The sequence below is a fragment of the Drosophila sulfurigaster genome, chromosome 4, assembly GCF_023558435.1.
Source record: "Drosophila sulfurigaster albostrigata strain 15112-1811.04 chromosome 4, ASM2355843v2, whole genome shotgun sequence".
In the NCBI taxonomy this organism is placed as follows: Eukaryota; Metazoa; Arthropoda; class Insecta; order Diptera; family Drosophilidae; genus Drosophila; species Drosophila sulfurigaster.
Window position 1 is genome coordinate 623,890 of NC_084884.1, and position 132,151 is coordinate 756,040.

The 132,151-nt window shown below is 35.7% G+C and overlaps 6 protein-coding genes and 1 long non-coding RNA gene across 10 annotated transcripts in view; 3 read left to right on the forward strand and 4 right to left on the reverse strand.

Annotated features, from left to right (window-relative positions):
• The window catches only part of LOC133846967 (uncharacterized), a 6,075-nt gene extending 2,116 nt beyond the window's left edge, over window positions 1-3,959 (reverse strand). Inside the window, exon 1 of the mRNA XM_062281673.1 lies at window positions 3,861-3,959. Coding sequence (XP_062137657.1) covers window positions 3,861-3,868 — 8 coding nt within the window. The 5' untranslated portion in view covers window positions 3,869-3,959. The remainder of the gene's footprint in view (window positions 1-3,860) is intronic.
• A 13,711-nt stretch (window positions 3,960-17,670) lies between these two features.
• On the reverse strand, window positions 17,671-28,854 carry LOC133846914 (calsyntenin-1). Its single transcript, XM_062281629.1, is given in 14 exon segments — window positions 17,671-18,148; window positions 18,214-18,337; window positions 18,900-19,030; window positions 19,091-19,198; window positions 19,251-19,827; window positions 20,399-20,583; window positions 20,586-21,471; window positions 21,532-21,639; window positions 22,372-22,610; window positions 22,613-22,777; window positions 22,780-22,870; window positions 22,936-23,078; window positions 28,060-28,210; window positions 28,637-28,854. Coding segments are annotated over 13 exon segments (2,961 nt in total). The 5' UTR covers window positions 28,190-28,210; window positions 28,637-28,854; the 3' UTR covers window positions 17,671-18,074.
• Window positions 28,855-29,458: 604 nt separating this feature from the next.
• LOC133846916 (uncharacterized) lies at window positions 29,459-38,893 on the forward strand. The gene is given in 9 exon segments (XM_062281631.1): window positions 29,459-29,683; window positions 32,817-32,958; window positions 34,760-35,040; window positions 35,338-35,454; window positions 35,518-35,645; window positions 35,648-35,726; window positions 35,765-35,968; window positions 36,617-37,052; window positions 37,174-38,893. Coding segments are annotated over 8 exon segments (1,350 nt in total). The 5' UTR covers window positions 29,459-29,683; window positions 32,817-32,937; the 3' UTR covers window positions 37,258-38,893.
• A 21,199-nt stretch (window positions 38,894-60,092) lies between these two features.
• On the reverse strand, window positions 60,093-102,062 carry LOC133846910 (ATP-binding cassette sub-family D member 1). Its single transcript, XM_062281623.1, is given in 11 exon segments — window positions 60,093-60,314; window positions 60,417-60,471; window positions 60,474-60,541; window positions 60,616-60,705; window positions 61,308-61,341; window positions 61,344-62,184; window positions 63,598-63,770; window positions 82,368-82,507; window positions 82,595-82,693; window positions 97,667-98,326; window positions 102,045-102,062. Coding segments are annotated over 10 exon segments (2,187 nt in total). The 5' UTR covers window positions 98,254-98,326; window positions 102,045-102,062; the 3' UTR covers window positions 60,093-60,214.
• On the forward strand, window positions 101,600-104,245 carry LOC133846919 (uncharacterized). Of its 4 annotated transcripts, none has more exons than XR_009895076.1 (3): window positions 101,600-101,617; window positions 102,349-102,498; window positions 103,999-104,245. It is a non-coding gene; the product is annotated as an uncharacterized LOC133846919 (long non-coding RNA). The 4 variants fall into 4 exon arrangements; XR_009895075.1 differs by lacking the exon at window positions 101,600-101,617 and adding an exon at window positions 101,848-102,100; XR_009895074.1 differs by lacking the exon at window positions 101,600-101,617 and adding an exon at window positions 101,849-102,092.
• A 436-nt stretch (window positions 104,246-104,681) lies between these two features.
• Window positions 104,682-115,568, reverse strand: LOC133846909 (uncharacterized). The gene is given in 8 exon segments (XM_062281622.1): window positions 104,682-106,821; window positions 106,824-108,320; window positions 108,323-108,688; window positions 108,691-108,858; window positions 108,861-108,953; window positions 109,013-109,251; window positions 113,437-114,035; window positions 115,396-115,568. Coding segments are annotated over 7 exon segments (4,434 nt in total). The 5' UTR covers window positions 113,856-114,035; window positions 115,396-115,568; the 3' UTR covers window positions 104,682-105,169.
• A 1,846-nt stretch (window positions 115,569-117,414) lies between these two features.
• LOC133846956 (adapter molecule Crk) lies at window positions 117,415-119,198 on the forward strand. Its single transcript, XM_062281666.1, is given in 7 exon segments — window positions 117,415-117,557; window positions 117,726-117,790; window positions 117,793-117,847; window positions 117,947-118,151; window positions 118,224-118,352; window positions 118,600-118,758; window positions 118,827-119,198. Coding segments are annotated over 7 exon segments (903 nt in total). The 5' UTR covers window positions 117,415-117,525; the 3' UTR covers window positions 119,085-119,198.
• The last annotated feature ends 12,953 nt before the right edge of the window (window positions 119,199-132,151 follow it).

Consider the following 132,151-nt stretch of genomic DNA (forward strand, 5'->3'; position numbering starts at 1 on the left):
AGCATTGGCTTGACGCACGACCACAACTGCGCCAGTAAATACGCTGCACACAACTCAAGTCTTGGGATCGACTTGGTTTTAAAGGCGCAACTTTTGCTTTTGATGTAAGCAATTTACATTTCACTTTTCCATTCTGATTAGCTCGTATATATAAACAGCAGCCATAAGCGTGGCTGGAAGCGTCTGCAAATCCATGAATGTGGATCTTGGCTTTGCTGGAATTGGTGTATCGTGGAATGGATACTTTATCAAGGCTTAGTAGATTTTCTTTAAATCTCTCCCATCTCGTATGCATCTGCATAGGGATAGTTTCGTCCCATGCTAGATGATTTTGCCAGAGCTCTTGCAGTAAGATTCTGGCTTTAATACTGATGGGGCTCAGCAAGCCAAGTGGGTCGAACATACGAGCTGTCACAGACAAAACGTTGCGTTTTGTTGGGCTAAGATCGGTGAAGCTGGAATCCAAATGATATCGAAATATATCAGATTTTGGCGTCCACCGCATGCCCAATGTTTTGGTCGAATCTGTGTCGTTGAAACTGAGAACTTTATCAGTTTCATTCCCATTGATTAAAGTAGGGTGGTTCGAGTGCCATTTGGCCAATTGGAGACCACCGGAGTTTAGGATATCTGACACTTGGACACAAATCTCCTTCAGCGTGTCAGCATCGTCAGCTCCAGTAAGCATGTCATCGACATAGAAGTCATTGCAGACGACTTTAGCTCCAAGAGGATGTGTTTCCTTATGGCGAACACCAAGTTCGTGAAGGCTTCGTATGGCCAGAAAAGGAGCAGACGCAGTGCCATAAGTAACTGTATTCAGTTGGTAAGAATAGTTTATAAGATTTTAAGCTTTTCTGACGGATTTTCAGACAATAAGTTGAAACATCCGATCATTTGGAGACATGCTTACTTGTCTATACATTTTAGTAATATCTGCCGTGAGGGCAAACCGACTAAGACGAAAGCGAATAAGCGACGAGAAGAGTTCCCTCTGTATAGTTGGCCCCACCATTAGAATATCATTCAATGAATAATTAGAAGTCGTTTTGCACGAAGCGTCGAAAACAACTCGAAGTTTGGTGGTGGCACTATCAGGCCTCAGGACGCACTGATGTGGTATAAAATAGTGTGGTCCTGGTGGAAAATCAACGGGAGACATATGACCAAGTTCTATATATTCTTTCATGAAACTGACATACATTTCCTTTAATGTTGCGTTTCTTGAAACCTTGCGTTCAAGTGAAAGAAACCGACGTTTTGCCGTTTCAAAGGACGAACCAAGTATTTTTGGGTCTGTTTTAAAAGGAAGACTAACTTCTAATCGCCCTGTCGATAGAGTTGTCACTCGGTCAACAAAGTCCTGTTCGCAGGCTCTTTGCTCTGACGAGTATTTAGCGACGTCCGATAAATCTGGAACTTTTCTAACTCCCATAGCCTTTCTACCAGCGAGTCAAGTTGTATATCTTCCGACGAGTACGTTGTTGCACCACATAATGGGTTCTGACTCGGAAGACCTTTGCAACGCCCTGACACAATCGACCCTAGCAGAGTTTTTGTAACAGTGGGCCACTGTCATTCAATTTAATTTGGCCTGTGCACAAAAGGTCGAAAAAGGAATCGGCTCCTAATAGCAAGTCGATTCTCTGCGGCTTGTAAAAGTAAGGATCAGCCAGTTCCACGTTAGCCGGTATTTGTAACTGCCTAACTGGAATCAAGCTGTCTGGCTGCTGGTTCGAAATTGATTTCAGCACCCAAAAATCGGCGTCAAATTGATGTTTGTTAACACGAGATGATATCGTTGTTGACACTTCATGTCGGGCTACCAAGTTTGACGTTCCTATGGCCGTAACTGTCAGACACTTGTTGGCTCGCGACAACCTTAGAGCTTGGGCAAATTCTTCAGTCATGAAATTGACCTGAGATCCAGAGTCCAACAAAGCCCTAGCCAACTGGAATTGACCGAATCTATCGCGAATTTTCACAACAGCGGTAGCCAGAATGACATGGTCAACTTCTGCTGTTGACTTGGTCACGTGCGCTGGATGTGACGATGCTTGGCCGCTCGAGTTACCAGCCTGAGCTGATGCATCGAATCTATGAAGCAATGTATTGTGCGATTTAGAGCACACTCTGCATTTTGAAGATGTGCAGGTGGATATTCTATGCCCAGACAGCAGTTTATACAAAGGTTCTGGGTCTTGACGAAACTGAATCGTTCTGTAACCGGCAGTGCACTGAAGCCTTGGCAACTGCTTATAAAATGATTCGCGTTATAGAACTGACAACTAGGGTTGCTGGACTTAGACGCTGAATACGACGCTTTGGTAGTCCGTTTGGGACTCTGTTCTGGCTTAGGGATCGTTCTATATTTCGAGCTTTCCTCAGCTGAAATATGCTGGTAGCGCCTATTCAAAACATCGACACAATCAGACCATTGTGGAAGCCTGTTATAATCGAGCTGTTCTTCATACTTTGACTTGGTGGTATGGTCAACCTTTGACAATACAATGTGTATGAGATTCGCGTTGGTGATGTCCCGTTCATCTCCTAGTGACAACAAATTTTCAAAAATTGCCGAAACCCAGATGCCGAAGGTTTATTCATAGGCGAGATATGAAACAATTGTGCGATTGTTTCGAAGAATATAAGACATTTGTTGTCATATACACGCCTCAAGTTTTCTAAAGCCTTTGGGTAATTTACACCGGAAACTTGGAACGCCTTTATTGTTCCTAATGCTTCATCAGACAGACATGAGATCAAGTGATTAAACTTTTCAATGTTTGAAAGCGACCTATCAGAATCTACAAGAATTTCGAAAAGGCTTATGAACTGCTTGTATTCTGAGTGCTTACCATTGAACTTTGGTAAGTTCATTTTGGGCAAGTGCGACCTATACGATGCTGGCTGAGCAACTCGGTCCGAATCGGGCTCCTTTAAACTAATCAGATACAACAACCTTGTTTTAATGCACAATTCTTCTAAGGAAGCACGGCTAGAATTATCCGGGTCAATGCAATCAATTTCAGATTGCAACTCCATGGCATCTGCAATGTATTTATTTAATATATCCAAACGACATTGGATCTCAATTTTATTGATGGAACCTGTTTCATTTAACACTGTTAATCTAAGCCTCTCAATACTTTCTTCTAGCTTTGATAATCTAGAAAATAACAGCGTTAATTTTGCACTATGGCAATTTTCAATCACGGTTTGATTTAATTCAGTCTTCCCTTTATCTTTCGATATTGCGACTTGGTGTATGTTTCTGGGTTGTGCAAGTTAAGCAAAGAGAAAACACACTTTACTATTAAGAGAAACACCAAGGCAAAACTCAAGAGAATGTTTCTTCTGTCAAACTCAACAGTGAGCGTAGCTTCAATGTTAGTTTGAGCGGCTCCGAACAAGCAAAGCAAGAGCGAAAACGTTGTGTTCGAACGAGAGCGAAGATGATCGACCAAAGCGAGAGCGAAACTTATTAAGCAAGCGAGAGCGAAGATGATGGAACAAAGCGAGAGCGAAACTTATAAGGCAAGCGAGAGCGAAGATTACCAAATAAAGAGAGCGAAAAATAACTGAAATTATGCGCGGGTGCTATTATTGTAACTCAATGCAATATAAAGAACCTGAAAGCATAATCATAAAGTTGCGAGAGGGGTTCGAATGTTTCGGCACTTGGATTTATTTCACTTATGTGTGTTGCATCAATTGTTCACTACAATTCAATAATCAGTGTCAGGCAACTGGACTCTTGTTTAATACAAGATATAACAGTCTGAACTGGGAAACAATCACAATGAATGTCACCAGGTCCAAAGTTATTAACAAAGTTTTCCAGTTGTTGACACTGTTACCTGTTCATCAGAAGAGCTGTTGACTTCTGATTGATCCATAAATCCAAAGGCCAGCAACGAAACAACGCAAACGAATGTGTTTTATATGCACTCAGCTGCCAACAAGGTGTGAAATTAATTAAACTTATCAATTGCAATAATTGAATTTTCTTTATGTTTAATTAACAAATCAACAAAGTCTTTTTGTAGTCCCTGCTCGGGCGCCATGTAAAATTACGAAAATCGAAAAATATATTGTTGTTGTTGGGAGCAAAAAAGATGAGACACTTTGAAGGCTGCTGATGCGCAAAATTAAAACACGTCTGATTCGTTTGCTAGTTGCGAAAGGAGAGAGTGACAATTTATTGTTTGCCGGTTATTCCGACATTAGTAGTTAAAGGAAAACAAAAGTTGAGCGAAAGCTTATAACTAAAATGTAACAACTGTAGCAAAGAAGAGCGCAAGATTGAGAGTAAATGTAACTGCTCAGTTAGGCTGAGCAGGCTTACAGTGGGACAAGGCGCTTGATTTAACAACCCCTCCAAATCTAATTCAGTTTTTTCGGCTCGACTGTTCGTCGAACGAACTCCTAAGAATGGTTCTGTGACAGGACCCCACTCAAAACCCTTTTCGGCTCGACTTTCGGTCGAGCGTACCTCTAAGCTCGATCCTTTGTTAGGCCCCATTCAAAATCTGTTTCCCTTCGGCTCGACTCTCCGTCGAACAAACCTATAAGATCGATCCTGTAATAGGACCCCACTTGAAGTCTATTTCGAAATCTTCGGCTCGACTGTCCGTCGAACGAACCTATACGATTGGTCCTGTGACAGGACCCCTTAGAACCTCTTTTAGCTCGACTGTCTGTCGAACGATCCCGGACGGAGACGAATTCATCCCTGGCACCGGTCACTCCGGGCGGGGTTTCCGTGCCTCCCAGCACAACCTCGCGCCAGCCCAGGGGCCGACGCGACCACCCGCCACCCTCCAGAGAAGAACCACCAAGGACGTCCCATGTCAGCTCTTCCCAGGCCGGCATCCACAGGCCCACTTACCCACGCACCAGGCGCGTGCCTAGCCCCACCATAACACTGACGGCACTTTCCAGTGCATAGGAATGAGCATACTCCCCACCGCGGCGGTCAGGGTAGACACGGGGACGGCGGTTTTCGAAGCGCGAGTGCCTTGGGACCCGTGTTATCCCGTAAGCCGCATCAGCGAGTCGATGCCAGGGGCCTTGGGCCTCTCCATCACTCGCGTGGGCGCTGAAGGAGTCTGCACGGCGACGTTGCGCTCCAAGACATCACCCACTCTATCTATCCAGATATTGTCCTGCCGGGTATCCTCCCAAGTTTGATATTCTTTGCAATCCCAATATTGTAAGGGGTAGAAAGTTGATGCGAGCGCATTGTAGGTGAGTGGCACACTCTCCGTTCCGCCGACCAAAAGCACTCGATGCTTTTCGCTCACGCTTAAGAAAGCACTTAAGATCCAGTGCGCTCAACTTCTCTCTCTCCCACAACTCTTCACCACAGAGCCGAGCTTTGCAAGGGCTCGGCGCTAGATCTGCAAAATGCCGTCGGCATTTTGCCTCTCCAGTATCGATCTACTTTCGTTCACAAGCGGTCATCCCCAACAACCCCAACTCTGTGTGTTTCTTTTGTCCAATAACCCGAAAGTTTAAATATATGTATAAAATATAAAACGCGAGTGTTTTTATTTAATTTCTTGAAAGGAAAACTGGGAATTATCTGCGCCACCACAACAGTATATTTTATTTAAATGTGGTATTATATCGATATACCAAATACATATGTCAATTGGAATATTTTGTAGTATTTTTTAGTGTTATTGGAATATTTTGAAAATAATACCGGAATATTTTGATTTTATTGAAAATGGGTAGCGGGTATCTCACAGTGGAGCACACTCGACTGTAGCTTAATACTTATGTACAATTTCGTGATTGTCCAGCACTCATTTGTCTGGAGCAATATTTTGTGAATAACTTATAACTTCCAGGTTTTTGAACCAATCTACACAAAATTTGCAGGACACGTCCCGGGTTAAGATTTATACTATGTCTACCAAGAATACTTATGTACAATTCCGTGATTGTCCAACACTCATTTGTGCTCTGTAGGAAATAGAGAGAAAGGGCGCCTGGAGCCGCGTGCAGGACACGTCCCGGGGTAGGATTTATACTATGTCTACCAAGAATGGGGTCTTTTTCTCTAAAATTGCCCAAAATATTTATTTTTTCAAAGTTTTGGGGGCGGGAAGGGCGTTGCAAAACTTTAAGGGGCATGGCGAATTCTAAAACATAAGTACTTATTGGTGTCGAAATTTTATAATACTTGCTCTACAGGTGTCTGTAATATTCAAGTTTTTCCCATTTTTGTTGAAAATGCCCCATGGTGCACTGCCACGAGTTTGCTTTATACACTATATCAGCCTTAATTGTAGTAATTTGTAGTCACACTACTACAGTTGTCGAAAGGGAAGTGAAGGCAGACGAGAGAAAAATGAATGTACCCAATTGTGTTTTAGTAGCAGACAACATAGCGGTTAATCGATTATAATCCAAGAATCAGCGCCAGCCTAGTTTGAGGGTGAGATGTGTTGAGTTGTTGTTATGAATTTACTTGCTGCTCTTTGTCATTCGCGCAAAATATTCTGCCCACTACTAGGCTTCGTTTGCTAAGGGAGTAAGAGAGTACTTTCGCTCTCCTTTTATATGTCATGGGTCATGGCCTTGACTAATCAGCTCTGATACCTCGTTTTGTTCTGTTAACTCACATGCGCTGTTAACTCACTTGGTACGGTTAACACTGTACATGCGCTGTTAGCTTGCTGAGTTCTCCTAACTCAGCACAGCTGGGTCTGTTCGAGTGACCGTATAGTTGTATTGTAAGAGGAAAAACGCTCTGGTATATGTAATTTATTGGTATTTTTATTCAGGCGCACTTTGGTGCCGAATGCTGACATGTCAAAAAGCAATTTCAAACATAATCACAATTGCACAGTTCAATCCTTGATTTCATCATCTGTTAGTATAAACTTTAAAAGCTTTGTCCCAACTTAGCTGGCTTGCAGCATAAGTTTACTTTTGTACTTTAGTTATTTGATATAGAAATAAGGCGGAAGCTTGCAGCTTCCAATATAAAAATGTATATTTTCTATTTAGCACAGCTGAATAAATTAATTTGTATATTAAGAAAATTGTCAAGTTCATTGAAGACTTGCAGTTACGTGTCTTTTGTTAGGATTGGTTTCTTTTTCATTTCCTTAGTTTTCAGGCCTAATCTATCAAGCATCGTCGCCGCTTTTACTGGCGTTATGTCGCGGTTGGTCATCTCCAAGTTGGCCACGTGGCGTCAGTCGCTATCGCTTAAAATTTAGCTCAACACAATCGGTTTTCACATTTACTAACGTTGTTGCAAAAAAAAAAATAATATGATATGTTAAATAGAACAATTTAAATTTATTTTCAAATATTTTCAGCAACAAGTTCCATTTATATCCCATAGAACAAAATGCTATCATGTATATTATGTGTTAAGCTTTATAACTAGTAAGGCGTTCAGATTTTCCGCACTAATCGAAATTCTTCGTTCGTTTAAGGCTGAGAATGCTCGTTCGACGGAAACTTGTGTTGCAGTTGTAGCCAGCACAACCTGCGTTAGTGTACTTATATGAGGAATCTTAAGCTGCAAGTCATTAAAAATTCCAATATATTTGAATTTAATGGCAAGCGACCAAATGTTGCGCCGAAGTTTTTATGTCAACATAATTTTGACAAGTTTTACAGAAACAGGAGCTTTTTGCTTTCTGACTCTGTCTGAAAATCGTTCAAAAATGCCGAGAAAAGCGACTTTTCTTCAGATGAGGATGCGGTTGAAAGAATTGATGGAAATTAGGATTCAAACATCTCATCACACACAGGAGTTTCTAGCCCTGGAATATTTTGTGTTTGTGCCTTAAAAATAAGGCGATAATAATGGATAATAAAAATAATGAATTTTAGTTTAGTACAATTATTAGTTTTGACGAATACAATTTTAATTATTAACTTAGTTTCTCAAAATTACAACATAAATAAAAAGGACCCAAATATCAAACATTCTACGACATATACAGCATACTTCTTTAACTCAAATAAACGAAAAGCAATTTTTTTAATTAGGCATTGCTAAGAATTTCTAATAGTTTGTCAACATATAATTTACCCGAGGATCCATGTAAATTGCCGCAACAATGCTTCATTTTCTAACAATTTTCTTTCTCTTATTTTTACTGTACCAATTGTACGCCTCGATTCAATCGCAATCGGCATACATATACACAAATATAAAACTGCGTAACCAGGAAATCCTTTCAGTCCAATAATTTTAGCATTTAATAGGTTGAATTCCACCTTGTAGCAACGTCGAGCGATGGTATGTTTCTTTCGTTCTCAATTAAGATACGTCTGCATAAATTTTATAATTAGTATATATGTACAGTAGAGTCTGGTTATAACGACTCCGCTTATAGTGTCCGACCGCTTAGTACGTCTCCGCTTTTAGCGTCAAACCACTTATACCGACGAAATTTTTCACAATTCAACCGGATGTTGCGACGAAAAAAAACAGAAATAATGACAAAAAAATTAAGCATCAAACGACTCTGTTAGAAATGTATGCAGTTATCAGTGATCAGCACTCCTGCTTGTGTGACACATTCTCACTATTCTCGGTTAATTTTAGCTGACGCCTTATGTTATGCTAAGGAACATGCAGGTATACGATTTATTTTGGAGAAATCATGCTATTGAATTAAATTTATAATTTTTTATTTTGATTAAAAATGTATTGGTTTTGTTTTAAAACGTATTACCATAAAAAATGCCTCTTTCGGTAAGTACGTCTTCCGGGTATAACGACGTAAAATCATCGGTCCCTTGAAAGTCGCTATAACCGGATTCCCTGTATATAATTCTGTTTTTCGCGTTACACGAAGGTTAAATAAAAAATAAAACAAAAGATTTTATTTAAATTTACTTTTAGACGAACTTTATTGGAATTGCAAGAAAGCGGGCTACGCGTCTTGTCTGAGAAAAGTGTCTGTAAAACTCAATATGTTGAGTTTGTGTTAGTGTTTTAATGCTGAGTCCTCAACTTGCAATGGAAAATTTTAATTGATCTTTGGACTTTGAAAGTGGCGTGAAGTGGATTTTTTGTTTGTTACGATTGGTCGCTGTCGCAACAAGTTTATGTCTAATATATATGATATTTATGTGAATGCAATAGGATCTTTTGGAAGATAGGGGAATAATTACGAGAATGTGTCACGTACGAGAAATGAGTGTGGTATGTCACTATCTGCACATCTCACAAGGTGTATATTAGCAAGTTCAATACAATTCGGTTCATTCAGAAGATTCTCTCTTTCTGTATCTTCTTCAAAAAGGGACTCCTCTGTGGCATCGTTTAACACTTGGACTTGGCTTTTATCATGTTTCGCCCATTATCAGTGTGCATGAATATGAAAATTCTTAATAATTGTATGTAGTGTTTGCCTGCAGATTTGATCTAGTGATATTCCATAATCATCTAAGATTACTAGAATTATGTTCTTCATTTAGAGTCATGTTTCAGAGTCAGATTCTCCGAGCTCAATCATGCCTAAAGTCCTTGCAATAATATCGGTTTAAGGCAGGCTTGCGTGGTGCATGCCAAGTGCATTTTATATTGAATCCATTATTTCTTTGAACCCTTCACTGTCTAGAAAGATAAATCACAAAAAGTTTTTTGTCTGTAGTTACTATTTTAATAAAAGATGAAACAATTGTTTTTCGCTCATTTGATACGATATTCTTCGTTTTTCTTCACATTGGGTTAATTTTGAACATCCAAAATTGTTCTAGTCATTGAAAATGTCCATATGTTTCGTTGTTAAATGCCGTCTTAAGGTTGTTGAATGATTGCCGGGCAATTTAATACCGCAAACACTACAATTGACTTGTTCTCTTCCAAACTAAATTTAAAGAATTGGTGCACTTTTTATTAAAGTTTCTTTCCATTTTACACAACAAATATTTCACAATGCATGCCAATACATACATACATACGCAGAAGACCTTTTGCTTCACTGAACACGACAAAACGATCTTGAACAACCATAAAAAAACAGAATAGAAGAAAATACATTTTTTAACCGTTATATAATAATAATAACAATAATTTTTTTCTTTCTCAGTATCCAAAATTATTGCATTGAATATACGACCACTAACTATATACATACATATGTATGTACATATATAATATAGTTTCAAAATGAGCCGAAGAGGCTTTGGGGCATCAATAATGCTAAACAAGTAAGAAAGTTACAGTCGAGTGTGCTCGACTGTGAGATACCCGCCACCCTTTTTAACAAGGGCAAAATATTGCGGTATTATTTTCAAAATATACAGAAAATACTAAAAATATACCAAATAGTATGTTTGGTATATCGATATAGTACACCATTCAAAATATACCATAGACCATACCATACTTGCTAGTGCCAAAGCAACTAAGAGCACTAGGAAGTAGGCGTTTTTGCCCTTACAAAAGTATTTCTTTAATTACTTCCACAGTTTTTATCTGATCGCAACCAAAGTTTTAGGAATCATAACTACTATAGTAATTATTGTATATACCAAATTCGCAACTCTAGCTTTAAAATTAAGCTTGTTATTCGATTTTTTTTTATTTGAAACAAACTTGATCTGCGTGCAAACATAACAAAATTATAGCTATATCTCTTATAGTCTCTGAGATCCAGTGTTTCATACGGACGGACGGACAGACGGACATGGCTAGATCGTCTCGGTTGTTGACGCTGATCAAAAATATATGTACTTTATAGGGTCGGGATGCCTCCTTCTACCTGTTACATACATTTCCTGCCGGCGCAAAGTTATAATACCCTTCTACCCTATGGGTAGCGGGCATGATACAATTATACAAGGTAGTCTCGTCGGAAAAAGCTTTCGTCAGTGCGCATTCGTATTTCGAGCAATTAACCCTTATACACAATGACATTTTGTAATATATGCCGTAGACACGGGTAGAATTAAAATATTTAGAGAATTCTCATGTATATTGTTAATATTATTCATAAACAACTTACATTTTAAAAATATGTCAAGGAGACATTAATATTAGCTTAAAAATATGTAAATATTAATATCATAGTCTAAGGGTTAATGCGCATTTCATTGTCGTCTCGTTCACACTACCACGCTGTGCCTCTTTCACTCGCACTCATTGCTAACATAGACAGGGTACCAGCTTTTTGCTGACGAGACAACCTTGTATAATTGTGTTGTGGGTTGCGGGTATAAAAAGCTTGTGAACTAAAAGAAAAAGCTTTGGCACCAAGAGTGTAAAACTGTAACATTTGACTTGTTACATTTTTTACTCATATTATCAAAGGGCTTAAAATTTTTAGAAAAATACTAACAAACAAGCCTAAGATTTTTTGTTTACTTTTCTAAATTAGAAAAGAACATACAGACCTTTTAAGTTAGAGTATTGAACTCGTGTTACAGTTTTGCTCGTCAGTTTATGTACATATGTATATTTTAAATGTAAAATCGAAAAATATCCGTCTCTCATTTACACTATAAATTATGGACTATAATTTATTTTTAGCAATACCGAAATTTTCTTTCATAATATATGTTATGTGTTGGCTGGCAAAAATCCTCTGCTGAACCCTCCTCGAGGGTGCTGGCTGGGTAGGATTTGTATTACCTCATTGTCAACGGGTAGCAGATCTCTACTATACGTCGATATTTCAGGAACTGCAGATCCTAGCTGAGGACTCTGTTCCTTATCTTTCGGGCATCTGTCTGAAGATAAGTAGCAGAATCCATGGTACGAGGTGTCTGGCGGTCAGACTGAAAATGGTATGGGGGCTCCCAATAACAAAATTAGCCAAAAATGGTCTCAGAATGGACTCATTAAATAATTCAACCCCGGCTGGGATGTCAGCCCAAACGTCGGTGGAACGCGTGACTGCTACCACCGGTGGGCACGGGGAAGAGATCCTCTCTGCGTGTCGCCAGCGGTCACACCTCTGAGGCGGCGGGAGCAGGCCGAATCAGTTGTAACAACACTGCCACCAAAAATTCGAGGTTGGTGCGCGCGGGTGCTGTGGTCTTAACCGACACGGACCAAAAGAGCGCTGCGCCAATCTCTACGGTGGAGGGGAACGTCTTCCTCTTCAATCACCCCTGCCTATCGCCAGCACCTCCAAGGTTGCGCAGCGGGGCACGGGGGCTGAAGGAGAAGGCCAAAATTAGGCGGCGACCCGTATTCACGCAAGACTTAGTGGCGTAGCTAACCTGTCCGTCAAGGACCAGGAGAGGCTTGCCTGGGCCAACACGTGGATGCGGGAAAACCAACTTAGCCCCTTCCAAAAGACACTAAAGTGCAGACCGGTTCTACCGGCCCTGCCAACAACAAGGTGGAGTCCATGGCAAGCAAGCGCCAACGGTCCGCTGAGAGTCCCAAGCAAGGGGCCCCAGTGAGCAAGAGGCTGCGAGCACCTGGCTCCACCAACACGGACTCGAACAAGACGAGACAGAGGGCAACGGTTGCTGAAACTGCCAGGCGGCATCTCGACGTTGCTCTCATAGACAGAGGGATCCTAACGGGAAAATGTCTGCAGAGCGGTGGCGGTTGACCCATAGTAAGCTGGTCGACGCACTGTTTGTCAGGATGGAGAATGTCCCAGACAGTCCAATGCCTACATTCGAAGGCACTGGCTGAATGAATGGTGTCAAGATCCTGACATGCAAGGACGACCCAACATTGCAGTTGCTGCAAGCGACCGTACCCAAACTGGACGGACTGTGGGAGGGGCCAAGCTGGACGTGGTGGACAGGAATAATATTCCGTCCATGCCGAAGGCGAAAGTCCTTTTCCCCATAGTTGTGCAGGCGAGCGGGAGTTAACATGCCCCTCTCTCCGGCCACATGGAATAATGCCGATCCGGAAGCTCCAAGCCTACTCTATGCAACTCCAAGCCTACTCTATGCAACTCTAACGATAATACACTCATACTTAGATTCTGACATACACACACATGTTCAGGCCTTTTGTAATAAATTGCCCCTGACGAAATCAGGCAGTCTTATTCTGTTCTCTAAACAGCACAGTGCTTTAATTTGTGAGTATTTCTGACATATTACAGAATTTTCTCGCAAATGAGACTCCACTGGACTGGTAACTCGGGCGCTTCAGCTGCTCAAAAAGCAGAACCCGGCCATACCGACGAGTGATTGGTCCGTGCTGAAGGTTAATGAACCTTTACCCAGTGGTGGGCAGCACGTGATCATTCAGATCAATAAGGAGGCCGAGGATCTGCTATACAAACGCAATGAGAAGATGGCGTGGGGCTTAGGAGCGTGTACCTTCGCCTCAAAAACGTCATCCCAACGACAAGGACACACACGCTGAGGTCAGGGGAGGTTGAGATCTCGGTCTTGAGAGCGTGACCGACGCCACCCAGCACCTCAGCTTGACTGATGAGACGGAGGAGGTGGGGAGGAACTGTCCATGCAGACGGCCCCCACGAGTTTGCTAACCTCTAATGAGTGTGCTGCAACTCAACCTCCATAAGTCCAAAACGGCTTCGGCGGAGCTACTCCTTGCCCTGGAGGAAGTGTCCGCCTACGCGGCTTTGGTCCAAGAGCCGTGGATAGCGTCGGGCAACACGGTTGCTGGGCTGAAGTCGCTTTACTACGATCTGTACGTCCCGACATTGGTAAGTAGATCGACAACTGCCATCATTTTAAAAAAGGGGATAAAAGCTCATCTACTACCTAATTACAGCAATGACGATCTAACCGTGGTGGTGCTGGAGAGCCGTGAGGGATGTTTGCTGCTGGCATCCTGCTACATGGCCCACGACATGCCGGCTCCACCTGACGAGCTGCGGAGGCTGGTGTACATGGTCTGCTCCTCCAAAAACACCTTATAATCGGAACGGACGCCAACGCCCACCATAGCGTCTGGGGAAGTCCCGACATTAACGACAGGGGTGAGTCAGTTCTTGATTTTATCCTTAACTATAAGCTTAGACTAGCCAACAGAGGTGTGGTATCTACCTATGTAGGTCCCACCTCTTGTAATGTGCTGGACTTAACGGTTGCGACTGAGTGTACCAATGTAGAAGAGTGAAGGGTCCTGGATAGACCCTCCTTCTCGGATCATAAGTACATTCAGTTTACCATTCCTTTTAATAGGGTACCTGCGGCTCAGCCGTTCAGAAATTCCCGCAATACTAACTGGGCGAAATTTTCTAGCTTTGTTTCCAAGTCTCTTGGTCCGCCGGGTAACATCAACTCGGTACAGGACCTAGAAACAAATGTCAATGTCCTCTCAGCAATACTACTTTCCGCGTTTCGCCAATCCTGTAGGCTCTCAAGACCGACGGGAAGATCGAAGCCACCCTGGTGGAACCCAGATCTCTTATCGCTTCGTGGGGAGCTTACTAGCATGTTTCAACTTGTTAAGAAGTCGAACAACGAATATGTCTGGGACAAGAATAGGTCTCTCCTAATGTCTTACAAGAGGATGATCCGATCATCCAAAAGGTCTTCATAGAGAACCTTTTGCTCAGACCTTGACAACATCAAATACACCTCCAGACTGAGGAAGCTGCTGTCCAAGCAGGCTTCTAGTCATAGTCCGCTCAAGTGGGGCGATGGAGTTTGGACGGAGAGTAGTGCTGAAACTCTTGAAGCACTGGTCTCAACTCATTTCCCGGATGTATCCAGTTATGAGACCCCTGCCGGTCTAATTAAATATAAGAAAATAATTTGGGCTATCGAATCCTTTGCGAAGGTCATGTCGCCCGGTCTCGATGGACTTTCGAGAGCAATGCTGCAAGCCAGCAAGCCCACGATTGTTCCGTGGCTATCGGGTATCTATTCGGCGTGCCTCGCATGGGGTCATGTCCCCACGCTTTGGAGGACCTCGAAAGTCATTTTCCTGCCCAAAGCGGGGAATGTATGGAATTTCTTTTCCTTTGGAATTTGGTCGTAAATATAGCCTACTTCAAAAATTCACTAGACGGGCCCCAAGTTAATTGCCTATGCCGACGACATAAGCATTTTGATAACTGGGAAATGCCCAACCACCCTTAGTTCCGCAATGGAACTTACTTTACGGAAGTAAAGCATTAACGCGGACAAAACGGACCTTATCCTCTTCACGAAGAGGTATAAGGTACCTGCGTGGTCTCCCCAAAAATAGGCTGCACTATGCTAAAGCCGAGCCAAGCAGTAAAATACCTGTGGTCCTGGACAGCAAACTGTCATGGAAGCTCAACGTGTTAGAAAGGGTGAAGAAGGCCACCGGAGCCTTGTACATGGCGAAAAAGATGCTTAGTTGCACTTGAGGCCTCTCTGCTAATCTAATGCGGTGGATATACAACTCAGTTGTTCGCCCTATTCTCACCTATGGAGTTCTAGGACGTACCTATCCATCATGGAAAGGACACGGCGTCAAGCGCTACTGTGTATCACAGGCGCTATAAGGTCGACGCTTACTAAAGCCCTCGAGGTAATAGCCGGTGTCGAACCGTTAAACCTATACGCGCAATCCATAGCCGCAAAATCGTCTTTAAGCATTGCCGCAACAGGCAATCTGGGTCTGCTAGGCTATGGTCACAGCGCCATTGGTAGGGAGACTAGTAGAGACTTGGACTATACTATCCCCTTACCAGTACCGACCATATTAAATCAATATTCTTGGAACCGGACTGCTGGCGGGAAGGGTTATGCATTCCCGAAGCCCTCAACCTCTTCACAGACGGGTCGAAGATGGATGATGGTGTCGGAGCGGCCGTATACTGTCCAGACCCGGTCTCCAAACATTCCTATAAACTCCCAGACCACTGCAGCATCTTCCAGGCGGAAGTTTTCGCCATTAGCAAGGCTGCCGAATTGGCTCGGGGTTTACAGCGTAATCACAACACAATTAACATCTTTGTTGACAGTCAGGCTGCAATAAGATCAATGCACTCTGATGTGGTCAAGTTCAAAGTTGTCCTGGACAGCAGAAGAGCAATAGAGTCGCTGAACGCATCTGCGGTCGTGCGTATCTATTGGATCCCAAGCCACCAGGGCATCGATGGCAACCAGATCGCAGACTCTCTCGCCAAAGAGGGAGTGGGGCTCGATGTCGGTAACATGTGCAATGTTCCGATATCCCTGTGAACTCTAGGCAGGGAAATTGAGATGCGCTCTAGACTTCAGTGGGACGTTAGCTGGCGCAATGCCAACTCGTGCAAAACTGCAAGGCTGATGTGTGCCTCTACTAACAAAAACTTAACCAAATTCGTCATGCAGCTTTCAAGGAAAGACTGCAGGCTAATGCTAGGCATTTTAACTGGTCACTGTCTTTCGGCTGTCCATGCTGTAAAGCTGGGTTTCACGAACAGTGATCAGTGTAGGAAATGCAACGAGCCCGGGGTTAAGGAAACACTCGAGCATCTTCTCTGTAGATGCCCAGCGTTATCCCGACTCCGGTTGAAATACCTTAATTCGCCGTGCCACAACGATCTCCACGGCTAAAAATTGTGGAAGGTATTAAGGAAATACTTTTGTAAGGGCAAAAACGCCTTCTTACTGGTGGTCTGAGTTGCTTTATTCGACAATATATACCAGATTGAAAGCCAAAGCAACTAAGATCCCTAGTAAGTAGGCGTTTATTCCCATACAAAAGTATACCTTTAATAACTTCCACAATTTGTATCTGATCGCGAAATTTTCAGAGATCACGAAGACAGTAGTCATTATTATATATACCGAAATTCGCAACACTAGCACAACTTTTCTGATTTGCGGGGGCGGAAGTGGGTGTGGCAAAATTTTTAAACAAACTTGATCTGCGTGCATACATAACAAATGCTGTCGACAAACAATTATAGCTCTATCGCTTATAGTCTCTGAGATCTAGGTGTTCATACGGACAGACACACAGACGGACAGACGGACATGGCTAGATCGCCTCGGCTGTTGACGCTAATCAAGAATATATATACTTTATAGGGTCGGAGATGCCTCCTTCTACCTGTTACATACATTTCTTGCCGGCACAAAGTTATAATACCCTTCTACCCTATGGGTAGCGGGTATAAAAATATACATATGCAATTCCAATATTGGAACAGTTTTTTTATATTAAATTTCTAATATAATATTAATTAATGATTTTTCTCTGAACTAGAAATGCCTCAGACGGTTTATATTTAATTTGTTTTATTAAATATCCATCAAATTGCGCATTAAGGGCGAAAAATACGGTACTAAAACAACCATTCATTTCTTTTTATGTCAAGTTAAAAGTTGCAAAAGTCTGATACTGTACTTTTGATCCACCCACCATTTAATTTAGACAAAGCACCATCTGAATATTATTTTAGCATTATTTGTCGAAGCATTGTCGATAATAACTTCACTTCGTTTAAATAATTCATTTTCACAGTATAAGAAAACACTTTTAATTTAACTAAAAAAACATCATCAAATTTTTAACAGACCAAATGTGTTTACTTTAGACTGTTTATTTAGAATGTATAAGTTTACTGTTTTCGACCATTGATGTTTTGTAATTGTACTATATGCTAGTTACAGTTACATAGATTATTTTTATCTGCACAGTTAATTCGATATGAATGACAGTACATACACACCTAAAGAACCCACCAATGTAATTGCTATACATTTATTATCAAGGAAGCTGTGCATTTTGAAACATACTATACATACATACATATATATATATATATATTTTTGTTGTGGAAATATTGGTACACAAAAATCAACAAATGTTACATTTAATACAATTTTAATACAATCAAATGCAATTATTTTAATTACAGAAATAATTATATTTTAATTATTTCAATAAATTATAATTAATTGAATATTAAAACTTTTTAATAATTTGGAATGTTAATACCTCCAAATAATTTATTCCACACTTTTCTTCTATTTTGCAGCCATGATTAGTATGTTGATTTGGTTACATATGTATGCACTGATGTGCTGGCACCCTATAGAGGAGTATATTAGCGGGTTACTTTAGGATAAATAGATTGTGTAATTTTTTATATTTTAAAAGCACATTTACATATTATTATTTGTAACTTTTTTATTGATAATCGCATTTTCATCTCACACGCACGTACTCATTAGTTTGCTGATGAAAACATATTGGTGTTGTCCCATTCAAGTTGATTAATGTGTGCGAATCCATCTTTTATAACTGTCGAATATACAAAATACAGATAACTTAGACGTCAACAACATATTTATATCTTGCGAATATACCTTCTTCGTCATCCGAATCCGAATTCTCAGAATCCGAGCTATCTTCAGATGTAACATCTGCTTGCATTGGATTTATAGTAATAGTCAATGCAGAATCATCCCAGATCAAACCTTCATCAGCAACCTGTAAACAACACAACAAAAAGACCGAGAGCTTTTAATATTGATTCGCAATGTGGGAAGAATATACGATTTGATTGTATATGATTTAAATTTTAAATATAGCACCAAATTTGCAGCATGATACAGGAATTACCTAGCATTTTAATAAAATAATATGTTCCATGAATATAAAATATCAACAACTTAAATTATACTGATATAACATATAGCATATGGGAAGTTCTGAGTCCCAATTTAGATTTGAATACAATAATTTTAATTCCCATTTCAAAAACATTTTTTCAGAGTGTTTTGTTAAGTCGTAGTTACCTTGTTGTCGCTTTGATGGCTTAACATAAACTGAGCTGAATTTCTCTTGTAAGAAAGCTACAGCCGAGTGGATACCGTTACCCATCCTCGATAAATATATATAATTAATTTATCGGATGACTATATTAGGTATATCTGTATACTATTACATTCAAAGTATACCGTATAATATAAAAGTCAAAGTAAATAAGAGCCGATTGCAGCAGATTTTTATTGACAAATTAAATAATTTCTTATATGACTGGTATAATTACCTTTGGTATAGGCTGGTGACGATCTGCATACTTTTGGTTATTTCTTAGGCGTGCAATCGAAACGCCACAAATCACAACGACGATAAAGACACAGATCAGTATAATAAGCATGGTTGGATGTGATGCTTCAGCTTCAATTTAAAATAAGTACATTAAATAATTAATTTGCGTTGTTGTTTATCAGTACTAACCACGGGGCACAAACGAATGGACATGTAATTTTGGCTCCTGAACAATATTTGTATGTAACAATGAATATGAGAAAAGCTTCCCATCTGCAAGATAATTAATATGTAGGCGGAATAAAAGTGTTTCGAAATTATGTATTTACCTTGTGTTTGATCTGCTCCACTTCCACTTGGGGACTATTATGAAGAGATGCTAATAATTTGTTGTTGCCATCTAAATTTGTTATTGGCGAAGATGATGATGATGATGGTAAATTTGTAGTCTTTGATTGTGATTGTTTTGGATGTAGGACGGTCAAGGTTAACGTATAGTCGACGTTTTTATTTTGTAAATTTAATTGTATGCAAGATAGCTTAAAAACACGATTTAAATAATAAGCTGGCTTTTTATTGCTATAAACCAAAGCCCGCAGTACGCTTAAATAATTTATAATTAAATCAGATCCAATCATTTCGACTCCATCTTTATTGATGTTTGTTCGAATATCCATGGTGGATGACAAAGATTCATCGCCATCAATTTGAATCTCTTCATGATCCGGATTCAGTGACGGAAATACAATTACGCTGCATGAATCCAAAGTCTCTTTCCGGCTTACATTTTTATTATATTTGCCATCTATTGAGAAGCCAATGTGAATACCATCCAAAATTCGTACGCCTGTTTTGATTTCCTGATACGAGACTAGTTTATTTTGGGCGCCTAAGATACAAAAAGATCGTAAATAGCACATTAGTTTCTCTGTGTTGACAATAGCTCTGGTACTTTTTTTTATTGGTTTTTGTATTGGTTTTTGGAATGTATTCATTGATATTTTAGTATATTTTGTAAATTATGGCAACTTTTAAAACTGATGGTTCGCCCACTAAATATTATTTTTGTAATATTGTAGTAGATTTTTGTTATATTTATATGTTGTAACAGTAAGGATGTGTATCTTTCACAGTTAGTTACCTAACTTGTTTTATTGAGCTATCAATAGATTATGCCAGCATTGAATGAATATTTTCATTTTACTTAATTTTTTTTTCAATAATCATTGTGATAGAGAAGGCTTATTCTTATTATGACTTTTAGTTGAATAACTAAATGAAAGCCACAATAACAATAACAGCTTATTGACAATAAAACGGGTATTTATAGGTAAAATTTCGCTGTGCGTGAATACTTTGTTATATTATAGTTTTAATGTTTTGGTTAATTACCTGTAATCGTTATCTTTGCTAATGTCAAAAACTTGGATGGCACGTCATTTTCTGGCTTAACTTGAGATTCGAATTTGTCGACTTTATAAATAACATTAAAATCACTGGAGGAGATTTTTCACTTAAATTAGTAGAGAAATTTTCTGTATAAACTGATTCAGGAGCAATAATGGGTTCGTTAACCATAATGTAAGTCTCAACTGTTGCGAGGCGAATTATACTATGATTGGCACACTGCATTTTTGTTCGAACTTCAATATTACGTCGACCAATTGTGGGATTCTTTTTACATTAATATATTGAAGACTACGCATCAACTTCTCAATGTTTTGCTTGCTCTGTGTTTGAATATAAATTTCATTCATTTGTGCATTAACCTGAACTTGACTATCAGATGAGTCAAATGACTGGTCCAATTGCAGTTCAGTTGATGGCAGCAAATGCTCAGCACAGCTTGTGCCACATTTAATTTCTTCGGCTGAAAGTACACTGTTTAGAGAGATCTTCACTTCCGAGATGTCTCCATTAAAACCATGTTTTAAACGATTTTCAGAACTTTGATAACAAGCACCTACAGAGAGCGTAGTGTTCACTCCATGTGCAGCATGTAGCGGCCAATCATCGATCACCTCTGGATTTGTATGGCGTTGCTCCTCTACAGAACTTTCAAAGCGTATGCCATCAATAAATAGTTCAACTTTGGATGAATAATTAATGTTGATAACATAATGATGCCATTCATTATCGCACACTTGCGGTATTTTCCACCGCCATTCAGCAGGGCTGAAAATGTTCAAATCTCCATCGTTGAAATTTTTACGAAGCAGCAAAATGAGACGGCAATTACGCACAAATAGTGCCATATGGTGACGATTCATTTTATGGTCATCAGCACTGCATACTATGTGCTCCTTTACGTGTTTATTGTTCGAGCTTTGACTGCTATGTCGGAAAATTGTAATGATGCTGAATGGAAGTAGGGAGAAGTCATGATGTCCAATCAAATTATTGGGCACAACAGCACCTGTTGATCCAGAGAAATGAAATATCGGTTCACGGCCTTCATCATAGCTCAATTCTTTAGTCCAGATAGCATCTTGTGGTAAAAGATCCTTTAAGTTGGATTTACTTGAACAATTGGATATATCTCGATCACATCCAAACGATATGTGTTTTGTCTATAAATTATTTATGCTACATTTATTTGCATTACAACAATATCTTAGAACTACGCTTACCTTTAGAGCAATTGTTGCATTAATAGTAAGGTCCTCAGTAGTACATAATATATTGCAGAGATCCAATCGAGCATTAGGAAATAATTGCAAATTTTCAGTGCTACCAGACTGTAAATGATCAGAAATTAGTATTTCGAATATTTACGTAGATTTTAAATTTATTTAAAAATAGTTTTGCTCAGAAAATTAAATATGTTTGTTTGTTTTAAAGTCTAACCTAATTTACTAAAGACAATCTAAATTTTGTTTTCTATTATTAGTGGAAATAAGAGAAGAAAAATAATAAGCAGACGCGAATCCCATCGAGGAGCCCGCCCTTGTAGTGTAACAGGTCACAGTACAATACTACTACCGAAAAGACGGAACAATAGGCGTAGTACTGAACCTCTGCATCTAAGGATAACACCTCAAGAATTTCTGAAGCGAGGAAGAAATAGAGAGAAACGCCGTTTCTGGGAATCTCTTGCATTTTTTGGAGGCGAAAACCATGCTTTTAATCAGTTTTAATGCACAAGCTGCATCGCTGACCACCGGCCTTGGTAAAGATGTCCCTTCCTTACATTCAACATATCACATTTATTCTATATCTGTTTTTATTTTTGAGGTCGATCGACCTAAGCCCATCTTTAACCTAAAATAAACTAAAAATTTAAATTCTTATCAAAAGTTTCTCTAACCAATTAATTTCAAAACAAAATTAAATAACTCTCGATGTTTGATTCTTTAAATTTATAAGTGATTGTATTACGAAAAAATATACATCCTTTTTAATTTGTCTTTAGATGTATTGGTATTAACTGAAGATACAGACACAAGTAGATTTTAGATATAAGCACTTACTGTGTAATCAATGCGTTCCGGAATACCAAGGAATTTAGCGTCGCAAACGCGTCGTACTTTGATGCTGACCATTATTGGTATTGATTCTTTCATGGCACAATCAAAGGCTACCACGGATAAAATATGATTGTGGGATATTTTATGCGAAAGCGGTTCAGTGTTTTTAATGGAACCCTCGTTATCTATGGTGAAGGGTTCATCACTGTTTAATATCTCATATTTGCAGACATCGCCAAAAGAGGCGTGCAGTCCTTGTCCGTAGCTTCGACGCGAATTATTTCATTGTACAATCGTCCTTCGTCGACTTCCGTTACATATGATTGTTGAAGAAAAGTTGGCGCATATTCATTAATATCAATAACAGTGATATGCACATTGGCTGAATTTGATGGCATTCCATCGCAAAAATCGCAACAATTTCAAAATGGTAACTTTTACGTTTCTCACAATTCAAGGTTCGTCGTGCCTTTAGAATACCCAAATTGTTGACCAACTCAATCTAAAATTTTAATTAAATTGTTTTACTTTAAATTTGATTTGAATAGTGTTGTTAATGTCATTTACTTGAAAAGGAATTTCGTGATATGGCTTCTTAAGAATGCGAAAATTGCAGATTTTTTCTTCGTTGACCTTAATTAAAGGTGTTATTTCCACATATGTTTCATTTTCTCGAATCAATCCATGATAGGAATTCTCCAATATATTTTCTGCAATATATTTTATATTTCAAAATGTATCAGTAACAATTTAACAGTTAACTAGTTACTCTAATATCCTATTTAGACCAAGTGCATCTGCTTCAATGATTCGATTCTCTGATGCAAACGTTTACTCCAAAGCCGCATCATGCAAATAAAAGTTTGATGGTAAACAAACTTAGGTAGGAAAAAGAACAGAATCAAAGGCAATAGAAGCAAATTAAATTAAAATTATGGATTTGGATGGCTGGATATGTGGGCCTATGTACATATGTTTATGTATATATCGATGCGCGAAATAGTGTTTTGCCGTGCAACACCATATAAAAAGAACGACTTTGCAAAACTTCTTTTTCATTTTGTTCCGCAGTTCCCAGAACAAAAAAATTTTTAAGCGTATTGATACTCCGATACTGGAGTGTATGTGAAGGTCAACTCAGCAATTCCAAATGCGAAAAGATGGACAACCTATTATTCCGCACTCGTATCGAAAAGGTGAAGACATGCATGAAGATGAACAATTTAAAACAAGTAAGAAAGCTACAGTCGAATGTGCTCGACTGTGAAATACCCGCTACCCATTTTGCATAAAAGCAATATATTGCGGTAATAATCTCAAAATATTAAAAATAAATATGCATGTATTCTCGATCGGGATTTGAACTCGAGCACCACCGACCGGGTGGTTAAAAAGAAGTTTGTACTTCGAGCGGGTTCGAACCCGGGCACCACAACATGCGCGGCTTGCACTCTACCACCTGAGCTATCGCATTGCTTAAGAAAACTTATGCATACAGATGCTAATATAGACGAGCATGTATATACGTATACGCATACATACAATACATACATAGCAGGCGGTTTTGCTCATACAAAATATTTCTTTAACAAAATCCACAATTTTTATTTATAATTGTTGTAAATACGATTAAAAAAAAATTTTGTACCCCGAGCGGACTCGAACCCGAGTCCCCGACTACCACAGCAGTAATAAGCTTGCACTCTACCAATAGAGCTATCGCAGTGCCTCTTGCATACATATACAAATATAGAGGCGAGCATGTATATACGTATACGCATACATACAACACATACATAGAAAGCGTTTTTGCCCATACAAAACTATTTCTTTAATAACTTCTACAATTTTTATCTGATCGCAACCAAATTTTCAGCAATTATAAATGCTATAGTTATTATTGTATACACCAAAATTCGTAGTTCTAGCTTTACAATTACGCTTGTTATTCGATTTTTTTGATTTGCGGGGGCGGAAGTGGGCGTGGCAAAAATTTGAAACAAACTTGATCTGCGTGCAAACATAACAAATGCTGTCGAAAAAAAATTATAGCTCTATCTCTTATAGTCTCTGAGATCCAGTGTTTCATACGGACAGACGGACAGACGGACAGACACACAGACGGACAGACACACAGACGGACAGACGGACATGGCTAGATCGTCTCGGCTGTTGACGGTGATCAAGAATATATATACTTTATAGGGTCGGAGATGCCTCCTTCTACCTGTTACATACATTTCCTGCCGGCACAAAGTTATAATACCCTTCTACCCTATGGGTAGCGGGTATAAAATTAAAAAGAAACATATATATGAAATTTAAGTTGAATAATATGTGCTTGGGATATTGTAGCCATAGAAATGGACAATGATGGTAATTTTTTTTTAATAATTGCATTTATTTAATAAGCAAATGATTAAGTGGTGTGGCCATAAATTTACCATTTCCTTGCCAAATTTAGGGTCATAAAGTGGCAAAAACGTTCACTCTAGAATTTGTGGTACTTGCGAAATACACTTGGACCTCGCTTAACATAACGGTTAAAAATTTGCCCCCATCCCCATTTTAACACGCTGAATACCTCGTTCTGATACTATTTTTTGATAAGGAGCCACCAAAATGAGAAAACATGTTGAAGCAAACTGGCTTAAACTATAAATGCCACCAAATGCAAATTTCAAACTTGCATTTATTAATGCATTTATTAAAGGCATGTAACATACATAATAACTTTTGGTTAATTTTGAACAAATGTATGAAACTTTAATAAAAACAGATCAAATTTAAACAATACAAAATTTGGTTTGCTGCCAATTCTGATCTGAGAACGTAACACCTTATTTTTAAGAATCCATCTTTCGCTTAGCACGAGGATTTCTAAGAACGTAACCCCTGTATTAAGCGGAGGCCAAGTGTAGATTGTTTTTTCTGACGTCAAAAATGTTGCTCTCCAAAAAAACATTGAACACATTGATCGTCATCACTCATACCGACCCTTTTTAATAAAACCATATTCTAAAAATATTCTGCAAAATTCGGAAAAATACCGAAGAGTAATCATGGTATACCGATATAGCAATATATTCAAAGTATAGTACAAAATATAAGAAATTATCAGCCAAAGCAACGATGCAGGTTTTGCCATACAAAATTATTTTTGTACCCGCTACCCATAGGGTAGAATGGTATTATCAGGCATGCTCCGGTATTCACTTTTCTTTTCGTTTTCGTTTTGGGACCAAAACCGAGCTTTTCGTGTATCGTATGTCCAATTCCCTGCGTGGATATAACTGACATAAGGATATTTTTATCCTGCATAGTGCTTCCCTGAATGAAATATATTTGAAAGATTTGAAACTTTCTTTAAAAAAATCAGTTGAACGACAATCAGCTGTTTCCCACAAAAATGGGGATGCCACATTTTTAATGGATTTCATTCTGGTGACTTCAACAATTTTTTAAACAGTTTTTGCACATAAGTAATTTAATTAAATAAATTTATTTTAAAAAAACATATTTCACCCAACTTCAAAAAATTTATCGCCATCCGTTTGATTATTTTCAACTTGCCAGCAGATAAAAATTGTCTAAGTTATTAAAGAAATACTTTTGTATGGGCAAAAACGCCTACTTACTAGGGGTCTAAGTTGCTTTGGCTGACAATCTGGTATATTAAGCCGTCCATGGTATATTTTGAATGCGGTACTATATCGATATACCACATATACCATTTGGTATATTTTCAGTATATTTGCAATATATTCGGTATATTTTGAGAATAATACCGCAAAATATATTGCTTTTAATCAAATTGGGTAGCGAGTATCTCACAGTCGAGTACACTCGAGTAATTGTGATTTCTGAAAATTTGGTTGCGATCAGATAAAAATTGTGGAAGTTATTAAAGAAATACTTTTGCGTGGACAAAAACGCCTACTTTTAGTTGCTTTGCCCGACAATCTGTTATATTATGGCGTCTATGGTATATTTTGAATATGGTACTATATCGATATAACAAATATACCATTTGGAATATTTTTAGTTTTTCATATTTTTGGTATATTTTGAAAAAAAATACCGCAATATTAATAATAACTTATAGTTATAATAATACAAGTGCTGCAGTCGCTGCTGCTGCAGTCGAATCTGAGTTACTATGTTTGTCAAGACTGTGTACTCTATGGTATATTTGCGTATTTATTTCAATGTATTAATTTGACATATTTTAAGAAAATGTTTTTTCTTTTCAATGAAAAAATAAATCGTTCTTCAAGGGCATCCCTTCTAATAAAGATACTTTCACTCGCTTTTATTTTGTTTTATTTAACATAATATACTATATGTATCTCACAAATCACACATATCCTGTTGCGCGATTACTTTGTTCACGTTATGCGAAATTTTAAGCTTTTTCTCCTTAGATTTTCAACAAAATTTGACCTCCGATTGTCAGAATAGGGTTCTTATGGTTGTACATTAAATTTGTTTAACGAAAAGCGACTGGAAAATGTTATTTTTCTGATAGCATCAGAAGTTGAAAATGAGAAATTAGCTGCAATCAAAATGTTACCTTAAAAATCGAGTTTTTATTTGGTTGTGCTGAAATGCTTTTGAGCGTTATTTGGTCGTGCGGTTTGTTATTTTCCAAACTTCACGTTCTAAGTTACTTTAATTTAAATAAAAATATGAACATATGTAGCTCAGGATTAACCAAGTCAAAAAGTCAAGTCAAAAAAACATGGAAAATTAAATATATGCAGAATAAAAAATAACAAGTTAGCAAGCTACAGTCGAGTGTGCTCAACTCAACATTTTGAATACAAGCAACAGATTGCGGCAATAATCTCAAAATATTTAAACTCTAGGCATCAATCATCAAAATCAATGCGCGATTAGTTATTATTATTATTATTATTATCAGTAAGCTTCAAGGGAATGAAAATATATCAACCATTAAAAACACCAAAAACAATTTTTGTATTCCCGACCGGGACTCGAACCCGAATTACTATAGTAATTATTGTATATACCATTAAAAATAAAAATAAACAGTAAGAAAACTACAGTCGAATGTGCTCGCTGTGAGATACCCGCTACCCATTTCGAATGAAAGCAAAATATAACGGTATTTATTTATTTATTTTAAATTACGCCTATTATTCGATTTTTTTGATTTGCGGGGGTGGAAGTGGGCGTGGCAAAAATTTGAAACAAACTTGGTATGCGTGCAAACATACCAAATGCTGTCGAAAAAAGATTATAGCTCTATCTCTTATAGTCTCTAAGATCTAGGTGTTCATACACAGACGGACATGGCTAGATCGTCTCGGCTGTTGATGCTGATCAAGAATACATATACTTTATAGGGTCGGAGATGCCTCCTTCTACCTGTTACATACATTTCCTGCCGGCACAACGTTATAATACCCTTCTACGCTATGGGTAGCGGGTATAAAACTCCCAGTCCGTTTCGTAAGTTCAACGCTTTACCGTATGGGTTTATTCAGGTTTATTCAATCAATTTGGAGAAATCACATTAATATAGAATGTTTACTTATATTATGTGATAAAGTAAATTCATATATTTTTACAGTAATTTACCTATTACATACAATGATACATTCTGAAATACTTAGAATTTAAAAACGTACCATAGTACTTTTATTATGTATTTTTGTATACACTAACCTCTTTGTGTTAGGAAGTCCTCTTCGTTTTCGTTTGAAGTAACCATTCCACTAAAAGATGCTGATGAATAAAGTGCAAGGCTTACTATTATGCTCAGGTTGATGTAAGCGGTGATACTTCGAGGCATCATATTTGCAGAAAAGTTATAGATCTGAGAAATTGCAAAAAGTGGCTTTGAAATTTTATCTGCAAAGGTATAAGATTTTTAACACACAAGATGAATATTTATTGCAGATAAATTCATTGAGCTGTTAAATGTGAATATACATATGTACATATGTCTAAGATGTTTAAGCGCATATATGTACATACATACATATATACTAAATACACATAAGTAGATATATGTGCAGGTGTTAACAGATGTGTGTATCAATATAAATACATTTGAACCGTTGCATGAACTCATAAGATACACATTTACAAGATACACACACATAATTTTTATTAATAGAATTTTTGTTTTTATTATTTATTATTAATTTAAGAGTGAACGACAACAAAATGATCGTATTTTAATGTATTTCAAATTAATTTAAATGTGTATAATATTTATTGAACAGAATAATGCATTTACTTAGGATCTGTTCAATTTTTCAGTCACAGCAATTGCTAAAAATCAATAAATTACGAACATTTTGCCTTTTCCTTTTGCTATTACTGTAAGAATGTTAGTTATTGAACTAGCGCAATGTTTATTATATTTTTAATTTAATAAGAGATTGATCACGTATTTGTCAATTGTTTATCCGACATTTTTATGTATTTGACAAGCAAAATGAATCGAACACATTAAAATGGTCTAAAAAATCCCGATCAAATGAATTCTGTATATTCGGTATATTTGTTTTAATTTTTTTAGTAAAATATTTATTTGATAAAGAATTGTATTTTGGGTATTCCAATGCAAAATTTTTAGATCGAATTTTGAAAGACTTAAATTAATATACATATGAGTTCAGAACTGCTTGCCTTAATAAAAAATTGTTATCGATAAATTTAAGTACAGTCTAAGTAACAGTTAAGCAACCTTAACGCACTTTCAATTGTGTGTAAATAACAAACATTGACTTAAAGTTTACTTGGTAAGAATTGGTAAATGGATCTCTATCCCGTAAATAAATATTTCCGATATGAACAAAAACTTTAATAATATTTTTAAATAACATATAGAACTTGTACATTTCTAACGGTAGACAATGCAGATAATTGGGGGTTTGACTTTAGCATAAGTAATATGTAGAGCCTTGCTAAAAATTGTTGGTCAAATATTCATTCACGTGCGCGAGTTCTTTTCTGAAATATGTATGTATGTATGCATGCATAAATTTGTGTAGGCTGAACTGAACAAATTCGACCCGAATCGGAAACTCAAACCGAGCAATTGGAAGTATGTGGGAACTTGTGGGTTTTGTCAGGGATGCTGTGTGGATTCTGTGTCGAAGTTCACATGATAGGAAGGAACATTTAGTCCAGTTTTCGTGACGCGTCGAAGCGGTTCACTCATATAAGGCAGGCTATATAATAAAAATGCAAATTAAGTTTTCAAAGTAGTTACAAATTATTGAATTTGTAAAAAAAAGCTTGCGTAGAATTTCTGTAAAGAAATTGCGTGGCTATAAATGTAAGTATGTTGTGAAATTAAATTATATGAAGGACAATGAATGAAAGCCAACATACATTGACAAATAAAATGCATAGTATACTTAGGACTACAAGGTATGAACACAGTATACATACAAGTATACGTTCATTCATATTTAAAGAGACATTGGTAATGAATGTTTGGAACATCTATATACATACATATGTATGTACATATGTATGCACCTTTGTCGTTGTTTTACATATCCAAATGTACATATGCCAGCATGAGAGTGAGCTTTATATAAAGCTTTTATGTCTGAATGAATATTTTCTGAATGGGCAGTCAGTCCATCAGTTGGCTACTTCTTAGCTGGGTTTCAAATACATATGTATATACCAACGCTCTAAGTAATTAAGATTTATTATTATTAGTAGAAAATTATTTTATTAATTTGAAATATTCTTTATATTATTAAAAAATTTAAAATTTAATTCATTATATTATTTGGATGTTAATTTTAAAATTAAGAATAATACAAATGTACAATATTTTAAACATTTTTTTAATCACATTACAATTAAATTTGATCATTTATTCTAATTAGTTTGTTGGGATTTGAGTAAAAAGTAAGAACATGTAAATGTGAAATTAAATTTTCTCTACAGCTTGAATTATGACTGAGACTTACGGTAATGCGTCGCACTCAATATATTCTCATAAGACAACAGAAAATTGCGATGCTATGCGACTGTCAGCGAAGTGCAACTTATTGCGATTTCGACTTATAATTTACTTATTTATTTGGAAAACCAATAAAGCAAAATGCCAAATATGATAAAACAGAAAAGTAATTCAAATTTTTAAAAATTAAGTCACATTTAAGTTAACTCACGATCAACTAAGTGCACAAAATGTTCAATTGTTTTCTTATCCAGCACTTGCACAAAATGAACTTAATTTACTAATTGTAATCGTATTCCAAGTACATATTCTTTGTAATTCTTCTTCTCTGCCAATATTTACATATAATCGTACATATGGCCATTTTTCAAGACAAATTAACAACTATGATAACAACGCATTATAAAGAAATAATTAATTAATTAATTAATACAATAATTTGCTCTGAAAACCAGTATGGATGATGAAAGCGAGAACTATGTTTTAATCAAGTATACGAAAGAATAGTTTTCAATACTTTAATTAATCATTTAAATTCTATAATGTGTACAAATCAAATCTGCATTAACTGAGACATGCTTAGATATATTCTACATATTTAACTCTTTAAATAGTCCTATACTGTTTATAAAGGTGTACTCTTCGTGTCCAAGGACACCGTAGGGAAAAGGAAATTTTAATTTAGTGCCTACAGAAAACGCATGTAAAAGGCAGAAGTCGTTTTCAACCACGTAAAATATATACATATATATTATTAGCCGATATGGCCCTGGTGCATAATGTTAATATAATAGTATATTAATATACCAGAAGTAGCCGTCTTAAGAATACTTAAAAAATGGGTAGTGAGTATCTTACATTCGAACACCACGACTGTAGGTTTTTACTTATTTTTAATCTTTAAAGGATAATAGTCACTGGTTATACCATCTGAAACGTCGACATTACTTCTCACGTTTTTAATAATTTCACCCGTCTTGTGTTTGCCTATTCAATAGAACGGACTGGTTCAATGAATGACACCCCAGACTGTTGCTCACTGATGCTTGTCGATACGTGCGAGCAAGATTCATGACAACACAACTCCCAATTGAGCATACATCTGCTTGGAATAACATCATTGATTTCTCCAAGGTTTATTGCTCAGATACACACTTTTTAGTTGTGATATATTAGACTAGATTTTAGAAGGAACTGCATTCACATATGGGTAATTCCATGACGGAATTTGTCCCGTGCGAGACTCTTTACAGTGCACTGCAGTGAAAATAACAGAAGAACGAAGACGCCCCCTACACATACATATAAATTCGTTCATTTTTGGTTTTGCGTACCAGTTTGTTAATTTTTGCAGTTATCAGAACAGAAAATAAAACAGAAATTAATTCAAAACCATTCTTAGCTCTAATTAAAGTATTGATCTAGAGCTATAAAAATAACCTTTTCTTATTTTTAAAATTGTTTCAGCTTATGTTATTTTCAATGTAAAGAGTCTCGCACGGAACATATTCCGTCATGGAAAATTACCCATATTGAGCTTTGGGCTAAGAGCCCTTTTGTCATTGAGGATTCATTCCTATTTTTATACTGCTCAAGCCATGGCATAATTGATAAGAGGTCGTATCTGACTTGCATACTTATCAATATAGGTAGAATAGGAGGCTTTTTCCACGGGGTTATATCACTGATCGAAATATTGCTTGGAAAGAGAGTATCTTATAGAACTCGAAGACGCTATTCAATGTTGTTGGAGAATATGCCATTTTATGCTTGATTGCTGAATAGAATCTCATATCTTCTTCCGCTAAGAATTCCTACTTATTTGTTATTTTGAGTTAGGTTACTTTTATACTCGCAGTAAGACCTTTGTTTCTAATGTCAGTTCAGAACCTACATAAATATTTTAAAGTTATTATTACATACGAAGTCGATAAGCAAATAACTATTATGATGAGTATTGATATCGTATCCAATACTATTGGCATGTGCTTTCTTTCGAAGTACTCGATAAGTCCCGCAATTGTCACAGGTGAACTCGGTACATAGCCAGGAAAGTAGGCTGATGCTACAACAGCAGTTGAGACATCTCCAAGTGCCTTAAATACGCCGATTTACCAAAAGACATCATCATCATGCGATGCGCGGGCTCCTCCACTGCTGATGAGTATTAAGGATATGATGACATTCATGATGGTGGTAGGCACTATGTGGTGGGAGTTGTGCGGTGTTTATGAATCTACTTTGTAGATTTTCTATTCGCAGCTGACTTTCATGTTTGACATCGTTCTCTATCGCCATCTATGTATAAGCCTTAGCCTTAGCCATCTCACAACCATCTACAAGTTGATAGCAATTTATGATATGTTTTATAATACTTTTATTTATTCAATAGGCTTAGAAGTATAGAATTATTGAATGCCTGCATGCATGTAATAAATGTCTTTGAAGTGTACTAATATATTTTAAATTTCACTTTGTTACCCTGCAGAGAATATATATACTGGATTGTCAACAAATATACAACTATATGTATTGGTACAACCAAAATTGACTTTTATCTTTTCATGAATTACAAGCATTGGTGGATATTTATTGAATAAATAATTAAAATGTTTATTAGTTCGAATTTGGTAAGTTTACTAACAATAATATTACTTTCAAATATATTCTTTTATTTGTTACAGGGATATTGATGAATAATAGAAAACATTTAAATTAAAAGAAAGACAAGTGAAAAGCTTAAGTTGAGAGCGCCCGACAACACACTTCCTTTTTCCTTTGACCCGTTTAATCTGAAAACAAACTAATTTAATATTTGTTCTTATTAATTAAGTCATCAAGCCCCTGCAGCTATATACGTATGATTTCTGGCAGACTGCTCTCTACTTGTTATTTGTTATTCATTCAACTTTTTCTCTATCGCTGTTTACTACACGAGACGTTAATCAATCCCCATTCTACTTCAAGAACTATTTTAAAAAATCAAATTCAATTCGAAGTATTGAAAAGAAAAGAACAACAAAGGACTGGTGCTTTGAAAAATTGTATTACATCTTGACGTTAAAATTATAAGCATCATAAATTTATTTAACTTAGATATGTTTTTTAATTTGAATTTCCTACTTAATAACTTAAACAAGTAAGAAAGCTACAGTCGAGTGTGCTCGACTGTAATCTCACCCGCCACCCATTTTGAATAAAAGCAAAATATTGTGTATTATTTTCAAAATATACCGACAATACTGTAAAATACTAAAAATATGCCGAATGGTATATTTGGTAAATCGATATAGCACCACATTCAAAATATACCATAGACGGCACAATATACCAGATTGTCAGCCTAAGCAACTAAGACCTCTAGTAACTAACGCTTGTTATTCGATTTTTGATTTGAGGGGCGGAAGCGGGCGTGGCAAAAATTTGAAATAAAATTGATCTGCGTGCAAACATAACAAATGCTGTGGAAATTCTAACTCTATCTCTTACAGTCTCTGAGATCGAGATCTAGGTGTTCATACGGACAGACGCACATGGCTAGATCGTCTCGGCTATTGATGCTGATCAAGAATATATCGTTTGAATTACAATAGCAATGCCCGCTACTCTTAAGGGTAGAAGGGTATTATAACTGTGCCGTCAGTAAATATATGTAACAGGCATAAGGCATCTCCGGGACGATCTAGCCATGTCCGTATGAACACCTAGATCTCAGAGACAGTAAGAGATAGAGCTATAATTTTTTCGACAGCATTTGTTATTGGTTTACTTTTTTCTATATAAAAAATTGTAAAATTTTACCCAACCAACGATTAAAGATTATTAGGCAACTCTCGGCTAAAATGTATTTAGTTGTTAACTACTGTGTTGCGCCATTAATGGCAATCGAAGAGCACAAAAAAAAACCTGTGAAACTGATCCATTTGCAAAATCTAACGAAACGGATTTTTTTGGCCCTATCTTTAAATTATTTAAAATTACATTTCGTTAATTTAAACAAAAATGTTTGTCGTGCTCTTCTTCTACAATTGCTTTGTTTTTGCAAATTGTACAATAAATACGAAAATACATACCCAGACACAAACATAAAAACGCAATCTACTTGTTTCGAATTCAATCAGCAAAATAAATCTGTTTGGCAAAAGATTTAAAGGCTTAGTTGGCACGGTTGGTAATGTGAGTTAGCATTTGAAAATCATGGAATAACTTAATATTAAGTTACTATTTTAGTATAAAAAGGTTTGGAATTTTAAAACAAACTCTTATTGCCTGTTGTGTAAAAATTACATCCTGATAGCTCTTAACGTTTGGTCTGTGGTGGTTAGCTCAGTCAGTGAATTAATAAATCAGTCAGGACAAAAAAGCTTTGTGAATATGTATGTAAAATACAATTTTAAATTTTTATTTATATTTACATCTTTGTCTTTTAAGAAATCAAATATTCACATATACACATTAGTCATCTTAATATGCCAAGCATATGGAAATGGTAGCTATCTAAATGGACGTAACGGAGACTATGGAGTGCAAAGAAACACGCAAAGCAATAAATTAGTGAGTGGCAATGGAGATGGACAAAGCCCAAACGTCAATAACGGCTTGGTAACAAACGATGGCAGCGCTCGAAGTTCCGTTGGCGAAGTATTTGTACCAAAAACATTTTCGCTTAGTTCGCAGGAGCCATCATGTGAACAACTTCGTGCCATGTGGATGTGAGTTGGTATTTAAAATACTCGATTTATGTTTAAACTTGTTACTAACTAATATATATAAATATAAATACATATTATTAATTTATTATATATCATCAAGTACAATTGCATCTTTGTATGGTAATTTACAATTACGTCTATTGTATATAAAATAGTTTCAAATATAACATAATAGAAATACAAAATGTACTTTTGTGATGATCACCTTCATAACCCGTATACTTAATTTAACTCTTTCTTGAAATACACAGTTAAAGATGTTTACTATGTTTGATATATACCAAAAATATAATGTAGATTTTCAAAGAGACAATCTCGGGCAGCAGAAATAACAAATGAAATACCCACATATCGCGACCCGTTTACATATAATATTTGGGATCCGATATACTCCAATTCTAGACGTTTTGGATCGTAAGTATAATATAAAAAAATAAGTATTTAACATGACTAAACTGTTCAATCTGTCAATTTAAGACTTCGAATGGGATCAAGGGATCGAGCCCGCTCACCTGTTTTCGGCCGAGTCGTTAGTCGAGAACCCACAATTCCTCAGCATATCGGAGGAGGACTTGAGCAACGTCAGCGTCTTATTGTTGATGGTAGTCTTTTAATCCTGGGCAGACTCGATTATATAGTTCAGAAGCACGTCCAATCACTAGTGCCTCAGGCGTATCCCAAACATCGTCTGCACTTTCGTCGTCTTCATCGTCAACCCGTCGAGCAAGTAAAACCGATATATGGGTGTACCGTATAACTCAGGCGATAATTTAAGTGGCAGCCAAAATTCAGCAGCAGTTCAGGGTAGCTTTCAAAAGCTCAAAGAACTCATCTGGACAGAGCGGGCCAAAGAATTAACGCAGCAACGGCGTGCCGAGGAATTGGCGGCGCGAGCAGCTGTACTCAAGGAAATTGCAAATGGCCAAAAGTAAGACAGTAATAAGTGACAAACAGGTTTTAAAAGCAAAATCGATTTTTCTATTACCAAAGGAAAACTTTTAGTCTTGCGTTAGTAAACCTTAAAACTGTTTATACTTAAGCTTCCAAATTAATTTTGCTGTTGATACACGTTTGTGTTTGAATATGTTATGCAGGCATATATAATTTTATGATTTATGCAAGATAGTAAATCTATTAAAGACTCTTTGGTGCAAGTGCTAAGCTTAAAAACGGAGCGATAAATTTTAAACAAGCATTTGCTGTGAATAGTGTAGATGGGCAACAATGGCAATGGAAACTGTACTGGAAGAGTTCATCCATTCCATTAATTCAATCATTTTATTTATTTATTTCAAATAGTTCTGCGGAAGTGGGAATTTGGGAATTTCTTTTCTTTTCATTAGTTTGGCATTCCTCCTTTTAGCTCTCACATACATTGTCTGTCGGCACAAAGTTATAACTGACCAATGACATTTCTTTTATGTATATATATGTAGTTATTCATAATTTTATTTTGGCTAAGAAGCGTTGCAACGAATTAACGAACGCCTAAAAAATAGTCAATAAATTGCTTTTGGAAAGTCAGGCTCAGAATTAAAAATTATATAATAGTTATTCATTAATTTACTAATTTCAGCATTCAAGGATCGTACAAAACATCTTTTAATAACTTAGCTGACTCATTGCTGATGGATGAAAATCGCAGTCCAGATAATAGTGGTAATCAATATATACATGCCAATCGCCTGTCGATTTCAAGCGGTCAATCTTTCGATGTCAAAAATGCCAATAATAAAAATTCTGGGCATCGAAACAGCGCTGGTGGGAGAGCTTCAACACGACGAATTGGAAGTAATTTTGGAGTTGGAACTCATGCTGCTGGACCAACACATAAAGAAGTCAGTTTTCTAAGAAAGTCTAGTCCGGCAAATACGATCGCTCGCACTTCGATTCCAGTAACAGACGTGGATTTAAGTGAATTATTATCAGACCATGCTGTAATGGGTATACCAATGACATATCCAATTCGACAATCCCATTTCAGGGAGAGAAATCGTTCTCTTTTTAAACAGGTATATCTTGAATAAATTATTTTTAATTTCATTTGCATCTTTTTATTAGTTTTCATTTACGTATTTCGAAAATTCATACATCTATGTAAATCGTAAATTAAAATCACAATTTTATTTATAGAATACTCACGGCGACGACTATTTTCATCGAGAGAATAGAAAATTGGGATCGAATAGGAGTTTGAATTTCTTAAAGCATATTTAAATGAGAATCAGCTAAGACCATTAAAATCAATTGAATATAACATTATGAAGCCTAATGTTCAATTGTATTCCGCCGTCGAAAACGATCAAGTAATTGATCGTCCCCATATAAAAAATAATTATATTGATTCTTACTATTATAATTAAAAAGATCTCTGCTCATAAATAATTATCTCCTATATCTTTTTTTATTTTTAGCAATGCTAGTTAAAATTTGTATATAATCAAATATATGTAAATATTTCAAATAAGTTTATTTTAATGATTAAACACTGCTAACAGGTAAAACGGTTATATATGTATTTAGATGCCATTAAGATTTGTTTTTGCAACATTACACTTAGACGTATTATTTTGTTATGTATTAACTTACATTCTTTATAATTTATATATTGAAATACTAGACATTTTGCTTAAAAGTTAACAAAGGCTTCCAATACAAAACAATCATCCATAATAAAAAACTTCAAGCGTGTAGTGTGTGGTGTACAATGATCCGTAAATAGATAGTTTTTTGATTAAGTAGAGATTGAGTGGTTGATTTGTAATGTAGCTAAGATTCAGAATTCATTGATGAAAAAACTACCAGTATGTAGAATAAAATTATTATTAATTAAAATTGACTGCATACTTTGCATAAATAGTACAGACACTGGTCACGCTTATACCTACACATTTATTTCCATATGGGTATGTAAGCATAAGCTAACTGTGCCTGAACTTAATCATATTAACGAAATAGCATACACAATCAAGAACAAAAAATAATGACAAATATAATTGAAAACAATCCAACAAAACAACTCTTAAAACTATTTAACATCTTTTATAAATATTACATTTTCTTTATCATATATGTAAAGTAGTTACATTACATGAAAACATATACTTGTTTTCGTTGAACATACCATATCCATGTTTCCTATGTATGTTCGGTTTTATATTTGTTTTATTCATTATTTTAAAATATTTATTCAATATTATTAATAAACGTACATATGAAATAAATGTCAATTTAACATATCGAACTTAAACTATTTCAATACAACAAAAACAAGAAAAAGAGATACTGTATATTGCGGCTAAAATTGCGAACTTATCTACTACGTAACAATTATTGGAATAATATTACCGAAAAGATATTTGTGGTAATGTGTAATATTATAAAACAATAATCAATGATGGGTATTATCAAGTGCTAGTAATCTTTATTTATTTATTATACTCAATTGTGTAAAATATTTGCTTCTAGTAGACAATGAAAAATACATAAAAAATTTATACAAAACGTATCAATAAACACCTGACAATAAATCTTAAATTGTAAGTTCCGTGACAATAAAATATATTCTGAACATACACAAATTATTGATATATTCTTATCATAGCATACAAGTATAAATACATATTTAGCAACACATATTGTATGCCTAATATATATATGAAATTCTCTACGCATGGTTGATGATTTCGAACATATGGAAAATACACAAGGATGACATTGTTAACTATTATAAATATTAAGAAATGCATATACATGTATAATCCTAGGAATATATTGTGAATTTTATTACATAATAATTAAACATTGTAAACAAAAAAAGTAATCTTATAAATAAAAGTATACCTACAAAATTGATTGAGTGGCATCTGTAACTAATTAAATTAAAATAAACTTATTTCATATATATGTATATATGAAAGAAATTCTTGATACGGAAATTTTTTCTAGTAGATTTTCCTTATACAGACGTGACCGCAAGGTACGTCGTGGTGGTGGTTTTAATTGCAGTAGATGCTCAATATTCTTCAGAATTGATTGATCACACTTCTGATATTGAGCTAGTTGCTGTAAAATTATCCTTTGGTAGTTTTAACATTTTATACCCGCTACCCAAAGGGTAGAAGGGTATTATAACTTTGTGCCGGCAGGAAATGTATGTAACAGGTAGAAGGAGGCATCTCCGACCCTATAAAGTATATCTGTCCATCTGTCCGTCTGTGTGTCTGTCCGTCCGACCGTATGAAACACTGGATCTCAGAGACTATAAGAGATAGAGCTATAATTTTTTCGACAGCATTTGTTGTGTTTGCACGCAGATCAAGTTTGTTTCAAATATTTGCCACGCCCACTTCCGCTCCCGCAAATCAAAAAAATCGATTAACAATTTAAAAGCTAGAGTTGCGAATTTTGGTATATACAATAATTACTGTAGTAGTTATGATTCCTGAAAATTTGGTTGCGATCAGATAAAAATTGTGGAAGTTATTAAATAAATACTTTTGTATGGGCAAAACGCCTACTTACTAGGGGTCTTAGTTGCTTTGGCCGACAATCTGGCACATTGTGCCGTCTATGGTATATTTTGAATGGTGTACTATATCGATATTAAACATACCATTTGGTATATTTTAGTATTTTTTAGTATTTTTGGTATATTTTGAAAATGATACCGCAATATTTTGCCTTTATTAAAAATGGGTAGCGGGTATCTCACAGTCGAGCACATTCGACTGTAACTTTCTTACTTGTTATTTCTTGCTCGTGTATCCCCTGCTTCTGATGATGCTTTGTATTTAGCTCATTTTTCTATAATTAATAACATTTCTAACATGCTTTCTGATCGTGATCACTTTATATATATATATGTATATCATGGCGTTCGGCCAAGAACTTTAATGGACTTTACCCCTCTATATCCCATGTTTTTATTGATAGTCTTTTCAGAGTATCATTGTCTCAGATTAATGGTATTCCAAATTGTTTAAAGAGGTCTCTAGACCTTATTTTTGTTTTAGACCCAGATTCCTGTGGTCTATTGAGAACATCTCCTATATCTTCCTCCGAAGATGAACGAATCACTATTGACGTATTCGTCTGGTGCTGGTGTGAGGTTTATTAGCGTGGCGTACGCGCTGGCTTCTCCGGGCTTTGCTCAGATAGCATGGGGTTCAAGGAAAGGGCGAACTAATAGGACGCACCACTTATAATAATAATACATTTAAAATTCTCGTACATATGGGAAGACAGAGAAGTAGGAGTGTAATGGGAAGGTTACATTAAACAATAGTGAAAGAGAAGAGAAAGGGAAGGAGAGGAGGGTAGGTTAACAAAGAAAAGTTTGAACCGCCATTTAACTGCAAACATATAGAACGCGAGCAATTGTTGTTGTCTTCATCTTCAAGACTTTCGTCGCGGCAGAACAAAATTGGTATGCGCTAGCTGCTTGTTTGCGAGGCAACCGCACGTTGCAAAACTTCACATGCATACACATACTGATATAGGCGAGCATGTGGATACATACACGCATACATAGAAACGAAAGCAGAGCGCAACGAAGTACACCCATGCTCATCGCTCCGCATTTGATCTGCGACTGAACTGAACGCTGCGCGCTGCGTTCAGTGTTGCCAACTTGGCTCTTTTCTAACCAGATTTGGCTATTTTGCTTGACCTAAAACTAGAAACCACTCAATTTTGCAGGAGCCTGTTATGTTGGCTACTCCACAAAAAAAATTTGCTTTTTTTTTAGCTATTTTAAATAATTTATTATATTTGATTATATTTATTTATTTAAAGTCGACTAAAACAAGTTGACTTTCAAATTTAATTTTCGGAAATCGTATATTGACAATAGAGATATTGTTTGTGGCTATCGATATATACACACCACGTTTACCGCCCAGCTTGACCGAATTGTGTATTTTAAATACTAAAATATTATTTACCCCTTTGTAGCTCTTGGGTACTTGGTATTTTCTCAACATCGTTTCGCGCTCGTAATGCTACCATCTCTTATTCAAATACACTGATTATTGTGTTTGTGCGGTTGTTTCTTAAATTGTATAAACAAAAGTTCGCGATGCTTAGTTGGAGGATCCCCAACTTAAGGACTGTATTGCAAAAGATTTAACTAACAAATAAAAAGCATTTTGCAAATATTGCAAATGCAAATTAATTGCAAAGTTGTGGGACTTGAAATCGCCCGTTGAAACTAAGAAACACAAGGCAAACCTTGAAGTACAGCGAGGTAACCAAACAATAGAGTTTTCCAAAACATCTACAGAGACATCCTCAAAGGAATCTGCTCTCTGCTTGTTTGTGGGTCAATACTGTTCAATCAGTTCGGTTGACCACCTTAATAATTTGTGCGCGCAAATCTTTAAAGAAAGCCAGTTAAAAATTCATCAAACAAAGAGCATGACAGTTATAAAAAATGTGCTGTCGCCACATTTCCAAGAATGTCTGCAAAACGACATTGCAAATTCAAAATTTAGCTTATTGATCGATGAATCGACAGATATAAGCTTTACAAAAATACTTGGTGAGTTTACCGCATTTTCTAATATATTGCTTCCGAGGAGGTGGAAATTGGGCACGTTTTATGTTAAACAATTTGCTTATCGAAGAAGAATCATTAAATAATCAACACTGAATGTACAAAAATATAAGATTTTGTCATTGAAAGCTAACGGCTATTTAAATTTACTATTTTGAAGAAATCTAGCTATTTTGGCTATTTTTATGCTTTCCCTGCTATAAACGACCACTAAGAGTTGGCAACACTGGCTGCGTTACAGCTTCGAATTTTCGAATGAGCCGAAGAGGCTCTGGTGTTCGAATCGAAGCGCTCGGCCCGACTGGGGTCGCAATAATACTGTTTTTAATGATACGTTTTGGTTGTATGATTTGACGCATCCATGATACAATTATACAATTAATATTTACATATTTAGAAGCTAATATTAATGTCTAATTGACATATTTTTTAAATGTGAGTTGTTTATGAACAATTTTAATAATATATATGAGAATTCTCTAATTCTCTAAAAGTTTTAATTCTATCCGTGTCTACGGCATACATTGCAAAAGGTCGTTTTGTATAAGGGTTAATTGCGAAAAAATCGTCCGCAGACAACCTCTTGCGTCGAAAAACGAAAACGCACTGACGAAAGCTTTTGCCGACGAGACTACCTTCTATAATTGTATCATGGACGCATCTATGTATTGTATGGTTAGTGGTGAAGCTGTGGATAAAGAGTAACAAGAAAGCTTTTGCGCATGCGTAAAAGCTGGCTGCTATGACCTGCTAGTGCAATTCCACACCAACATACATATGTACATACACACGTATGCAGGTATGGTTGTATCTGCTTGGCGGGCAATACAAACTCATTAAATTTTATACGTAAATACAATTTTACAATGAAATCTTGCCTATATATGGTGCCTTATATGCATTCTTAAATGTTTGCCATTGTGATCTTGTACAATTAAACAGTGGTACATGTACTATGCGGGCCCAAGAAAATGCACACTCGAAATGCACACTCGAACTAAACAATCTAAACTAACAATAATACAAAGAACAATAAAACAACAAGAAAAATTAAGCGGACATTCAGCTAGTTGCCTTTCTCCAGCGTGACGCTAATATTCGCCTCGACAGGACAGAGCAATCCATAGATGAAGAGTGCAAGGCCGTCGGCCGCAGGTGTTTTTCTTCATCTGCTTGGATGGAATTAGGTTTTGCTCAATGAGAGTCTGCAACCAAAAGCAGATCAACTGCTCATGGTGCACCAACAGCTGATGTGGCTAGCAAAGCTGTGTCGACAAGCTTTTCTTGTTGGCCGTTAAACAATCATTTTAGTGTGGGGAATATTCATCATAAAGACCATTCAAATTCCTTCACATACAAAATTGGCTGGGTTTATAAACTGGGTGATAAACGGCGTGTTATTACTGGGTTATTAGACTCAGTTTACATAAGGGGTTTATATAAATTAGTATTGCGTTTTATTTAGATTAATACTGCGTTTAGATAGATTAGGACTGCGTTTAGATAGATTATGACTGCGTGCCGAATCTAAAAATAAATACACAAAACTAAACTTAGAGCAACAAAAAAACTAAATAGATGTATAACAAATATTTACCCTAATCTGGAAAACGGCAATTGATATGGGAGGATAAACTCCTGAAGTGGACAACAATCTATTGCATGTGTTAAGTGGACGGCAAAGATGCACTTTTGCGAGAGCAAACACAATTAATGTATCAGTATAACAATTATACATTGCAGTATCATTGTATACTTACAAATATGATATATGCATCAGGCTTCGCCAACCACTTCACTGAGATATATTTTTTGTTTCAGACACATGCACTTTAACACATTTCTTTTTCTCAGGTTTTTCACATAACTTGCCAATGATTGTCTTGCAAACAAAACCAGCAACAAAACCTCTTTTCGGAATTTTGACAAATAATTCTACTCAAAAAGGTAATCGCTTGTCTATTTTTGTGTAGACTTAACACGATCAGCTGATCTAGCAATTCATGCTTACAAGCACGGTTGCCATTCCAAAAAAATTTTTGTACCAAAATTTTGAAAAATGTACCAATTTTAGCAAAATGTACCAATTTTAGCAAAATGTACAACAATTTTTTCACGAAAGAACTTTTGTATTTCACAAAATGTGATTCACAATATATAACTGTTTACGTAGTGATAGACCTTAGATTGGCGCATACATATATTCTCAATTGACACAATACGTCGCAAATCGACTGTATTCGATATTTTCCAATGTTAGTCATGGTTCAATTTCTAACTGATACAAAATTTATGTCTGGTGGAACAGAGCCATTTATTAAAATAATATGTGTGAACTTCACACTGCACAGTGGTTGGGCTTGTATGGAGCCGCGGCCATAAATATTTCCCGTAGAGATATCGCTATGAAATTTTCCCCAAAAATCCAAAAAAATATTTTGTATATATGGTAAAAAAATTGTCTAGATCGGAATACTATATCCTATAGCTCCCATACAACCTTATATGCCGATAGTTCGCCAAAATACTTCCGGTGGAGTTACAATGCTAAAATTTGATTATTAGCATCCAAGATATGTATGTATAAGAGTATTTTAATTATCTTTCTGCTTGCTTCTACCAAACTAATTACTCTTCGAGTTTTTTCTGCATTCGTGCCCTCTTTTGTGCACCAAAGATCAAAGATGTACATGCGTAAAAGCTCGTAGTTATAAGAAGCGCCAATAAAAAATGATAATATAAAAATAATCGAAAAAAAGAATATGTAAAATTGTCCACAAACATAAAAAAAACATCACAAAGGCAAAGAAGGAGCAGCAGATTGCGTCGCAAATTTGACCTTGAAAACAGTAAGATAGCTTGAGTTTATTAATGAGTATATACATATCGGCAAAAATCGGCAGCTGAACTTAACATTTTTATTACCTGAAAACATTGGCAAATGAACTGATATCACTCATAAAGGGGGAATCAGGGGGCAACATATCTAAAAATCTACTTAAACAGAGAAAATGACGATGACAATTCACTGAAAATTAGTATTAATTAAAATTTAACAATAACAAATAATAAATAATTCAAATTAATTTCAGTAAAAGAACTTGTTAAAGTAAATATCTTCAACTTTAATACCCTTTTTAAATAATTCAATTTGGTGAATTTTTGCGAACGTCCGACCACTTTGAACTTCACTTTTGTTTTGACGAAAAGCTCACTAAAGGCAGCTGCAGCACCAAAATTGAAGACGTGTTCACACTTTGCATTCTATTTTAGAATGTCCCGTTAGATTTCCGGAAAAACTATCTTGCAATGACAAAATGTGGACAATTTTGAGTCAAATTCTTTACATTTTGACTAATTATTTTTAAGTCGATTTTTCGATTTATGGCCTACGGGCGCAACCACAGTGCAATGTACCAATGCATACAAAATGTACCAGTTTTGGTACATTTGTACCAAAAGTGGCAACCGTGCTTACAAGTATCGTAGTCCACCAATAGATGGCGCTATTTTTGGAGCTTTCAGACTCATGGATAACTAAAGCTCCACTTCTCAAAACAAGACATGACAAGACAGTTAGTACCATTTTCTCAGACTACAAAAATAATTTTCTACAACTAAACAAATTAACTAAAATAAATTAAACAGGACAATAAACATAGAAATAAATAATATAATAAATAATAGGTATAAATATATATGAAGGAAAAGAGAAAAAATATTTTATACTTTTAGGCTTAGTTAAATTCTACTACAACAAGCGGCCTATTACAAAGACCCTTACCATCACCGTCGCCATTCCAAAAAATGTTGTGTAACAAAAGTTTGAAAAAATGAACCAATTTTAGCAAAAATGTACCACAAATTTTTTCGGTATTTTTAATACTATATTTTGTTAACGTTTTATTATTTCATATTTCATTTTTTCTTCAAATTATATTATAGTATTTACTATATAAAAGAAAACAAAAACAGAACTTTTATTTAATGAATTATTCTTTTCAAACATAAATAAAACAAAAACAGAACTTTCACTTGAATAATAATGAATCAAATTTTATACTATCTTAGTTAATTTTTAAAAATGAATAGTCTTTTGTAGACCTAACATAGTGAAGGTCTTTACAATCAATCAATTCCATGCAATACATTATGTTATTTAGTGTCTTCATATTCAAATTTATTTGGCAATTTAGTTTTCATTAAAGAAATTTCAAAAAACTTTCGCTCTGCAGCACCAGAGCTGTGTGGCAACGACATCAAGTTGTTCATGAATTCTATTAAGCTCCTGAAAAGCGGTTCGTCAACACCTTTTTTACTTTCAATGTCTATCCAAAATTTACAAAAATCTTTCTCTTTTCCCTGATTTAAAGAAAGTCGGAGTTGGTTCCATTGCGATATTATATCATCAGGATCACCATTGTATACATTTTAGAGGTACTATGGAAAGTTCTTCGCTTAGAAATTTGGCTGAATCACAAATTGTGATTCACAATATATATCTGTTTAAGTAGTGATGGACCTTACATTGGCGCATACATATTTTCTCAATTGACACGAAACATCGCAAATCGACTGTATGCGATATTTTCCAGTGTTAGTCATGGTTCAATTTCTAACTGATACAAAATTTATGTCTCGTGGAACAGAACCATTTGTTAAAAAAATATGTGTGAACATAAAATTTTATGAAAAATTTAAAAATTAGACTAGGCATATTGAAAATGTACCAATATGAAAAAAGTGATCCAATGTACCAACGTATAAAAAATGTACCAGTTTTGGTACATTTGTACCAAAAATGGCAACCGTGCTTACCATCCCACTTTAGAAATCACGTATGAGCTCCCATATATTGCGACAGAGTCTAGTGTACGTTGTGGTGAGCGTTCTCGTTGTTTTCGGAAAACCGAGAGAAAACTTGCCCTCCTGCTTATATTTCAAACTGACTGGTCGCAACTTTCTTAGTCTACGAACTTGGATATAGCGGTTGAATTTTTTTATGCTACTTTGAACTCGCTATTTGATGCTTGTGTTCCATCAAGAATTCCACATTTGTCTGATAAACCGTTATGGCTTACTAAGAAATTATCGAATTTAAAAATCGTAAGTCGAGACTTTACAAAAATTCTAGGATACTGGCTCTTCTCTTGATTTTCTCCGCTATTCTGTTGCTCAAGCTGCTTTTCGCACTCATAACAATGAGTGTTATAATAATTATTTGAGTAGGTGCAGAATAAGATTTCAGCGCGATCCTAAACGATTTTACGAAGTAATAGGCCGCTTGTCATATCTGAAATTGACTATGCTATCTGAGCAAAGCCCGGAGAAGCCAGCGCGTACGCCACGCTAATAAACCTGACAGCAGCACCAGACGAATACATCCTTGGTGATTCGTTACAGATATAATTATAATTGAATAATATATTTTGGCGCCCAATCGTGTGGCCTGTTTTTGTATAGAATCTAAACATGGCCTTTAAAATATTATATATGCTCTAGAATCAATACCATCTAGTGATTCAAGTCTTTTTGTTGTCCTTATCCATATTTGTGTACTAGGTTAGTCTCTTTGTGTCTATTTTATTAGCGAGAAAGTAATACCTCGTAAAATCAGAACAAAAGAACTTAACCAAGACGGTAGTGGTTGACGTTTTCGAAAATAATAGCTTCAAAATGGCTTTATACTCAAACGGTCAAACTGTCTACTGTCGTTTATATTCTATCGTTTTTCTTAAGGTGAAGAGCTTACTTTAAAAAAGTTCGTGGACCAGATCTGCCTCTTGCGGTACGCAAAACACCTAATGAAAACGGTGGAAATAAATTAGTACTACAAAATTAATTCAGCAATTGACAGCTAAACTCATTGACTGGGGTTGCATAGGCCCGTGGTGGCGCAAGTCAGCTTAATGTGTTTAATATTGTTCATTGTCCGTCTTTAGCTATCATAGAAGTTTACAGGTAGTAGTACTAATTAGGCGATATATAATATTATCGACTGAGTATGGTTTGCATGCGCTATTACGCTATACTTAGTTTTGAAATAATTGCTCTTAAAATTGGTATATTAACCTGAAGAAGCTTTATGAATGTTTATATTTTCCCCAATTCTTTTTCTTTCCTGTAGTAGCTGTTAAGTCATAAACATGTCAATTAGTGTTTGCAACAGACAGACAGACTTATGCAAGGCATTGAAAAATCAGTTTACGGATGGCAGAACCGATTTGGAGATTCGAGCAGCTATTTCGCAACGAAAGCAGAAAGCCAACGAATCGTTCGATCAGTTCTACGAAGCCATTGTGGCATTAGTAGATCGTTTGAACAGCCCAATGAGTGAGCAGTCCATACTGGAGGTCTTGCGAGCCAATTTGCTCTCTGATATTCAGCACGAATTATTATATGTGCCAATATTCAGCGTTGAGTAGTTGCGTCACACTGTTCGTACGCTCTAACACTTTCTTGTTGGAATCGTACGTAAAGTATTTTGTTACGGTTGTGGTAAGCGTGACACTTATCGAACCAGTTGCACGAAGTGTGCAATTCCAACCAAAACTGTTTTAGCGTCAGTAGTTGACATCACTGGTGATCTTCGTCCTTATGCCCAAGTCCAGATGCTAGGCAAAACGATAACTGGGTTAATGGACACTGGCGCTAGTATTAACTGCATTGGTGGGAAGTTAGCTGAGGAAATACTAGCAAACAACACCGAATATACGCAACTATCGTCATCTGTAAAACTGCTGATGGAAATAGGCAGCGAATTTGTGGGAAGTTGAGTGTTCCTGTCCAATATAAGGGCAAGATACAACCACAACGATTTTATATCGTACCGACTTTGTCGCAAGACGTATATTTGGGTATTGAGTTTTGGAGAGACTTCAAGCTATTGCCAATATGTTTGATGCACCCGTCTGACACTGACAGCATTGCCTCAATTACCTTTGATTATTCGCAGCAACTCGAGTTGACATCGGAGCAACAAACAGAACTGGCAAATTTCATGCGAAGGACCTTAAGCAATAATCGCTTATCTTTGCATCATTGCAATTAAGCTACCTCCAAGTGGGTATCCCCTTTGTCGTTACAACGACTAAGTGTGATTTTGCCAGGGGGATGTGTAATAGGCCGCTTGTCGTATCTGAAATTGACTAAGCCTAAAAGTATGCAACATTTTTTTCTTCTTTTTCTGCCCACAATAACAGCTGTGTTGCATTAGAGAGTTGCTCCGCTTTCTTTGTTAACCTACCTTCCTCTCCTTCCCTTTCTCGTCTCTTTCACAATTGTTTAATGTAACCTTCCCATTACACTCCTACTTCTCTGTCTTCCCATATGTACGAGAATTTTAAATGTATTATTATTATAAGTGGTGCGTTCTATTAGTTGGCCCTTTCCTTGAACCCCATGCTATCTGAGCAAAGCCCGGAGAAGCCAGCGCTTACGCCACGCTAATAAACCTGACACCAGCACCAGACGAATACATCCTTGGTGATTCGTTACAACGACTTCGTTAACTCGAAGCGTAGATCCGCGTCATCCCCAACATTTATGTCTTTGGAGAATATGACAGTATTGGTCCTGGTATTGCCCATTTATTTGTGGACTTTTTCGAAACGACATATTCTGTTCCAAGTTTTCAAAATTCCTTTTCTTTACCTTATCAGTTAAATTCATCTAATTGTATTTTTGGTCCTTTAATTACTGAAAGCTCTATTTTAACGGAACTATTGGCTATAAAACCTGTTTTTCGGCAGGTCCGGATGGAGTGCCTAGTTTTGTGATAATGTATTGTGCTAGTATTATCTGTAAACCGCTTTTTAAATTGTTAGAATTGTTCGTAAACTTATGCTCTTTTCCAAAAATCGGGAAAAAGTCATACATTATACCTATCCTAAAATAAAGGGAACAAATCTAAAGTTTAAAATTATCGCGCTATATATAAATTGTCCGCGATTCCGAAAGCATTTGAAAAATCATAACTTCTCAACTGTAACATCTGTGTAAATCTATAATTTCACCTTACCGACATGGGTTTGTGAAATCTATGTCCAATTCTACTAACTTATTGGAGTTCTCTTCTATTGTAATTAAAGGATTCGCGAATAAAATGTAAACAGATGTCATTTACACCGGTTTTAGTAAGGCTTTTGACTCAGTAAGTCATCACCTCTTATTGTATAAACTTAATCCTTTAGGGTTTCCTCATAGCCTAATTGAATGGATCTTCTCATACCTGTCCAACAGAATTCAAAATGTTTATTATAATGGCTTTGTATCTATAGGTGTCCAAGTTACTTCTGGTGTGCCCCAGGGTAGCCATTTGGGTACTCTATTGTTCACTTTGTTAATAAATGATCTTCCTTCTGTTATTGAGCATTCCCGTGTACTTATGTACGCTGATGATGTCAAGCTTTGGCCTGAAATTTAATGATAGTCTTGCGATGTCACTGTTGCAATGTAACCTGAATCGTCTAGGTTCTTGGTGCAGAGTAAATATGTTACATCTCAATAGCAATAAATGTAAGTTTATGACCTTCTGTAGGGTTCTTCCCAAGTAAATAACTATGTTTTATATAACGCGCCTCTAGAGCGAATTGAAGTTGTGAATGACTTGGGGGTTCTGCTTGATGCTAAACTAAAATTTGATAAGCATATTCTGTCTGCTGTAAATAGGGCCATGGGTGTTCTGGGATTTATAAAACGCTCATTGCAACATTTATTCGCGGTTTTCGATTTATGCATGTTGTTCACACATTTATTTTGTTTTGCCTGCGCGTCAACAAGCCCGTGCTTGATATCGCTGGGCCACTTGATTGTACTGCCGTTAGTACATCAACGTCCAAATAAATATATATATATGCATATAAAGAAACAATTTCGGGCAGCAGAAATAACAAATGGAATACCCACATATCGCGATTTACATATATTTGTGTTACGTTTTACTCCAATTTCAGACTTTATTGATCATAAGCATTCTTTAGAAATAATAATGTAACGTGATTAAACTGTTCAATCTGTCGAATGGGATCAAGGGATTAACCCCTGTTCTCGACCGAGTTGTTAGTCGAGGACCCATAATTCCTCAGCATATCGGAAGACGACTCAAGTAAAGTCAGCGTCTTATTTTTGATGGTAGTATTTTTAACCCTGGGCAGACTCGATTATTGATTATCCCAAACATGGTCTGCACTTTTGCCGTCTTCATCGTCAATTGATTATGTTTCCCACCAATAGGCATTTCACTCCTTCTTGTACCTGTTCATAGGGCAGATTTTATCAAAGGCACCTGTTATGTTGCTGGGTTAGAGCTGATGGGTATTAAGGATATGATGACCTTCATGATGGTGGTAGGCACTATGTGGTGGGAGTTGTGCGGAGTTTATGAATCTACTTTGTAGATTTTCTATTCGCAGCTGACTTTCATGTTTGACATCGTTCTCTATCGCCATCTATGTAGAAGCCTTAGCCTTAGCCATCTCACAACCATCTACAAGTTGATAGCAATTTATGATATGTTTTTATAATACTTTTTATTTATTCAATAGGCTTAGAAGTATAGAATTATTGAATGCCTGCATGCATGTAATAAATGTCTTTGAAGTGTACTAATATATTTTAAATTTCACTTTGTTACCCTGCAAAGAATATATATACTGGATTGTCAACAAATATACAACTATATGTATTGGTACAACCAACATCGACTTTTATCTTTTCATGAATTACAAGCATTAGTGGATATTTATTGAATTAATAATTAAAATGTTGATTAGTTCAAATTTGGTAAGTTTACTAACAATAATATTACTTTCAAATATATTCTTTTATTTGTTACAGGGATATTGATGAATAATAGAAAACATTTAAATTAAAAGAAAGACAAGTGAAAAGCTTAAGTTGAGAGCGCCCGACAACACACTTCCTTTTTCCTTTGACCCGTTTAATCTGAAAACAAACTAATTTAATATTTGTTCTTATTAATTAAGTCATCAAGCCCCTGCAGCTATATACGTATGATTTCTGGCAGACTGCTCTCTACTTGTTATTTGTTATTCATTCAACCTTTTTCTCTATCGCTGTTTACTACACGAGACGTTAATCAATCCCCATTCTACTTCAAGAACTATTTTAAAAAATCAAATTCAATTCGAAGTATTGAAAAGAAAAGAACAACAAAGGACTGGTGCTTTGAAAAATTGTATTACGTCTTGGCGTTAAAATTATAAGCATCATAAATTTATTTAACTTAGATATGTTTTCTTAATTTGAATTTCCTACTTAATAGTCAGCCAAAGCAACTAAGACCTCTAGTAAGAAATCAAATATTCACATATACACATTAGTCATCTTAATATGCCAAGCATATGGAAATGGTAGCTATCTAAATGGACGTAATGGAGACTATGGAGTGCAAAGAAATACGCAATGCTATAAATTAGTGAGTGCCAATGGAGATGGACAAAGCCCAAACGTCAATAACGGCTTGGTAACAAACGATGGCAGCGCTCGAAGTTCCGTTGGCGAAGTATTTGTACCAAAAACATTTGCGCTTAGTTCGCAGGAACCATCATGTGAACAACAACTAACATACTCGATTTATGTTTAAACTTGTCACTAACTAATATATATAAATATAAATACATATTATTAATATATAATATATAATCATCAAGTACAATTGCATCTTTGTATGGTAATTTACAATTACGTCTATTGTATATAAAATAGTTTTAAATATGACATAATAGAAATACAAAAATGTACTTTTGTGATGATCACCTTCATAACCCTTATACTTAATTTAACTCTTTCTTGAAATACACCGTTAAAGATGTTTACTATGTTTGATATATACCAAAAATATAATGTAGATTTTCAAAGAGACAATCTCGGGCAGCAGAAATAACAAATGAAATACCCACATATCGCGACCCGTTTACATATAATATTTGGGATCCGATATACTCGGATCGTATACTTGGATCGTAAGTATTATACTATATAAGCCGTCCTTTTATGGTAATAGGTGTAACCAAGCCCTTTCGTTTTGTTGGTAGTCTGTCGTCATCTTGCAGAACCTTTACGTATCCATTCGATAATGCCCATCAATTTTACGATGGACCTTGACATTTTTGGATCGCCTTGTGTTCGTCAAATGAACTAGTTTTGTCTGTTGCAACATTGCAGACACCAAATCCTTCCAAGCTGAATTGTTCTTTCAACATCTCTTGTAGATTTGTATCGTTTTGGTGGCAGCATACGTAATGTCCTCCATTTAAATTTGATTTTACTTGGCCATGCATAACCCAGCCTAATTTGGTTTTGGACATGATGGGACCATCCTTTTCTGCATTTATAATGGATTGTGAAGTTATTAGCTTTGCATGCTGCTGCCCGATCAGAAGAACTGCCTGTTAATTTTGGACATTTTTGTGTACTTTTCATGTATTTCTTTGTAATTGACCTGTTGTACCGGAAGATTTACATCTTGAAGGGTATGCAGTTTTCTGCCGCCAGTGATATTGATGTCAGCAGTTTCGGCAGACTGCTCGTACCGGTAGACGCCTCCAGTCCAGCCAAAACAAAATGGATCTATTTTGCCATGTATGCCAACTTCCTTAGCCACGCTTATGTCCATGATTGTCGATGTGCTGCCGTCGTCAAGAAAACCCAGGATATCCTTTTGGCCAGTTGGACCCACCAGAGTTATGGACATAATTTTTAGTAGAACCTTTTCTTGTATGTAGCCAGTAAGATTAGCGCGAATTGGTTTGAGCGTCATTGTTGTTTGTGGTTTTTGCTTGTGTAGTAGGTGGTTGTGAAACTTCTCACAATTCTCCAATTTGCACTGCACACGTTGTGTTGGCCATTGGCCATTATAAAACTTGAGGCAGCAATAACATGCCCCACTCTTCTTCGCGTAGTCCCATCTATTTTAGAGTCCGCCTTTATAAATTTGCTGCATTTGAACAGAGGATGTTTGTCTTCGCCATATAATACACTTTTTTGTTTTTCTCATGCATTCTGTTTTTGCTGCTGTGTTTTTCGTTGCCGTTGCCATATTGTTGACTGCAACCATTTTTTGTAGAAGCCGATGTCTTGATACAAATTGGATTGTTGTTGGGTCCACTCCGTGAAATCTTCAAATCTCCGCTGCTCTCAGGTTGTGGCTGGCAAGGAATATCCCCCATTTTCGTAGAAAGCTTTCTTCGAGCCACTCTATCAGCATTCCCAGGAGTTTGTGCAAATCTATGAATTTGCATTCCACAAAGTCCAACGCCGAGTAGATATATTGAGCTCACAAATTCAATTTGTTTTGCTTTTGTCATTAGCTCGAAGGCGACGTTTTCTGGGGCTCCATAAATATTGTCCAGAATTTGCATATTTTTATTGGCTCCTTTGCAGACATAGCAATATGTCTGTTTTGACGTGCCTCGTCCTTTAGGGTTTTGTTAAGGCGATGCACGTCCTTCTCTCCGGAAAATCCGCATTGCCGTCCAGACAAAAATTGAGTCTTGAAGTGGCGCCATGCCAGGAAGGATAACCCGTCGTACTCTACATGCTTGTCGCCCAATGATTGTCAGGCTAACATGTTGACGATCGAATTTTGCAGATTATTTTCCGGGTTGCAAGTACTCTGGCCAGTAGTCTCTCGTATTTGCTCTACCCAATCTTTTGTGCAATGTGACGTTATTGAAGATTTTGGGTATATTGTGAGCGTGAGGACGCCTGTTATCTGCCAGAGTCCGTAGAAGAAGAAGAATGAATAAGTGCGGCAGTTGTGTTCAGCAATAGTTTTTGCTTACAAAAGCCTCTGCACACGCATATAGAACCTGTAATTGTGATAGCAATTGTTGTAGTGTGCACTCCTGTTCAGCAATGTCAGCCGTAGCAAATTTCGTAACAAATTTCGTTTTGAAGCTGTATCCTCGTCTCATCGATGTTTGCAATCTCTTTTAGAACCTCCAAATGCTCCCTGCTGTCCATTTTTGTAAGTTGTACATTTGCAAACAATCCAACAAAACAACTCTTAAAACTATTTAACATCTTTTGTAAATATTACCTGAAAACATATTATACATGTTTTCGTTGAACATACCATATCCATGTTTCCTATGTATGTACGGGTTTTATTTTTGTTTTATTCATTATTTTGTAATATTTATTCAATATCAATAAACGTACATATGAAATAAATGTCAAGTAATCATTTAATGAACAACCTCCCTCCCCACAATAATTACGTAATCACTAAAAATGAAAAATATGTAAATTTGTACTTTTAATCTATATTTTTAAAAGAAGATTCCAGCCAATCTTTAATATTAATTATTTTTTTTTTATTAAAATTACGAAATGATAACAAAGATAGGTGCACTGTTACCTAACTGGGCAACTTAAGCAAATCAGAAATTATAAACAGAAAATTAATTATGTCAGAAGCACATAATAAATATAAAGTAAATAAAGATTATATAAATTTGAACCTCGTATTTTGCTGAGCTGCATTTTAGCTGTGATACTGTACACCTTGCATAGAAAAGGCTCGGAGCTAAAATGCACTTAAAAATTCGAACCTTGTTGTCCAGCGAAAGCTTGTTTTAGCGGAGAGCGGCCAGGACATACGATTAATTTGGTTCTTTACGAATGCAGCAGCGACTTGACATGGCTTTCGAAATTGAGCCTTCTGTCTAGAAGGACTCCTAGATATTTGTGTGATGCTGAGTGAGTTAACACTCTACCATTATGCGTCACACACGGGCATTTTCGCACTCGATTTGCGAAAGTCATGTTTGAGCATTTGTCTGCATTGATAAACACGTTCCAATTCTTAGCGCCTTCCAGAAATGCGTCTAGATATTCTTTGAGACCCATTTTTGCAAGACCTATGGAGCTGTTTTTGGTGAGCACAGCGCTATCTTCAGCATAGGTTGCAATAGGTGTGTCCTTTCGTTTAAGTGCTGTGATTGACGAGTGGGTTGGCATGTCAGCAGAGAATGTAGGGCCAAGCACACTACCTTGTGGAACACCTGCTTTTATAGACTTGGTCGACGACTTACTATATATCCATCGGTCACCACATGAAAAGAGCGTCCTTCCAGGAAACTCCTTATTAGCAAGAAATGCTGTGGTATTAGCAATTTCTTTGCATTGTGAATAAGTCCGGGATGCCATACTCTGTCAAAAGCTTGATGGATATCCAATAAAGCATCTGGAAGTAGCCTGATGGTCCTGTTGTCCAGCAAGTCCTCGCCAGAGGCTTTTTTCACTTTTAATTTCAAAATTAGTTTCCTAACTTCGTCCAGCGTGACAGGATCTGCGGGCAAAGCCATTTGAAACGGATTTCAAGTGACTCCGCAATCATTTGGCGATAGCTCTCTGGCGCAAAGTCATGTGACCCAAAACGTTGCTCTAAATTGTTGACCAATACTTCTGCTTTGTCACGGCTAGTATATATACATATATTGATGGCGTTGTCAATATCCTCCTCTTCTTGAATTTCCATGTTGAGGTTCAATTCCTCCTCCAAGTGCGCCTTGAAAATGCTCATATCGGCACCACGAGCGAGTATACGATTGCGTAGTGGCTTTCTTGACGGAGTAGCGTAAACTTCAGACAGTATGCATAGGAGTGTGATCCGAAAAAGTCCGTGGAGCGTATCGACTTAATTATAGAGTTGCATTACTTATTGACGGAGTAATCGGCGCGAAGGCTGGTACGAGTCGAACAGTGTGCATTGCCTCCTGAGTGAAGTTGCTGTGCGCAGAATGTGTAGGGCGGTTCTCTGCAAAATGTTGTTGTAAGGGCGATGCTGCAGTTTCCAATTGGCATAATTTTGTTACCGCAGTTAGCTACAATATTGTCTTCAGCAAAATTAAGAATAAATTTTGTGCCGGCAGGAAATGTATGTAACAGGTAGAAGAAGGCATCTCCGACCCTATAAAGTATATATATTCTTGATCAGCCTCAACAGCCGAGACGATCTAGCCATGTTCGTCTGCGAGTCTGTCCGTCCGTCCGTATGAATACCTAGATATCAGAGACTGTAAGAGATAAAGCAATCATTTTTTCGACAGCATTTGTTATGCTTGCACGCAGATCAAGTTTATTTCGAAAAAATCATTTATTTATCAAAAATCGAATAACAAGCCTACTTTTCAAGCTACAGCTGCTGTATATTGTGCCGTCTATGGTATATTTTGAATGTGGTACTATATCGATATAACAAATATGCCTTTTGGTATATTTCGTAGTATTTTCTAGTATTGGTATATTTTGAAAATAATACCGGAATATTATCGAGCACACTCGACTGTAGTTTTCTTAATTGTTTTTATTTTTGTTTTCATCAGGGTTTACTTATGTACAATTCCGTGATTGTCCAACACTTATTTGTGCTCTGTAGGAAATAGAGAAAAGGGCCGTCTGGAGCAATGTTTTGTGAATAACTTCCAGGTTTTTGAACCGATCGACACAAAAGTTGCAGGACAAGTCCCGGGTAGGATTTATACTATGTCTTTCAAGAATAAAATTGCCCAAAATATTTAATTTTTTCAACATTTTGGGGGCGGCGTGGCGAATTCTAAAACATAAGTACTTATTAGTGTCAAAATTTTATAATACTAGGTCTACAGGTGTCTGTAATATTCAAGTTTTTCCCATTTTTGTGGGCGGCGGATATGATAGATTCCTTGGGCATATAGTAATATAATTGCAAAACCCCTACTCGTAATATTAAATGCTATTTAAAATGGACAATGCCCCATAGTGCACTGCCACGAGTTTTCTTTATACACTATACCAGCCTTAATTGTAGTAATTTGTAGTCACACTACTACAGTTGTCGAAAGGGAAGGGAAGGGAAGGCAGCCGAGAGGAACATTGAATGTACCCAATTGTGTTTTAGTAGCAGACAACATAGCGGTTCACCGATTTAATCCGAGAATCAGCGCCAGCCTAGTTTGAGGGTGAGATGTGTTGCGTTTTTGTTATGAATTCACTTGCTGCTCTTTGTCACTCGCAAAGTGCGGCATTTTTATATTTTTTTTTGTGTTCGGTATCATTAAATTGACTTTATTTTTGAATTAGAATACTTCAAGAATACTGAAACATATTTTTAAAAATTTTAGACTTCGTTGGTAATTTGTTATTCGCCCATATTTAAAGACTATGGTCTGGTGTGATTTGTGATTTTTTCTGTCAATTTTATATTCATATATTAAATCAAACAAAAAGCTTGAATATGGAATTTAATCGTCAAGGTATGTAATATTAATTATTGGCACTAAATTTGTAGTACATGTTATACATATATTGTCCAATCGTGCAATGTGTTGTTGGTTGGAGCAAAAACAAAACTGCTGTGAAGCAGTCATACGTGATTACTCCGTGGTGAGCTCACTAGCATGCTTCAACTTGCTAAGATGGCAGACAACGTCTATGTCTGTGATAAGTACAGGTTTGTCCAGAAGTCCTAGACGACGATGATTTGCTAATCAAGAAGGTTGTTATGCGAGCCTTCTGCTCAGGCCTGGATAACATAGAAGACACCTTAAACTAAGAAAACTGTTGTCCAATCAGGCTTGTAGTCTCAATCAAATCTTATTCACCGGGATGGTGCGGAACAGAGAATGACGACTGGCAAATCTTTCCAAGTCTCCCTGTTATGACACCACCTGTTGGAATAATTACCCATAATAAAATAAACTGGGAGATTGAGCTGGCAAATGCAGTCATATCAGTTTTAGCGACTTCAGGCCAATTAGCCTAACGTCTAATAAAGCAGGTTTCAAACTGCTCTCTCGCTTTGTTCTCGCTTTATAGCGATATCGCACACATTACCACATTCGAAATATGCCATAGACGGCACAAAATACCAGATAAAAAATGTTGAAGATATTAAAAAATAACTTGTATATTGGGAAAACGCTTGTTTTGCTTATATTTGGACAAAATATATTACGTAACTATTAGATTACCACCTTACCGCAGTAGACTTTTATTACCTAAGTCTTCCTTCTCTTACTGACCTTAAAACCATGCAAAGTGCTGTTTTCATTCAGAGACTAATTAATGGTGAAATAGATTCTTTGGAGTCAAATTAGTTTTGCGGTTCCGGTCAGAATCACTAGGAATTTGCTTTCTCTTCCCATTCCACGTAGAACTACTTTGCTACCGTACTTTGCTTGCCGTAATCCTTTCCGTCTTCTGTGTGTGAATTATAATCTATACGGTGGTTTGCTATAGTAAATCTATTCCTCTGCCTTATTATTAGCATATTTTTCGGGTATTTAATTGTTTTCTTTTTTATATCATAGCATAGTTTGCTTCCCCATTAATATAGTATTACTATTGTATTTAATTAGCTGTCCAGCGTCTTTTTAATATTTATTCGGGGTTTTCGATTAATGCATGCTGTTCACAAATTTATTTTGTTTTATCCACGCGTCAACAACTCCGTGCTTGGTATTGCTGGGTCACTTGATGGTACGCCGTTAGTAATCATCGTCCAAAGATATAAATATGAAATATATAAATGTATGTATAAAGGAAAAATAAAAATTTTAGACATTGCCTTGGATCAATCCTTGCTAAATTTGATGCCTCACATTTTTTTTAACATTTTTAGACTTGCAATTTACTAGAGGTAAAACTTATTAAAATGTAGACTGTCTGAGAACTTATTTTGCCTGCTACATTCATTCGCATTATCACAATATACAATATTTTTATAGTTTTTCATGGAAAGAGAGTATAATAAATTCTGAAATAATTATTATAGATGTTATCAATTTAAATGTCATTCATAAAACAAGTAAGATAGCTACAGTCGAGTGTGCTCACTGTGTAATACCCGCTACCATTTACCCATTTTGAATAAAAGTAAAATATTGCGGTATTATTTTCAAAATATACCGAAAATACTACAAAAATAAAATATATACCAAATGGTATATTTTGTATATCGACATAGTGCAACATTCAAAATATACCATAGACGACACAATGTACTAGATTGTCAGCCAAAGTAAAGGCGTTTTTGCCCATACAAAAGTATTTCTTTAATAACTTCCACAATTCTGCTTTTACTCAAAATGGGTAGCGGATATCTCACAGTCGAGCACACTCGACTGTAGCTTTCTTACTTCTTTATTTATGTTGTATTTACCGTTGCGCAATATGCCCTAGGCTGACCATTTTAATTGATATCTTCTCTAGTATCTGGATGTATTATTTTATAGTATATTAATTTGGCATATTTTTAGAATATGGTTTTGTTGAATAGTAGCGGGCATCTCACAGTCAAGCATACTCGACTGAAGCTTTCTTGTTAAAAATGTTTGTATATTTATATCCAAACATCTAGATGTACGCACTCCTAATCCTTTCCGGTTCTGCTCTTTTAAAAAATATATATATATATGTATATATATTTGACGCGAAAAAGCAATCAGGATAACGCTGTTGATATCACTCATTCATTTAAATAAACCACTTATTACAAAAAACAATAATTTGCAAAGCAAGCTTGCAGATATTTATTTTAAAATCGGCGTGAATACATCATTAAATGTATGACTTTATTTACAATATGCTCTTTCTAATACTTCATGAAGCTTAACAAATGAATTGATCTTTCTGTTCTTCATTTGTTTCCATTTTCCTAAACTTCCAACTTCCTTGACCGTCGAACTCAAGAATATGAGTGTGAAATTTCCTTCATAAAAAAAAATTGTTGACAAAATTACGTTATTAAGATTAATAATTTATAATCTTAATGTTATTATATACATTATAAATTATAATTATTTATTCTTACCAGAGGGTGGGTCTATGTGTTATCGTCAGCAGTGTAATACCCATGTTTTTGCTTTTTCATATATAGAGCTCTCAACGTCAATTGATACGGCACTTGTACATTCATCAAGAAGTGCATACCGGGGTCTGCTCCAAGCAAAATGTACTTATCAATTCTAATAACTTAAATCATCAAAAGGATTTCTCCCTATCAGACTTACTTGTGATAGAAAAGTCGTGCTACCGCCATTCTTTGTTTTTCACCTCCCGATAGAATATCCTTCCAATCTCGTATAACTTCAAAGTTGTCACTGTCGTACAAACAAATATAATGTCGTTTAATATGATTATTATTATTATTATATCCCTACAACCCACAAGGTAAAAGGGTCTTATAATAAATTTTTTAAATACAATACATGAGCAGACAAAAGAAACCATCTCTGATACAATAAAGTTACCAAATTTTAGGACCACGCGAGGAATAAGATTTTGTTAATCTAATGCATTCCGAAATACTTTTTTAACTTTATTTAACTTTAGTCACTATTTCTATTTTATTTATTTGAATAAAATGTATAAAATAACTAAAAAAGTAAACAAAATTTGTTGGAATATGGCTGAAAAATTTGGGTAAATCATTGCTAAATTTGGAACTTATTAAAATTTAGATTGTCTGAGAGACATACTAACATCGTTAAATACACTATATAAGGAGTATATTCCAAAATACTTCTTTTGCCTGCTACATACATTCGCATTAAAGTAATATACAATACTTTTATAGTTTTCATGGAAACAGGGTATAATAAATTCTAAAATAAGTATCATAAATAATATCAATTTAAATGTCATTCATAAAAAGAATGTAATAGTTAATTAATATGTAAAATTGTATTTATGTTGTATTTACCGTTGCGCAATATGCTCTAAGCTGACCATTTTAATATGCTTCTTAATTCATTCTCAGTGATGCCTTTGCGCTTCATATCATCTCTAGTATCTGGATATATGATTTGATCACATAAACTGCCAATGGACATATATGGACGTTGGGGAATGTAAAACATGCAGGGTTTGTTTTCAAATGGGCGCGGAATATGTAATTCACCAGCATAGATTGGCCATAATCCGCTTAAAATACGAAACAAACTTGACTTTCCACATCCATTTGGTCCTGTTATCAATACATGAACACCAGGCTCAAAACACAATGTCAAGCTTGGAACAACGATATCACAATTGGGTGTCACAACCGGTACTGCACACAAATTAATCGACATCACATTGTTATCAGTATAGATAATACGACCCTTGGCTATCGGTTTGCCGTCTCTATACTCAATGATTCCACTTGTATCCCGATTATGCTCAGCAACTATTGCTTTGCTATAAATGCCTTGTGCTGTTTCTTTAAACACATCCAACATTCCTGCAACCCGAAAGGTGTATCCGGCCAATGCAACAACTTCTTTATATGATGACATTAATCGTTCTATAGCGTCCGCTGCCGAAATAAGTAAATTTCTAGACGTTGTTAGATATTGTGTTCGCTCGCTGATATGGGAAGCATTTGCTTCACTTGGCGATGTCGTTGATGTGGAGGAAGAAGAAGAATGAGTTGCAGAACCAGTTAGTATTGGCAGAGAGACCATCACCATGCCAGTGCCAGACCAGAGATATTTCATAAAGAATTGTTCGAGCATAACGAACCACAGCTTTTGAGTAAATATGTTATTCATTTGGGTAACTAAGCGATTGTATGCCTGTCGCAACTGCTGAAGCTCCACCTAAATAGTGAAAAGAAATAGATTATTATTATTATACTTGAGATGATAGGGTAGAAGGGTATTATAACATTGTGCCGGCAGGAAATGTATGTAACTTGTAGAAGAAGGCTTCTCCGACCCTATAAAGTATATATATTCTTGATCAGCGTCAACAACCGAGACGATCTAGCCATGTCCGTCTGTCCGTATGAAACACAGGATCTCAGAGACTATAAGAGATAGAGCTATAATTTGTTATGTTTGCTCGCAGATCAAGTTTGTTTCAAATTTTTGCCACGCCCACTTCCGCCCCCTCAAATCAAAAAATCGAATAACAAGCGTAATTTTAAAGCTGGTGTATAACAACTATAGTATTTATGATTTCTGATAATTTAATTGCTATCAGATAAAAATTGTGGAAGTTTTTAAAGAAAAACTTTTGTATGGCCGAAAACGCCTAGTTACTAGAGGTCTTAGTTGCTTAGGCTGACAATCTGGTATATTGTGCCGTCTATGGTTTATTTTGAATGTGGCACTATATCGATATACCAAATATACAATTCGGTATTTTTTTTGTATTTTTGGTATATTTTGAGAAAATACTGCAATAGTTTGCTTTTATTCTAAATGTGTAGCGGGTATCTCACAGTCGAGCACACTGTACTGTAACTTTCTTAATTGTTTTTATCAGCGTCAACAGCCAAGACGATATAGCCACATTCGTCTGTCTGTCTGCCCATAGGAAACAATATAGATAGAGGTAAATTTTCGACAGCACTTACTCTTTGGCGACACGCAGACAGGATGCCAGCGGTCTTAGGAAGTGCATTCAGACCCCGTCCATCGTAACAATATTGTCACAAACAATAAACCGAGTAATATGCGCGTAATAGAGTTTTTTATGTTTTCACAATCAGTAAAGCTGAAGAAGTGGCTTGAAGTATTGGCTTCACATACAATTCCGTCAACATCTATGTTGATAGTCAACAAGCCATGAAATCAATTCACTCTGAAGAGATAAAAACGAAGGTTGTCCTAGAGAGCAGACGAGCTGAACGCAACTGCGGCTTTGCACATCTGTCGGATGCCGAGCCACCAGAACATCGAAGGCGATAATTAGACGGCACACCTCCTTGCCATCTGTGGGGTATTTTTTAGTTTAAATAGAAAATGCGTTTATCGCGAAAACTGAGTATTGAATGTAAAAATAAATAATGTTGAACATATAACTCATGGTCTATAATATTGACGAGTGAGCTTTTGATGTAGGCGTAGCAAATTTAAATGCTCATCACAAACAGTGGTAATATTTTGCCAAAATACAAGAAATAAGGCTACACTCAAGTTCTGCAAACAATATCAGCTTAAACGGTTACACGGTTAGAAAATTAATACTTACGTACTTATTGATTCATAAAGAATATAAAATCTCACCTTGTGTCCACCATAAAAGGCAATTTCTTCTGCGTTTGTTATAATACGGGAATGTATATGCCTAAGGTAACCGTAGCGATTTGCCTCCTCCGAGACGAGCTGTCCAAATTTCGGAGAGACAATCCGTAATATATGTGCCGTAAGTGCAATAACTGTTATCGACAGAGCAGGTCCTTTTGGAGATTAAAACGTAAAATAAAGAAAAAATACTAACATTTTAGTCCAGGGTTTGAAAAGCTTTCGAGATCTTATGATGAAAATCGTATAGTTTCGTTCAAAACATATTTAAAATATAATTGTTATATAATTTAACTCTTGTCCGTTGCAGGAGTGGGACCCAGGATTTCCCAATTACAAATTTTAAGTTCTACTTAAAAAGAAAGTAAATATATTGGGGTAAAGTAAACATATTTTGTTACAAATCCAATTTCAACACTAGAATCAGTCGTGGGTACGACAAAAGTACTTAAAATATTAAAACTTTACAACAACATATTGCAACTTCGGGAACCACAACGAAAAATGTGAAAGTTAACGAAATTATCATATAACAGAATGCAATTTCTTAAAACGAATTAAATTTTGCGGAGTGTTTTTTCGTTAATTTTCAAGTACCGGATCGACCATATTGAGCCAAACTTGTATCACGTTCTCAAATGTAAGACTTTTCTGATGGCAAAAAAATATTCAGTTTTAATTTCAACTTAAAAATTCAAATTTGACAAATAAGCTTACTGTATTACAAAAACATTGCCACTTTGGTCCAGGAGACCACTTTTGTTGGTATTTATTAATAACCCCTGAACTACATAAGATTTTTAGTGCGGTTTGATTATTTCAACTAAGGACGGCCCTTAGAATAAATTTGGTAAAAATTTTATGAATTTTTTCCTATGTTTGGAGTGATAACATATATAAGTCAACGTTCTCAAATATGCTGAACTGAAAGTGACACCACGAGTGCTGAATAAGCATTGGGCCTGATGTCGTTGCAGAGACGACAATCGCTGCATATTTGAGCGGTCGCTATGAGACGATTGCGAAACCATAAGTCTTAGTTTTAGTCTTGAAATTGTCTTTGAAACAAACAGATCGCTTTGTTTCATTAATAAACAAACCAAACTTAAATTCTCAATCGTATTTTACTCATGAACAAAGTTCGAGAATCTAATCGGTATCCATCTAAGTTACAGTGAGTAACAAATTCAATTAATTAATATATGAAGATTGGTTTATTGCTTCCTCACATTGGCTTCAGATTATTAAGCTATTAAGATTTAATGGAAAATCATGAATTAAATCATATTTATTGATTATAAGGCTAAAATCAAAAGAATTATAATTCTCAGCCTAGTCAAAAATCTACTCACAAGCTTTAAAATTTCAATTGACATGTGTAATTACAAGTGTTTTAATATATATGAGTTCCCATTTAAAATCACTAATATCAGCAGAGCCATATTTTTCTCATTTAAACTTAAAATATCTCACATTTCACTATGGGTCCCATTTAGCATGAATTTAATGGCTCCACCATTTTCGAAGTTTTTCTTAAAAAAGGATTTCAAGTAATTTATTTTTTTTATGTATTTCTAATTTTTATCATCTTCAACGTAAGTGGTTATTTATTTATTCGAAAATCTAAAATACAAAGCATACGAAAAATCGGGCTCTTGACCAGAGTGCATTACATAAAAAGTTTTTAGTCAAACTTTAAATCTTTTAATACATACCAAAAATGTTAGATTATGATTATCTATCTATTCTATAGGTTCACGACCAATTGATATGGTATAATATGAAAGTCCCAATTATTATTTTTACTAATCTTTAACTGCTCATCTTTTATACACATAAAAAGACGAAAAATATAAAAAATATAATTTAATGCATTTAATACCTCACTTACTATAAATATAATAAAATTCCGGTTAATACAATTTCCGGTTTTCCCGCTTCGTTTACAAAAAGAATTTTTTCCAAATTTTTGATTTTACTAATTTTTAAAATTTTTGATGTTGTTTAAGCTTGTATAAACATATGTATGTAATACATAGATATTATTTACATATATGTTGAAAACTAATTAACGCTCCAAAGAACTATGGGCAAAAATGCCGCTTTTGTGGAATTTTTACCATTTTTGAATATAGAAACATGAAACTTTGTACATATACCTAAAAAAAGACAGAATTTCGGATTTATTTTGTTCCAGTTGGACCACGCCTTCCTTCCCGCCCACCTTACCATAAGGTTAAATTTTTCGAATTTTGTCTACAAATTTGTTTTAAAATATTTTAATATTTAATGTATTGAAACTCGATGTGTTCGATTTATTGCGCGCGTAACTTGAAACTTATCGATTATTGCAATAACTAACCGATTTTCACGATACCTTAACGAAGTCAGTCGCAAATAAAATTTCGTACATAGTAGACGTGCTCGGCGATATTTTTCTTTCTATACATACACACACACACAGCCAAGTATAACTTCTACATAATTAATGTGCACTAATATTTTCAGCAAATTCGCATTTTAAATTTGATTTGGATCCCTACATGGGCCTAATACTCACATTATGAGAAGATAAGATTTGCTGAACATCACTTAATTCATTTTCATCAAAAATTGCAAAACAAACTGCTCTACAGCAGCCTGTTGGTGGATGTTGTTGCTCTAAAAATCAAACAACTTTGAATGACTTCACGTACATAAGTACAACAGCAACAGCCGTAAATTGGACAAAAACGGGCAAAAGTGTGAACAGTTTAGTTAATAACATTCAGCTTTAAAATTGCCTCGACTGGCTCTAGACTTATAAGTTTCACTCCAAAGAAACACAGATACATTTGTTAGCAGGGTCCTAAAACATACCAGGAACACATTGTACGATTGGACAATATATCACATGTACTATAAAAGTAGTGCTAAAAATTAATATTACATACCTTGACGATTAAATTTCATATTCAAGCTTTTCTGTTTTATTTAATATTTGAATATAAAACTCTTAGAAAAAACACAAACTTTCGCGCCAATTCTGTTTTGTAGAGTGGCCCGATCATAGTCCTTAAATTGTGACAAATAACAAAAAAAGAACGAAATCCAAAAACGGCAGAATAGATTTTAGTGAATATTGGTAGGGAGGTAGCTTAGAGCCAGGAGACTGCTGTAGGATACTTTTTATCCCGTTCGACAGCGCGAATTTTACTCTATTGACATGGCTGCACTTATAGTAATGAATAACAGCAAGTAGGCTATGAACGTAACGTATCATACACGATCTTACGATATTATGTATTTATACATTTACATTTATTTTACAATCAGCAACGCCGCGAGCAAGACGACAAAAAAAAATCTATATATATATAAGAAAGAAAGTGAAAATATGTAAAAACTTTTGAAATTGAAAAATTTTACAGTCAGCCGCGAGCAAATCGATCGAATCTTAAATAATAAAAACAAGTAAAGCTACAGTCGAGTGTACTCGACTGTGAGATATCCGCTACCCTTTTAAATAAAAGCAATATATTTTGCGGTATTATTCTCAAAATATACCAAATATACTGCACAAATGCTAAAAGTATACCAAATGGTATATTTGGTATATTGATATGGTACCGCATTCAAAATATACCATAGAAGGCACAATATGCCAGATTGTCGGCCAAAGCAACTAAGAGCCCTAGTAAGTTGTCGTTTTTGCCCATACAAAAGTATTTCTTTAATAACTTTGACAATTTTTATCTGATCGCAACCAAATTTTCAGGAATCATAACTACTATAGTATACATTTCCTGCCAGCACAAAGTTATAATACCCTTCTACCCTATGGGTAGCGGGTATAAAAATAAAATAAAAATTTGGCAGTTTTAAATATTCTATCTTCTTCTTCTAAATATATAAAAGAAAGTCATGTTATGTTTGACCACTTATAAATCAAGAACGGCAGAACAGAGCGGGATAAAAAGTATCCTATAGTCTCCTATAGAAGATTGAAGATTTATACATTTACTGTCAACAATGCCGCGAGCAAGACGATCAAATCTTTACCGACAAAGCCGTAATGCAAGAAGACTTCGAGATGAGAACAACAGAGACAAAAAAATATATAATTTGCTACGCAGTGCTGATTTGAATCGAGCAGCGTTTCGATACGATTTCAACCACGATTACAGCTTGCATCCTAGCGTTTGCATTGGGCAAATGGACGTTGTTTGTGAGTATTTAAAAGCATTAAAGCTTTCCGGAGAAACGGCTGGATTATGCTGCCTTAATGGTAAAGTGAAATTGCCGTTGTTGACTCCGCACATGAACCATTGTATTCATTGCTTTGTGGTGAAACACAAGAATCTCGCCACTTTCTTGCAAACACTCAAAAATACAATGTTTGTTTCCAAATGACGTCATTTGGGACAAATATTATCGAACAACGAGGATTTAATCCGACACTTAAGGTATTTATCCCACTCAAAAAATTTGCTAATTCGGAACTCTACTCTCCCACCGAAAAAAAAGTTTTTATAACCCAGTTTTTATTTTGTAGATTCAAGGACAGATTCACCATCGAATTGGATCATTACTGCCTTCAGAAGATACACAGTATAAATTTTTACAAATATATTTCATGGGCAACATGGAAGAACAACTGATCAATGCAGGAATGAAGCGAGCAATTCTTCAACACTTACAGTGTCTGCTTCATGAACATCATGCTTTGATCAAGTTGTTCAAGAGTGCTTTAGAGCGCATACCAAATGATGACTATAAAGTTGTCATCAAAGCAGATAAACGACCATCTGAAACACACGAACGCACATTTAATATAAAAATAGAAACGGAAAGTTTAACATTCATTAGGTTGAACCAAGCCAATCTACGTTCTGAGGAGTACATCGATTTACGTGACGCAGTAAGTACTAAAGGAAATGCAACTAATGTTGGTCGATTAACTATTCTGCCGGCGACGTACATTGGTAGTCCACTCGTATGCATGAGTATGCACAAGATGCAATGACATATGTTCGTCATTACGGTCAGCCAGATCTTTTATTACTTTTACCTGTAATCGAAAATGGATGGAAATTACTCAATTTCTGCTTCCCGATCAAACATCAAGTGATAGACACGACATCACAGCACGTATTTTCAGGCAAGAAATTCGGTCCCTGATGAACTTTATTGTTAAACAACGCGTCCTTGGAGATACTCGATGCTGGATGTATTCTATCGAATGGCAAAAACAAGGCCTGCCGCACGCACACATTCTTATTTGGTTAGTGGAAAGAATTCAGCCTAACCAAATAGATGATATCATATGTGCCGAGATTCCTGATCATGAAGTCGATGACTAATATGATTCACGGACCATGTGGTGCCATCAATTCCCAATCACCTTGCATGGTCGATGAAAATTAACGGTGAAGACTGTCACTGGCAACGATGGTTATCCGCTGTATCGGCGTCGATCAACAGATGACAACGGTCGAACTGTCACAACGAAAGTGAAAAGAATGGATTTCGTTGTTGACAACAGTTGATTGTTCCATATTCGCTACTTATTTCTAAAAACGTTCAAGACACATTGCAACGTTGAATACTGCAATTCAGTTAAGTCAATAAAATATATTTGCAAATATGTCACGAATGGCAGTGGCGTGGCGGTTTTGAATCGCAATCCTCGAATACCAACGATGAAATTTCACGCTATCAAGTTGGTCGTTATGTGAACTATAATGAAGCGATTGCCGTATATTCGCATTTTCCATTCACGAACGTTATCCTACTGTTATGCATTTGGCGGTGCATCTGGAGAATGGTCAACGAGTATATTCACGGCTTCGAATGCTATGCAAAGTGCTGAAACACCTCCAGCAACTACATTGACCAGTTTTTGCAATCTGCCAAAGCGATCCGTTTGCACGAACTTTGCTTTACTCGGAGATGCCACGTTATTATACTTGGAATGCTTCATCGAAGAATTTTCATAGACGGAAGCAAGGCGATGCTGTTCCTGAGCTCTTGGTCGTATGTATTATTATTATTATGTGGCCATTACAACCCTTTATCGGGTCTCAGCCTGAAGCGCGATGTGCCTCCACGCGGCTCTGTCCTGAGCGCGCCTTCGCCAGTTGGTAACACCAAGTGTGGACAGGGTTTCCATCACCTGGTCCTGCCAACGCGTTCGGGGTCGTCCTCTCCTTCGTGTCCCAACAATCATCGCATCAAACACCTTACGAGCCGGAGCATCTTCATCCATACGGGCAACGTGGCCCAGCCAGCGAAGTCTTTGAGATTTCACTCGACTGGCCACGTCAACATCGCCGTATAGCTCATACAGCTCGTGGTTGTATCTGATGCGATAAACATCGTCCACGCAGATTGGACCAAAGATTTTGCGAAGAATTTTCCTCTCGAACACTCCAAGAGCAGCTGCATCTGACTGCGTCACAGTCCGCACCATATAAGAGTACTGGAAGAATGAGCGTCTTGTAGAGTGTGGTTTTGTGCGTCGAGAGAGAGCTCTACTATTAAACTGCCTACTGAGCCCAAAGTGTTATTCTCCGCTTAATCTCCAGACTGACATCATTTGTGCTTATTATAGCAATGCCTAGGTAAATAAACTCCTTGACGGACCCAAAGCTATAGTTTTCTGCAGTCAGCTGAGAATCAAGACGCCGCGATTCTCTGCTAGAGCACACCATAAACTTTGTTTTCTCCATATTAACTGCTAGTCCTACATTTGCTGATTCCTTTTCAATAGCCCCGAAGGCTCCTGTGACATCACGCTTGGTGCGGCCAATGATATCAATATCATCAGCGTAACCAAGGAGCTGGACACATCTGTTGGTTAATATCGTGCCCGTCCGATGTACACCGGCCTTTCTTATAATACTCTCCATTAAAATATTGAAGAGTATACAAGACAGCGAGTCACCTTGTCTGAGGCCACACATGGTAGTAAAGGTTTCGGATTGGCCACATCCTACCTTGACAGAGCTGTTGGTGTTGCTCAATGTCATTCTGCAAAGTCTAGTCAGCTTTGCTGGTATACCAAGCTCAGACATGGCGGCATATAGGCGATATCGCCGGGGGCTATCAAATGCGGCTTTGTAGTCGACGAAGAGATGGTACGTGTCGATCTGGTTTTCGTAAGACTTCTCCAGGATTTGGCGCAAGGTGAAAATCTGGTCAACAGTGGACTTGCCAGGCCTGAACCCACACTGATAAGGTCCAATCAGTGCTTCAGCATGGGGTTTCAGTCTTTCCACAATACGCTCGTTAGGACCTTGTATGCAACTGGAAGAAGACTAATTCCGCGGTAGTTGGTGCGCATCACCCTTCTTCAGGATGGGACAGATCATGCTGAGATTCCAATCTTCGGGCATGCTCTCCGTGAGCCATATCTTACTGATTAGTTGGTGCATGCTCCCTACCAACACATCACCAGCTGCCTTAAACAATTCTGCCGGCAGGCCGTCAGCACCTGCAGACTTGTTGTTCTTAAGCCGTTGGATTGCATCCTTGACTTCGATATGACTTGGGATTGGCACTTCAATATCAGTGCCATAGATTGGGGTTCGTGGATCATAGTCTTCAGAGTCTCTGCTTGAGCCAGATAACAGACTCGAAAAGTGATCCCTCCATAACCTCAGCACGACCTCTGACAAGGTTTCCATCATCGTCCCTGCACTCCACTGCACCAGACTTAAATCCTTGGGTCAGACGCTTGACCCTCTGGTAGAAGTTACGTGCTTCATTGGTCGTATGTATACAGTTCATCCAAAATTGAAGAACGTCATTTGAGACACTACGAACTGTTAATGGTGTAATATTTCCAACATATCGTGTTGCATGTGATAAATTGAACTTGTGACGCACCATACTGCGCCTCATAATAAACATGCGATTACGCATAACCAGTAACATAACCAGAGTTTTTCTCTCACGTACGGTCACTCACCCAGCTGTGCTAAGTTAACAGCGCATGTGCAACGCAAAACAGAGCCTTGCAAGTTAACAGCGCATGTGCAACGAAAAACAGAGCCTAGCAAGTTAACAGCGCATGTGCAACGCAAAAAGAGCCAAGCGAGTTAACAGCGCAAGTGCAACGCAAACAGAGCCAAGTGAGCGCATGCGTAAATTTAGGGAAAAGAAAGAAAAGCAAGTTGGCAGAGCCAAGACCTTGACCTAGATAAAGGCCAGAGTAGGAGGAGCGGTTCTCACTCTCTGATAAGAACTTGCCAGTGCAAAACACTTTTACCCGCGAGTGCCATTAAGAAAAGTCTTGAACAAAACCACGTGCAAAATTTACAACGAGAAGTTCCATCACGTAACCCACGAATATTCTACAGGTACGATCAAGCTGAATGCTTGATACCCACTTACACATTGATTATTCCCCTTTGCTCCCCGTTTAACATACGCGATTACGCATAACCAGTAGCATTGTTATTGCATAACCCCACTCGAGTGCGGCAACGCACTAACACAATCACACTAACGATATACGCTAGATATTGTTCCTTTCCGCCACGTTGTTTTCCTTTTCGCACAACGCGCATATTTTTCCGTTCACTGTAGTAGTGTGACTACAGACTACTACAGTCGACGCTGAAAAAGTGTGTACAGTGTGACTGTGCCAGTATGATCACACGCCAGCATTTGTCTCACTCATACTGTGTACCTCGTTTTCCGTAGTGCTCGTGCAAAGCAAAGTGGCCGTTCGTGGTAACAGTGAGACTACCAGTACTATAGTCGACGCTGGAATAGTGTGTATAGTGCGGTTGTGCCAGTGTGATTACACACCAACACTCGCCTCACCTACAACGTACATCCCGGTTACGATTCTTCGCGAAGTACACCGAGCTCTCCCGCTAGCTGTAGTAGAGTGACTACAAACTACTACAGTCGACGCCGGAACAGTGTGTACGGTGTGATTGGGCCCCACAGTGGGCGATTTGGTCCCGCTAGCGGCATTTAATTTAAATTTTCAAATTTAAAAATCCTTTAATATTTTTTCACATATCGATAGCAGATGCTTTGATTAGATTTTTAAAAGCTTTTGAAAGCTCCACGATCAGCTGATCATCAGCTGTGATCGGTCAAACACACCATATGATTTCGCAAAGAGCTTTACACAATTTTTTCTCTTTGCGCGCATGGAATTTGAGTTCCTCGGAAATTTACAATTTTTGGTGAATTTGTTAGAAGTTTGGTTTTTTATTATATTCAAGGTATGTATTTTCAAAAAAATCAATGTTTGTGACCGGTCTATAAATGTGTAGCTCATAAAACGTAGTGGTAATTCAGTGTATTAACAACTAGCCCGGATTAGCGTACACCTGTCTTTCGTGGAGTAGAACTTAATTTATTCAACTAAGTTCAGTCTAACTCCTTTATTAGCCGAAAGTGTGAATCAGTGGCGTCCAAAATGTGTAATATCAACTGCTATTATCTGCTAGCCTTGAAACTATGGTACTTTTTAGACACAGTGTTAGTACCAAAAAAGGGATCTTTTTTTAGTATTGCACTCAGAAGTCATCCCATTTTTTTCCATCATCCCATCATTTTTTAGATAAAGTTTATATATGAAATATGTTAATTGAAGTTCAAATAAAATAAAAGTACAACAAAATTTTAAATTAAAAAAAAAAAATTTTTTAAATTAAAAAAAAAAAATTAAAAAAAAATTTGTTTAACTTAAAAAATTCTATGATTTTTTTCTGATCAGTGAAAAAAAACCGACTGAAGATATCTATTTTAGTTTAGAAGTTATTAATTAAATGCCGCTAGCGGGACCAAATCGCCCACTGGCCGGCCAGTGTGATTACACGCTCACAACCATTTCACCCACGCCGCGTGCCCCGTTTCATATTATTCGCACGAACCACAACTCTTCCCGTTAGCTGTAGTAGGGTGACTCCAACCACTACAGTCGACGCCGAAAAAGTGTGTACAGTGCAACATAGTCAGTGTGCTTCACACTGATTCCCGTGACAATCACCCGTGTAACATTCCTATCGACGTTGGACCTGAGGACAACCCCAGAAGCGGAAATATCTACATCATTCTGGTACCAGAGAAATAACAAATAAATCAAACAAATTAAGAATTCAAAACTCCTGTCTTTCTTTTACGTCGTGATCTCCATTTGTCTACAAAGATTGTCTCATACCTTGTGATACTTGACCTGTAGGGTTTCAGCAAACATAAATTTCTTATTTCGATCCCTGGACTAGTTACCTCGGCGTTGTGACGGTTCGTTACAAACTTATTAGAAAACGATACCCATTGGGATACGACAATCACTGAAGCCATTATCTCTACATCTTCAAGTCAGATACGCGCATTATTCGCTATCATAATTTCGACATAGTTTCCATCAAACCCATGTAACTTGTGGCACAAATACAAGGATAATATGTCAGAGGACATTTTACATCGAATTCGTGTCAGTTCCAGAAATCACGATATTGAGATGAATGAGAAAATACATAATCGTGCTTTACACTTGATCGAAGATATGTGTTACCTCATCTGCGGTAATTTATTACGTTATTATCAGGTTAGGAATGCCAGCGCCATATCGTGAAATGAATGACACATTTAATTGAGAATTGGAACGGGAACGTCAATATGATCACCAAGCATAAGATTTAGTAGTTCAAACGAATTACCAATTGAATTACCAACAAAAGCAAGTTTATGATACTTTAATGAAGGCAATCGATGATGAAAATGGTGGTTTATATTTCCTAGATGCCCTGGTGGTACTGGCAAGACATTCCTCGTGTCAGTTTTAGCAACTGTTCGGGCAATATCAAACATAGCGGTTACAGTTGCTTCTTCTGGAATACACATTGCCGTACGGCTCATTCAGCACTAAAATGACCTTTAAGTCTTCACACTATTGAAGAACCAACGTGTAATACTGCAAAACCCTCAGCAATAGCCAAAGTATAATAGCATCGAAAACCATCATCTGGGACGAATGCACAATGGCGCATAAACGAGCATTAGAAGCACTTAACCGAACATTAAAAGGTTTACGCAATGACTTGAGATTGGAGGAGCACTGATTTTACTGTCTGGCAATTTTCACCAAATACTGCCAGTAATTCCAAGATCTACGACTGCCGACGAAATAAACGCTTGCCTCAAATCGTCAAATCTATGGCGCTAGAAAGAAACTACAGCTGACAACAAACATGAGAGTTACATTGCTTAATGATACATCTGCTGAAGATTTCTCGGAGCAATTGCTAACTATCGATAATGGTCAAGTACCTGTCGATGAATCGAGCGAATTAATATCATTTCCAAATAATTTCTGCAATTTTGTCTCATCAAAAGACGAACTTATCAACAATGTATTTCCAAACTACAAAAATAATGAATGGTTGAGTGAGCGAGCAATTTTAGCGAATTACATAATTCAAAATAAGATTATTGGAACAATGCATTCATTCAAATCTATTGACAGCGTCACAAATGAAGATGAAACCACCAACTGTCCAATTGAGTTTTAAATTCTTTGAATGTGCCTGGCTTACCACCGCACAATTTACGCCTAAAGGTCGGCTCCGTAGTAATCATGCTTAGAAACATAAACCAACCAAAACTGTGCAACGGTACGCGTTTGGTGGTTACAAAATTGATGAACAATGTAGTTTACAATACGATAATGATAGGAAAATTCAAAAGTGAGGAAGTTCTTATTCCGAGGATCCCAATAATCTCAACCGACATGCCGTTTAAATTTAAAAGAATTCAATTTCCGATACGTCTTGCATTTGCCATGACCATCAACAAATCACAACGCCAATCTAGAACATTCATGTTTTTCTCATGGTCCATCTGCGTTGTTTGTTTTGCGCCTGATAATAAAACAAAAATGTCGTCTATCACAAGGTACTTAGGTGAAGAGCAACCTATGTTCTAAGAAACAAATAATAATGAATGAAATAATAAAAAAGCACAAGCTGCTTATTTATTGTCATAAGGGCGGAACATAGTTCGCCGGGTCGAGTAGTAGATATATAAAAGAAGAGAGCTACAGTCGAGTGTCCTCAACTGTGGGATACCCGCTACCCATTTTGAATAAAAACAAAATATTACGTTATATTTTCAAGATATACTAGATAGATACTAGAATATACCACAAAAATTTTGAAAAATATACTAAAATGGATATTTATACCCGCTACCCATAGGGTAGAACTTTGTGCCGGCAGAAAATGTATGTAACAGGTAGAAGGAGTCATTAGCATTAACAGCCGAGACGATCTAGCAGTGGCCGTTCCACTGTTTTTTTTTGAATGTAAGTTTCAAATCTTTAATTGCAAAAAGACAAAAGGCAAATATATTTCATTCAGGCGTAGCATAAATCATCTATGCAGAATAAAATTATCCTTATGTGAGTTATATTCATGCAGCAAATTGGACATAGGAAAGACATTTTTGCGTTGTTTACTGCTGACCAAAACACAAGTCAGCTGTTTCAGCAGTAAAAGCAAAACGTTCCGATCACAAAACGTCTTTAAAAAATCAATTGAACGGTAATCAGCTGTTTTTCAAAAAAGGGGATGTCACCATTTTAATGGATTACATTCCGGTTATTCCAACAATTTTTTTAAACAGTTTAGCACTTAAGTAATTAAATTAAATAAATTAATTTTTATAAAATATACATTACCCAACTTCAACAAATTGAATGCCATCCGTTTCATTATACAAGTATTTTTAACTTGCTTTTCATTCCATCAAAAGTATGGCAGCTTAGGCGATAACTCCTGGTGTCGGACTTATCGGTCGCTCACAAAAACGCTCACGCGGATGTGGGCGTAACAAAAATTTGAAACAAACTTGATCTGCGTGCAAACATAATAAATGCTGTCGAAAAAAATTATATCTCTATCTCTTATAGTCTCTGAGATCCAGTGTTTCACACGGACAGACGGACAGATACACAGACGGACATGGCTAGATCGTCGCGGCTGTTGAGGCTGATCAAGAATATATATTTATAGGGTCGGAGATGCCTCGTTCTACCTGTTACATACATTTCCTGTCGGCACAAAGTTATAATACCCTTCTAGCCTATAAGTAGCGGGTATAAAAATATAGTGATGTATAGCATGTACAAAATACTGCGGCAAAGATAAAAAGATGTTGCTATATAATTTAAGCTAATTGTAACCACTTTTTGTTGTAAAATATAACTTTAATATACATAATTTTAATACAATATATAGACATAGCCACATGCGCCTCGTCATCAGAAACCATCTCCAATGTACAGCACCTTGCGTAACGCCCAAACCGTGGGACCAAGCCTCGGACAACCAACACCCAGCGCGACAACTAAAGCGGCTACATCCGGCAGCGACAGCGACGAATTACAAGAAGTCACTTCAGCAGCAGAGCTTTAATTTTTAATAATTTAGATTGTTTAAGTTAGTTCTAATCCAACTCCGAAATAAAGCACTTGGCTTTTTAAACAAAATCTAATCAATTTTGTTAATTGGCGCCCGAGCAGAGACCCGTTCATCGCGTCGTCAAAGTCAGGTTATTAAAGTGAGAGCGCCTTAATTAGCCGCTATTTAACAACCGCGAGTAATAGTGCCGATACAATAAACGCTGCCGCGAAAAATCGAACGTGGTCCAAATAAAAAAAACTTTGCCGTTGACGTCCTGTAGGGCCCGTCCACAGGACACCACGAAGAAAGTGTCACCGAGGGACCTTAGTAATCCACAAGTCGCTGTCGCCACAGGATAAAAAGGATTCACCCAGAGGACCGCGGTGGGATATTCACCGGATGTATCTTTTAGCGTTAGCATATTGATTAAGTGATTAAAAAAATATTAAATACAAATAAAACTGTGAAAAAAGCAAAACAAGCAACAAGCAAAGTAAATAACTTTACGAAAAAAGAAAATTGAATTTAATAAAAAAATATAAAGTTAAAAGTCAAACAAAAGCAATATTTGAAAACAAAAAAAATTAAGTAATCGAATCAAAATTAAAACTGAAATAAGAAATATTTGAAAAACAAAAAATTCAATACTAAGTAATTAATAGAAAAATTTTTTACAACGTGCTAAACACACGGTAAAACTAAACTAGTTTTAAAAACAAAAGATCAATAAAAGTAAAAAGATAACAAAATATAAAACCCACAAAGCTAGATGGAGCAAACTAGCCACTGGTTTTAAATACAAATAAAAATTATACACTGTCTCAATTAGAAACGCATAAACCTAACCATAAACCACATTTCACTTTCATCGATATCATCAATCGTGCTATTCCTCTGAATTGCGCAATAAATAACCGAGAGAAAATGCAGAAAGATCTGTCCGAAGCAATGGCAGGGTTAGGTATTGCAGGCACTAGTCGACAGAGAGCTGTTCCAACCATGGCTAGCACACATATAGCCACTCCAGAGTTAAGGGATGTTATAAGAACCATGATTACCGACACCCTTCAGGGAGGTCAAGTCATTAGACGAGCTTTAGGAGTAGAGGCAGAGGAACCATTAACTGACATACCGTACGTAAGTCCCACACAGAATAGAAAGTACTAGACGTAACGCGTCTAATCAAAGAATTTTCGGGAGACAGAACTTCTTTCGGATCTTAGAAGAAAAATGTCGACAGAATTATGAATTCGCAGGACAAGAGCGTACGCATAGATAGTACTTAGTTACGTTAGCTGTGTTGGAATCATACAACACCCCTTGAATTGGAAAGCCATTTCCAAATACTTAACAGAACACTATGCGGATAAGCGAGATCTAAAGACTCTCGAATATCTCGAATATACTCTCGAACTATCCTTGATACTCAATCAAGTTGGCGTACAAGAAGATTCTGTAGACTCCATAAGAGCTTTGACGATCAGTTACCGAGGCAAAGCCCTTGATACTTTCGTACGAGATCTCAACGGAGACTTGCCCCGTCTTTTAGCCGTCAAGGAACCTCGAGACTTTAGCCACGCATTGCATCTGTATAACCTACTTGACAATCAGGATCAAAGAAATGCTTTCTTGCCAAAAGGTAGGCATCCAGCGCCACCTATACCACCTACACAATTTACAAGTCAAACGCTTGCTAAGCATACAGCGTTCAATCCGATGCATAACAACAATCAGAGTCAATGGCGAAATTTCGATCCAAGACTTTATTATGCACAGCGTCCCGCTAACCAACAATATCAATCAAATTCCAATCAAGCAAGACACTTTTTTCAATTACCACAACAGCTGTTGTGGTAATATATATACTATACTCAGCGCCTCTGCGCCCACTAGCTCAAAACCAGAACCAATACAAATGGAAGTCGATGGTTGAATCCATTCAGATAGAGTAAATTATATTATTCGCCCACAACAAGATTTTACCGCTGGTAAACGTCCCCTCCACTTTCGGGACCACCTCGAAAATTCCAACGACAATTTCATATCAATACAGGAGACCCAACAGAACAGTACACTTAAGAGCAACATTACATTGACTACCCAACAGAATAAGAATTGAATGCAGACGCATATGCTTACAACAGTGGTGAACAAGAATATTAAGCATGCATTAAATCAGCAGGTTTCTCAGACTCATATGATGATATGGAACAAACCTGTTATGACTCCGAAATAGGAACGACAGACTTGTCTGATGTTAATTTTTAGTCTAAACCGTTCCTCACTACTATATTTTCAATGTAGAACGAGGGACGGAAGACACCTTAATTTCCTAATAGATACCGGCTCCAATCAGAACTACATTCAACCTTCGTTTATAGATTCCCTAAACCAAACAAAGAAACATTTTTCGCAAACTCCATAGGAGGTCAAATAGCGATCACGCACCACACATTCTTGAACCTGCTTCGTCTTCACGATATTCCATTCCGATTCTTTTTACTACCAATTCTAAAAACCTTCCATGCTATCCTTGGCAACGATACCATGAAACAAGTCAACGTTTTTATTGATGTTAGATACGACATTCTTAGAGTAAATGGTGACAATTTCGCATCCAACAAGTTCCAGCTCAATCAGTAAAGAACATTAAAATCCGTACTGACCATATGTCCGAAAATCAAAGGACAATAATAAACAAATTAGCCGCAAATTACAGAACACTATTTGCAGAGCCAGACGAAAATTGACATACTCCACTAAAGTAGTCGTAGAAATTCGAACTAAGTCAGATAAGCCAATTCACACTAAACACTATCCATACCCTATATCGCTCAAACAAGAAGTTGAAAGGCAGCTTTAAGAGATGTTAGACGACGGTATAATCAGGCCTTCTAGGTCCCCGTACAATGCCCCAGTTGGGGTTGTACCAAAGAAAGCAGACTCTTCGGGGAAAAGAAAATACAGAATTGTAATTGATTACCGTAAGCTAAACGCTGAAACAATTTCTGAGATAGGAGAAATCATCGCGCAGTTAGGGAGCAATAAGTTCTTCACAGTGCTCGACCTAAAGAGCGGGTTTCCTCAAATTCTGTTAAGAGAACAAGACATTAAAAAGACAGTATTCGCAGTCAATGAAGGAAAGTTCGAGTTCACTCGCCTTCGCTTCGGACTTAAAAATTCACCATCCATCTTCCAAAGAGCTCTAGACGGCATTCTAAGAGATCATATCAGGAAAATCTGTAATGTTTACAAAGATGACATAATCATCTTTAGCAAAACAGAGGAGAAACATGCAAACCATTTAAGACAAGTCTTTTTAACGCTGCAAAGCGCGAACATGAATGTCCAAATGGATAAGAGTGAATTTTTTAAGGAACAAGTCAATTTCTTGGAACTCACAATATCTGAAAATGACGTTAAGACGAATCCGGAAAAAGTTAAGGCTATTTCCGAGTTCCCTATACCCAATCCTCTAAAAGAATTAAGATCATTCTTAGGTTTGCCTGGATATTACTGACGCTTCATAAGAGACTATGCTAAACTAGCAAAGCCTCTTACCACACTTCTCAGAGGAGATGGCGGTCGAGTCTCAACAAGAATATCCGATCTAAATTACCATAATGCTAGCAAAAACATCCTCAAATCATATGTAATAGGAAAAGAAGTTTACGTCAAAATCAACAAAAGATTAGGCTCCAAAATTTCCTCGAGATATAAAAAAGAAATAGTTGCAGAAAATGGTAACTCTACCATTAAAACGAAATCAGGGAAAATAGTTTACAAAAATAATTTGAAAAATTAATTCATTCATTCGATAAAATTAAAGAAATCCGAGAAAGCCGACAAACGCCATACTAAAATTATCAAAAGAAAGTCAATCAACCAATAATATCGAAATAGAAACTCTAAATTATAAATTGAAAATTTTTAAAGAACCTACAAATATGATTTATGAAATTAATTGGGCTAAGACAAAGAAAATAAATTCCATTCTACTATCAACTATTAAAATTCAATTCATTGAAAAGTTAGTAAAAATTCCAACAATTTGTTCATAAATATAGAGGAATTACTTGAATTCGCAAAAATTAAAGTAGCTTCAAACGGAAAAGACATTCTTTGTATTATCAGTCTGCCCACAATAGAAGAAAACCTTTGTCAATGAATATTAATAAAACCAATAAAAAAAAGAAAATGTAATTAATAAAATCAAGTTCGACCTAATAATTCAATGAAATGAAACAATATTTGGAATCAAAGAAACTTGCGAAACAATTAATGATAAGTCAATATGTAAACGAGAAAATTTAATAGACCTAAGTAACAATACCTCCGAAACTGCACTACTGCAAATGAAACAACCTAATTGTCTGCGAATAAATAGTCAACACATCCCGGAATGACTTTGATGGAACGATCAACATTGACCAAGAACAGCTGCATCTACATGGATCTTACCTTGTCCAAGCCAAAAATGCATCGATCACAATAAAAGGAATCTCTTATACCAACAGAGAGTACGTCACGTTGATCCTTTACCACCTATGCCACAAATCGTTGGCAACAAGAGCGAGATAGAACAAGTCCTATCGCTGGAAATGGTGAAGGAACTCAACTTCAACAACACTGTAGAAATCCAGCTTATGAAGGAAGAACAAGAGATAAATACAATCACCAACATTAGTATTTAAATCTTCTTGCTGATGTCCATAATCATACTGGCAATTCGAGCTCTAAAATCAAGAGCAGCGAAAGTAATCATCAACCCAGTAAACAGTCCACCAACAAATTAAAGTCAAGTACAACTGGCGGCCGAGGACGTCCGCATTTAAAGGGGAGGAGTTAAGGCCACACATTACCAAATCCCATAACCATGCATCGCCACTGCTAATGCACTCCAATGCACCGAGACAACACGCGCTCCGATTAGCATAAAACACCGTGGGAGCAACGACCAAACCAACGGCGCCTGCACATAACCATAGTCACGTGCGCCTCGTCATCAGAAACCATCTCCAATGTCCAGCACCTTGCGTAACGCCCAAACCGTGGGACCAAGCCTCGGACACCCAGCGCGGCTACATCCGGCAGCGACAGCGACGAACCACAAGTAGTCACTTCAGCAGCAGAGCTTTAATTTTTAATAATTTAGATTGTTTAAGTTAGTTCTAATCCAACTCCGAAATAAAGCACTTGGCACTTTTTTAACAAAATCTAATCGATTTTGTTAATTTGTATATTTGTTGCAACAAAAATTTATATAATAAAGTAGGGATAGTATTTTTACCCAAGAATGGGAATGGTATACAAATATCTTCTCAACAAAATTAGGATATTTACCTGATAAAATGTTTGCCTTCATTTGTCTAGAAGATCTCATTAATGCCAAACCAATTAACATTAGATCGAAGCATGGCTTAGTTAAACTACTGTATAAATGAGCTACAGAGCTGGCAAAAACAGAAATATCTTCGGTAAGTCTGAAACAAAAGCAAAGAAAAATGACTTATTATCAGTCCCCAATATTACTTTAAATATTCTAGACTTAGTAATGTTTAGTTACTTACCTATGATCGGCATTTTCGATGCGTCCATCCAAATTTGACACCCTATAGTAATTTTGATTTTTGAAATACAATCGATATGAATGCCGCACCAAACGAGTCCTGTTTAACAAAAAGAAAAAAAATAATTTTAGATAATTTGTTTTATATATTGTACCAGCAAGCTTGTCCCTTATCATTTTTATACCCGGTACGTATAGGGTAGCGACAAAAAAAAAAATATATATTCTTGATCAGCCGAAACGATATAGCTATGTCCGTCTGTATTAATGAAACGCCGGCTCTATGAGGCTATATATTTGTTATATTTGCACCCAAATCACTTGTTATGTTCCGCACGCAAATCGGCAAAAATTTAATAGTCAGCGGAATTTTGAAGCTGGAAGCGAATTTTGGTACATATAATAATAACTACAGTGCACTATGGGCAAAAAGTCCCGAATTGCGGCATTTTTAGCATTTTTGAAGATAGAAACATGAAACTTTGTACATATACCTAAAAAATAAAGATCGAATTTCGGATTTTTTCTTTTTCAATTGGACCACGCCTTTCTTCCCCCCACCATACCTCGAGGTTATAATTTTCGATTTTTTTTTCTAAGAATTTGTTTTAAAATATTTTAATGTAATATATTTAATAAAATTAAACTAAATTTATTAAATTAATATATTTTTAGCAAATTCGCATTTTAAATTTGATTTGGATCCATGCAAAATTAAATCAAAAATTAATTAGAGCCCAATATTATGTTTTGTGACTCCATACCTTGGTGCCCAGTTATTAATTTATTCTTCACAAAGCTCTTCCTCCAACTCCAGGAACTTTGCCCGAAAATTTCGAGTTCATTATCTCCGCCTTCTTCTAACTAATTATCATTATTGTCTACACATGCCCATGTTATTGGAGGCTCAATATCAGGAGATTCCAAAAGAGCTATAACATCTCTTGGTAGGCTTTTTATAGTTTAATCTTTGGCCTTCCTTTAGATTTATAGTTGAAAGCAATGGGTCAGAGGATCCCAATGCTCTATTAAACACATCTGATATAGTATTCAGGCGGCTGTTTTTCCTTGCAAGAGAATATCGAGTTTGTACAATTTTTGCGCTCTTCTGACACATTTTCACGGAGAGCCCCTAGAAGAAGTACGGAGGTTTCCATAATTTGGTGCCAATGAACTAGTACTTTATGCAAAATTTGAGACATTGGATACTACTTATAAGTATTAACGTATAAGTACATCAAGTACCTACTTTAACTTTTGATGGGCATACCTCAAACTCACATTATGTAGCAATTAAAATTATATAAAAACTTTTCAAAACGTCATGCAACAATAGCATTGACTTTTCTGTTTAATAGACTAGTTCAAATGCTAATTTTCACTATAACCTTGGTCCTGCCTAAGTATACGTCAATCGTTTACGACCAGACTTTACGCGTGGAACATCATCTTAAAAACTCAATTATGAACGAGGATACAAGCCATTGCGCAGGCTTTTCTGCTTCACAGCAGTTTGTTGGTGGTTGTTTTTGGTCCAAAAATCAAGCAACGTTGAAAAATAAGAAGTAAATACAACTGCAAAATTGAGTTTTGCCGTAAATCGGGCAAAAACGGGCAACAATGTTAATCACTATTTGATTGTTAACAGTTTGGTTAATAACATTCAGCTTTAATATTGCCTCGACCGGCCTAGACGCACTAGTTACACTCCACAGAAACACAAATACATTTTTACCAGGGATCTAAAAACATACCAACAACACATTGTACGATTGAACAATATATCACATGTACTACAAATTTAGTGCCAACAATTAAATTCCATATTCAAGATTTTTTGTTTGATTTAATATTTGAATATAAAATTGACAGAAAAAATCACAAATTTTCCCGCCAATTTTTTTTTTAGAGGGTCCAGACCATAGTCTTTAAATATGGGCGAATAACAAATTACCAACGAAGTCTAAAATTTTTTAAAAATATGTTTCAGTATTCTTGAAGTATTCCAATTCAAAAATAAAGTCAATTTAATGATACCGAACACAAAAAAATGTAAAAATGCCGCAATTTGCGACTTTTTGCCCATAGTGCAGTGCTTACAGTTTCTGAAAATTTGGTTGTGATAAATTGTAAAAGTTATTTAAGAAATACTTTTGTATGACAAACAAGTAAGAAATCTACAGTCGAGTGTGCTCGACTGTGAGATACCCGCTACCCATTTTGAATAAAAGCTAAATATTCCGGTAATATTTTCAAAACATACCGAAAATACTACAAAAGACTAAAAATATACCAAACGGTATATTTGGTATATCGATATAGTACCACATTCAAAATATACCATATACAGCACAATACACCAGATTGTCGGCCAAAGCATCTCAGAACCCTTCAATAAGCGTTTTTGCCCATACAAAAGTATTTCTTTAATTACTTCCACAATTTTTATCTGATCGCAATAAAATTAATTAATAAATTACTATTATTATTATTTTTATTGTATACACCAAAATTCGCAGCTGTAGCTTGAAAAGTACGCTTGTTATTCGATTTTATTGATTTGCGGGGGCGGAAGTGGGCGTGGCAAAATTTTGAAACAAACTTGATCTGCGTGCAAACATAACAAGTGCTGTCGAAAATTATATCTCTATCTCTTATAGTCTCTGAGATCTAGTTGTTCATACGGATAGACAGACATGGCTATATCGTCTCGGCTGTTGACCCTCATCAAGAATATCAAGATGGCTCCTTCCGGCTGCTAAATACCTACATATATTATGCCGGCACAAAGTTATAATACCCTTCTTCCTATGGGTAATCATTATAAGTTTTTATTTATTTATTTGGACGTTGACGTACTAACGACGATATCATCAATTGGCCCAACCATACCAAGCACGGGCTTGTGACGCGCGGACTAGACAAAATAAGTTTATAAACAGCATGCATTAATCAAAACCTTGAATAAATATTAAAACGACGGTGGACAGCTAATTAAATACACTATTTAGTAATACTATATGTGTGAACCGGTGGCGAAGAGCGAGGGCGATGGCGGTAGCGGCGACGTCAGCGCCGCCGTCAACGACTGATTCATTTACTCTCTTAATTATGTTTTAGTTAGTTTAACACGTACGGTCGATGGACCAGCATCGCCGGTCCGAGAATAAAGTGAAAAAGTGTGAAACAAAAGAAATAAATAATACATATATTCATTGTGAAAGGGAGTGACTTCTGGGTTAATACATTGGCGACGAGGTAAAACTAAAAAAAAAGCAGTAGCCAATATTTAAATTAAATACATATGTATGCAAGACGTAATTTCGTGATATTGCGGTACTTGGTACAAATGTATGTGTCGTTTTCCTTTTCTTTCTTTCTCTCTTCTTGTGTTCTACTTGTTCTTCTGCTCTTATTGTGCCCTACCACTGCCAGTATACGGTAAATGCTCACATTAAGAGTGGTAAGGTAAACGAGGATGTATATAAAAAAAAATGATAGTGAGCGGAAGACCAACATCTAATGAAGAGAGAGTGCAAAGAAAGAGTTGATCACAATTCAAAATAACATAAGCCTAATTAAGAGAGTGACTGAGTAACAGTTGGTTGCAAGTCAAGAGAAAAAAAGGACAGAGACACAAGCGTAATTAAAAGAGTGACTGAGTAACAGTTGGTTGCAAGTCAAAAGAAAAATGAAAAAATGATGAAATAAATAAAATTCTTAACTGAGCAACAGTACGTTGTAAGTTGAAAAAAAAACATTTAAACAGAGAAATAATCTGTTTGTATAAAGGCAGTTAGCCTTGTAATAAGCTGACATAGTCAGAGGCAGTTTGCCGCGAAAAATGAATAAATGAAATTTTGGTTTTCGTTTCATTTGCAGAATTCGCAGAAAAAGGGAAATGAGTGAAAATATAATCAAACCTTTCCTGTGTGAAACCATTGAAAAATCACTGTTACGAAACGAGTGGGAAAAATGGTTTCGCGCATTTCAAATATATATCGATGCTGAAGAGATTGAAACACCTACCAGAAAACGAAATAAATTGCTTTACTTGGGAGGCGTGCAATTGCAAACGGTTGCTTTCTCCTTACCAGATGCTCTGGTAGACCCGGATAATAACAAAGAAGTCGACGTATTCTTGGTGCTGGTGAAAAAGCTAAATGATTATCACCGAAACAAAATTCAACCTTCGAACGGCATATGTTTAGGAACCTTTCACCTTTTGCAAAATTTTCGATTCGGCTACGTCAGCAAATGCAGAAATGCAATTTCGGCTCCACTAAGGCCGAAATTGAAGAGATCTGTTTAAAAGATAAAATCATGGACTCCTGGACTTCGCTGGAACTGAAGAAAAAGCTACTGGAGAAAGAGCATACCTTGACTGAAGTGATCGAAGCTTGTAGAGTAGAGGAAGAAATTATTAAGCAATCACAATCGATGATTTCTAAGGCGGAAAAAAACAATAAATAAAATATCATTCCGGAAACCAAGCAAGGGTACAGAATGCGGCAGATGTGGTCGAATGGCGATAACTTGACCTGCCCGGCGGGACAAGTTAAATGCAACAAATGCTTGCGGTTTGGTCATTTCGCCTGGAAGTGCAGAACGAATCTCAAACTCCAGTCCACACAGCCAAACAACGGTGGCATAAAGCGATCACGGATAGATGTGCGGCAAGTGCAAGATGAATGCGCTCCTTCCGGAACGAAACCGACCAAGGAAGAATGTTTCCGGATTTGCAGCGATGATGATGAAAGTGATGAACTCATAGAGTGATACATACTTTTCAAGGCTCAATTTGAAAGATGCATATCATCAATTAGAACTGGATGAGGCAAGCCGACAGATAACAACATTTATAACCCCAAGAGGTCTGTTCCGCTACAAACGATTAATGTTTGGAATAAATTCAGCCCCGAGATATTCCAACGACGGCTTGAAGAGTTATTGTCACCATGCCCCAACGTTCTTAATTATATAGATGATGTCATCATTTTTGGATCAAATGAAGATGAGCATGACGAGACGGTCAGGAAAGTCCAGGCAATATTCAAGAATAATAATGTGGTACTGAATGACTCAAAATGTGTTTGGAAAACACACCGGTTAAGATTTCTAGGCTATATTCTATCAGACAAGGGAATCAGTGTCGATCCTGAGAAAGTAGATGTCATCACTTCATTCCGAGACCCGAGAAATAAGGAGGAGACGAGAAGCTTCCTAGGACTGGTCACTTACGTCGGGAAGTTTATTCCGGACTTAGCCGATCGCACAGAACCGTTGAGGAAATTGTTGGGAAAAGACACCAAATTTGTCTGGGGCCCCAAAGAGAAAGAAGCGTTCAACGATTTGAAAACTCGGCTGGCTGAAATACCCAGACTTTCATACTTCAATATAAAACATCGAACACGTCTGATTGCTGATGCAAGCCCGGTGGCGCTGGGGCAGTACTGCTACAATTTACAGAAGCTAGCGAACCCCAGATCATTTCTTTTACCAGCCGAAGTTTGTCTGATGTGGAGAAGCGGTACTCACAAACCGAAAAGAAAGCTTGGCACTGGTATGGGCGGTAGAAAAATTTCATTACTACTTAGCCGGCTTAGAGTTTGAGTTGGTTACCGACCACAAGCCGCTCGAGACAATATTTAAGCCATCATCAAAACCACCAGCTCGCATCGAAAATTGGCTTCTGTGACTTCAGACTTATAAATTCAAAGTTTTTATAAAGCTGGGAAGGAAAACATCTCAGACACTTTGTCTCGGCTGTGTATTACATCATCGACAAAGGATTTCGAGCCAAGAGCCGAATATAGCATTTTACGTATACTGGAGAGCTCAATACCTATGTCAATGAGCATATCGGAGAAAAGCATCCTTGATGAAGAAATTGTAGATGCTATTACTTGCTTGCAAGATGATTCATGGACTTCCGCCGCATCAAATAACCTCTACCCGTTCCGATTCGAGCTTTCCACAATCGGGAACATCCTACTGAGAGGAAATCGTTTAATCATTCCGACTTCTCTGCGGGAAAAGGTCTCGCAAGCAAACAATCCAGCACCGATGAGTAGAACACCGTTTCCAACGGGTCCTTGGATATGCGTGGCTTCCGATTTGTTGGGTCCCTTGCCAAGGGCGAGGGCGATGGCGGTAGCGGCGACGTCAGCGCCGACGTCAACGACTGATTCATTTACTCTCCTAATTATGTTCTAGTTAGTTTAACACGTACGGCCGATGGACCAGCATCGCCGGTCCGAGAATAAAGTGAAAAAGTGTGAAACAAAAGAAATAAATAATACATATATTCATTGTGAACGGGAGTGACTTCTGGGTTAATACACTATATTAATAGGGAAGCAAAATATGTTAGGATATATGTATAAGAAGATAAAAACAATTAAATACTCGATAAATATGCTAATAATAACTTTTAAGCAGAGGAAGAGATTTGCGGAGCAAACTATGTTAATGAGATTAGTATAATTCACACACAGAATACGGAAGGGATTATTTCCTGTCGGAACCGCAAAACTAATTTGACTTAACAGCTCCAAAGAGTCTATTTAACCATTAATTAGTCTCTGAATGAAAACAGCACCTTGCATAGTTCTACGGTCAGAGAGAGAAGGAAGGTTTAGTAACAAAAGTCTACTGCGATGATAATTTAATATTAGGGTTCCAATTTGAACTACGAAGAGCAAATATTAAAAGTGTTTCTGCACTGAGTCAATCCTTTCTTAATAAACCCTATACTGGGGATTCCAGACAAGAGATCCGTACTCAAGGATAGGACGAACCAGTCAGACGTACAAAGTTTTAGTCATAAGCTTATATTTATTGCGATTGAGATGCAGTGTTGCCGTTTTATCCTTTTTCGGACAGATCTGTCCGGTTTTTAACTGCGTCAGCCGGAAAAATTTAAAACATCCCCTAGCCCTTTATCAGTCTTTTTTTTATTTTGGCCTGGCCTTTTTATCCGCTTTTATTTTTGTGTAAAGTGCTGAAAAGTAATCCAAATGTACATTACTTTTATATCGATAGCACCACTTTTAAATTAATGCAACCCTGTTGTAATCGTAAATCGTATATATCGATATACAGTGCTATCAGTTGTTACTTTTATTGTGAAATTTGCGCGGAAAGATGCCAAAAGAAGTTTACAAACAAAAGTTCCGTGATTCATGGCTAAATCAGCCAGATCTGGTGCAGTGGATGTGTCGTGATCAAAAATGCAGAAGTTGAGCGTGTATTTAGCCAAGCTAATTTGGTAAAAAAAATTGCGCGACCGACTGCAAATAGAAACGTTAAATGCGATTTTCTCGATCAGGTAAATATTTTAATACTCTTTTGTTTCACACATATATTGAAATTGTTTTTCTTTTTAGGTTTGCCCTACGTATGGCGTATGTTGCCATGAATATGAAAATCCTGAGCAATATTTAAAATGATTGGAAGCAACCGATCTACAAAAATCAAAGTATAGAAGCTTGCAATGATGACATTGACGATGTTCTAAACGAGTTGGCAACCAATAAAGAGTGATATTACATAAAATGTATGGAAAAAATATTTTGTCTTGTTTTTTGTCCTTTTTAAAATTTTTGTCCTTTTCTATCCTTTTTTATAATCAATCTAGCCGTTTTCTGTAACGAGCTGACGGCAACACTGGTTGAGAGCACGATATTGAGAGCAGTGATGCCAATATTTTTCGAAAAATAAATAAGACAGATTGAGAAAAAAAACACGAAAAATAGGATAAAAATATTATAAAAAGGATAGAAAAAGGTTGTTGCCTGCAAAATTCCGATATCTCTTCACTTCTGACCAAAATTTTGAGTATTTTCAATATTTTCCCAATTTATTAGGTGAATATTAGGATATTGTGAAATTATTTTGCTTTTAACCTCAGAATGTATTGAAAATATATTTAAAATAGGCAGAATTGAGTTCTTTTTGGATTTCAATGCATCAATTTTTTAATGTGGAATAATTGTCCGGCAATCTGAAATACATCCAACAATTTTTGAATTTCAAAAATATAATTTATATCAAGTAACATATTTACCTCTGCTTTAATTGCTTGATCAATTTGATCACAAAATCTGTACAGGTATGCCGAATTATTACCTCTGTTGCATCATCAATTTTCCCTTTTTAATTTGACAAATTGGATTCAAATTCATATCCCAAATACAAATCTCTTTTTATATGTTGTTCAAATTGGTTATACTTATATCGGTAGACTCATAGATTAACAGACTGAAATTTTCGTTGCCCAGGTCAAGACGTAGATCTTCATTAAAGTGCACAGACACTACATTTTTAATTAGGTTAGTGCACTCTTAGGTGGCCAACCGGCTCAATAGCAGCAATCCCGAAACTTTTGCTTATACTTTTCTTTTGGCATTTTTAATTTAATAATACAAATTTTGATAAATTTAAATTGGAGCGCAAAAGCAACTAATTTAAAAAAAAGAATTAATATTAGATTTAAAAAAAGAACAGATTTCCGGATGAAAAATCTATAAAAAAAAGAACAGATTTCAAGTATGCGGATGATTTTCAAGGTTTTCCGGATGAAGCGTTAAAAACAAGACAGATCTGTCCGGAAAAAGGACAAATAGGCATCACTGATTGAGAACACAAGTAGACGATAGCCAACAACAACACCAAGAGAGTCAACTATTGTCAGTGTTGCCAAAGTTTTTTGAGAAAAAAAGTTGTTTTTGACGGGAAGAACGATGCAAAAAGCTGAAAAATTAGGAAAAAAAAGCTATAAAAAGATGATTTTTCAATTCATTGGATTCTCTATATTTTTCTGATAGTCACAGGGTGAGCGCATGAAATCGGTTATATTGCAGCTGCAGCTGCTCTAATATTCACAATATTTGGAGAATTTCATTAAAACTATCCTCATTCTCCTCATTTTTATTGTCATATGTTCATCCAGTTCCTATCATTTTTAGGAATTTATTAGGAAGCTTATACTATATCTATAGCAGCATTTGTCAAATCTGCGCAAGCCATAACTAACTGTAAATGCATAATTTAGAATAAAATGTATTTCCATTTTAAGTAGAAAACAACGAGTAAAAAAAACGAATAGCGCTGTCGTCTTCAAAGTATTTAACTTTTGTTTTTTGGTCAAAACATGGGCGCGCAAATCAGAACGTTTTGCGGTGATAGTACATTTGCAGTAACTGTCTTCCGTGTCGTCCGATATTTTTGTTTAAAGTCTTTTGACTTTTTAAAACAATCAAAACACACTGATCTTAAGATCAATTCACTTTCGCCTTTAGTGACGCTACGATAAGAATTGGCGCGTTCTTTGAGATTGCTTAACAACACTGTACAATCGATTTGTCACTAAAAATGTTGGCAAGCATCGACATAACAGCTACAGCAAATATTGTCCCATAATTTTGGGCAAATAGAAAAAAATCTAAAAAAGCATTTAAGTAAAAAAAGCCAGATTTCCCGCTGCCCGCTATTTGCAATTTTTTCAAATAAATGGTATTTGAAAAAGCCAGTCTGGGTCTGCAGTTTCCCGTTATATATGTAAAGCAAACATTATCTCCTCCGTATTTAACTTAAAAAATTTAATGCCATTAGCCAGCTTTCCAGCAGCCACACCAGCGTTTTATTTTGATATACTAATTATATAAATTGATTTTTAACTAAATGAACGTAGTTTTACTAATATATTGTCTGCAAATTCAAAATTTATAGATTCAAAATGATAAAAAGCATGCTTGACTACAATGAGCTTCCTCCATCTATAAAATTGAAAACGCCCGCTGCACTATGGTGAAATTGGTCATGGCATTAATTAATAACACATATGTAGTTTCGTTTATAATTAAATATATGAAAAACGGAAATCTAATTTAAAAAGAAAAACTGGTTGAATTCCGGCCTAAGTTTTAATTTTGCAATATTAAACTTCAATTTAAGTAGTGTTAAACTTGTTCAGGATGAAGAATGCCGCAGACAGTCCAATGCCTACTTTTAAGGCACTGGCAGGATAAATGGTGTCAAGATCCTGACATGCAAGGACGACCTAACGTTGCTTTGGCTGAAAGCGATCGTTCCCAAACTGGACGGACTATGGGAGGGCGCCAAGCTGGACATGGTGGACAGGAATAATATTCCGTCTATGCCGAAGGCAACAGTCCTGTTTCCTATAGCCGTGCATCGCGAGCGGGCGCTTCAGCTGCTTAAGAAGTAGAACCCGGCCATTCCGACGAGTGATTGGTACGTGCTGAAGGTTGATGAACCTATATCCAGTAGTGGGCAGCACGTGATCATTCAGATCAATAAGAACACCGAGGATCTGCTGTACAAGCGCAACGGAAAGATGGCGTGGGGCTTAGGGAGCGTGTACCTTCCCTCAAAAACGCCATCCGATCGACAAGACTCACACGTTGAGGTCAGGGAGGTAGATCTCGGTCTAGAGAGCATGACCGACGCCATCCTGCACCTCAAACTGACGGAGGAGGTGGGAGCGGAACTGTCCACGCAAACGGGCTCCCTGGAAGTTTGCAACCCTCTAATGAGTGTGCTGCAGCTCAACGTCCATAAATCGAAAACGGCTTCGGCGGACCTCCTCCCCGCTCTGGAGCAAGGTTCCGCCGACACGGCTTGGTCCAGTGACCGTGGATATCGTTGGGCAACACTGTCGCAGCGCTAAATTCGCCAAACTACAATCTCTACGTCTCCAACATTGGTAAGAAGATCGAGAACTGCGATCTTGTTAAAGAAAGGTTTACAAGCTCATCTACTACTTAATTTTAGCAATGACGATCTAACCGTTGTGGTGCTGGAGAGCTGTGATGGATATTTGCTGCTAGCATCCTGCTAAATGATCCACGATGAACCTGCTCCACCAAAATAGCTGCGGAGATTGGTGGAATTGGTCTGCTTCTATAACAAACAACTTATAATCGGCACGGACGCCACGCCCGCCACAGCGTTTGGCGAAGTCCCGATATTAATAAAAGGAGTGAGTCATTACTTGATTTTATCCTTAACTATAAGCTGAGTCTAGCCAACAGAGGTGAGGAATCGACTTATATATGTAGGTTCCAGCTCTCGTAACGTGCTCGACCTAACCATCCCGACTGGGTGCATTAAGTATAGGAGAGTGGAGAGTCCAGAACAGACCCTCCTTATCTGATCATAATTACATTCAGTTTAAGATTCCATTAGACAGGGTCTCTACGGCTGAGCCGTTCAGAAATCTCCGCAACTGGGTAAAATTCTCCAGTCTCCTTACCAATTCTCTAGGTCCGCCGAGTATAATCAACTCGGTGCAGGACCTAGAAACATCTGTTAATGTCCTCTCAGATGGGCTACTCTCCGTGTTTTGGCAATCCTGTAGGCTCTCCAGACCAATGAGAAGATCGAAGCCACCCTGGTGGAATCCAGATCTATCATCGCTTCGTGGCGAGCTTACTACCATGTTTCAACTTGACAAGAAGGCGGACAACGTCTATGTCTGGGACGAGTATAAATCTCTCCTACAAGTCCTACAAGAAGATGATCCGCTCATCTAAAAGGTCCTCATGTAGAGCCTTTTGCACAGACCTGGACAACATTAAAGACACCTCCAGACTGAGGAAGCTGCTGTCCAAACAGACTTCTAGTCCCAGTCTGTTCAAATCGGGCGATGGAGTGTCGACGGAGCACAGTGCTGGGATGTATTGGAACAGAGAATACTGACTGGCAGTTCTTTTCTAGTCTCCCAGTTATGAGACCCCTGCCGGTCTAATCACTACCAACAAAATAATTTGGGCTATCAACTCCTTTGCAAAGGTAAGGTCGCCCGGTCTCGATGAACTTTCACCAGCAAAGCTGCAAGCCAGCAAATCTGCGATTGTTCCATGGTTATCGGAGATTTACACTGCGTGCCTCGCATGTTGTCATATTCCCACTCTTTGGAGGACCTCTAAAGTCATAATGCTGCCAAAGGCGGGAAAAAGCATTAAGTGCTTTCGGCCAATCAGCCTAACCTCTTTCCTGCTAAAAACTTTGGAGAACCTACTTCATATGCACATCAGGAGCAATACATTGCATCTGATTGCCCCAAACCAGCATGCATACACGAAGTGCATGTCTACAGAGACAGCTCTTTATGTTCTTGTAGTCTCCATTGAAAAAGTAGACCATTTCAAAGTTCCAGCGATTGATAGATGGATCAACCGTTTTCTTAGCGACAGGCGGGTGGTGGCCACGTGGGGCGATTCGACCATTACAAAGGAAGTGCGATGTGGCACTCTTAGGGGTCGGGTTCTATCGCCTCTTTTTTGAAACCTGGTTGTGAATAGCCTATTACAAAAATTCACTAGACGGGCTCCCAAGTTATTTTCCTATGCGGACGACATAAGCATTCTGATAACTGGGATATGCCCAACCACCCTCAGTCCCGTAATGGAACTTAATGTGCGAGAAGTTAAGGCATGGGCCGAAGCAGCCGGGCTCAGTATTAACGCGGACTTATCCTCTTCACGAAGAGGTATTAGGGTCTTATGTACCTCCTATAAACTCTCTGACCATTGCAGCTTCATTCTTTGCCATTGACATGGCTGCAGAAGTGGCTCGGGGTATACAGCACAATTATAACTCGATCAATATCTTTGGTGACAGCCAGGCTGCAATAAGATCAATGTACTCTGATGTGGTCAAGTGCAAAGTTGTCCTGGATAGCTGAAGAGCAATAGAGTCGCTGAACGCATCCGCGGCCGTGCGTATCGGAGGCATCTCCGACCCTATAAAGTATATATATTCTTGATCAGCGTCAACAGCCGAGACGATCTAGCCATGTCCGTCTGTTTGTCTGTGTGTCTGTCCATCTGTGTGTCTGTCCGTCTGTCGGTATGAACACTTTTTTTCGACAGCATTTGTTAAGTTTGCACGCAGATCAAGTTTGTTTCAAATTTTCGCCACGCCCACTTCCGCCCCGCAAATCAAAAAATCGAATAACAAACGTAATTTTAAAGCTAGAATTTTGGTATATACAAAAGTAACTATATATAGTTATGATTCCTAAAAATTTGGTTGCGATCAGATAAAAATTGTGGAAGTTATTAAAGAAATATTTTTGTATGGCAAAAACGCCTACTTACTAGGGGTCTTAGTTGCTTTGGCTGACAATCTGGTGTATTGTGCCGACTATGGTTCATTTTGAATGCGATACTACCAAATACACCATTTGGTATATTTTTAGCATTTTTGCGTATATTCGGCATATTTTGAGAATAATTCCGCAAAATATATTGCTTTTATTCAAAATGGGTAGCAGGTATCTCACTTGTTTAATTTAATACCAACTTTTAATTTTGAAAATATGAATGTTATGCATTTATTTAAGTCATATGTATAATAACTTTTGGTTAATTTTGAACAAATGTATGAAACTTTAATAATTTTTGCTACCAATTTTGAATTTTGCGAACGTAACCCCTTATTTTGTACTGAATCCATGTTTCGCTTAACACGAGGATTTCTGGGAACCTAACGCTCGTGTTAAGCGAGGGCCAAGTGTATTTCATACGACCTTCAAAAATGTATTACCAAGTTAACACCGCTTCTTGAATTTATAACTGAAGATTAGATTAAAATGTGACATTTTATAAAAGTTTTGTAGTTTTAAGAATTTATGAATAGAAAAATATAGCTGCGAACTAGGCTACGGGCCTACACGAAACAACGCAAAAATTTAATATTAGGGAAAAATTCCGTTCCCAGCTATGCCCCAAGAATTAAGGAATTAAGACGCTCCTTTAAAATAATCTTTCAAAAACTCCATGTAAATATGTAAATATCAATTTCACCAATAAACTAGTCGAGACCCGGCGAACATTGTTCCGCCCTTATGAAGTTGTTTTTTTTATTATTTCATTCATTATTATTGTCGATTTTACATTTTTTTTTTTTCAATTTCTAAAAGTTTTCCGATTATTACATTTTTCAATTTCCTAGATTTTTTTCAATTTCCAAAATTTTGCCGATTTTTACATTTGTTTCAATTTTTAAAATTTTGCCGATTTTACAATTTGCGAATTTTAAATTTTTTTTTTAATTTTTAAAATTTTGCTGATTTTACTATTTTTTCAATTTCCAAATATTTTCGATTTTAACATTTTTTTTATTTTTCAACATTTTTCCGATTTTTTAAATTGTGCCGATTTTAAATTTTTTCTAAAATTGCTCGCTCCCTCAACCATTCATTATCTAACTTAATTTTATTTATTTATTTTTATTTTTTCAATTTTATGATTAGATCGACGTTGTTGTTGATAGATAATAGATAGAAGATTTAAAACTGCCAAGTTTTTATTTTATTTTATTTTATTTTTTTCATTATTTAAGATTCGATCGTCTTGCTCGCGGCATTGCTGACTGTAAAATAAATGTAAATGATTTCAATTTTCAAAACTTTTTTCTTTTATATATATAGATTTTTATTTTTTTTTCGATCGTCTGGCTCGCGGCGTTGCTGACTGTAAAATATAAATGTATAAATACATAATATCGTAATATCGTGTATGATACGTTACGCTCACAGCCTATTTACTGTTATTCATTGCTATAAGTGCAGCCATGTCGGTGGAGTAAAAGACGAGCTGTCGAACGGGATAAAAGTATCCTATAGCAGTCTCCTGGCTCTAAGCTACCTCCCTACCAATATTCACTAAAATCTGTTCTGCCGTTCTTGATTTATAAGTGGTGAAACTTTATAGACTTTCTTTTATATATATAGAACACTAACAACAAATGACAGTGTCCGAATCATAGGGATCGGTTAGATGGTTTACTATCGTATATATATATATATATATATATATATATATATATATATATATATATATATATATATATATATATATATATATATATATATATATATATTTGTATGTGTATATACACAATATTGCTGGAAAGTAAAAACCAAAATAAACTTATATACGTGGAATGCAAAAGATAATAAGAAATACTGAAATAAATACAAAATTCGCTAATTTTACACATCGCATTTCGAAAATGTTATAATTTAAAGTTGTACTCTTACCGGAATGCTAAAGCCAGCTTGCTTTCCAGAAATCGTATCATGGAATTGACGAATGTTGCTGGAATCGCGATACCAAACCATTTAAGCAATACAAGGGCAAATTGTTTAATTTCCTTGCGAACAATAAACTTAACAATCGCACCCTCCAATGCAGCAACATAAATGCTGAGGAACGTGCGTGAGATGAGACACAATGTATGAATAGTTAGCAGTCCGGTTTCGTAGCATAGCTTTTGCGGAATCATTATCTGGACAAGCGCACTGAGTTGATTTAGGAACTCCTTGTTTAAGCCCGGCTCAACCATTTGCAAATTTGTTTTTTTTAATTCCTGTTGAACCAACAGCTTCTCAGCCTCAGCCAACTTCATATCATCATCAAAACCATCAATGGGTAACGGCGTGTGCGGCCCTTTGTTAATTTTATATTTGTTGGAACTTTGTGTGTTTTTCATGTATGGGGCTGTTAACTTAATGGTTAATGCACATAATGCTGAGCCCACTAGGGCATAACTAAATGCTTGTATTGACAATCCAGATTGTTCACATTTCTCCGCTATGCGATCAACATATTTTGATATTACTGCCATTGTCAGTATATATGAAAGTAAAACTATCCAACCCAAATTTTGAAATCAGGGAAGACAAATGTCCAATTTATCGCTGCAAATAAATAATAATGAGGCATATTAATATATATTTTATAGCAAATGTTTTACAGATATAGCAGAAATCACTTTGCTACTTAAGCTTTTAAGAAAATGTAATTTCGTATTTTTAACTCGTTTTCAGTCACGCCTACTCCACAGAACAATAATATATACAAAATTTACCTAATCAAAATAATTCTTATAAACAATATAATAGAATAAAATAAACAAGTTAGAAAACTACAGTCGAGTGTGCTCGACTGTGAGATACCCACTACCCATTTTGAATAAAAGCAAAACATTGCGGTATTATTCTCTTATAGTCTCTGAGATCTAGGGTTCATACGGACAGACGGACAGACACACAGACGGACAGACGGACATGGCTAGATCGTCTCGGCTGTTGTCGCTGATCAAGAAGGGTCGGAGATGCCTCCTTCTACCTGTTACATACATTTCCTGTTGGCACAAAGTTATAATACCCTTCTACCCTATGGGTAGCGGGTATAAATATGCCAAAGTCTGTATTTGGTATATCAATATTGTTCTATATTTAAAGTATACCATATAGTATTAAATATAACAGATCGATTGACAAAGCAACTAACACTCGAGTGCAGTAGGCATTTTTGACATACAAAAGTATTTCATAAATAACATCCAGACGGACATGGTCAGTCAATATTTAACAAAACAATGGCCCGCTAAATTATTATATTTTAACACAGATTTATACATACATATATTACTGAAGAACTAAGTTTTTATACGACGATATTATTAATTTTCGCGAAAACTTTATATATAATTTTTGAATATAAATTGCAGAGAAACGAAAACTACTCACAAGGGATTATACGAACTGTGCATAACTATTACAAATAAAATTGAGCTATTCCGAATAGGTGCAATAATACATGGTTAGATTACTTTAATCAACAACAGCTGATAATTTTTTTTTGGATTAGATTGCTTCTTTTAGTTTTCTTTGCAGTTCTTGGTCATGCTATTGATCTTTGAAACTTAGACTTTTCAGTATAGATAATGGTAACTAACCCCAATTTCAGCGGACTCAATAAATTTCCAAATCATTAAATATTTACGTACCGCAAGAAAATTAAAAAAAGATTATATTAGCATGATTTTACCGCATCTTAACCTGCGTTGGAATATTTTCATAATGTTGTCTTTTAAATGCAAATAATTATTAAATTTTGCTTTTGAATATTTCTTAAAAAAGTAATAAACAAGTAAGAAAGCTACAGTCGAGTGTGCTCGACTGTGAGATACCCGCTACCCATTTTTAATAAAGGCAAAATATTGCGGTATCATTTTCAAAATATACCGAATATTTTGCAAAAATACTAAAAATATACCAAGTGGTATATTTGGTATATCGATATAGTACACCATTCAAAATATACCATAGACGGCACAGTGTACCAGATTGTCGGCCAAAGCAACTCAGACCCTAGTAAGTAGGCGCTTTTGCCCATACAAAAGTATTTCTTTAATAACTTCCACAATTTTTATCTCATCGTAACCATTTTCAGGAATCATAACTACTATAGTAATTATTGTATACACCAAAATTCGCAACTCTAGCTTTAAAATTAGGCTTGTTATTCGATTTTTTAATTTGCGGGGGCGGAAGTGGGCGTGGCAAAAATTTGAAACAAACATGATCTGCGTGCAAACATAACAAATGCTGTCGAAAAAATTATAGCTCTATCTCTTATACAGACAGACGGACATGGCTATATCGTCTCGGCTGTTGATGCTGATCAAGAATATATATACTTTATAGGGTCAGAGATGACTCCTTCTGCCTGTTACATACATTTCCTGCCGGCACAAAGTTATAATACCCTTCTACCCTATGGGTAGCGGGTATAAAAAGAAACTTCTACTAATCTCCTCTAAATACTTAAATTTAAAATCATATTGAAACTTTTTAAATTTTAAATCCAACAAACTATAGTCCTAATTTAATAATAAACAAGTAAGAAAACTGCAGTCGCTTGTCCTCGGCTGTGAGATTCCCGCTACCCATTTTGAATACAACCTAAATATTGCGGTATTCTCAAATTATACCGAAAATTCTAAAATTATACCAAAATATATATTTGGTATATCGATATAGTATCACATTCAAAATATACCATAGACGGCACAATATACCAGATTGTCAGGCAAAGCAACTAAGACCAATAGTAAGTAGGCGTTTTTGCCCATACAAAAGTATTTCTTTAATAACTTCCACAATTTTTATCTGATCGCAATAAAATTTGCAGGAGTCATAAATACTATAGTTATTATTGTATGCACCAAAATTCGCAGCTGTTTTCGATTTTTGCAATTTTCGGGGCGGAAGTGGGCGTGGCAAAATTTTGAAACAAACTTGATATGCGTGCAAACATAACAAATGCTGTCGAAAAATTAGAGCTCTAGCTCTTATAGTCTCTAAGATCCAGTGTTTCATACGGACAGACGGACATGGCTAGATCGTCTCGGCTATTGATGCTGATCAAGAATATATATACTTTATAGAGTCGGAGATGCCTGTTACATACATTTCCTGCCGGCACAAAGTTATAATACCCTTCTACCCTATGGGTAGCGGGTATAAAAAGTCTTTTTAAAATCATTAAGATACACATATGTACATAATATATGTACATATGTATTTTGAGATTTCAGAAGTATGTATTCACTAGGGTTAGTGGTATTTTAAAACTGAGAACGATGTTTCGGTCAGAACTAACAGCGAACAAATAAATGTTCAATTATTATTTTAATATGATCGGCGTACAACATTTATAAAGAAATTTTTTTTGTTTGCAGCCGTTGCACAGAAATGGAATAAGAGCACTATCCAACACTAACAGGATCATGACTCTGAAATTAAAGAAATCACTGACCTCAACAAAATTCTTGCTTGGAAGCGCTCTTGTTTCAAGAACTTTTGAGATTTATACATAAGTTTGTACATATGTATTTTTGTAATCTTGTAATTATAACTATTACCATTTGAGCTGAGCGTAAATTCGTTAATTCAGGATAAATATCTACATACATGTACATATATGAAACTCTTCGCCAAAATTATTTATTATTATTTATTTATTATTTCAAGGCACAGCCCAAACAGCAAAATGCATGAAAATTCATTCTTTCACTAACAATTAGAGGTATTTTTGTATGTACATACATACATATGTATGTACATCTTTAAATGCTGTAGGTAAACAAAAATTGTCACCAATGCAATCTGAGCCAGAAACCGGGCGAAGTTGGCTCGAATGTATGTACAAATGTTGTATACAGAAATGTAGTGTGCTAGTTTTAATGAACTTTGAATTTTCTGTACTTTTTGATAAGAAAAGTATAAGCAACGTCGTAAAAGACCAACATCAATTTTGAGATTAATCAACAGAAAAACTAATTGAACTTTGAGACTTATAATACATACGTATTTTTCGGAACATATGCATGTATTTATGTATGTACATAAGTACTGCATATGCAATTCTGCACTAATTACAATGCAACTTATAATTACAAACAATTTTGCGTTGATGTACACACTTCATGTTATATACTTTTTTCGAATATATGTATCTTTGTATGTACACATCACATCCACATACGTATATGTGTAAACAGCTAAATGATTTTTGTTTATTATTATTTACTGACCGTACAATATGCGTCTTTGACTTTAAACTTACAGCAATCAGCTTTTAGTCTGACACAATCAGCTGATACACTAAACCTTTGTACATGCGTATGTTTTTGTTTCGATTTCCATTTTTGATTTGTTTTCCTTACACTTTTGCACTTTAATATAATGTTATTTAGTTAATCTAAAAAACCAAACAGCAATAACCACTTTTTCAATTTATACTGTATTTTTATATTTGGAAAGATTTATGTTAGTGTGTAATCTTTGATAACACATACATATGTACATATGTACATACATAATTCTCTACATTCCACTAAAATATAAAAAAGTGTAATTCTAATTTTCAGACAAACAAAGCAACAATACCACGACTCAACTCTACAGAAGCTTTAAGCTTAATGTAAATACTTAACATGTGCATACATCATTATTTTCAGTACATTGTTCAACATTTTGTATGCTTCGCGAAATTAATGAACGTGCAACTTCACTTTCAGGTATCCAGATTTTGAAAAAGTACATATTTTGTACTTATTGTCCAAATCATGAGATAGTACTATAATTTGTCTCAGTATTCTAGACGAATTCTAAAACTATCAACATTCGCAAATATAATACCATATTATCTTTAATGTATGTATGTACATACATACATATGTACTTGGCTAGAATCTAAAACAATCTTGACCTGCTTAGAAAAGTATCAAGTGCATTCGAAAAAACAGCTCTATCTTTTATAGTCTCTGAGTTCCAGTGTTTTATGCGGTTGAGAGACATGGAACGAGTAGACGTACATGGCTATATAGTCTCGGCTGTTGACGCTGATCAATAATACATATATACACTTAATGGGGTCGGAAAAACTCCTTCTGCCAATTACACACGGGTAGCATATATAAAAATCGTACAGTAGTTTAACAAATTAAAAATGTATCAAACTCATCGCTTAGATAAGCAAAAATGCAAAACAATAAAAAAAACGTATAGAAAAGTTTCTGTCGGGTGTGCTCGACTGTGAGATACCCGCTACCCATTTTGAATAAAAGCAAAATATTGTGGTATTTTTAAAAATATACCAAAACACAAATGTACTGAAAATATACCAAATGGTATATTTGATATATCGATATAGTACCACATTCAAAATATACCATAGACGGCACAATATACCAGATTGTCGGCCAAAGCAACTAAGTAACTAGGCGTTTTTGCCCATACAAATGTATTTTTTAATAACTCCACAATTTTTATCTGATCGCAATAAAATTTTCAGAAATACTATAGTTGTTATTGTATACACCAAAATTCGCAGCTGTAGCTTGAAAAGCACGCTTTTTATTCGATTTTATTGATTTGCGGAGGCGGAAGTGGGCGTGGCAAAAATTTGAAACAAACTTGATCTGCGTGCAAACATAACAAGTGCTGTCGAAAATTATATCTCTATCTCTTTTAGTCTCTGAGATCTAGTGTTTCACACGGACAGACACACAGACGGACATGGCTAGATCGTCTCGGCTGTTGATGCTGATCAAGAATATATATACTTTATAAGGTCGGAGATGCCTCTTTCTACCTGTTACATACATTTCCTGCCGGCACAAAGTTATAATACCCTTCTACCCTATGGGTAGTGGGTATAAAAATGTGGTCTCTGCACATTTTGTCAAGTTATAATAAATTAACTTCAAAGAGAGCCATCATCTGCATTTTCTCGATCACTAACGGTAATCACTATTTTTTATATAACTTACTTACTAAATGCGGACGCTTACGGAAAATTAAAATATTTTTTTTAATACGTTTGTATCCATTTTTATTAAATAGAGTAATTGTTTAATATACATGTATTATAGTAAATGGAAATACTTTATTAATATAATTATATTATAAAAATGTGTTCAATTCAATTGGTATATCATGTAGTGCGCATTGATTTGAATATATTTATTTTTTGTAATTATAATTTGAATTAGTTTTTTCTTTTATTCTCATTTCAGATATTATGGATATAAATATTTTCCAATGCGCCGTCCTTAAAAGCACGTTAAGTGTAATGTGCGAACATCGATGATGAAATATGATTTACATTTAAATTTTTACATTAAAAATGCAGAAGCCTTTTCTGATCAGTAGTAATAGCGCTTGGATTTTATAAGAATGTTTATCAAATTAAAGGTAGTTGTTATATTTTTAAATATAATTAATGTTTTCATATAGACAACTTAAACTGATTCGTTTACAAAGCTTCTCCAAAAAAATGTGTCAGTCAAAATATTATATTAAATGTAGTATCATCAAAATGTAAGCAAATAAGTAATGTATATTAATTATTTCAGTGCACTTGAATACATTTTATATAAATTAAAATTCGTAATTAGATTTAGTTAATTTAATAAAGAAAATAAATGTTTTAATATTAAAAGTTTCAGCGTTATACTTTTTCATATTTTATTCTCATACATATGTATTTTTATATGTATTAAATTTGTGATAATAAAATACAAAGTTAAAATAAGGTGTATTTTTCTATTCTTAAAAGTTAATAGGTTCAATATACATTATTAATATTTACATTAAATTGATTTCTGTAAAACTATGAAATAAACCTATATACTATACATACATATATACCTAGAATTTAATATACTCTGTACTTACTTACTTAGTATGTACGGATAAGTTTTGTCGTTTTTTTTTTTTTTGTTAATGTTATAATTTTTAACTAATACGCATTTATAGGTATGTAGTATGATATTTGAAAGAATTGGATGTGTACTGAATAAGATGTTGAAACGTACACATTAAAGTCTCGACCATTATACTACATATTTCTGTTGCGTTTTTAATTTTGTAACATTTTCATCATCCTTATATTGACAATAACCGATTGATTTATTGTAAGCTGCCGTTTCTTCACTAATATTTTTAAATGTATTCGGTAGCTTGTAAGTTTTAATGTTATATTTATTTTTATAGTTTTCTTCGTTCTTTATATATGTATGTATATCACAAGTTTGAAGAGAGTAGAAAGTGGCGATATTAACTATATTGGCAGTAAGCGGCAGCAGTTAGCAATCGACGCAAATTTAGCAGACATAAAATATGTATGTTGCAAATACAGCATAATCTATAAACTATTTCTGATTATTTAGCTGTCTGTCGATGCCTCTAGCAATCAATACCATTGCTATTTATTTGCAATAAAGATGTGCTGGGAATGCTATGAGTTGGTTGATGCAGCACGTTATGAATAGCATGAGTTCGAGCTCCTAATTGATCGACATTTTCGTCATCATTATTAGCACGAGATCTCCTATATGTCTGATCAGAAACCATCAAATTATCGGTGGCCATTGCTGGTACTGATGCCGATCCCAAATTCACACTCAACTCTGGTATTTCCAATGGATTCTGATGTTGATGATGAATGGATTTTGCATTGCTCACATTTGGTAGGTGATGATGCAGATGGACTGTAAGTGGATTAGATGTGATGCTATTGTTGTCATTATTTGTTATCAAATTTGCGCTTTCAACATTGCAACCAGGCATCATTTCGTCATCATCATCCTCCTCTTCTTCCTCATCTGCTTCATCATCGGAGTTGTGATGATTGTAATGTTGCTGCAGTTGTTGTTGCTGATGTTTCTTAAGAGACAATTCATTTTGAGCAGTCGTAGTTGATGGAATTGGTGCAGCCAGTTCAAAATCATTCGAACGATTTCTGCTTTGTTGTGCAGTACTGCGCTGATAATAATGCGAACGTTCATTCAAAGTTTGAGTACCATTTATGGAGCGCTTGCCGCATTGCATCACTCCATGACGTTGAGATGGTCCTTGAGGAATCATTATTCCCATTGTCGAACCATTCACAATGTTGTTAAGAGTGCCGCTCTTTCTTATACCATCATGATGTTTACGTTCATATGAATTATAACTCGCATACCGGCTACCTACGACGACACCATTATTTGAGGTAGAGGAACACGAATTTGTTGAATTGGAACTGCGTCGTTCCTGGTTATCATATGTGGTTCGCTCTAGATTTCCGACGTTATTTTGCTTGCGACCCTTACACTTCTTGTGTTTCTCTCGCTCCCGATCTCGCTCCGGCCAACACTCGTCGCTGGCATGGGACTCTTCTTTAAATATGGGCCGCTCAAAATTATGGAATTCATAGCTTGAGTTCTCTTGTAGGGGCTCTGAGTAACAGCTGTCACTTTGTAATAACAACATTTGTTGTTGTGAAGTACCTGAAGAACCTGAACCGGATCCTGAACCACATCCAGAACCGGTTACTGATGCCGACCCAGAGCTAACAGTATTTTTGCTCAACTTCATACCGCAACTTCCAGCACCGGCACCGCCTCCAGGAACAGCAATTTCTACTCTGCCACCCATTGTAGACGAGTTTGTTATTAAATCAAAATTGGGGTTCTCATAATGATCCGTTGTCGCATCTGTCATATAGCCGGTGGTAGTTATATATGTAGCTTGTTGATGTTGATGATGATGATAGCGTTGTGAAGTCTGAGCAGATTTCATATTATGATTGAGAGCGCTACGAATAGATCCCGTATCATAAGGTCTTTGATACGTTGGCTCTTGCATCTGATATTCCGGCGAGACAACGACGCCAACTGCTCCAGCCCCTGCACCAACTCCAGCGCCTGGTCCACCTAATGAGTGCAGTGCATAGCTATCATCATAAATGAGCTTCCCCGTACGCATTGTGTACGTATGTAGATTTGTATTTGCATTACAAATCGTTGGATAGTCATTTTCAAATTGCTCCTGACTCGAACCTGATGTACATGGCAAAAGAAATTGGCGACATTGGAGTGCTGATGTGCGACGGCACCATGCTTTTCTCTTATCGCAGTCCCAGTGCCAACCGCAGCAACCGCCGAGTGGCCAATCATATGAACATCGCCATTTACAGCGCTGGGTGCATTTGAATTAGTGCCGTTCACATTGTGCTTAAGACCCGTGACCCAAGAAATCAACGTAATTATGGCAATCTCAATGAGTCGCAATGAAAATTGATAGCCCCACTGCATCCAATCTACATCGACTTCGCCAAGACTAGTACGCACCGACGAGATGCAAACCGCGCCAAAGATTTGCAGCGTGGCCAACAAAACGAATAACAACGCAGTTGCAATAGTAATATGAATAGCATATGACAGATTCTGATAGCCATGTATATAATTCTGAGATTTACTGCGCAGTATTCGCTTAAGTATGCGATATAAATAAAGGTACAGTAAACCTAGACTCAGGCAAATAAATATATAAATAATTTGACAGATAAGTGAAAGAACGCGAGGCGGAGGCTGTGGACTAGCCAAACTGGTTGATGATAACATTGTAATTGCTGACCCTGATGTAATAGACGTTATTGTTGCTGAAGATAATGATTGCGATTGGTGCTGCTGTTGCAACTGTAACTGTTGGAGCTGTTGTTGCTGCTGTTGTCGGCGAAAATATTGCTGCTGTTGCTGCTGCTGAAAGTACATGTGGTGATTCTGCAAAGTATACGATTCAACATAATGCAACGTTATACAGAGCAACACGTGAACACCACATCCGACAACTACAGTCAAAGGTCGGACTAATGCCGAATATCGATTGTTTTTGTGATTCAATGATTTCAAAAATAAAAATAAAATTAAAACTGAAAATGCAACCGTTAAAAACGTCGCTGGCAAATTTAACAACAGCTCAGAAACAAATATATGAAAAGTACCATGTACATTGTATGCATCGAAGCATAAATAAAATATTCGCATTATGCAAATTGCAATTAGAATGAGATGAATGTATACAAAATATGATTGAGCAAATAGGTGTGTCAATTTGTTGTAAGTCAGCAGCTTGTACAGCGAATAAACTGCAAGTATTGTAAATAAAACAACGGAAAGATAGATGTGGACGTGCCATGCCCACGTCCAAATTGTAGCTGCGGCAGTTGATGCTGTTGATCCGTCACTTGATGATGTTTTTCGAGGAACATCTTTTGCGGTTATTGTTGGCTTCGCTTGCTGCATTGTCGCTGATGTGAAAGATGTGGCAACTGCATCATTAATGGCAGCAACTGCCGCAGATGGTGTGGTAACTCCAACCTTGCTTATATTATTAGCAAATGAATGATGAGTTGCAAAATCATTGTTATCCATTTGCTTACTCTTATTAATATTTGAGCCAGCACCATTCGTAGATTCATCATTATTATTCTTTTCCTTGGTGGTTTCATCAATATTTGTATGTTCATTTGCCGTCACAGCAACAATTGCCGAAGCTGGCGGTTTTGGTAGCTGACAATGGGACGCTGAGTCACCTGACGTAACAACACTGCTGGTATATCGCTTTTTTTGCCATTTGAGCCAAGAATTCGTCGTATATTTGGCAACACTTCTTGCCGCTTTATCGCATTGCCATCACTGACATCTTGGCTTGATTTGTGATCAATATGCGTATTAATTTTATGATTAATATCTGTTGCTTCGCCTGCAATATCTTGCTCATTACTGCTGCTGCGGGATGGCGTATTCAGTGCTTTTTTGCGGTCACCTGTAAATTCAGTATTCGTTGAAGCATTTGCCTTCTTCTTCACGTCTAGAATATGGCTCGAGTAACTAATATTTGGATGTCCATTCACATTTGATTCACCAGTTAAATCTGGGGACGAAATGGTATTCTCTCATGACCAGGCGTCAAACTTGGAGGTGGAATAGGACGTCGATTATTATATTGAACAGTATTACCGGCAATCAGACCTTCGTTGTTGGTGCCTCGCAATGTTGGTTTATCAGCGAATGGATTTTGATATTCGGGCGGCAATGGAGGAGTAAAAATGATCGGGATGGCGGTGAATACGATGGTATATCTCCTGGGTACATAGGTATTGTTGGCTGTCCTTTTGGGTGGTTCTTCTTTAATAAATTCGGGACTGAAAAAAAAGTAGTTGACGTTAATTTAAAAAATTTAATAACGCAAATGCATAATTACGTGATGGCATCGGTGTTGAATTATATTGCATTGTATGTCGATGTCGATCTCTGTCATGATTATTGGTACTACTGCTATGATGACGATTTGGATTTGGATATGTTGGATTATTATTGCTCTTCAATATGTCGGCGTTTGGCGCAGATGTAGGAAGCGCATGATCTCTTTCTAAATCCAATTCGTAATTCCTATGACGACTGTTGCTCGTAATTTGTGGTTTATGGTGGGCCAATTGATACCTAGATTTATTTCAAACAAAATTAGTAATGCACCTGTCAAAAATTAACTAAAATTGTTTAGATGTGAACTTTGAAATAGCAGTTCTAAAGACCTGTACGTTTAAAATTAAAAAATACTTTTATAAATACAAATTTCAGATAAAATGTAGTTATAACAGCATAAAGTATTTCATTTTTAGTAATTAAAGACTTTTTCTATTTGGCTATTTCAATATTTTAACAAATGAAATTGGGTGCTTTATGAATAACTTCGAAATAGCAGTATCAAAAGAAAAATTTAAAAATATTATATAAATAACTTAATCATACTACATTGCGAGTTGAATACGACCTTTTAATTTTGTTGTATAGCCTTTATTGATTATTAGAGCCTCTAACCTACGTGGCATGGAGACCACCAAGTCTTTGCAACGCTTGCAGGGATTCTGGCCCTATACCTCCTGCACAACTTGTCGAAGGTATGGCTTAGATGTCGGGGATTTCTTGGCAAGGTAACGCTTAAAGTCCCCATCAGTTCCCATGCGATACTTTGCTTTTATTCAAAATGGGTAGCGGGTGTCTCACAGTCAGGCCCACTCGACTGTAGCTTTCTTACTTGTTTTTCTTGCTTAAACCACTCCTTGACCAGTTTGCCGGTGTCTTTAGGATCATTGCTCTGCTGAAAAGTCCACATTTCATCCTGAGAAGACTTCAGAATGACGTTTCTCAATATATTTTCATAGACTTGTTGGTCTATGATACCATCGATCATATTTATAGGTCACACACCACTGTATGAGAAACATCATGATTTTAAGGCCACCATGGTTAGCGGTGTTAAGGGTATAGTTTGGGTCGTTTTCAGTGTTTGATGGTCAACGGACATATTGTCACGTACCTTTCCACCAAATAACACCAGTTTAGACTCATTTGTCCAAAGGATATTACGCCATTTGGATAGTGACCAGTTTTGACAAGTTTTGAGATGTCTTTTACCAAGTAATGGCACCTTCCCTGGACTTCAGGTACTCAAATTTTTAAACACCAGTCTTCGGCTAATAGCCACATCACTGATTCTCCAACCCAGCTCTGATTTAATATCCTTAGAGGATGCAAAAGGATTAGTTTTGCTCAACTGCACTATGCATCGGTTCCCTAAAATTGTGGTTCTCCGTATCGCACCACGGTTACGAGCTTCGATTCATAATTTGGGTCATTGAAAAATCTTGGTAAAACAGTTTAAACGACATAGAACTTTTTATACGTTTTTCCCTCTTTCCTAAGCTCATGAAAGGACCTCCTCTCTCCCTTGGAGCAATAAAATTCATTAGACATTAAAATTATTTTTTTTTTTTGCATAGTTATAGTGCATTGTCATATAAATTGCAGTAATGAACTATATTAAACTCACTTTTTTAAAATTAAATACAATTTTGGCTCTTTTCGTGGAAGAAAACCAAAACTGATATTTCAAAATGCATCCAACATGTGGTGCGCATATGTAAAAAGATTAAAATAACAGAAAAAAAAAGTTTGCATAAAATTGAACTCTAAAATTCTAGAACAATTTTAGTCCTCACGTAAAGATAACATGTTTACCCATATAAACAATTATAACAATAGTTTGCCCTTGACCTAATGACTAACTGAAAGATTGAACTAACAATGCTTACCCTAAACGCTAGGACGATACAAATTTGCACACCTAAATCTCGGATACTATAAATAATAGAGCTATAAGTCGGGTTTTAGCTGCTTTGGTTAATAATCTGGTATAAAAACACTAAAATAAGACATATTTTTTGAATATCGTAACACTGTTGTTTTTGGTAAGTCTGATATCTCACAGTCGAGCAACCTCGACTTCAGCTTTCTTACTAGTTTTTTTATTATTTTGTGGAGGTGTTTGATAATTAAAGAAATACTTTTAGATGGGCAATAACGCCTACTTACTAGGGGTGTTATATACTTTGGCTGTTATTTTGCTTGAATATCTTGAATATATACCAAACATACAATTTGACATATTTTTTTAAAAGTATTTTTGTGGTATATTAGTTTTTCTTTTTGAAAATATTACAATATTTTGGTTTTATTCAACATGGGTAGCGTGTATCTCACACTCGACTGTAGCTTTCTTACTTGTTTAAAGTATTTTTGCGATGATGGCAAGGTTGGCGTAGCTAGATATTGATTACAAATAAAATATTTTGTTCTTGAATAATCTAATAAAACATGTAATAAAGCTGCAGTCGAGTGCCTAGACTCTGAGATACCCATAAAAATTTTCGACAACCAAAAATTGTATTTTTATACCCGCTACCCTTAGGGTAGAAGGGTATTATAACTTTCTGTCGGCAGGAAATTTATGTAACAGGTAGAAGGAGGCATCTGCGACCCTATAAAGAATATATATTTTTGATCAGCATCAATAGCCGAGACGATCTAGCCTTGTCCGTCTGTCCGTATGAACATGTGTTTACGCAGATCAAGTCTGTTTAAAATTTTTGCCCACTTCCCACTTAAAACAAGTAAGAAAGTTAGTGAGATATCCGCTACCCATTTTGAATAAAAGCAAAATATTGCGGTATTTTTAAAATACCAAAAATACTAGAAATATACCAAATGGTATATTTGTTATATCGGTATAGTACCACATTCAAAATATACTATAGGCGGCACAATATACCAGATTGACGGCCAAAGCAATTAAGGCCCCTAGTAAGTAGGCGTTTTTTTTCATGCAAAAGTATTTCTCTAATAACTTCCACAATTTTTATCATTCTGACTAGCAAATCTAAAGGGCTGGATTATGAAATTTATTTTCTAATATACCGTTAAGCCGTCCTACCAAAATTTGGTTTGTGGAAATGGGCAAACCATTGAAAGATAGCCACGGTCTCGTAGTGAAAAGGATAATGCAATTGTATAAGTCAAATAAATTAATCATATCAGCGATGCAAATAAAGGACGTATAAACGTTTAGCATAAAACTGTTAAAATCAATTTACACAAAGCTGGCTACAAATAGAAACTAGGTATATTGGTTAAGCGCAACAAACAGAACACTAAACATCTATTTGATAACCATTCATTTTAAGGCGTTTGAATTGATTCCGCTAACGGAAATTCCGCTCCCAAAACCAAAATTTTTGAAAATTTTTAGCAACTTTACCAACTATTTCGAACTTGGATCTCCATGGCTGCCATCTGGCAAATTAAATATCCCTAGCTTTTCATTAGATGTTTATCGTTTTACAACCCTTGGTTTTATTTTCTTATTATTGATTTATCAAATTAACTGATAACTTGAAATTCATAAAACATTGAAAAGTCTCGAAACACATGAAAAGTAACTCAAGAATTTTATAACCTATTTACCAATTTCTAGAAACTCTTTGTGATTGGAATATTCAATGCACTCAAGATGTAACCTGACAAAAGCATAAATTCCCTTAAATATTTTCACAAATTGCACAATAATTAAAATTTTTGTAATTAAACTTGTTCTACCTCAAAACAGTTTTATTTTTTAGTTGAATTAAGCTGAATTAGCTGTTACATACATTTCCTGCCGGCACAAAGTTATAATACCCTTGTACCCTATGGGTAGCGGGTATAAAAACTATGAAAATATACCACTATCATAGAAGTGTACCAATGAGTACAGAACGAAACACACACGGACGAGATGTCAACCAAGGTAATTAGTTTCTGTATTTACATTACAATTGTGTTTTTTTCAATTATTTAATAATTTACTTGGATCGAATTCTTCAAAATACAAATAAATTGTCATTGTTTACTCAACGCAATACTAAGAAAACAAATCATTTGCTGATAAACAAATTAGATGAAAATTTTAATATTCACAAAAATAATTAAAACGTTGTAACATATAGTAAAGAGATACTGATAGAACTAATCAGAAAAATTAAATTATTTAATGCAATTCCGGTCTCATATTTTGCAACTAAATAATAAGATAAAAACTATGGCTAATTCGATTTAAATTTAATTAAAATTGTCGCAAATAGCTTTATTAGAATTTGTTTTGACAGGAAAGATAAAAGGAAAATTTCAGAAAAATAAGGCACATATCTAAGAGAAACCATACGAAATTATCTGCCATATATTTGTAAACTATTTCAATGTTCTTACTTCATTACTGCATTCGGAGAGATCGTAATATATTAAATGTCTTACCGGAGAGTGGTTAAAGGAGGTGTTGCAACAGTGGTCAACCCCAAAACATAGCTGTTGTCCGGAATACTCCGTTTGGTTGTTGAAGTTGTGCCATAAGCGACTTTAATTATCACAGCCGCTACACTACGTTCCATATTGTCCAATTTGTCCAAATATGACTTCGATCCCACTCCGGGTGATGAATGAATGACATTTGATCCAATATTATTGGTAGTATTCATGCCATTATTAGAGAAAGTTGAACTAGTGTTTGTATTGTTAATAGGTGATGAAATTGCCATTAGCGATTCTTCCGAAGCTGTTTTGTGCTCTTCAACTAATATGCATTGCGTTGAGCATATTAAATAAAATGAAATTATTAAGACAAATTTCATATTGTATTTGATTCTTTCACAGTTTGCTCTACAGGATGGTGGCATTGCCAGGATATAATGGTTTTCAAGCCACGGAGTTGCCTTTTACTACAACTGCTAGTCTCGTTTTCTTCGCTCATCGTTTTTGCCAATTTGTTCAAAATATTGAAGACCAAACGCTATTGATGTAATCTAATCCAGCCATTTAATTTATAAATTATATTTCACTTTCGTGAATATACAACACTGAAAATATAAAAAGAATTAGATTTTTTTTTTAGAGATTTAATACGTTCCACAAACCATAAAATATTTATTATTGGGCTATCGATTTAATTAAAATTCATAAATCGAGAACACCCTAGGAATTTATGAATTCTGTAAAGCGTGCTATAATACTTTAAACGTGAGAAATATGTTAAAACTTTGGCTTCATTTTAATGCTCGATTTTTTCGACACATTTTTTCCGATACGATAGTTCTATCTTTGTGAAACCAACATAGTATACAAAGATTACAACAATGAATTTTAGTGATATAACTAAACTATTGCTTTCAATATATTTATATCACCTAGAATATGTTTAAATCGGTCGTTCCTTAACAAATTTTTTTCCCCAAGTTTTTTTTTGCATTTTCGGCAGCTGTTTTGCGTCCATACATTTTGCTTTGAATCTAGCAATACTAATCATGATCAAAGGTGAATGAAAATGTGAGGTCTCTGTGGAAATCGAGTATTTTGTCGAAAATGGGCCGTTAAAATATACGATGTATTTAAAACAATTTAAAACTTACTATATAAAATGTAAACAAACACAAGTACATTAGTACTGTTATCACGCCGTTGATACATATATTATGGGTTCACGTTCGAGAAGCAGCCTTCTGCCCGTTACGTAAAATAAATAGTAGATTTACAACAAAGTTGTAATAGATGTGCCAAATGCATTTCAGCATGTTTATTTTAGATTCCATAAAATTACACTGACATTTATTTTAATGATTATTATAAATCAATGTTATCTACATAATCTACGAAAAATTAAAAAAATTTCTATAAAGTTCAGCAATTCATACATACATACGTAGATTCTCATGGAAATTATTAATCTTCATGTGTTAAACGATTTTAAAAACAACAATAGAAGCAGAAAATACTATTTAAAATAAAGTATGCTACAGAATATATGTACATATGTATGTTATATTCACATACATACATATATAGGTTCACTTACTTGTCATTTTTACACTATATTGTAAGAATAATATATATCCAAACTTCCACTAATTGATAGGCAATCGATGCAAGATTCGTATAACATTGATTAATGTTCGTTTCATTTTATTATCGCATAAGTCTATAAATCTATTTGTAAAATAACATATATTTTTAGAGTTCAGTATTTTTGCATTCAAATGCGTATTCACATAATAACAGATTTGTGCGTACATATGTGGATACATATCTACCAACAAACAAGTTTAATTTCACATATATATGCATTTCCAAATAGTGGTCTTATGCACATAAATGCATGCATACACACACATATACATTATGTACATATCAATCTAAGGATGCATTGTTACAACATACACATACGCTAGAAAAGTATATGGGTGCTTGGCATCCTGTAATTATTATTCTCGCACTTTAATTTAATTCACAGGCAAAGACATGATTAATCGAATTTGAATTTGTTTCATCGGTAATGAAATTGGTAAAAACTTTGTTTTCTTAATTTTTTTCTTCTACACAAAATGGCGATGCTTATAAAGATGAACAAAAATAATCGACTTATCGATTGTAGTGTAAACAGTTTAGCCACGATATATTTTTCCATAATAAACTTTATCGATGTTTAAGCCAATCTAGTTCACATATTGTCAGCAGATTAATTATTACAGAATATTAACTTTATGTTGATATAATCTACACATACAATTGTTAAGATTTAACTTACCAGCTTTCTTGGGTTTCAGTTGCTTTGCATTTTTAGACAAATTTTTCTATTTATAACTTTTAAGGCGAGTATGTGCGCTCTTTTAGCAATAGTATTATTCTAAAATTATTTCCGACAATTGACAAATTATAAACTCTGCATTGCGTATAAGCGTGTTTAGTATATTTATTAATTAATTATGACGTGACGAATAAACATTTATGACCACACCACTGCAACATTTGTCTATTAAATAAATGCAATTTAAAAAATCATGAAATCACATTCATTGCCTATATCTTTTCCAACACAATCCCAAGCAAATATTGCAAATTGCTATATTTTTTGATTTTAAATTTCAAATGCAGCCTTGCCACTCCACAATTTTAACCAAAGCTGTCTCATGACAAATTGCAGCGTTTATTTTTAGTCTTTATGTTTGTGTTTGCTTTGCCGATATAAGTGCGGAATAATAGGTTTTATTTTCGTCTGTGAAACAGCTGATTTGATATTGCAGTATCGGAGTATTGAGATGCAAAATTTTTAGTGCGCTGGGAACTGCGGAGTAAAATGACTGCAGTTGTTGTTTTTTTTTTTTTTTGTAATGGAGTTGGGCGGATTGAGAACGCGATTTCGATCAATTTGGTGTGTTTCAGAATTCGACCTACTATTGTATGAGCTGTGTGTTACCTGTTACATACATTTCCTGCCGGCACAAAGTTATAATACCCTTCTACCTTATGGGTAGCGGGTATAACAAATTTGTATATATAATCTGTATTATATTACCACAAATTAATCCCATTAAAAAATCATATGTAAAATTTATATTATTAACGTTTTATGATTTTTACAAATAATAGTTTTAACTATACAAGTTTTCAGAAGCATATAAGACAAACAACTTTATTCTGTTCCAAATGCAGTTAATGTATTTTTCCCGAAAAGTACATTTTTTATTTATGTCGTTTTATATCTTCATACAATTAATAGTGTTAACAAAAACAATTTAAAAAGTAGATATAAATAGACGATTTTAATATACAAATTACGATATTATTGATTTCGAAATTCGAAGTTAGTAACAGCGAATAGCATACGTCATATATTCAGTTCAGTCACAGTTCGCATATGAAACGATGAGTATGGGCGCATTTGGTGACGCTGTACACACATGCTCGTCTATATTAGGATGTGTATGCATGTGAAGTTTTGCAACGCGTAGTTATATAACATCTTAGAAAATATAATATTTAAAATAGTAGTAAAAATTAAGCAGAACTTTTAAAAATTATAGTCGATAAAATCCCTTTTAATATTCACATTAAAAATGTAATGTATCTAATATATTTGTTGTTTTCGTAGTTTCTCATGAGACCTTCGACTAAACCTAGTGATGTACGCTGTGCGCTGCGTTTGAACTTTGAATCTCAAAATGATCCGAAGAGGCTCTGGGGTTCTAATAGCAGCGCTCAGCTTTTCTAGGGTCGCAATAATGCAGTTGCAAATGATACCTTTTGATTCAAGACTGAGTGTCTATGTATTATTGAGTTAGTGCCTTTATGCATTCTTTTCATAATAATTGAGGGATGAACGTATCCATAAAATTGAATTCTTCAAAAAATATCGAAATCGAGACATATGTAATCGAATATCTATTAGCAGTATCGAATTGAAACTGAGACCAAAAATAAGAACAAGAGTTAGAGCATACACAAAGAAAAATTAAAGATTTTATTCTAAAATCAAACTGTTGCACGCTAAAAAATCATTATAAATACTATTTTAATATGGATACATTTGATGTATCTGATAGGAGCAGGTAGGAATGTTCTATTTGTATATGTACTTTATATTAAAAAAATAATATTAATTTAGTTTTGTTTTGTACATAATTTGCATATGTATTGACATATACATATATATTATAAATAGTACATATGAGTTTAAAATGTATGAACTAATTGGCTAATCGCGATGTATATTGTAGTTGGTACTTTGGATCCATGTCTCGGCAAGAAGCAACTGAGGTGTTAATGAATGAACGAGAACGTGGAGTTTTTTGGTTCGTGACAGCAATTCAATAGAAGGCGATTATGTACTTTGCGTGAGGTAATCGTAAACAATACTTATTATACAGTAGTTAGGTATTTATTGTTACTAAGTGAGCAAATTGTTGATTTTGTTGTTTTCAATATACATTTAATTTAGAGAAGACACTAAAGTGAGCAACTACATCATTAACAAAGTGCAGCAACAAGACCAAATTGTTTTCCGCATCGGTGATCAATCATTTGAAAATCTACCAAAACTGCTTACATTTTACACACTACATTATCTGGACACCACACCATTAAGACGACCAGCTCTGAAAAAAATTGAAAAGGTTATTGCCAAGTTTGATTTCGTTGGCAGTGTATGTACAACAAAAATACCATCAGTATTTATAGAATTTGAGATATATTAGTAATTGTCATTTCCTTGTAAGGATCAAGATGATTTACCATTTCAAAGAGGCGAAGTGCTTACTATAATTCGAAAAGATGAGGATCAATGGTGGACTGCTCGCAGCTCTACAGGACAAATTGGACAAATACCGGTTCCCTACGTTCAAAAAGTATGTCGCCTATTTGCACAAATTTCTTAATTTTATGCCATATTCACTTTAAAAAAAACTAGTCATTATGCAATTTTCAGTGGAATTTATATTCTGTATTTTAGAAAACAGGTTTGCTACATTTTAAGCAACCGCGATACCCAATCGAATAACAGATTTCTCATTATGATGAAATGTTTAACAATAGTTTCATTGATTGAACCATTTCTATTGGAATAAATATTTTCTTTTATATTATAACTTTTAGTTCTATGATGACTCTATAGGTGAAGATAATGTGGATCAGCCGACAACATTAAACATCAGTTCATGTTTAGCACGTACCAATATTTCATATAGTGTTAACTGCGACCCACCTACCGTATCGACTGGTCAGTTTAGTACATTAAAACGGACAGACTTAAACGTAAGTAAATGAATATAACTTTGTCCAATGTTTTCCTTTGTATTATCTAATAAAAATGTTACTTTCAGCGAAAGCTCCCAGCCCGAGCTCGTGTTAAGCAATCAAGAGTGCCAAACGCGTATGATAAGACTGCGCTTAAATTGGAAATTGGTGATATCATTAAAGTCACTAAAACCAATATTAATGGTCAATGGGAAGGCGAGTTGAATGGACGCAAGGGTCATTTTCCATTTACACACGTTGAGTTTGTTGAGGATTGTGACTTAAGCAGTAATTGTACGAATATCCGATTTAATAGCGCTAACGATTGGGTTGAACAACACTAACAATATAATTATATATGTATTTAAGTTAAGGAAATGTATGAACGAATAACATTTAAGTGGGGCTTATCAACTGTTAAACTATGAAATATATTGATTGATCATAGATAATTGAAATTGAGACGTTATTCCAAGTTTTATATATAATCACATATATGAATAAGGTATAAAATAAATAAAATGGGCCCATCTCCGTTAATTTATAAATTAAATCTGCAATAAAATTCACACTTTCACATTGTTTTAAAGTAAGAGATAAAATCGTTAGCAATGTCCCTCAATATAAATGGAAATAAAATTAATTATTAGTAGAGAATAGGTATATGTACGACAAAAGAAACTCCCCGGACGAAAAGAGAACCTGATATCTTCTTTGATGGGTTCTCTTCCTTCTCACTTTAATTAACAAACTATTTGGATTTTTTATTTGTAATTTCCATTTTCTGGGTTTACAGTCTTCGTGACTACATATACAACTGCATACATGGCTTTTAGACTTCCTACTCGACTGTGGATACCCGCTACCCATTTTCAAGTGCTATAGTTACCATTTTATATACAAAAATTCGTGACTCTTGCCGTAAAATTATGCTTGTTATTCGATTTTTATACCCGCTACCCATAAGGTATAAGGGTATTATAACTTTGTGCTGGCAGGAAATGTATGTAACAGGTAGAACGAGGCATCTCCGACCCTATAAAGTATATATATTCTTGATCAGCGTCAACAGCCGAGTGTCAATAGCCATGTTCGTCTGTGTGTCTGTCCGTCCATCCGTCCGTATGAAACACTGGATCTAAGAGACTAAGAGATAGAGCAATAATTTTTTCAAGAGCATTCAAATTTTTGCCTTGCTCGCTTCCGCCCCCGCAAATCAAAAATCGAATAACAAGCTTAATTTTAAAGCTAGAGAGCTAAAGCTAGAATTTTGGTATATATGATTCCTGAAAGTTTGGTTGCGATCAGACAAAAATTGTCGAAGTTATTAAAGAAATACTTTTGCATGGGCAAAAACGCCTACTTACTAGGGGTCTTAGTTGCTTTGGCTGGCAATCTGGTATACTGTGCCGTCTATGGTATATTTTGAGTGCGGTACTATATCGATATACCAAATATACCATTTGGTATATATTTAGTATTTTTGCACTATATTCGGTATATTTTGAGAAAAATATCGCAAAATATATTTTTTATTCAAAATGGGTAGTGGGTATCTCACACTCGAGTACACTCGACTGTAGCTTTCTTACTTGTTTTTATTTGCGGGGATTTTTTTATTTTATTGGGCGTGGCAAAATTTGAAAAAACTTGATCTCCGTGCAAACATAACAAATGCTGTTTCATACGGACAGACAGACAGACGGACTTGGCTAGATCGACTCGGCTGTTGACGCTGATCAAAAATGTATACACTTTATAGGGTCGGAGATGCCTCCTTCTATCTGTTACAAACATTTCCTGCCGGCACAAAGTTATAATACCCTTCTACCCTATATGGGTAGCTGGTATAAAAATGTCGAAAATTATAGCTTTTATAGACTCTGAGATCTATGTAGGTGTTTGTACGGATAGACAGACGTCTCAGCTATTGACGGTGATCAAGAAAATATGTATATACTTAATAAATATAGAATATATGTATATACATACATAGTAACATAACATACTCAGTAGAAACGTACTATTAGGCATATTATGTTTACCTAACATATCTGGTCAAAGCTCCCAACAAACAAGTCACATACATATTCCAGACTACAAAGTAAGTTGCATAAACAAAGCAAGTCGCATAATGCTTATAAAGCATATTCAGCATGTGCTGCCAAATCGCACATAGCTTAACCACGAATTGTACACGCGAGTTATATATGTTTGACATATATATACATGAGTTGTATTTTCAATAAATAAGAATTTACACAGTGCTGTAGTGGTTTATTCAGAGAATTGATACAAACTGAAGTTAAGCTGTGCAAGAAGTGCTATTTTATACTTGGATGTTGGCGGCAGCCAAACCGTCTGAGTTGTTTAAAATTACGTTAGCATATTCTGACTTTGGAGTTGTGGTTAGTGTTTATATTGGGACTTTCAGTTTCAAGAGATTGCAAGCTTGGTTGTTTATGTTTACGTTAAAGAAGCTAGCAGTCCCAGTTTGGGTTATTAGTTTATAGTGGAAGCTTGAATGTTTATGTTTACATAATTGAAGATCGCAATCCCGATCTAATGGAATGCTTTGTATGTGTTAGTGTTGGGTAAGTGGTAAGTGGTGACAAATGAGATGGGGAAGTGGTAAGTGGTGACAAATGTATAACTCCTCCATCGCCAGAATTTGAATTCTCCTGAATTCTTTTAAAATTAACATGAATATTATTAGGTCTTAATTTTATACACAAGTAAAATATTAATATTAATATAATAATTGCAAATGTAATTGAAATGCCATAACTTATTTTTTATGAAATTTTAACTCTGTGATTTCTTTTAAGTTTTCAAAGTTCTGTATTGAGAAGTGTTCAAAGTTTATTGTGTTTTTATAAGATTGGTTCAATAAGTTTGTTGGGTAAAAAATCTATCATAAAATTCTATTTGTTCATTTGCAAAGCTTTCAGATAATATTTGAATTTTACAGTTAACAAATTGTATTAAGTAGTTTCCATTTAATGTAATATTTCTTTGATCGCAATTTTGTTTTAATTTTTCGTTTTACTGTTTCTTACAATTATTGTTTCATCATCTATTTGTTCTATACTGGATTTATTGTTGAATTTGAATTTACAATTGTTGTTTATTGTGCAGCTTTTACTTAATGTTAGTTCCTTTAAAATTACATTTTCTTTATAATCGTTTATTTTATTACAAATTTGAGTAATTAGTAAATTTTCTTGATCAATTTGAATATTGTTGCTGTTAGGTATTGCAGTTATGAGTTTAATGTCTGTTTTACAAAGTTTTTGGGTAGCTTGATTGCCATGACAATAGCGTTGTTTTTGTATTTTAATATGCCCATTCTGATTAATTTAATTTTGTAAAAATCTATTTTAAATTTATTTATTTCGTCTTTTGATAATATTTCTGGTAAAAATATATTGTTTTTGCTGATGCAATGGTTTCTTGAATATAATTTAATTTTTCTTCAATATTTTTAAAGTTCTCATTTGATCATTGAATAATATTTTTTTATTGTTTCTTTTGTTTGGTTATTCATTTTGGCTGAAAGAAGTTCTATCATATTTCTGTCTTGATGGATTATGCCTGCTAGTGTGTTAATAGTATTATTAAAATGGTTGTTAATGTGAATTTGTTGGTTTAAGTTAGTGATTGCATTGTGATTATTTTGATCTATTATATTTAAGTGTTCTATAATTTCTTCCCTGTCCTCATTGTTCATAATGCCAAATAGCCATTTATGTACGGTGCCTATTCCATTAAAAATACCTCTTTCTGTTCGTGTTGATGGAGTGATAGAACTTACTTTTGCCCTTAGTAATTCTATTTCATCAATTAATGTTTCCTTATTTGCTATTTCGATATTCTTTATATTGTCATATATTTTATTGATTATTATAGTGATTTGATTAATGTCAATAATGTGCAAAATTATAATAGTTTCATTTACAATTTCTGTAGAATACATATGTATAGGGACATATCCTGCCTCCTCTTGAATTGGGACCACATGCAGTCTAGCATGTGTCATTGATAAAATCATTAAAGTGATTAATAAAATATTCTGAAAGTGCGAGTAAAAGAAAAAAAAAAATGTATATATATATATGTATTTATTACTAAAACTGTTAATGTATATGTGCATGTATTTTAATTTTGTTCCATTTTTAATGGTCTTTTGATATTACATGGATGAATATCTTCTAGTTTGGCGTATCTAAAATACGGCTCATCTTTATGTCTTAATCTTTTGTAATTTTTAATTGGTCCTTCCTCTCTTTTTTCTTCATACTGTTCTCTTTCTTCATTTAGTTTTGTTATGATTTTTTCTTTGTTAGCGCTTATTATTTCTTTAAGGTCTTGTGAGTTCTTTGTATTTTTAGCTTCGTTTGGGGAGCATTTTATAGTTGTGTGATACCTATTATTGTAAGTGTTAACAGCAATTTGAATTTTTGATTCTATCGAGATGTCTTCATCTATGCTATTGACAATTTCTATTAACGTGGAGTGAAGTCTTTCAATGTCTGCGTTACCTGTGTGCGAGTTTGGTTTTGTTAAATGTAACTCGACTTTATCTTTATTTAAGAAACTTTGAATCTGTTCTGATCTAAATTCATTATCCATAATAATTTTGTTGGGTTTGCCAAATTTTGTGAATTGCTCTATTATAATTTGCAATTTTGCCCTCCAATTCCTATCTTTTATATTGTATGCAGCTACGAATTTTGTAAGTTTATCTATGATTGTAACAAATGATCGGTGTTTGATATGGAAAATGTCTATATGAATTATTTCATTTTTCTCTTGAGGAGTTTCTGTGATATTGAATTTTGCTTTGATCGGTTTCCTGTCATACTTAATTTCTCTACATTTTGTGCAGTTGGATATAACTAAGTTAATGTGCTCTCTAAGTTTTGGATAATAAATTTTGTCTTTCAAACTATAAAATGTCTCGTTCATGCCACTATGTAGGGATTCTTTTGTGTGATATAAAGCTATTTGTTTGTGGAGTTCCTGTTCGTCATTTATGTCTACTGCTCGTTTTGTACATTTTAAGAATTTTATATTTTTCGTGTCTTTAAAACTGTCTATTATAATACATTGTACTTTATAGTAAATGGAATCTGGTACTTCTGAATATATGCCAATAGTTCCCTATTAATATTGTTTAAGAGTTTCTGTTCTATTTCTAAATTGTCGTCTGCTGGATTAATTTCAATAATTTTTCTGCCTTTATTTTTAATTATACTGTCTGTTGCTAAATATGTGATAATGATTTGAGTTTTGAATTTATTAACTATATCATCTGTTATATAAAAATCTATTAGTTCGTTCTCGTTTGCTGAGTGAATTGTGTCTGTCAATGCTAAATTTGATTCATTAATATTTTCTTTGTCTATAAGCGGGGCTGTTTCCTGCCTACTGAGGAAATCCGCTACTTTGTTATTTTTCCTTTTAAATATTTGATATCACAATCAAATTCTTGTAGTTTCAATATCCACCTTTGATGTTTGTCCTTGAGGTCTTTCCCTTTGTATTTTTATTTAGATACATAATTGGTTGGTGATCAGTTATAATTGTAAATTGTGTGCCATATAGGTAATGCCTAAAGTAGTCTACGGCATACACAATTGCCAGAAATTCTTTATCTGTCGCGCTGTATTGCTTTTCGTGTTTGTTTAGGGTCCTAGATACGAATGCTATTGGCTGAGTTTGCTGTGATAACACTGCTCCTATTGCAAAATCACTCGCATCTGTCGTTAATGTAAAAGGTTTATCGAATTCTGGGAATTTCAAAATTGGATGTGAGCTTATAAGTTCTTTTAAATTTTCAAAAGAATCTATAAATTCTGGGTCATTTTTATTAATATTATTTCCTTTTTGTAAATATTTGATCATAGGGTATGCAATTTTTGAGTAATCTTTTATGAACTTTCTATAAAACCAGTCATGCCTAAAAACCTTTTAGTTGTTTTTCTGTTTTGGGATTGGAATAGCTAAAATATCTTGTATCTTTTTGGATTTGGTCGAATTCCGTCTTTACTGAGTACATGTCCTAAAAATTCTGTATCTTGTTTCATAAATGAACATTTATTTACTTGTATTTTTAATCTGTGTTCTTGGAGTTTTTTAAAAATTTTTTCTAAAGCATGTTTGTGTTCTTCGAGCGTTGTTGAGAATATTAAAATGTCGTCTAAGTATACTACACATATTTTGTTTATGTAATCTCTTAAAACATCATTCATTAATCTTTGAAAAGTTGCTGGTGCGTTTTTAGTCCGAATGGCATTCTAACGTATTCATAAAGTCCTAATGGTGAAACAAATGCTGTCTTCTCTATGTCTTCTTCAGCCATCAAGATTTGATGATAACCTTTTGCTAAGTCCAATGTACTGAAATATTGAGCCCTACCAAGTTTGTCTAATATTGAGTCCATGAGAGGTAACGGATATTTGTCTGGTATTGTTACATGATTTAATCGACGATAGTCTACACATAATCTATATTTTTGTACTCATGAATTATCTATTTTCTTTGGCACCATGCATATAGGTGAGCTGTATTTACTTCTGCTTTTTCTTATTATGCCGTTTCTTTCCATTTCTAAAATTTGTTTTCGAATTTCTTCTTCATATTTTGGAGAACACCTGTAAATTTTCGAATTGATCGGTTGGTCCGTTATTGTTCTTATATTGTGTACCACTGTATTTGTATTTGTCAATTGGTCGCCTTCTTTATAGTATAACTTGTTAAATCTTTTGTTTAGATTGGTAATAATTTCCTTTTCTTCAAAATTTAAATCTGTTAAATTAAAGCTTTCAATTTCACTTACTTCCAAAACACAAGCCTCTTCAGGATACTTGGAATGGAATGGAATTTCAGCATCATTTATCAGTTTAATTGTTTTCTTCTTGAAATCAATAAATTGAACGTTTCTTTTGGATGAAGTCCATACCCAATAGAAAATCATATAATTTATCCAGGGTAAAGCCACCCATCTTGAACGAACTTGTGGAGAATATTGAAATTCTCTGGTGCTTCTGTCATAACTAAGTAATTATTAGTTTCAAACTTTGCATTAATTGTATGAATTGTTTTTGAATATTTTTCAATTATTTTGTAAAAATTTTCCTGCACTCTATTTGTGTTTAATATACTAATTGTGGATCCAGTATCTAACAAAAAAGTAAATTTACAATCTTCAATTGTTCCTTCTATTAAAATTTTTCTTTCATCCGAGGCTACTGGGTAAAAAAATCTTTAGGGATTTCACTTGTTGTACTTTTATTATCATCATCAATTATATTATCAACACTCATTGCCTCTGGGGGATTCTGTTTAACATTTTGACTTTCATTTTTATTGTAATTATTATTTGGATATTGATGTGGATTATTGTTAGTATTCTGATTTTGTTGATTATTGTTATAGTTATGATTGTATTGTGGATTAGTATTGTTATTCCTATTTTGTTGTTGATTGTTATATTGTCTCCTAGTATTTTGACTTTTTGGAAAATTGCCATTATTATTGTTGTTTTTATTATTATTATTGTTGTTATTATTATTATTATTATTGTTATTATTATTATTTCTTTGATCAATATTGTTACCTGAGTCATTCTCGGTATTTTTACGAATTAACAATCTTTGATTTAAATTTCCAAAATTTAGACCGATATATTTAGCAATTTCATTTCTAACCATTTGCACTGTTGTTAATGGCATTAGCGAGACTACCATGGAGCCTGCAGCTAATTCTTTTATTCGTTGAATCAATAGTGAACTTAATATATTTACTAAGCTTTCATTATTTTCAAATACAGCAAAGTCTGTTATTTCTTCCACTATGTACCTTACCTTAATATCTAAATCTTTAATAGATGTCACTCTGAGATTGTTGATCTTCCTAGTCAAACCCATTTGGTCCATTCTTGGCCGGTAATGATGTCGCAATTTCTCCTTACATTCCTCCCACGTTGTCGGTGTGTTGATGGTGAGAACTGTTCTTGCCTGTCCTTGAATCTTCGTGTTGAATATAACGCTGAAAACCTGATCCGCATCATCTGCATATTCCTGCATAATCTGGTCCACTGAAGCAATGAATCCATGGAGAGTACCATCTTGTCCAGTAAATGTTGGAAGATATCGAGTTTCCTTTTCAATCTGGTTTCTAGCTCTTGTTCTTGAGTTCACATTTGGTAGTTGCATTTGTTGAACAACAATTTGAGTGAGAGCCTGAATGCAATTCTGCATTTCGTTTATATTTTCGTTTGCCATTTTAAAGTTTGTATTTTTTTTTTTAGATTTATCTTTGATTGTTAAATTGCCACTGGATTGTTTAGTTTTTAGTTTAGTTGCACAATTATGACTTTGTCCCTTTTTATGCCACTATTGTTTTACACTTTTTCACTTTTGGTGATAATTGTTATGCCTTTTCGGCTAAGTTCAAATATCACTTCTTAGTGTGTGTTTTGTTTTAACTTTTTCACTTTCGATAACACTTGTTATGCCTTTTCAGCTAGTTCAAATGTTACTTCTTAGTGTGTTATTAATTTATCCGTCCGTTCAGACCGGCTGCGCCAGTTATATATGTTTGACATATATATACATGAGTTGTATTTTCAATAAATAAGAATTTACACAGTGCTGTAGTGGTTTATTCAGAGAATTGATACAAACTGAAGTTAAGCTGTGCAAGAAGTGCTATTTTATACTTGGATGTTGGCGGCAGCCAAACCGTCTGAGTTGTTTAAAATTACGTTAGCATATTCTGACTTTGGAGTTGTGGTTAGTGTTTATATTGGGACTTTCAGTTTCAAGAGATTGCAAGCTTGGTTGTTTATGTTTACGTTAAAGAAGCTAGCAGTCCCAGTTTGGGTTATTAGTTTATAGTGGAAGCTTGAATGTTTATGTTTACATAATTGAAGATCGCAATCCCGATCTAATGGAATGCTTTGTATGTGTTAGTGTTGGGTAAGTGGTAAGTGGTGACAAATGAGATGGGGAAGTGGTAAGTGGTGACAAATGTATAACTCGCGCGAATATGAGCCGCATACATGACAACAAGACAGCAAGAGCCATAAGCCCTTACTCCCGAAAACTGTACGATTAATTGTTAGCCCGTTCAGTAAAAGAAAAATAATCTAAACAATAAAAGAACTTAACTGAACTTTACCTGTGAAAAATTATTTAACTTAATTTTCAGTGTTGACCTTAGGTTTATTGTCCGGTCGTTTAATCGACTCAACTTAACGGAAAATTATAATTACGTAAGTATATACCTTGTTGGTAATCTCAAATTAGATTAGAATCTTTTACAGCGAATTGTTCAACTCTATACAAACGTATTCTTTTCGAGCGAAATCAAATCTTCATTTGTCCCTAAGATGTCAGCAATACCTAAGGCTGATGTCAGAGTGCGCGCGAGAAGCGAAGCGATGAGCAAAGCGAGAAGATGTCAGAGTGAGAGCGTTGCGAGAGCGAGCTACATTGTTCTATTTTTCAGTTATTAATATGATGGTGATATATTCGGACGAAGATTGTTTTGCTTCAAGTGCAACATTTAACTTTGTTTAAAAAAATGGCATCCACCCGCTTAGCTGCAGTAGAAACGAAAAAGGAGAGCTCAAAAATTTATATACTGACTTGAGAAACCACCCAGAAAAGTTTTTAACTCTTCAAGGATGTCTATTTCGATTTTTGAATATATATTAAATAAAATTAGTAGTCGGATTGAGAAGCGTTTGCCAAATTTTAAAATAAGCGGTAATTAAATCACAGAATGCAACAAAACAATCGTACGCTCTGAGAGAGTTGAAGCGATAAAGCAGGTTGCAAACTGCTCTCTCGCTTTCTCGCCTGAACTCCCAACTCGCTTCGCTCTCACTCTGACATCTTTCGAGCGATTGCATATGTAAAAGGTTGCAGTGGTTTATCGCGCGTTCTCGCCCAATATTATCGCATCGCTTCTCGCGCGCACTCTGACATCAGCCTAACACTTGCAAGCGTCTTTAAAGCAGGCCATCCACAGGCGATCATGTTGGCGAATATGTTGTGCTCGACGAAATTTTTCTCGTGGATGGTAGCGTTCGTCGTCAAATTTCGTGTTCGCCAAAATGTTCGCATGGGATTAAAATTATTCTATTTTGTCTGTGTTTGCACCAACATGCTCGCCAATGGATGGCAACGTTGGCACGAACAACATTTACTAGAGAGAATACGTGTTTGCGAAGCGCAAAATGAGCAAAAATGTATGTAGGAATTCATTTTTGTCTGCAAAATCAATTATTATATTATTATATTTCAATTATTATGCGCTCAAGGCTCTGGGGAGAAATTCCTGTTAAGAATTTCACGTCTTCATAACTTTGGCCACTACTAAATTTAACAGTTTTTCATATAATAGAACTGTCCATTGGAAGAAAGTTTTTTTTCTTTTTTCTAAGAAAATATGTATTGCTATCAGTTCAATTACACTGCCGCTGACGTTATCCGTTGACATGTTGACTGCTTGAAAAATCGCCGACAAATGATATTCGCGGGCATGTTGGCACTAGTTGGTGGGCAAATGAAATTCAAGTTGGCGAGCATTTTCGCCAACATTTAAACAAATAAATGATAAATGAAATTATCAACGTTGTAATCCAAAAGGTAAACGGCAAAAATTATTAAGGAATAACTGCCTGAAGACATATTGTCGATGCCAGATGATGACAGGTGTGACCACTCAAAACAGCTGACAGTGTGGTCGCGATCGATTGATATCGATAGTGCCAAAGTTAGTATACTGTGCGTGTGACCTTGTCAGTTTACAAATCTTGTAAAGTTTACAAATCTACAATAATTCTAAAGTTAAAGTGTTATTATTATTCTGAAGACGCCCCTACACACATATATCTAAAAGTCAATTGCTTTAGTCCAATTTTAATTGTGCGAATATTTTTCAGAATTTGAAGAATGAAAACGACAAACCATTAATAATTTCATTGCTGAAAGTAGCATACCAAAATTCATGAAAATTTCAAAAATTGCATAGTCAGCACGGCGAGAACTTTTCTTGCTTTAAAAGTCAGCCATGCACTTCGTCAAGGATCGAAGGATCAGTAAAATTTAATTTACGCCGAGAGTGGCTGCTTGTATCATAACCGTTAAGACTACCCCTAATATATATAAATCTCTTTCCGCCTGGTTCAATGGATACAAATCTTTTCCCAAGGGTCCATGAATATGAGTGGCGTCAGACCTATACCCAATATTTCGACGTTGGCGTACTAACTATCATCTAGTCGCCCAGCGATGCCGAGCATGGGCTTGATGACGTGCGGACAAACAAAATTAATTTTTAAAACAATATGCATTAATCAGAAACCTCGAAGATTTGTTAATACTTTGGATAACTATTAAAACCAGCAACAGAGTCTATTGGTTATCAAAGACCCAAGCGATCTAAGCCATGCTCTGCGTTTATCATATGCAGTTTGTTACAATACCAGAAGCACCGAAACTTTTTTCTCCTAGGTCTAAGCAAATACCATCTTCACTGCCACCTAGACAGGTGCAAGCCCAACCATCGAATTATCAATTGCCCAACACTGACCACAAATTTCATACATCCTTATACTATATATCCATTAATCGACAAAATTAGGGACCTCAACCACAGACATCATAGCCGAACTCTGCTTTTCATCTGAGCCTTTACATACCTTTCCCTCAAAGACAAAATGACCCACCAATACAATAGGGAGCCATCTACAGACCAAGATTCGCTTCACCAGTGGTAATGGAAGTTTTTGATCCAGGCACGTAAATTATATATAGATATAGATAACACTAAAATTTTTCCGAATTCTTAAGCCCAGATACTGACCTTCTGCTTCAGATGGTACTCTGTATTTAGGTAATTTTTCTATAATTAATATCATTTCTAACATGCTTTCTGATCGTGATTACTTTATAGCTCTTTGGGATTTTAGTATTGCTGATATCTCATGGCATTCCGCCAAGAATTTTAATGGACTGTGTCCCTCTACATCCGACGTTTTTATTGCTATTTTTTCGGTGTATCATTGTCTCAGATTAATTATATTCTAAAATATTTAAAAAGATCTCTAGACCTTTTTTGTTTTAGACCCAGATTCCTGTACTTTATCAAGAAACTGTCCTTACCATCTCACCTTAGGGATTTTGCTTGAGCTGACATAAAACGCCTTAGAGTCTAGTTAAACGTTCTCGTTGATTTTGGAAAACCAATTTATATCTCAAACTGGATATAGCGGTTGAATTATTTTTATATTACTTTGAACTTGCTATTGTGTGTTCCATCAAGAATTCTACAGGTCTGATAAGACCTTATGGTTTACTAAGAAATTATCGAACTTAAAAATCGTAAGTCGAGAAAAACTCAAGGAAACTGGCTCTTCCCTTAATTTTCTGTTGCTCAAGCAACTTTCCGCACTAATAACAATGTGTGATATAATGATTATTTGAGAAGGTGCAGAATAAGATTTCAGAGTGATTCAAAACGATTTTATGACTTCGTTAACTCGAAGCGTATAGCCGACAATATCTAATGGTTTTGGCATTTCAGATTTATTTGCTGACTTTTTCCCAACGACATATTCCGTTTTTATCCCCATCAGGTAAATTCATCTAATTTTCTTTTTGGTCCTTTAATTACCGAAAGCTCTATTTTAACTTAACTATTGGCTATAAAATCTGTTTTTCCGGCAGGCCCCGATGGAGTGCCTAGTTATGTGCTAAGGTGATGCGGTGGTAGTATCTGTAAACCGCTTCTTATATTGTTTAAATTATTCGATAATTAATAAATATTATACCTATCCTTAAGAAAGGGAATAAATCCCATGCTCAAAATTATCTAATTTTTCTCATAGCCTAATTGAGTGGATCTTCTCATATTTTTTCAATAGAATCCAGAATGTATATTATAATGGCTTCGTATCTAAATCTATCCAAATTACTTCTGGTGTGACCCAGGGTAATCATTTGGGTCCTCTATTTCTCACTTTGTTCAAAAATGATCTTCCTTCTGTTATTGAGCATTCCCGTGAACTTATGTACGCTGATGACGTTAAACTTTGCCTGACATTTGCAATGTGATCTTGATCGTTTAGAATATTGTTGAGAGTAAATATGTTACATCTCAATTGCAATAAATATAAGCTTATGACCTTCCTACATATGTTTTATATGATTTGCCTCTAGAGCAAATTGATGGTGTGAATGATTTAAGGGTTCTGCTTGATGCAAAACTAAAATTTGATAAACATATTCTGTCTGCTGTAAATAGGGCCATGGGTGTGTTGGGATTTACAAAACGCTGGTCGAAAGAGATCAACGATCCCTTCATTACTAAAACTTCCTTCTCTTTCTGAGCGTAG